This window comes from Syngnathus acus, chromosome 3, assembly GCF_901709675.1.
Source record: "Syngnathus acus chromosome 3, fSynAcu1.2, whole genome shotgun sequence".
NCBI lineage: Eukaryota > Metazoa > Chordata > Actinopteri > Syngnathiformes > Syngnathidae > Syngnathus > Syngnathus acus.
In genome coordinates, this window is record NC_051089.1 from 14,154,588 (window position 1) to 14,298,766 (window position 144,179).

At 39.3% G+C, this 144,179-nt stretch overlaps 6 protein-coding genes across 12 annotated transcripts; 3 read left to right on the forward strand and 3 right to left on the reverse strand.

The window, feature by feature from the left end:
- The first annotated feature begins 647 nt into the window (after nucleotides 1–647).
- calml4a (calmodulin-like 4a) lies at nucleotides 648–10,913 on the forward strand. 3 transcript variants are annotated; one of them, XM_037247387.1, is made up of 6 exons: nucleotides 648–775; nucleotides 865–895; nucleotides 1,170–1,310; nucleotides 2,110–2,298; nucleotides 2,983–3,106; nucleotides 3,173–3,585. In XM_037247387.1, exons 1-5 carry the CDS (start codon nucleotides 773–775, stop codon nucleotides 3,078–3,080), a joined length of 462 nt encoding a protein of 153 aa, XP_037103282.1. In that variant the 5' UTR covers nucleotides 648–772; the 3' UTR covers nucleotides 3,081–3,106; nucleotides 3,173–3,585. The 3 variants fall into 3 exon arrangements, with proteins under 3 accessions (XP_037103282.1, XP_037103283.1, XP_037103281.1); XM_037247388.1 differs by lacking the exons at nucleotides 2,983–3,106; nucleotides 3,173–3,585 and adding an exon at nucleotides 10,732–10,913; XM_037247386.1 differs by lacking the exon at nucleotides 3,173–3,585 and having other exon boundaries at nucleotides 2,983–3,132.
- On the reverse strand, nucleotides 6,013–59,770 carry LOC119120476 (A disintegrin and metalloproteinase with thrombospondin motifs 7). Of its 2 annotated transcripts, none has more exons than XM_037247384.1 (24): nucleotides 59,371–59,770; nucleotides 57,716–58,083; nucleotides 54,300–54,486; nucleotides 53,326–53,525; nucleotides 49,947–50,030; nucleotides 47,661–47,785; nucleotides 45,469–45,618; nucleotides 41,288–41,431; nucleotides 35,209–35,353; nucleotides 27,234–27,326; nucleotides 26,502–26,647; nucleotides 25,425–25,594; nucleotides 25,209–25,342; nucleotides 23,704–23,824; nucleotides 22,801–23,045; nucleotides 19,577–19,718; nucleotides 18,926–19,052; nucleotides 17,706–17,919; nucleotides 14,249–15,880; nucleotides 13,799–13,951; nucleotides 12,162–12,335; nucleotides 11,661–11,807; nucleotides 10,056–10,218; nucleotides 6,013–6,220 (listed from the first exon to the last, which is right to left on the reverse strand). In XM_037247384.1, the coding sequence occupies exons 1-24, from the start codon at nucleotides 59,489–59,491 to the stop codon at nucleotides 6,048–6,050; spliced, it is 5,358 nt and encodes a 1,785-aa protein (XP_037103279.1). In that variant the 5' UTR covers nucleotides 59,492–59,770; the 3' UTR covers nucleotides 6,013–6,047. The 2 variants fall into 2 exon arrangements, with proteins under 2 accessions (XP_037103279.1, XP_037103280.1); XM_037247385.1 differs by lacking the exon at nucleotides 6,013–6,220 and adding an exon at nucleotides 8,790–9,209.
- Nucleotides 59,771–61,063: 1,293 nt separating this feature from the next.
- On the forward strand, nucleotides 61,064–62,740 carry rxfp3.3a2 (relaxin family peptide receptor 3.3a2). The gene has a single exon (XM_037248321.1). It carries the CDS (start codon nucleotides 61,116–61,118, stop codon nucleotides 62,226–62,228), a length of 1,113 nt encoding a protein of 370 aa, XP_037104216.1. The 5' UTR covers nucleotides 61,064–61,115; the 3' UTR covers nucleotides 62,229–62,740.
- Nucleotides 62,741–66,173: 3,433 nt separating this feature from the next.
- On the reverse strand, nucleotides 66,174–100,361 carry itga11a (integrin, alpha 11a). The gene is made up of 30 exons (XM_037248011.1): nucleotides 100,188–100,361; nucleotides 93,250–93,364; nucleotides 88,991–89,103; nucleotides 88,548–88,639; nucleotides 87,869–87,983; nucleotides 87,658–87,785; nucleotides 87,422–87,570; nucleotides 87,195–87,339; nucleotides 86,658–86,823; nucleotides 86,012–86,082; nucleotides 84,879–85,023; nucleotides 83,957–84,105; nucleotides 82,484–82,627; nucleotides 80,231–80,434; nucleotides 78,115–78,245; nucleotides 76,915–77,081; nucleotides 74,991–75,130; nucleotides 73,962–74,072; nucleotides 73,729–73,814; nucleotides 72,933–73,143; nucleotides 72,762–72,860; nucleotides 69,819–69,895; nucleotides 69,643–69,726; nucleotides 69,460–69,550; nucleotides 69,282–69,395; nucleotides 69,067–69,150; nucleotides 68,866–68,976; nucleotides 68,676–68,771; nucleotides 67,552–67,665; nucleotides 66,174–67,262 (listed from the first exon to the last, which is right to left on the reverse strand). The coding sequence occupies exons 1-30, from the start codon at nucleotides 100,258–100,260 to the stop codon at nucleotides 67,185–67,187; spliced, it is 3,603 nt and encodes a 1,200-aa protein (XP_037103906.1). The 5' UTR covers nucleotides 100,261–100,361; the 3' UTR covers nucleotides 66,174–67,184.
- A 13,073-nt stretch (nucleotides 100,362–113,434) lies between these two features.
- coro2ba (coronin, actin binding protein, 2Ba) lies at nucleotides 113,435–131,849 on the forward strand. Its single transcript, XM_037247434.1, has 12 exons — nucleotides 113,435–113,449; nucleotides 123,313–123,513; nucleotides 125,714–125,830; nucleotides 126,681–126,830; nucleotides 127,548–127,712; nucleotides 127,890–128,006; nucleotides 128,106–128,210; nucleotides 128,675–128,771; nucleotides 128,958–129,070; nucleotides 129,172–129,262; nucleotides 129,354–129,493; nucleotides 130,575–131,849. Exons 1-12 carry the CDS (start codon nucleotides 113,435–113,437, stop codon nucleotides 130,707–130,709), a joined length of 1,446 nt encoding a protein of 481 aa, XP_037103329.1. The 3' UTR covers nucleotides 130,710–131,849.
- Nucleotides 126,934–137,710, reverse strand: anp32a (acidic (leucine-rich) nuclear phosphoprotein 32 family, member A). 4 transcript variants are annotated; one of them, XM_037247438.1, is made up of 8 exons: nucleotides 137,535–137,710; nucleotides 135,560–135,709; nucleotides 135,370–135,492; nucleotides 133,961–134,159; nucleotides 133,768–133,868; nucleotides 133,504–133,564; nucleotides 133,285–133,381; nucleotides 126,934–127,657 (listed from the first exon to the last, which is right to left on the reverse strand). In XM_037247438.1, exons 1-7 carry the CDS (start codon nucleotides 137,586–137,588, stop codon nucleotides 133,305–133,307), a joined length of 765 nt encoding a protein of 254 aa, XP_037103333.1. In that variant the 5' UTR covers nucleotides 137,589–137,710; the 3' UTR covers nucleotides 126,934–127,657; nucleotides 133,285–133,304. The 4 variants fall into 4 exon arrangements, with proteins under 4 accessions (XP_037103333.1, XP_037103332.1, XP_037103330.1 ...); XM_037247437.1 differs by lacking the exon at nucleotides 126,934–127,657 and adding an exon at nucleotides 132,104–133,225; XM_037247435.1 differs by lacking the exon at nucleotides 126,934–127,657 and having other exon boundaries at nucleotides 132,104–133,381.
- Nucleotides 137,711–144,179: the final 6,469 nt, after the last annotated feature.

Sequence of the window (144,179 nt, forward strand, 5' to 3'; positions counted from 1 at the left end):
GATAAAACCTCAATTTCACTGACACGCCTTCCTATGAGAAATTGCCATTTCAATGTACCACTGTCGAAGACAGTTTGATTGCGTTCAACTTTGTAGCTTCCACTGAAGCTACAAACTTCCCAGGATGGATGTACAGTATCCGTTGCGGGGGCGGTAAGTGGAAAATTCAGGACAATTCCCCGAATGGCTGCTCCATTTCAGACCGACACGGCCCAGCATTTGTTTTATATAGTTTTCTAATTAAATTGGCCCTCATTCCTATCTAGTGTCCAATATACAGCCAAAAAGAAACATGTTAGAACAAGCTTCAACCAAATGTGCAAAGCTAACAGATCTTTTCCGAGGAGGAAGAGGGTTCGAAGTTGCTCCTGATCCCGAATGGTACAATCACTGGTAAAATTACTAAAGAAGTCCTTATTGATTGCATGATTCATTGTTTTTGCCCACCATCAGAAAATGATCATCTCTGTGATCTGACTTATAAGTAGGTAATATTGCACTTTAAGCACTTGTTGTCTTTGCATTGTCTATTTTTATCTTAACTTAATTGTACTTAAAATCAATAGTTTGTTGTTATGTTGTAACTGTTGCTCGCGTTGCTTGCTTGGAAACAATAGAGTTAAACTGTGCTGCACCTTGGATCTGGTATCTGCGTTTCCAGAGCAACGCATATTAAATTACACATAGGCTTGGTGCTGGACTTTAAACAGGTGGAGGGAGAGACTTCATAAAATCAATTTCTTCTTACTGGGAATCCACTTAAATACTTGAAATGGTAAGAACAATTGTTTGTGTTTGTACTTGCAAAACTTTAACTTTCAAAGACCAGTTTTTAATTGTATATTTTGTTATTTAATTACACAGGCAAAATTTTTTACACCAGCTCAAATCAATGGTAAGTTTTCTTCACCGCATACTTTGCAACCCCATTCCTTCCCCGTCATTCACAAAAGAATGTTTGAATAGGACTTGCCGATATGTCTCTTTTGATATTTACCTTTTATGAGTGGGTTGGCAGTGAAATGGAAATAATGTGTGCTTTCGAATGGCATATTGTCATCTACTTCCTGAAAGTAATTTTACTTTCAAGTAAAACGTGTTTGATGAGACAGTTTTGACAAGTCGATAAGCAGATGACATACCGCAATTCATTATTATTTTCTTTGCAGAGTTCAAGGAGTGCTTCTCCTTGTATGACAAGAAACAAAAGGGAAGGATTGACGTCAAGGACCTGATCACAGTTATGCGCTGCCTTGGGACAAGCCCCACACTTGGTGAAATTGAAAGACATCTTCAAGTTCATAAAATTGGTAAGTAAGCAATCAAACATTGACTGACCAACAGTTCTCTAAAATAAATTAATTGCATTTACTTATGTATTATTATTATTATTAATTTATTTTTTCTGTTTGTTGGTTTATTTTTTGTTTGTTTGTTGTATGGACTTATATGTGGCACTTTAGAGTGTTATTTGTTTATTTCTTTTTTTTCTTTTTTGTTTTGGATGTTCGAAATAAAGATATCAATCAATCAATTTTCACTACAATGGTCTCTATTAAATTGCAGACCTTTGACAAGGCCAAACAATCCCAATTTGAATCAGCCCCTTTGTAAATGCCATCCTCTTGCATATTCTAGTTTTATCATTTGGAGAAACTTGCTCCAGTGCCACTATTCAGTGGAAATTAATTGAGTTGTTTTTGGTCATCTTGCTTATGACACTCAAAACATCCTCCTAGGTCGAGGCATTTAATTACATGATGAATAAACATAATATATTCACCACCACAAATTATTATATTCAATTCACAATCAGAATATAATCTAGTAATTTGTAGTAAAATGAAACTGACACACCAGAGCCCGCAATCAGTACATCTTGTTTTGTGTGCAGAAAAAAAAAAAAACTTAGTGGACTTATTGGGTGGAAGCAATTAAATTGTATTCATTTTGTTCCTGTGTGGGGAAATATCATAATAAACTGAGTAAAACAAATTGTGTTGTAAAAGATTAGTTGTGTTAAGAGACTTGTACAATAACACAAGCCTGTTTCATGGTTATTTCACTTGAATTAAGCAAGCAAATCCTAATTGGTTCATTATGTTTTAGAAAAGTCAGGGAGCTTGGACTTCTCTACATTCCTGACCATGATGCACCGGCAGATACAACAAGAAGACCCGAAGGCAGAAATTCTTGAAGCCTTTAGGATGACAGACAAACAAAAGAAAGGATACATTCAAGCCTCGGAACTGAGAGCCAAGCTCACCATGTTGGGAGAGAAACTTACTGTTAAAGAAGGTAAGAAAAAGTAATCTTAATTATAAAAGACTCCTACATTTAGAGTAAGTTTTTTAAATTCTCTATTGCAAGATTGACTGTTCTGGCTCATGTCAGAACTAAATAAAACAACTTTCTGTAAAATGATTTGTCGTTATAATACACTTTTTTGCATCAAAAGTATTAGTGGTATCAGTTACTTGGTATCGGAACGTCATTGCTCAAGAGTTGAGTACTCATATTGGTATCTGTTTGAAATGGTATCGAACATCCTACCAACTACAAATTTGTAAGATTTTGGTATACTGCCACACACCAGTATTTACATAGCTGAAACAATCTCCTACCTACAACTGTGGAAACCTGAATTGCTTTGCCAGTGAACTCGAGTGGATGTCTAACAAATTTCAAGAGAATAAAATATAATGATATAGCTCGGAATATAACTTAGTGATAAATGTACTTAATGATCATAAATTGTTTCGCTCCTGCAGCCTACTTTGGTAAGACTGTACAGAAGTCTAAATTCTCCATATTCCAACAGTTCAGTGTTCGCTGGCTGAGACCAAAGGTTTTGAGATATAGCTCATGAGTGGAGCCCCGAGCTGACCTTTTAAGTAATAACACTTAGAAATTCTCTGGCAGCATTGCAGTCTTTTGAAACGTCCTTTAAAAGCTATTTTCTGTTTTCTTTTTTTTTGATAGTTGAAGAGCTGTTCAAAGAAGCAAACATCAAGCCAAGTGGAGTTGTTAACTATGAAGAATTCACTGAAATGGTGACTCTACCACCTGTTGATTATTGAGTTGGGCCATTGTAAGAAATAAACAAGCAGACACTGCTCCGTGCGGCTTTAATTTGAATTCTTTCATTAAGTTTGAAAAAAATTCAAGGTTTTATGTTTGTGTCTTTTCGGTTAAAGTTATCTAATTCAGTACAACTTGCTCTTTATCGTTAAAGTTTAAATGGCTGTTTGAAGTGGACTTATTCTATTATTGGTTTTGATTTAATATACACCTGAATCTCAATTTTACACGGACTTTGGGGTCCAGAATTTGGGAATCGCGTTAACCCCGAAAGTGTGTTGCATACAAAGGCATGTTTTTAGGCGGCCAATGTGGTCCTTTGTTGCGTTAATTTATGTCAGACATGTTGGGGAGCTGATAGAATCGTTTGCCGTCCGTCACTTTGAGTTGACATTTTAATAAGAGAGAAGTAATACGCAGGTGACAATATCAGGCGGATTTAGTAAGTCATCTTTATGCTATGTGAATTGGATGGAAGAGAGAATGAAGCAGCCACTTATTCTACTGCTGTGTCTGACCACGTTCTTTGACTGAGTGACTGTGTGGATGAGGTGCTTCCGTGAACTTCCCCCTTTCCGGATCTAAAACAATCCTGACTATCCCTAACACTGTCATAAAGCAGTCATACAGTTCAAACAGCATGACTTTTTATTGTCTAACGCCTTTAAATTAGTCACAGAAATTCATCAAATCACTGCTCTAAAGTTTAGAGCATGCCATAATGATGTTTGGGTCTAAATGATTTCGAGTCTAAATGCATACTTCACAAAAACAAGGAAAAAGTTACGTGGAAAAATATTTTCTTTTTAATGCAGTTTATTATGCAGTACGTTTCGTGTTTAAGCCTCTGTGGTAAGACAAATTGAATAAAGTCACTGCAAATGTTGACAAGCAAGTGCTGAGCCGATCGATTTTTGGGCTGAACACCATTACAACATCATGTCTTCAAAAAAACACAGCTGTTAGTAACAATAGCACCAATGGTAAGACAACATGAGACGCGTGCAGGGGTTGCCATGGCAATGAAGGTAATGCTTATTGCAGTGTGTTATCAGCATTGTTTTAAAGCTCTTACTTTGAGTTACAATAAAATCACAATCACAGGGCCAAGAAAATCGACTCAAAAAAGTGTATCACAGCTTTAAGTTCGTTAGATTTCATTTGGTTTTGCTGGTAGGAGTAATTGATTACAGTATACAGAGTTAATGTATAGTAGCCTTTAATGTTAATAAAATATTAAATTAAATTACAACAGCAAACTACAAAAACAATACTGCTGTCACAGCATTCGCTGCCCGGGTCCTAATAAAATCTTACATGTCATTATGTGAAATGTATTCTTGGTTAACCTGGTACTTCAGGCCTGTGCTGGTTGCTGACCTGAGAAATACTTTGTACATAAATTACAATCAAAAAGCTAGCGACTTTTCAGAGTGAAGGTACAAAATGCATTAAGAAAACAAATTTTAGAGTCTTATTAGCAGTCACAGATTTATATGTTACCAACAAATGATAAAAGCGGTTTTGTTCCTTTCATTTCAACACAAAGTGATTGACAGCAGATTGTTATCATTTGTCATGAAACACACTACTGTGTATTCTGATTTATTATGCTACATCAAAAATCATTTAGTAAAACCCGAAAGACAGATAACTGTACTTTGTGGTTGCCAATTGTGTTTCAGAGGTTTCCAAAAACAAAACAAAAAAAAGATAAGAAAAACGCTACACTTACATGTACCACAGTGCCTTTAAGTGTAGAAATGACCAAATAAAAACCAAAATAGAATTCACAATACCTGGACCACAATATGAGCTTGACATATATATCTACCGTATTTTCCGGACTATAAGGCGCACCTGAAAACCTAAAATTTTCTCAAAAGCCGACAGTGCACCTTATAGTCCGGTGCGCCTTATAGACGGACCAAATTCCTAAATTTAAACTGGCCCGAAGCATTGTGTCATGAAATCAATCATAAGTGGCCCGCTGAAGACTATGAATCATGAATCAAAAAGACTATGGATCATTATTTTGAGATTATAAATTAATTTGTTGCGTCTGAAGTTGAAATAAAAATGATAAAATGGAGAATGATTTGATTTGGATTAAAAATCTGACATGATGCATTAATGGTGTGCCTTATAGTCCGGTGCGCCTTATATAAGGACAACGTTTTAAAATGGGCCATTCATTGAAGGTGCGCCTTATAGTCCGGTGCGCATTATAGTCCGGACAATACGGTAAGTAATGAAAAGCTAGATTTGATTGCTACTTAATTGACGATCCATAATCTGAAATGACACGAAAGGCACAATATTGAAATATTTAATAAAGGCACTGGGCCTGCCCATACCTCACCTGAATTTAGGAGGCCATGTGGCCTTGAGCACCAAATTTCCTGCAGCTTTGATCACATTAAACATTAAAAATGCACACAGTGGATAATGTATTACCCTTTCACTGTCACTTGTACAGAGATTTGTTTTGAGATGGAGAACTACTAACCAGTGCACAGCTGAATTTTTGTTCAATGTATCTGACCAAAAATGTTGCCAAATCATCTGCCAAGACGAGACAAATCGGTTTTGTATCCCCGCAATCATCTTCCACTTCTACTTCACTTCTATCACATCTGCTGTGAGTCACCCTTTGTTAGCTGAATATGTGCAGTAATTAAGTGCTGGTAAACAAGACACTTATAGAATGCAAGCACCTGACATTGTTTTATCACACTCGGTACATGTGCTATTTCATTTATACATTCATTTGTATCGTACCTGCTACCAACCACAAATTTAGTTCTTCTAGTGTATATATACGGTATATTCTAAGCTGGCTACATTGATGTGCAATCATGGCAGAGCACTATCTTCTGTAGCTTTTTGTCAGTGACAATTTTGCAATACATTATCTACAAAGCGAAACTAAACATTTACATTCCCTCCATTAGCAAACAGAGAAGTTAAGCCGGCAGTGAGTGCTTATTGGTGATTGATGCGGCTGGCCCGGCCCGGCCCGGTTGTTGCTTGCAGGTTTTGCAGCACTGCGCGAGCACGTTGGGCAATTGGCAACGGCCCAACCAGCGTAGAGTCTGACAGAAGCGGGAAGTGAGACGATCACGGAGACAAACCTCCCCTGTTTGGGGGACGGACACAGAAGTGACCAACAGATGGAAATGTGGGACAACTTCAAACCTTTGTTGACATGTGCAATAAACTTATTCACTTTCATGAGTTTCATGTGCCAAAAAACTGACTTTGGAGCGCCTTGGGTGAAATAAGTGATTAAAATATTTTTTCCTAAGTTCAATGTTCCAGATTTATTTCTTCTTTTTTGGGACTGTATCACTATCAGGGAGGAAAGGAAACATCTGGATTTCTTCTTAGTGAATTCTCCCCTGCTTATGTTGCTGAAAAGGAAATGTTGGGGTTTGTGCACACAAAGTTAAGGGAGAAATATTCTTATTCAGATTTTCTGTACATTGATATTTCCAAGTTACACCAATGGTTTATGTTTGTATTACAAAAGATACGTATGTTTAGATTTCGGCTAAAAAAACGGTGTTAAATTTACTCAAATTTACTTCAGCAGGTTTTTGCACAAAAATAAACATGTCTGAATATTGATTTCAAAAAATGGGTCTGGATCCAGATGTTTCTGTATTTTGTCATCTTTTGGAGGGGTTTGTAAAGGAATTAATGCAGACGGGCTTGGCTATTGTTTCGGTCACTGTGTATCAATGATTTTAAAAACTGTGCCACGTTACCAACGATTTCATGTTAGTGAGAGTAACTGTTAAATGTTTACACATTTGTGCAACCGTGTATATTATAATTCAAATTTATATAGCCATGATGCAACTACATTGAAAGCTGGATCATTTGGCTCTCACGAGAGAACTCATAAAAGTATGTAAAGTGAACTGCTGTGGTTGCTGGCCCTATAGCTGACTTTCATGCAGCATAAGGGAATGCGATGCGGATTCACCCTCGACACGATCGTCTGCTATGAAATAAGGTCACCATATTGATGGTGGATGGAACTGAGACTGCTCCATAGTGTGATATAAATAAAACAGGGCATTCAGCAAGACTGAGTGAATTTTGCAAGAATCCTTTCACTCATTGCTTTCAATATCTTTTTGTCTCATTATGAAGTGGTCGGAAGCGCCTTTTTGTAATCAAAAGTGCCATCATGGGGGTTAAGAAAAAAAAGATAAAACAGCCCATGCCTTCCTGTTAGCATAATGTGGAGGCCAAAGGGGGAGCTTGATGACTTTAAAAGAAGACAAATATTTAACTGCAGTTCATCAGCTATTCTGAGTGAGCCCTATTCTTCTAACATATGGTGATTATGAAGTCCTCTAGGGTTTGCAATTCATGACTGAAAGTACTTCAGAGTTCCTCCACGTACTGAACACTTTTTCTCTACTAGACGCAAATGTTTGTATCATAAGTTGTACATGACGCAATGGGATCAGTACCTTCCTTGGTGTGATGCAACAGACTGCAAGGTTAATGGCTGTTACATATACGTATAAATGATCCAGTTATGGGCATTCCTCCAATTTTCGGCCAAAGGACGAGAAGCTTTTAAAAAAGGACGAACTAAGCAAGGACGGAAGTGGGTTCTTGTAATCGTAACTAACCGGGTAAAGTACTGACTGACAGAAACACTCCCAGCCTAAATCTGTTTTGCATGTAATCTGCCAATACAGATGAATCTACTTTGTGTCACCAAATTGCCAGATGCGCCAAGGGCATGTAGTAAAAAATACCCTCAGTTCGCTGGAACGCCCAACAAGGCTCAACGGGTCTGCCAAACATGGTAAAACTACACTTGCCCCAGCACTAAAATGAAGATGCGTCCGTGTATATATGCTGACTGCACAAACACCTGTTTACCAAAATATGGCCCATAGTGGCATTTTTATATGTTTGATAGTACACCATTGTTGTTCTTGCGTTTGACATTAACTTAAAAAGTTAAAACATTATGTTTTATTTTTTGTTGTTCTTTATGTAACAGTATTTTACTTAATTCTTGCACAAGAAAGGCTGATAAAATAAGACAGGTCCTCTTTCTAGATCGGAGAACATCTGTTTGTCTAAAATCTTGATTTTTTCATTTAGAACGAATGACATAAATGATGGAAAATTAAATGAAATAAACAATGGAGGACAAACTACTCCCTAGAACACTATACAATGCTTTCTCACTGTCTTGATATCCACTTTCCAATCCCGGATTTGGTGAGCGGCTGGAGACCCTGGACTGGTCACTACCAATTGAACGATCACAATTCAACCATTCACATTCACAGCTGAAACAACTGGACTAAAATATCACTTTTCTATAGGCGGCACCATAAAATAGGTGAATACTGCTCAGATTGGCCATCTTACTTGTTTGAACAGAGGCTAACAAAAGCTCGCTAACCCGCACATTCAAATATTAAATCTAGCCTACATATACTGCTGCTTGGAGACATTTTCCTTGCCATTGATTAAAATGCAAGGTATTCATTAGTTGTAAGGGGAGGGCTATACTATATCTAATGCATCATATGTGCAGAATGTTTAGTATTAGCTTGCTTTTCTAGACAGTGTTGATATTCTCATTGTCTCATCGAGACGACATAATTCATTGGACTGCAGCAATTGTCCAATTGTTGTGCAACAAAATATTAAGTTAAATGCCAGTTACATGACTTTATTATTCAAAACTATTCGGTTGATCCCTGGACTATGGATATTTCTTTCTAAAGATTAAAAATCCAATATGGAAAGACGAGCCAACTGCAAAAGCGGAGACCATTAAACCCTGATCTAATGTGGTAGGTTAGACGTGTATGCCATCATAAACACTTGATTGCATTAGAGGGCTACAAAGGCACCAGCTGCAGCTAAATATGCCTCATTTCCTGCGTATGTCTTTTCTTCTATTGGCTACGCTTGACCCGCTTCACGCATCTCTAGGGCTCCAGCAGGCCCAATATAGAAACAGTAATCAACAAATGGCAATGTGGAACATCATCAGTGGCTGATTTGAGTTGAAATATTGTGATGCACAAAGAGCTATTCTTATGTACCTGTATCATAGATTGCAGTTTACTGCTTTCAAACTGAAAAGAAAAAAAAAAAAACTCCATGTGTCACATTGAGGGTCTGTTAATAACATTTATACTACGATTTTAACCACATGTGCTTATTCTCTGCTACATGTAGGCATTTGGGGTATTTTGTTTCTCAAAATCAAACAATATGTCAGCCATTGTCTAAAGCTCCGACCTCATACTAACTCATCCTAAGCGCTAGGTTTCTGTTCTGTCGGGAGTTACAGATTATTGCATGGCCAGACAACTGCATTTTCTTTATGTTACTGTATATTTGTAATGTTTCCACAATAATAATGATGTTGGTGATGATAATAATAAAACCTCAATTTCCCTCTTTTTCAACTTTGAACACCTGCCCCTCCAGAGGTCTCTGCACACCCTAGTTCAAAAGTATTCTTTTCTGAAGTGAAAGACGCTACTATTCGTTTGCTATAAAGATGATTGATTCAACAGTGGATTTTAGTTTTGCTCCAACCACCATTTTGTTTGAACCAATTATAAGGATCCTGTAGTCACATCTGTTATTGGACACTTGAAACCTCATTTCACAGTTGTCGTCTTCATTTGAGAGGAGGGCTAGAAAGCACGCAACAAATGGTATAATAATACAATCAGAAACATGTGTGAAATTACATGCATGATTGGGTTATGCTGATTTTAAGAGTTACATAAAATAGATATTATTTTGTCATATTATGTGTTGATTGAGATGCATTATTACTTAAATGGAGGAGCCTTTTGAAGTTATGCAAATTCAGTCAAAGGTTTATCTTCCCCCAAACCAAAAAAAAAAAGCTATATGGAGAGTTGCCACACTTATTAATTGCGTGGGTATTATTTCTGACTCCTTACCAGAAGGGTGCCTGTGACACTTATCCAAGTTACACTTCTGTGTGCTCCCCGGTTGCACCTCATGGCCACACTGAGTTTCATTCAACACTTCTTCTGTCTCAGCTTTTGGGTTAACACACTTGATAAGTCGCCGCCGCACTCCACCGCCACAGGAAGTAGAGCACTAAAGGGAAAAATGTGTCACTCATAATACATATAAGTCACTCCAAATGTTGCAGAAAGTGCGAATTAAAGTGTCAAGCGCTTGGTTATAAATAATAGTGTGACATGCAGATTCACTGTGGTGATTGAGTTATACAGTAGTTTGAAAATGCAGCACTGGGGTAAAAAAAAAGTGTTTCAGATTTCTTTAATTCCCTCATCTAGTATATGTATGGCAGCTATTCCAATCTAGTATCTGTTGAATTCTATTTTACAAACCACTGTCTCAGTGTCTGAGAATGGAAACGTTAAAAGGAATGCACCAATAAAGCCACATTCAAACTTGTCATTCATTGTGCGTTTGTTTTTTAAATCGATGGCCAAGTCCTCCAGGCAACTCAAAAATGTTTTTATATTGATTCAGTCGCTCAGTTTTGAGAGTATTTTGTCACTGCAAGGCTATATAATAGTTCTGCAGGGGTGTATTCATGTTGAGCAAAATACGTTTTTTTTTTTTTTTTCTTCTTTTTCATAGCGCTATGAGCCCTAGCATAAGCAGTCATGTGGGAAGGTGACAGAAGGAGTAACGATTGGCAAAGAAGTCATGATCACTGGTTTGTGTGTCACGCCACAAAAACCATACATGGCTGAATGAAGCAATTTGACTAGTGCACTTGTGCCGTGAAGGCAGAGTTTCCCCAGTCAGGGGGACATGAACATATTTCAAGGGTTACGCGCTGTGAAAACATTTCATTTTTATGATGAGTGAATATTCTCACCATTTTTTTTTTAAAATCCTTCAATAAAATGGTATGTGTGCGCTGCAACTTGTTTCAAAGGTGTGGATACTGTAAATGTTCTTGTATGCTGTCAAAATGTTATAAATAAGTAATCCTACTGCAAAATAAAAATAAATACATAAATAAATAAAAATACTGTCTCGCTCCATCTAATTAAAGTTTCAATGCCTAAAGGGAGTTTATTCAAATGAGCTCCAGTTTTGTGTGGTAAATGTTATAAGCAATGTATAAGTTACAAAGGCAAGTTCATTAGGGATTTATTTTGATTTATTTATTTATTCTTTTAATGTCTAATATGATTTGAAAAGAAGGAAATGCCTAATAATTAAATGTTAAAATTAAGGACAAATTATATTTCGTGTGTTACGTTTGACTTTTGCAGATATTTGTGAGGGGGTACTCATGGTATGGGCTGCAATTATAAAACAAAGGCTTTATCTACACGACAAAAGAAGTCAGGAGTGCACAAGACCAAAAAAGGTTGCGACCCACTGGCTAGGGGATCAAATTTTCACCAATGGTTGTATGTCTTAGTCATGTCTGACCAAGATTAAGATCATATATCCACAATCATTTTCCAAAATTAAAACATACCATTGAAGCAGTGGTCAAATATAATTCACATGTAATTTCTACATACTGTGTATGTTTCAATAGAGCGTACCTGTCCCCAAGAACCAGTTAGCCACTGAGCACAAGGCTGAGTATTGCATGGCTGGATGTTGCTGGGCTTAAGTTCAGTGTCACAGAGATCCTCCTCTGGGCAGGTGACAAGTCGTTGCTGTCCTCCACCTCCACAAACCTCTGAACACTGAGCTCAATAAACACGCACGCACACACACAACAGCAATGTGTAGAGGGTGAAAGGTGAGACAGGCGCAACCTCGTATTGATGTATAGTGAAAAGAATATATTGCCTTCAGAAAATAGAAAGCAAGCCAAGTCCTCTGAGTGAATCATCTTTGAAATAAAATGGTGAAATAAAATAAAAAAGCTTGTACTCAGCAGGGTAGCATGCAGTAAATAGGGGTCACAAAATGTCAATCTGGTGTAAAAGTGATGTGAAGCATATTGTCAGAAACATTCTATTTCATAAACCTCTCCTTGAGGCAGTCAAAGTTGGTTTTGCAGGAGGAGCAAATATCACAGTTAAAGTGCTAGGCACCTGTCCCCAGGAAGAAGTGTACCAGTCCAGGCATGGCAGAATGTTGCAGGGCATTTGGCTATGTGGCCTGGAGAACATTGCCCGACAGTGGAAAGGTCGTAGAGGTCTCTGATCTCGCATGTCGAAACACTGGACCTCTCTGGATTTTATTCCACCGCCGCAATTCCTGGAACACTGCAAAAATATATCCAGTTATATGATTTCTTCTAAAAGTATCTGATTTTTAGTGGGCTTATTCAGCAGTTTTGGCTGCCTGTTTACAAATATTGTACCAAGTCAAGGCACCTCAAGTATTTATTGATTCCAATGAATTAAATAAATAAATAAATAAATAAATAAATAAATAAATAACAAGGCATAGCTATACCGTGCAACTTTAAGTTTCAGGAATGTAACATTGAAGACTTCAGCTCTGAGTGCGCTGAGGGGGACATGATTTTAACTGGGATTCACTATTTAAAAATATTGGTGGCTGAGTTGATAGATTAACACTGTTAGATATTTTTATTATTTTTATTTTTATTAAGTTATACTTCTTTCCACTCCTTTTCAGGCATGTGAATATGATTTATGGTTTTTTTGTGGTTATATCTTCATTGCTACTCTTTTAGTTTGTGTGTATGTATGTGTGCATATGTATGTGTATATGTATATATATACTATATATATACATATATATATATATATGTATATGTATGTATATGTATGTATGTATGTCTGTATGTGTATATATGTATATGCATGTATTTTGTCTTGTCTTTTCATTTGTGTACAGTAATCTTATTTTTTTTCCACGTTTGAAATAAACGAAACATGCATGTATTCAAGAGCCTTTAAGGCAGAGATTACCAGGGGCCTCATTAGGCCTATTCCCGGTCTTCGACTGGCCCTCACCGTATTTATGGAATGTAAAAACAAAAATAAACTATGCAATGCTTTTATTTTGAAAGCAGTCCTTTTATTTTGATGCGGATGTGAGTAGGCGGTACCATCATGCAAGAGCAACTAATTGTGTCTTTACCGTTACCAACTAAGCAACATTGTGGCTATATTTATGTGACAATTTTGAACTGTAGACTTTTCTTTGGTAACAATGCAACATCCTTATACAGTCAAAACGAGTCAGGGGGATTTATCCTAATAATCAATTAGGAGTCCCAACTCGGAATGTCTTATACGAGTCGATGCTCATGCCAGCACACTTGTAAAAGTATAAGCTCATTGTATTTGCATGACTATTTTTTTTTATTTCCACAATTCTTAAGCATATAGCATAAAAACACAAGTACGTTCAGATTATTAAAGCAATACAATGTTATGCTTAAAAATACATTGAATTATTAATGGAACTATCTGAGGTTGAAATGTTAACATGCCTTCTACAACTGGTTTTTCACACAGCCCCTCTGAAAAAGTAATTGTCAACTCCTGCTGAAACTAAAAGCCCAGTCTGGACCCAAGGGTTAAAAAGAATAATCAATCACAATTTCATGCCTCAAAGCCATCAACTGGCCTTAAAGTGCTAAATGTAAACAAACAAATTAACAGCATTTGCAATTCCAGTCTTGAAAATTCAAGGTCCCACATGAGAACTGCCCAAAAAAATGAAAAGAACAAACAAACAAGACCCAGCTCACCTTCGTCCATTCCCCAACTCTCCACATGGAGCAGGGGCGCAAGTAACAACGCTGGGCGGGTGTTGGCCTCTTGGCTGAGTCACAATCAGACTCTGAGCCAGTACTGCAGGTCAAAGTCCTCCAGATGGCACCCAGACCACAGCTCGTGGAGCACTGTCCAGAAACACAGTCACAAATCCCAACAAACAAAAAGCTGTTCACCGAATGAGCATGTGACCACATGCGCAACCTCAATTCATTTCTAGTATAATGCTTAGTCTTATCCGTGTGAAAAATTGTTGAAAAATATACAGCACATCAAGGCAAATTCAGTCAATGAATCATGTTAAATGATTTCTTTCACTTAAATGTCTGCAGGCAACAAATTCAAACAAGGAAAAAAAGTGAGACAGCCGCTTATGTTCCTCTGCTATAATGCAACAAGAGTGGAATTGATTCACAAAGACTTACAGAACTCCAGTTGCCGGTGACCCAAAAAGCTGCAACTTGTGTGGCGGCTGGTGTATGTTCGGATGTTGTGTGAGGAAGTGTCCAAAGATACGACTGTTGGGTTGGTGAGATATCCCTCATTGTTTTTTGTGTGGCGATAAGTTGAGTGGCTGCAGTGGTCAACATTGGGGCAACGTGTGAAGAGTCAGGATCCTTCATAATACCAGATATTACAATCGGGGGAGTTGAAATTTGATTGTAGTCGTAGTCATCAAATGGAAGTTCTAATGTGTACAAAGAGGAATCTGCTTCAGGCCTTTCAGGAGAGGCTTCTGTTAGAGTTTGTTCCGTTGTTGCTGGCTGAAAATCATCTGGGGGAGGCTGAGTGTATCCTTCCTGGTTCGTAGGCGGCTGGAATTGTGTTCCAGCAGACAACATGGTGTCATCGGGGGCCTTTTGATTACCTGACATGTACAGATCTGGGAAAGAGAGAGGAGTGGAACTGTCAGAGGGAGGCAGTGAGGTCATACTGAGGCCACTGCCAGACAAGCTGGAATCATCATTAATGGTAACCAAGTCTGGACTGAGATGGGTTGGATGCACATTTTCCAATCTAAGATCAGGTGAAAATGTTCTGGATTCACTGGTAGCTTGTGTACGATCTAATTCGGAATTTCCTACATTTCCTGGCAGTGAGGATTCTAAAACCTTAAGGGTAGTAAACTGTGGCATAGTGTAAGTTTGGTGCAATTTTAAATCGTCCTCTCTTCGGGTGTTCGCTGTCAATGTGACAGTGTGACTGCTCTCAGCGTGTATTCGAGGAACCGAAGCAGCGTGTGATGGAGTGAATTCCCCAGAGTGATTCTCTTCCTCTGTGGAATTGTGGTTATTTTTAACATCTTCTATATCTTGCTCCATGTTTTTACTCTGTGTGGGCTCCCTGGTAGTGTCATCCAGAGGGGGGCTTGTGTTATTGTTTTCAGACCACGGGGGATCTTCTTCTCCATCTTTTCGGAATGAATGTCCCGGTGGTGGCCGAGTGATGGAGACAGGCAGAAGATAATCCTCAGCAAGGTAATCGTCAAAACCTCCAGAGTGCTTTTGAGCGTCTTCTCCATCCTCAGGGTTTCCGTTGTCCTTCAGGTTGTTTTTAGTAATGCTGTGTGTTTCTGCAGGTTCCGAAGAATGACTTGTGTCCTTCACACGGTCAGTTGGTTCTTCCTCATAGAAAAAATCTATTTCGCCACTCTCGTTCGATAAGTCTTCATGGAAATTGATGAAGTTGTAGTCATAGTAAAAGTCATCCACTTTAGGAGCATTGTCTTCACTTTCTATCTTATTGTGATAATGAAAGTCCTCAAAAATGTTATTCAGGTCATTTGGATCATCGTTTTTTAACTGGACTTTGGCGGGACTGTACTTCGGAGGCAGTTTGGCCACAGGTATGAAGTTAATTTCATTCAACACGTCTTCACTTGTCCATCCACTTCCAGATGAGTCATTGTCACCGAAATTATCCACGATTTGTGGACAGTCCTGAATCGAACAGGTACTAAGAGAGATGGGCTTCTGTTGCAGGTTGCAGTCAACGCCAGTGTTTCTGGAGCAGGTAACGTTACGCCGACGTAGTCCTCTTCCACACGTTAGTGAACACTGCATGGACAAGGCGATGACAGATTCCATTAGTTCAATCTCTCACTGTGACAGCGACTTTGACAAAGTGAAAGCATGCAACGCCTACTTGCAATTCTATGACTGGCAACATTTACTTGCACTATATTTACAAAGCTGATCTCCACTCAAACACCCATTTTAATGCATTTTTGTGCTATTTGATGAAATTAAAATGTTATAAAAACACTTTTGGGACATAATATATCATGTATGAATGTCCATGCTCAGGATTATACATATGCCTATTGAAATCCCTGCGATTGGCTGGTGACCAGTTCAGGGTATACCTGCCGACTGCCAAAAGACAGCTGGGATAGGCTCCAGCACGCCCACAACCCTCGTGAGGATAAGCGGTTCAGATGATGAATGAATGAAATCCGAGCTATAAAAATACTTCATGACAAAAAAGAAATCCCATGTTAAATCTAAAATGTGAAAGTTACGATTGACACTGGAAAAAAAATGGCTGGTCAAGACCTCCATGTGAGTCCAAATGATCATATAATTAAAAATTGTGCAAAATGGAATGATTTTCGAAAAGTATTTGGGGCAAGTCGAAACATTCTTTTCCTAAACTGGGGGAAATTTTGAACAGCTCCAAACACTACCTCCTTTTGGCACAAAAATCTTCAAGCATCTGCTAGAAAGCTGACAACTTAGAAGTTGCAGCATGGTGAGCACAACTGACTTTTTTTGAGGGGGAGGGACTCAAGGCTCCCAATAAAAATGTTTACATGCAATAATTATTATTATTATTCAAGTCCTGTAATTTCTTTAAACTTTTCTTGATATAATGTATGTCAGAAAAAAAACACGTGTGCTGAATCCACTGTGAAATATTATCAACTGTAAAAATAAAGTCCAAGGCCAAGTTCACCTTTCCAACGCTGTGAGTTGGATTTATGCAAACTGAGATGTGTTAAAAAAAGTTCAAGACCTAATTTCCCAAAAGATGTACGTATTTCACTCAATAAAATATGATCTTCTCCTTTAATGTGAGCCAAACGATTAACCAGCTGCCGTGTTTGCTTCATTAGCTGCAGGCGAGGTTGTGTCAGGTCAATTCGGGGTACATCACCATGACAACAAATGTGCTCATCATGCCCAAAGCATCGGACAGTCCCTATCACCTGATAGGTATGGATTTATCACTACATGATATGAGAGAGAGAGAGAATTCAATTTGTCAAGTGCAAGATTAAAAGAAAAAAGGAAAAATAATTGAAAAAAATATGTGTGTTAATGTAAATTAACTACAATCTTTAAACAACTGACAGATGCACAGCAATAAATAAATAAATAAATAAATTTAACATGAAGCCTGAAGCTTTATGTATTAATAGACAAAGACTATAATTATAGTTACTTTTATTTGCAGTAGTTTCATAAATGTAAGCTATAGTTTCAGTTGTTTTTTTTAATCGAGTTTTAGTTACTTTGTTAGTTTTCATTAATGATAACTGTGCCTTTGTCTGAATTTTTCTTCAAGTTAATGGGGTCGTCAAGGGACCTGTTTTAAAGATGTGGAGGGCATCACGGTTGTCGTGACAATGGAACTGTGGAGGATCACAAAAGAATCTTTTCTGGCCACCATGTGTTTGGGGAGAAAATAGGAAGTAGAAGTGGTAAATAGTAAAATTATTATCCGATAGGCTTTCAACACAATAGATTTAAACCCGGAACTAAACAACAACAAAAAAAACAAGCATGAAATCCCGCACATAAAAACGATATTGAATTATAACGCTGAGAATATTTCTCCTTCAATGTTTATATTAACAGTTGTAATCCAGGCCACACTCACCTTTGACCAACTGCCAGTGGTCCAATCGGCCGGGCATGGGATCTCTGTGTTACAGGACAAAACGGACTCGGGTTTTGGGATGTGTTCACACTCACTGGGCGGGAGGGCTTTCTGATCTTCCACGCTGACGGCTTGTATGCACAGCACTGTTCTTTTAGTCACACCAGAGCTCCCACAGCTTGCAGAGCATTTCTGCCACTCACCCACCCACCATCTGCACTCAGAGACACAGATTTAGTTGAATTGTGACATAATTGTGATGGTCACTGTCAAATTTCACAGTAGACCCCAGAGACAATGACTCAAGCATTTGACCTTTTAGAGCAAACAACTGCATGTGTGCGTACATGCGTGGCTTAATGTATCAATGCAAACACGCACACACACGCACTTCTAACCTGCTTTGCGGCACGATCGGCGATTAAAGATGATGGATGGAATTGTTATTGATTAGTCCAAGTCTCATAATTCATGAGTCAGATTCTGATTCTGATATATTTTATATTTGAAGGGGCAAGCAAGACATTAAGAAGTGGAGCAGAGGAGAGAGGCATGAGATAATAATAATAACATATGAAATATATAATATATTTTCGGGGGATTTAGTTTGAGGGGGCACAACATTTATTTGAGACTGGCTCTAAATATTACTCATTAGCACGTGTTTGTTAAGAAACTAAGAACTGCAAACGTCATCAGTAGTTGGCCGAACAAGAACCTGCTGTTGTTTTTTATTCAACATGTACTTTTATGCAAGAAATAACCAACTATTGAGTGAAGTGTCAGCTGAATGTGTATACTTGACCCAATCTTGCAACTTTTCATAATATGTGCGATTTAAAGTTCAACAAGTGTTCTTAAGAGTGAAAAAAAAATTCAAAGCGATTCTACTTCTCTCCAATGCTCTTTCCTCTTCAAAGTCACTTTTTCTTTCAGTTGAAATGTTTTATGACGCATTAAAAATGATCTTTCTTGTCTGTTGCTATTGGAAGTAAAATAGGAATTTAAAAGAGAACTGACAATACTGAGTGCAGAGTACTGTGGTTTTCTGACTAAAAAAAAAAAAAAGGACTTCTACCAACTCTTTATGGTACTATGTACTTGATTATATAACCTTGAGTTCAATTATAAGAGTCAATGATGCCGACCTTGAACAAAATGTCATTACAGGCAAATTGCATCTATGGCTCTTGTTGCAAGTAAGGTCTCATCAAACTCACATAGCTGGACAAGGCTCCTTGTTACAGGTGGTTTGGTTGTCGTCAGGTCGGGTTAAAGGGTCACATGATGACTCATCCACTATTCCGTTGGTTCTTTCAACACAGTGAAAAATTTGCCTCTGAACACCTGCAATGATCACGAAATGAGAGGTTTTGCGCCAGGAAACATGCACCATCTATTTTCAATGCACCAGAAGAGCCTGGTGAGCTATTGAAAGTCGTCAAAGACAAATCTCATTTACATTGTTTTGTACACATTTACCTTGTTTTTGTGTGACTCGGTAAAACAATGTACATGTGGCAAAAAAAGGAAAAAATGAGTTTCACTTTGAGTCACTGAAAACGAGAGCTAGCCTGCGAAGTAATGCAGAAGAGACTGAAAATATGCAAGTCTGCTGAGACGCACACACTTCTCAATAGATCCAAACCATTGTTATGTACCATGTACACTTTCCAGCAAAATGACAAAAGGTGGCCTGAAAAGCCTTGATGGTTGCTACGCCCAGACAGCACCCTCTTTATCCTTGAGGTATTTTATTGAAAGCATGTACAGTCATTTTTGTAGAATACCAAGGGACAGTTTGGAGTTGGAAAAACATGCATAAAAGGTTTTTTCTTTAATTTGCAACTCAACAAACAAGTGGCCCCTACCTTCTCCACAGGTGGCACTACATTCACTCCATGATCCACACTTCCAGAAGAAAATTGAGGCTGAGCCGTTATTGTCCTCAGAAACATTTTGACTGATTGTGTATTCGTAGCGCACTCCTGGATTGGTCTCTTGAAAGAGGAGCTACAAAAAAGTCCAACAAACACTTTGTGTGAGGCAAAATCATCTGAATCAATTAAGAGAGCAGCATCATTAAATTTGTGACTCAGTATTTTGTTGAAATATTATGAACTTAGAAAACAGCTGAAATATTTGTTCTTGAAATGTCAGTCAAGTCAACCAAATGATGATTTGTGATTATTTAGAAAATATAATGTTACATTTTTATGTGACATCTAATTATTAAAAACGTAACGGAACACCTTTTGGGTTTAGGATTTTCCAAGTGCCAAAGAAAACTTTCAAAAGTTTAGGCAAATCCAAATCTGAGAAATATGAAACGCATGAAAGAATTGCATTTGTATTCCGCCCCCAGGGTCAATACTTTGAAGTATACTTTCTAAGCAATTACTGCTGCACATCTTCTGCATCTCTGGGGTACTTGCAGATCTGGACATTGATGTTTTTTGCCTATTGTTCTTTGCAAAGAAGCTCCATCGAAGTCAGATTGGACAGAGAACTTTTGAAAGCAGCAATTTTCAAGTCTAGGCACAGCAGGTCAATGGGATTTATGTCTGCACTTTGATTGAATCATTCCAACGCAAAAAAAAAAAAAAAAAAAATCTAAATCAGGGGTCACCAACCTTAAATACTCAAAGAACCATTGGGACACAAAAAATAATTCACTGGGAGTTACAAAAGCCTTTTTTTCCTTGTAAAAAGAGTCTAACACAACACAGCAACAATTTTTATTCCTATTGGGGGGTGGCTGCATCGGCAAAAATGTGTGTTGCTTTTATAAAATCAAAAAGCTGTGCGACAGAATGCACAATCCTATTTATTTTTAGAACAGAAACATTTTCAACTCTGTACAAAGATGCAGATGTTTTCTTTCAAATAAAACAGTCAATGTCTATTGATTTGAGTTCTCTTCATATTGATGAAACCTAAACGACCCAAAAATTCTGTTTCTTTGTCCCATCGACAAGTACAAGTAAATATGTAATGATGGCCGACACGTACGCGCAGTAGCAGATGGACTTTTACGCATCGAAAACCAATGGGGAGGGGGGGGGGGGCTTTGACGGAAAACAAATGCCCATCTGCCTCTTTTGATGCAACACACACATCCCCAGATGCGTTCAATAATGTGGCGCTTGTAGTCAGTTTTCAGCTTCAGTTAAAACGTAATATTTCGCTTAACTGTGTCAAAAAGATCTTTGCGAAATAATCGCTAATTGGGATATATTTTATCTGGTTAATGTGATTTAGTTTTTTGCTTGAACCTCAATGAATATGAATGTTGGCACCCAAGATTTTATTTATGAGTTTAAGTGAGCAATGCTTGTATTTCATATAATTAATGTAGAGCATATCAATCAATTTTTCTTGATAAAATTTTCTTCTCTTGGATTCATCCATGGCTTACCTACCGGCAGCCTAACAGCTCACACATCTGTCTGATCCATATTTTGAGAGGCAAAATAACAATAATAATGTTTTGTTAAAATGTGACAAAATGTTAAATAGAAAATGGGACTTCTTCCGCCTTTCTTTCAATGTTGCCTTTCTTCTTGCAGTGCTTCCATAAAGGCAGTGGCGTGCACGACTTAGAATTGTCTCGTGGATAGATAGTGCCATTTGAGCTGTTGATTTCTGCAGCTCTTCAGTGACATTGGGCGTCTTAGGTGCTTCTCTAACCAATGCTCTCCTCTCCCGCTGTCATTTTAAGTGGGCGGTCATGTCTTGGCAATTTTGCAGTTTTGCCATACAAATGGGTGGGTCTTGAGACGATACAATTTTTGTTTTTGTCTTTTTTTTTTCTTTAAAATAACGTAACCATGCTTTAAGCATGTCCACAACTTTACTCCTGGCTTGTCAGTTGAGTTCCTTGGACTTCATGATTCTGTTGTTCCCTAACAAAAGTCTTTACACTGATTGACTAATTAGGTGACTTCTGAGTGCAGTGGATTATATTTTGAGGTATCATAGTGCAAGGAGCAAAATAGAAATGCACATGATACTTCTAAAATTTACATTATATTCACTAAACTTTTGAAAAGCCTTATTTTAATTCTGCTTTAGTATGTGCTAACTTGGTCTCTCACATAATATCAACTAAATATATTGATACAGGCAGATCTGTCGTGACTATCAAGAATCCTCACTACAAGTGTAAAGACATATTTTTGTCATTAAATGTATTCATAAAGTAACAGCAGTACAATAAAATGTTATGGAACGAAAAACAAGTTCTGCTATGGAGAATAGCAATATGTTTGGGGTCATTGCTCTAAATTTGAGATCCCCCTTTGTAGTTGTCAAAAAGTATGCCGCCAAAGAAATACAGCCACTATTATGCTAGAAAAATTTACCTTTCAGTGTCAGCAGCCGACGGAATTGCTGTTCGTCACCCTTTGATTATTATTATTATCATTATTGCCAACATGAGCACGCCAATTTAGGCTTGTACGTATGTGGCTCACATTCAAGTCTTTCCACGTGTCCGCCATTCCCTCTAATTTTCTCATTTCCAGTTAATCTACATTTTCATTGATGATTTTTTTGAAAATATCAAATGCGTGCCTTTGATAGTGCTAAAAGCATATTTGGAACTATTTTTGATAAGAGCAAAAACCTCGTTGTTCAAGTAGCGAGGCAGACTACACTAATGCACTGTTTTTTGAAATAGATTTGCTGGTGGTCAAGAGATAAGGTGCTTGTTTGAGGGCAAGGCTTGAGGTCTGCTTTTCAGATCAGAAGAGGATGCCTTATAATCAGATGCCTTTTCATCTACCATAAAAAAAAAACTTTCCTTAGAAGTCATCTTATGTAGAAAGTGAGCAAAAAACGAGCACAGGCAGCACAGAGAAATGTTTAAGAAACATGACTACAGCAAGATTATGTTACATTCTTAAAGCTTTTCAAAGATTAGAAAATTGTCTCCTATAGTCATCTCAGTACAATCTAAAACAAACTGAAGAAATGTAACATGTTGATATTTGTGATATCTTAAATAGACTGGCCCCAAACTCACCCATGCAACCACAACTGTATCGACAAGTATCATTGAAAATAAAACACTGAATATCATGATCAATCGCACCTGAATCCATAGTGGTTCCAAGGTGGGTCCAGGCGAGGTCAGGTTCTCTAGATGTCCAGTGCGTTCATATGTAAACACAGCCCCGGCTGCCTTGTACTCGCCATTCCACTGTATAGTCCAGCCGCCATTCAGATAATACTTGTTGGGGCCGTCACCTCTGAGCGCTAAGAAATTCCCAGCTTCAGCCATCTCCTCAATTCTGATGTCCCACGATCCCTCTGGGATGAGTCCAATGTCCACATAACCTTGATGACAAAGCATTTAATTTAAATGACAATGCTTGTGAAATCACAGTTCATGCATACATTATGAAACAGGATATAAGTGTAAGGAATACAATTCGGAAAAGGCTTATTAGCATTAAACAATTTTAAATGTATGGCCCTTTTCAATCGGGTATACATTCGTGGGCTGGCAAATCTTCACCATACAATGAAATACCTTTTGACAAAGGCATAATGAGTGCTGGCCGGCGTGATGGATTGTCATTATAAAAACAATTGTGTACATCAATCTGGTTTGTAAAAAATGGACTGCAAACGAAAGACTTGTTTCTTCCTTATTACTGATAAGACTTTAATGATTCAATCCATCAAAACACAACAAACGAGAGCCAAGCGTAACGTAGTTTTTTAGCACAAGACAGTGACAATGTTGTGCCCTTTTGAAAAACACAGTCAGTAATACTGCTCTTTCCATATGCTCTTCACAAACCAAGCATCATTTTAAAGGGAGCTTAAAAAGGGCTTCCAACAGACTTTTGCGGCAAGAATGATTGCCGAAACAATCGATAATGTGGTCAATTCCGAGTTGAAAAGCACTTATAGTAATAACATTCTTTCCAATTGTAATTAACTCAGTCGAGAAATCGGTTGCAATTGCGACAACTTGTGAGAAACATACCAAGTCCTTCGCTCTTCTCAAACGTTTTCCTCACAGTTGCACAGGTGGAGCCATTACCAAGACACACTCCGCATCGATCCTCGACCGCACTTGACTCAATCACGTAGTCACAGCCAACATTCTGTGATAGGTATGCAAGAGCACTTAACACTAAACGTGGGCTCCACTAATAGCACAACAATGGCAGTCAAAAACAATAACCTCAAAACATCATACTGAATAGATGGTTGAATAAGTTTTAGGTGCAATGTCAGATGGATGGATGAATGCAAACGCTGTGAATTTATGTTTGGAAGGATAATCACAACTGAAGACATGCATGCACAACTTTACACAATCGACATAACGGGCTGCAAGTTTGAAAGCCTTCCTAAAATTGATTTTTTGAATTAAATGAATTATTTTATTTGACTTAATTCATAATAAACTCGATTTATTTCCAGTTGTTCATACACAGCAGGTTAAGCTATGCTCATGTAATCCTGATCAAGGAGCTTACACGGTCTGACCGTTGTCATGTGTTGTACGGGTAAAAAAGGCATTTTTTGTAGCACAAACAAATATAATTTATTATTATTATTATTATTATTATTATTATTATTATTATTATTATGTGGCATAGGTAACTAAAAGAATTGGTAGAATGGGTAATCATTTAAACCAGACAGCTAAAGGTATTGGGTAATGTGAAAGGTATTTTTCAGGAGAACTTTTCAATAGAAACTCTTGTGCAGAATGGGTACTAATTTAATCAGGTATTTTGGCATGGAATGGTAACATTTTTCCAAGTTTGTAATAACGGGTGTTATCAAGATGAATGTGTTCGCCTTTTTAGCAAGTACTATTAAATGGAAATTTTTTGAATTCTCACGGTGAATAATGAAGGTTGGCTAATAGTTGTTTTTTGCAATTACAAATTTGAGAAGTTTTTATTTGTAAATGACAAACACACGGTGCCGTAAGTGAATGTAATTATATTTACTTGGCTTTGATTTAAATCAACAATTTAAATTGGGCCACATGTTGGGTTCAATCAATGTTTGTCTGTGTGGCCGGAAATTGACTTGCAACCTGGACACCGTGTGTGGGGTACAGGCCCAAAGTCATCTCCGCCCCTAAGAAAGACGAGCACTATAGAAAAATGGATTACCAGATAGTAACCTTGTTGCTATGATAGAAAAATCATGAAAAAATCAATGTCGGCCAAAAATGTCACAAAATGTCATGAAATCTGGAGTCTAATCCATATCCAAAGAGTATATCAGGAAATGGCATTTCGGCCTCGATTGTCAAGTGGATGTTATCTTGTAAATGATGGCCACAGCATTTTGAATAACATGCAATGCAAAATGTCAAATGCATAACACTTGCCTGTAGGGGCGATGTAGCACATTCAGCATTTCACCAAACACACAAAAGGAATACAGTACGTAGTACTGTATATACCCGTGGTTTAAATTAATTGAACAAATATTCTCTTTGAAATGTATTAAACATACTGCTACCTTACAAATGCCGTTGATGCACATGTCTCCGCTTTTGTTGCCTTCGAAGCATGGTGTACCGTCAGTGACGGCATCAAGCATCTTTTCAGAGAAGTCTTCATTGAGCGGACGGCAGTGGAGTTCGCAGGGACTGACTGAAGCAGAACATAGACGGGCAAGTGTGAGACATAGCGGGACTGTGACATTGTCAACTTGAATCATAATCGGATCACTCACCTCTGCTTATGACTGCCACCCACTTGTAGAATTTGCCCTTGTAGAGTGCACTGTTAAAGTGACTGCATTGCATATCTCGAAAAGTGGGCACGTTGTGAGGACATGGTGTTGTTTTACAGATGCGATACCGCTGTCTTTCTCCCAGGCAGTACTTGCCTCTGTTCCTGGGACTGAAGGACAATGTTGTTAGGATCGAAAGACTTAATTGATATGGATTTCAGTGCTTCCCTTAACATAGTCGTGATCCTGGTGTGAGGAAAGAGAATTCACATGTGCGTAACTGCTGCCATTTGCACACTCTCTGGTCTTGAATTGTTCCCGGGCAGAAAATTACACAATGGAATATTATTTCCCATCTGAGCAAAATTACTTAGCAGGAGGGTGGGGGTTGGGGTGATATGGAAACAATTGCTTTGTGTTTGTTTTGATGTTAACAATAAATACAGTAAACACACTGAATATAAATATTTTGACACTTGAATCCCTGGTGTGTATTTGTAGAACTTGGTATTACTTCAACCTCACACAGCTTGCCACGCAAACTGGTGTATGTATGCCGGTGTGCGAATGTTTGGTGGTGGCCGGAGGGGCCATGGGCACACACAGACAGCCGCGCTGCTGTCAGCCTACCCCAGGGCAGCTGTGGTTACATAAATAGTTTACCACCAACAGAGTGTGAATGAGTGAGCGAATAAATAATGCATCGACTGTGAGTGCTTTCAGTATATAGACTTCTGTAAAACGTCCAATTTAAATCCAATGATTTATTTATTGTTTTTATAAATGAACAAATGTCTGGCTTATTAAAAACGTTTAGGGAACATATGCTGTCTGGGGCAATTTTGGATTATTTTTCCAGTGCACTGGTTAGCACAGTTCAGAGGGTGCGGGTTCGATCAGAGTTTGGTTCACACAAAAGGCTCACCTTATTAAAAGGTTGGTCTTTGAGAAAATTAAAGGTTTATAAGTGTGAAAATACGGTAATTTGACTGTGCGGTGTAACTAATGAAATGCATGATTAGTACGAGTATATAAACTTGGGTTAAAACTTATTGCATAAAAAAAAAAAAAACTTACACTGGGTCATCACAGTCCCTCTGTGCACTCTCAACTCCTGCCCCACATGACCTTGAACAGGCTGACCACTCACTCCACATAGCCCAGCCTCCGTTGACACTGTCAGGGTAATGTCCAGCTTTGATACACTGCCCACTGAAACACCACTGGCAAGAAAATAAGAGTGAGTAAATCAACACTTGCTGTTCATTTGTAAATGTTGTACCGTAATTTTGGTAATAATAATAATATAATAAAAATAATAATAATAATAATCATTTAATTTTATTTGTAAATAAAATGTAGATTATATTTTCCAAGTCAATGAGAAACATTTCATTTCGGTGAAGACTTTTTTGCATTAATTTTATTTCCGTATCACATCTAAAAAAAATACAGTTTTCATCGGTGTATGGTAGAGTTAAAAACACATCCCATATTTGTCAATAAAATATGTCCTGTAAGTCATGTCATACTGTACATCTAATAATTTTTAGGCTTTTTCTTCAATATTAGTGGGTAGTTTTATAAACGTAAAAAGTAGTATTATTCAAAGGCATTTTTATTTCATTTCAATTTTTGTTGGTCCCCCAAACTAAAATAACCTTGCTTCGAACCAAAAGATTCCATATTTTTCGAGAAAAAGTAGAAAACAGGATGATTATAGTCTTGGATTTTTCTTTTTATATTTTATTTTGTTTAATTGATACTACAATAACATAAACATCTTAAGTGATGAAACAGAAGACTCACCTTATCTTGGCCACAACTGGTTCCATCTACAGCCCCATCCAGCTTGGAGTGGCACGTTGCTCCCACCGTACACCACAGTGTGCCACACACATTCTTAAAAAGACAAAAACATTTGTTTGACTTTTCAAACATCCAGCTGTGGGTTACGCCAAGTCTCACGCACAAGCAAGGAAGATGTATGGTAACTGTCAAAGCAACGGGGTCACACACATTCAGTGCAAGATTTGTGCCTCGAGAAGCAGAATACATTTGTTCTTATTATGACGGTTCAGTGCTTTTCTTGACTGTGAGTAAGAGAACAAAGTGCACTCAAGTCATTGGTACAAAGTTGAGGGCCTAACACACAAATCCAACTGTGGATATTTCCCAGTAATCGGTAGAGAAAGAAAAGAGGAAATGTGTGCAACACAGTTACGTATAATTGGTTTTGACAAGTGATAACAAATAAAAGGTCAAATGTGCTTTTTATCGGAGAGTTTGCTTACTGAGAGCTCCATTCATCTTGCCTTGACATTTCTGCTGAATGGGTGAGGGTGAATATGACTTGTGGCCTATACAATGTAAATGTATTTCATTAATGTAAAATAATCAATGGTTAAAACAATTATTGTTTTATTATTATTAATCCAGTGAATTTACAATTAATTAATAAATGTGTACTTTCTATCCATAAATGATTGAGATGACCTGAAATCTAATTTCACAGAATAAAGAACAGGGACTGAACACCAAAAACTAACACAATTTTGATGAGAAAAATAATTGGAAATTAGCAAGCATTTTTGTCCAAATACACAGTGTGCAGTTTTATTAGTGCATATTTTGACTGTATGGATATTTTCATGCATATTTTCCAACTCCATGCTGTATAAGCATGACTACAAGCATATCAAGTGATGTGTTTTTGTGTTACGAGCAGATCAACACCCGATCACAGTGTGGATAATTATTAGGCAGATTGTTTTCCTCTGGAAAATGGGGCAGAAAAGATATTGTAAAAACTCTATTAGAGGGATGCAGCACTCTTGAAATTGCTAAACTATCGGGGCGTGATTACAGAACCATAAACATTTAATTGAAAATAGTCAACAATGTCACAAGAAACGGGTTAAGGGAAAATTAAATTAACTGCAAAAGATTTGAGAAGACTCAAACATGCAGCTACCGGGAACCTATTAACCTCCAGTGCTACCATATTTTGGATCTTCAATCAATCTGAAGTGCCCAGAAGTACCAGGTGTTTAATGCTCAGAGACATGGCCAAGGTACGGAAGACTGACACCTGATCATCACTGAACAAGACACACATGTTGAGACGTCAAGACTGGGCCAAGAAATATCAGAAGACAGATTTTACAAAGAGCTTATCGACTGATGAGTGACTCTTGACAGGCCAGCTGGATCCGTGGCTGGATCAGTAACAGCCTCAGAGCTCCACTTCAAATCAGACGCCAGCAAGGTGAAGGCGGGTTACTGGTATGGACTTAAAATTAACTCTAATTCATAATAACGGACTGCTACTTTTTCGAAGACATTTTCTTCAAACAGTGGTACAATAAAAAGTTTGTGTCTTTCAAGAGGACCATGATTTTTATGCAGGACAATATTCCATCGCACTTGGTAGCTCGCCGGTAAAGGCCTTAAACATGTGGCCCCCTTCTTCACCTGACCTGAATTCTATCGAGAACTTGTGGGCCCTTGCTAAATGGGAAATATACGCTAAAGGAAAACAGTACAATTATATGAACGATTTCTGGGAGGCTGTGGTAGTTGCTGCACAAAAAGTTAAATGTCAACAGATGAAGAAGCTGACAGACTCCATGGATGGAAGTTGGATAACTTATTAAAAAGAAGGGTGGCTATATTAGTCACTGGTTTTGTTGTTAATTTATCAATTTTGAGTTGTTTATTATTTTCACTTGAACTAATGAAAAGAAACAAGTGAGATGGGAAATTTTCCATTTTTACTTTAGTTGCATAATAATTGTGCACACTAATAGTACACACTAATAATTGTGCACACAGAAAATTTCCCAAGAAAGCCAGAATTCACTTTTACTCTCTTAAATATTTAGGTTTGGGGTTTATCAACATTTTGGTTGACCGAGAGCACTGAAGTTGATCCTCATGAAAAGAAAAAAAAAAATACAATTGGCCTTATGTCAGTGGAGCCAGATAAATCGGCTATACACTATTGGTGGTAATCAAATGAATTGTTAAATTATGGTTGATTGTGTGGGGCAAATTGTTGATTAATTATGCAATACGTAGTGCACCACTTAACTATACGTCAAGTCTTTTGTCAGGGGCACAGCTGGTGGGCAATCTGTCTTTCTAATCTCCACGCAATTTCACAGCCATTTAAAGTCAGTCAGTTTCATTTAATGTCTACAATATCAAAATCAAATCTCTTGTCTCTACACGAGAAACGATAAAAAGAACAGCACCAACAACAAACATATGCAAAGCAGCTAACAGATTAACAGCCAGGTCTAACGAGATAGTATGATTCAAATCCCGGATGGTATTGGGAATTAAAGAGTTTTTAAATATATTACATTTTTCCTTTGGTTCTTTGCAACGTTTATCCAGTTGATTAAAATTAAAATCAGTAAAAATCAAAATAAAACAAGAACGGAGTTAGTAAAGACAACTAAATTGTTTCTGTGCCTTCCCAATGACTTTTGAGGCGAGGTTCACTATTGTCTATAACTTACTTCATCCTTCGATGTTTAAATTACCATACCATATCGAGGTTAACATTCCCTCGAGGTTCTTAGAAGCAGTTTCCATAATATCCTTTTTCACGCTGAAGTAGTTGAGTTTGCAGAATAGATAAAGGTTACAAGATTTAAATATGTGCTCTGTGTTATCGCGAGAGGTAAAGTTGCTGTCTATGTAAATACTTACTTCTTACAGTACTTAATACTGTAAGATAAGAAAAACTGTTTACTACCGCTAGTGTGTCCCCTAATTGCAGGGGCTGCACTGGGTTCTTATCATAAATAACTCCTTAGTTTTCATGACATTAATCTCTAAGAAGCTTAAATCATAGCAGTTTTGGAGGCATAAATCTCTAAGAAGCTTAAATCATAGAAGTTCTGGAGAAAAGATACATGTGCTTTCTATGCTTCCCCTACCACAGAGTTATAATTTTTAATAAGGCAACCAAGGCCATATTGTCAGAGTACATAGAACAAACTTTTCCCGTGCCGCAATACATTATTAGTTGTATCAAGACAATAGTAATGGTGTCTCTTGTGGAGCACTTCAGTACAATGATATCAGATCGAGAATTATTGACAAGGACCTGTTGACGTCAGACTTCCATTTACTCCGATATCAGTTTCTGCAGGACAGTGTGAATCTAAAAGCTGTTGGAAGCCAGTCAAGGTGCCATACTATGTACTTTCCATACTTTTGTAGCTTTTCTATTTCACTTTTTTTGGGTCAGATTTGCATATCAGATGCCAGTAGTACATACTCTAACATCAAACACCAGCATACACGGGCTGAGAAGCAGATGGCAAAACCTGACTGGTTCATATTTATGAGGCAGACTCAATTGTCAACAAGGAGTCTAGAAGCAACCCGCCTTACACAGGCCACACGTTTTAATTGAACATATGTGGAATGTTTCTTCAACAGATGTCATACAACTTTGATGGGGTGATTTATGGGATTTCAATTTATGATTGATAATATTCCAATTCATTTATATTACTTGTACAAATCTGCTTTTGAAGCATATCCCAAGGTTTGGCCTCTGTTTTTTGCATTTTGTCTACCTAATCAGCATGTGGGGTAAGTTGTAACAAAGGACCGCGATATTTGAGTGATATTTTTAGAGAGGTTTCAATTGGGACCATTTATAGTAAACAAATGATATTTTTAGAGAGGTTTCAATTGGGACCATTTATCGTAAACAAATGTCTTTGGATTTAATCTTGAGATCTCAAACTAAAAAATTCAGCAAGTTAAAGGTCTTGAAGCAAAAAGAGTTGCAACCATACCCACTGTCCCCTACTCTTAATTCTAGCCATTTCTCTTCAACTTTTCATGCTCTTTAGCTCTTAGTTTGGACTCCTGTAAGAAGATCAATTTGCTTTTCCTTCATTTTGCCTAAAGTGCTTCATCTTGCTGTTCTATTGACATTATACCAAAAAAAACATCTTTTTTACCACCCATTGTCCTACCATATTTGCTACAACTGAACTTCATCACTCATCGGTTCCACTGCAAGGCCGTACATACCGTATTTTCCGGACTATAAGGCACACTGGACTATAAGGCGCACCTTCAATGAATGGCCCATTTTAAAACTTTGTCCTTATATAAGGCACTATAAGGCGCACCATTAATGCATCATGTCAGATTTTTAATCCAAATCAAATCATTCTCCATTTTATCTCTTTTATTTCAACTTCAGACGCAACAAATTACTTTATAATCACAAAATAATGATCCATAGTCTTTTTGATTCATGATTCATAGTCCTCAGCGGGTCACTTATGATTGATTTCATAACAATGCTTCGGGCCAGTTTAAGTTTAGGAATTTGGTCCATATATAAGGCGCACCGGACTATAAGGTGCACTGTCGGCTTTTGAGAAAATTTTAGGTTTTTAGGTGCACCTTATAGTCCGGAAAATACGGTACATGTCTTTCCCTTATTTCCCTTATTTGCATGCAGTCAATAACCCTTTTAGAACCCAAATATTTTTAAAAGCCATGTAAACGCACACAAAAACCTAAATAAGATGACCCCTTTTCTAACCGTAATATTATCAGCATGGATACGCTTTCGAGTTATGGTCTAGTTAGGAGGTATTGGTTCATGTTCTGTGCACCCCCTTGCTCTATCCACAAGGAATTTTGGTCTTTGTAGTAAAGGAAGAGCTTATATATGCAGCTTCTCTCTGAGTATCTTGCTTTGCTTCAGCATGCTCCTTTCTCGTCTTTATCACTGCAGGTGCATAATAATCATCAACATACATTTTCTTTCCGAGAAACCTTTCTTCTCACAGGCCTTTTTAATGAGTTCTTTGGAACAATCAATCGAGATGACTCATCGTCTGAGGGGGCAGGAGCCGAGCACTTTTGAAGCTCAGTTCAAATCTCGTCCGAAGTTCTCCCTAAGTACGGCTTCCACAAATGTCCTTTTGTGATCCCAGGTCGGTGAATATGATCTCTCCTGGCCTTCTCTTCATGGCGAGTGAGTTTCTCTTCCAAATTCTCCATTGTCTGGCGTGATAAACTCACATGTAACCTCCTCGTTGCCCGAGACACGCTCCTCCCCATTCGTTTTTTTTCTGACATCATCAATCCTGCCATTTGGCACTCGAAGGTCTTCTTGATTGCTGTAGAGACTGTCTGCTGTGACGTGTCTGAAATCTCTCATATCTGTCTGGATGGTCTCCAAATCAGCCATTTTCCTGTGTATCCTGGGTACTTGTACGCTTTTGTGCCTCTGTTAGCTTCATATACTCCAGCTCTGAATTTGAGTTTCCAGTTTTGCTTTTGGTTCTGCTTTATAACAGTCTATGCCCTTGATATTGCTGCCAAACTCTCAACTTTTATTTGGAGAGCAACGTTTCTATGCTGTCACCATGTTTGAACAGGATCCTGAGAGCAACAAGAATGAACTTTAAATGAATTTTTGTCTGTTATGACCGGACATGCATTTTTCAGGCTATGTATGTTTTACTGTCGATGTGTTTTACCTCAACCAGAGTCTGACAGTTTGGTTGTAAGTTCTTTAGGCACTATAGAGACGACCAGCTGAATGCAAGAGGATAATCATTTGTTAATAAATTTGGCTTCCTCGAACAATTTGTCCCCCATCCCCCACACCTCTGCAAAAGTGCTTAAGCCCCTGTGCTCCACTGCACACCATTGTGCCCTACGCATCACTACAAAGCATTCAGAGAAAGACAGATTTTCCCATTCCATCAAAAACAATATGAAGAAAACGTTAATCATGGATGGTTAGTTTCCCTCATATGAGAACTTTAGGATGTACTTGATGTACATATGTATATATTTTTCAAAGGTATCCTTCTCCCCTGTGCGTGCATTTGAACATCTTTTGAAATGTGGAAATTAAGCTCTTAAGTCATAAAACAAAAACACCTAGTAGAAAAACAACTACATTGTTGACCTGGAGGAACGCTGAGACAAATGTCAAACATTATCCCGACGTGAATGCATTAAGAAGAAGGGGGGAGGGTTAGGGTTAGGGGGGGGGGGGCTTTAAATGCATTTAACACATTTCATTTCATTCGGGCCTCAAGGATACATCCACATTTCAATTAGTCCTCTGCAAATGTATGAAACTTATTTGCAAACCTGTGTGTGTGTGTGTGTTTGTGTGTAAATGGGTAGCTTGCAGTAGGATTATTTGCATTACAATTACAATGTTTTCTTTGTAATTGTGGAAAATGTATTATAACTGTTATATACGTACGTCTATTAGCATTCTACACTAGCTTCAGCTTTGGTGTGGGGGCAGCATGTGAGGTCTGACATGCTGTGACAAATTTCATACTCATACACATCCACGCTCATATACACACACAAACACACACAGACGTGTGCATGTGTATGCGCGCACACACATTTTCTTTCAAAATCTGTTCCTCCACTTCATGGCCTTCACTTAAAATTATTGTATGTATGTATAGATGGATGAATGAATGGATGGATGGATGGATGGATGGATGGATGGATGGATGGATGGATGGATGGATGGATGGATGCGCTGCGTGTCCCGAGCCCGTAATATTATCAGTGACCCATCACACCCCCACCATGGACTGTTCTCCCTGCTGCCCTCTGGGAAGAGGTTTCGCAGCATCCGCTGCAGGTCCACCAGGTTCTGCAATAGTTTTTTCCCTGCTGTCGTCAGACTGTTGAACATTCAAACGTAGCATTCCTCTGCACACTTGTAAATACTGCTTTTGTCTCCTGCACTGTTTACATACTTTATCACTGCTGCACTTTGTACTTTATAATTATCTTATTTCATATTTTTATATAGAATGTCACTTCTTAACCAGCCGAAATGCCACTACATTGTTGAAAGCCGTATGCAACGAAATTTCGTTTTGTGTACACCTAGTGTTGACAAAATGACAATAAAGTTTGTCTAAGTCTAAAGTCTAGTCTAAGGATGTGCATGTGTATGTGAATGTAGGCGTGTGCTTGTGTACAAGCATGCCCATGTGTCTGTGGACTTTACAATCTGCTCAATCTCCCCAACTTGATGTACTGCACATATATTATTCATATCTGCACTTGGCTTGGCTAAACAGGAAACGAACATGAAAAGTCATTTCAAGATCAAATGAGTCCAATGTGCTTTTGTTGACAGAGCACTTACAAAACAAAAAAAATACACAAGTGAAGTAAAAACGAAAGAATCGATGCTTCTATGGGCCTGATCTTTAAAATGAACAAAAACTTGACTGCTCATGCAAACCAATTTGGAAGCCAATCTGCTGACCCAGTGCACCAATGACTGCATCTGCTAGAAGGCCATTATCACCCCACCATTCATCTTGCACTGGTGTACAAACTATTTAATTGTATGCTGTTTTAAACCTGAAAACGTCACAACTACAGCAAATATTTGAAAACCACTTCTATGTCAATTGAAAATAATCTCATAAAACCAATAAGGATGATAACCGTGTTCATGTGCTGCCTGACAAAATGTTCTTATACCGTACTCATTTTGTAAACCGAGGACATCACTAATAGTATTATAATAATAATAATAATAGTAATGTAATTAATATTTTTCCCCATTGCAAAAATCGAAACATGCACACTGAAATGTCGAATCTCAATCTAATTTGGGCCAGCAAACAAAAAATAAAACAGATCAAGTTTGAAAAAGAAAATGTAAAAGAGCACAGAACATAACAAAGAAAGTGTGAGTTGTGGTGCACGTGTTGTTGAAGGCTTGTCTTACATCCATGTCATCGCATAGCAGGGAGCCAGAGCCGTACTGCAACCGGCATTGGTGGGCAGCGCTGTACAGAACCCCAGGAAGCAGCGAGCCTTGTGAAATGGTATCCTTCGAAGGGGCATCATCAAGGCACCAACCCCATCCACGACTGAAATAGTAACACAACAAGCATTCTGGTCACGTCACACTTTTTCTTTTCAATTTGAAAGTCTGTCTTGCAGAATGCCAAGTTTGCAACTCTTTCGACCACTATAACTTGTACGACTCAACAACAAAACTAATCTTTCATTTTCAAGAGGGCAAGTAAAAATAATCACTCTTATGCCTGGGGATGTGGCTGTGTGCAGAATTAACCAGTAATAGTAGTATGTCCGGACACACGTGCCACCATTTGTAATAAAACTTCTGCTGTTGTAGGCTTTCCTTAACTTTACAGCACAAACCGTGGTCTGCTCAGAGCTTCCACTGCATCAGAGAGCTCCCTTAATGACATGGCATGAAAAGAAATAACAGTCGAGAGAAAATGCCCCGATGTCTTACCTTATTGGACAGCTCGAACCGAAAGAATGTAATATTGACATAATGTCTGGAATATAAACCAATAGAGAATAAGTCAAATACAGTTTTTTACAAAAAGTGACGTTGGACGGAGGTACAGAACTGATTGATTATAAAGTGGGACAATACGACTCAGTGGGATTACGATTCAATTTCAAAACTGATTTTCTGATTCAAATCGGATTTTGTTACACCCCTACTAACCAGTTTTGGAGGGACACCACAAGGTACACATTTCTCTAATAATGCCGAGCAGTTACTACGTACAGTAGAACCCTGGAACTCGACCGCCTCAGTACTCGACATACTCGATGCAAAATGTCAGGAAATCTTTGCCTCTGATCTCAAACAAAGCTTCGGAATCGAGTGCCTTGCCTTGCCTCATGGAAATGAGTTTCATCCCATCCTAATCTCGTTCAGAAAGACTGCCACTTGTGTACCACTTCCATTTCGGAGGTCAGCTAAATACATAAAAAACATAACATAAAAAAATAAAAAGACTGAACATTTGTTACCCCCACCTTTCCTTTCTAATATTGGATGATCTTCCTCCCATCTGCAACCTTTTAGCGTATACTGTCCTAATTCCATCCCGCCAGAATCCCGCAGTATTCCCGAAAAAAGGTCTTTAATTCCCAACGCAAACGATGCGGCGTTTTGGTGTTCATGATGGATGGCCTCTATGTCTGATCAGATAAATTCGTTCTATCTTTTTGGATCATGCGAGTGGCCACTTAACAAATCTGACACCAACCAGGCCCCGTGTGCTGTCACCAAGAGCATGGGAAAAGGGAGGAAGGTGAGACAAAAAGCGAAGAGGCAAGCGAAGACAGTTTGTGGCTTCATCACCAAGTGGAATTACCAATGTAAAATAAGAAGCTGTGGTATGGTAGTTTGCAGATCCAGAGCGTTCGGATGTACAGTATGTTCTGGAGAAACTCATTCCCTGCCTCACTTTTCCACCAGAAATTCATAATATACCGTTGTGTGTATATAATACATTCATCCGAAGGCCATTGCATTAATCCATTGCCACTTGATGTGCATGCATTTTTTCAATTCTAATAAAAAAACAAATTACAGTGCTAATATCTTCTACGCTGTCACCTCCAAACATACTTTATAATCTGAGGTCTTAACTGAATTGAATACATAATGAGTAAGATAATTGTATATAATTTCCCACAACTCTTCAGCATGAGCCGTGTGAATAAGCCTGATTCAAACCAGGAGCAATTAAAATGTTCTTCATGAGCGCCTCTGCCTCTTGACTGGATAGAATGCATTAAATGGAGGCTCATGCGGTTGATGACCTTACTCCACCACAAAGCCCGATGCCAACGAAATATGTATGCTACATTTGTATATCCACCTCAAAGCGAATGAACTGAATTTGCATGTTTAGGTTAATCATGTGTGTATCAGATTCAGATATTTTACACAAATATTCAAATTATTTGTTCTAGCATATCTTTTCCCTCTTTAAGTGTACTGCTTTTAGTATTTGGTGTCCATTTACTGGCTGCTCGTATTCAAAAGTTCTAAATACCGTACTTTCCACACCATATGGTACCTTTAATTTTCTCAAAAAACAAAGCCTTTTGTGTGGACCGAATTCCAAAATCTGTCGTCATATGTATGTATACCCGATGAACCAATCAGAGGACATCATTAAATTTTATGTAGATTGGGGTGGTAAACCAATTAGAGGATTGTATGCAATATGAGGATTACGTACCTCCACCATCATTGATAAATAAATACTCTCGGTTTGTGCAAAGCAAACAGCATTAGGACCCTCTAAAATGGCATCGACAATGAGGCACAATTCAAGCTTTCTGGAAAGCCAGGATCATTGCCGAACAGCAACGTGACAACGAGGGGACAATGACGAGATGGAACTTGAATGGCAAACTTGATTCGGCTACAGAAGATGCCACTGCATGTTTAGCTGCTCGTTCTGTCATTGTTAGCTTGTTGTTTTGGAACATGTGGAACACCTTTGTTCGGGCACACAAAAACTGATATAGGACCACACAGTGTGGACACATGAAGTGGACTAGACAAACCCAAACGTTGCCTGTGTCTCCGCCATGCAATATACATATAGTGCTGCTCGTCCTCGGGTAATATATCAAAAAACAGGCCTTGAATAGACTTCCTAATACTAAAGAAGTCTTCTCTGGTGAAAATAAGGAGAATGCTGAAGAATTGAAACGACAAAAAACTATGACAATACTAAAGAGCACGTTACCAAGGCGACCATCAATGGTGCCAAGCCTCAATTAACAATGTTTCCATTGCATTAAATCTTGACCTTTGATACAAATGGCAGTTTGTTTTCAGAACCACAGCAGATTTTGAAATTTTCTTAAAGGTCTTTGGTCTTGTTTGCTAGTTAAGAATAAACCAAATGATATGGTATATTACATAAGGTGTCCCGCATAGGCCATTTCTTGTTCCAGTTGAATGTATATTGGCTCCAAACTATTGCAAGTGATAAACAAAATTAATCTTTAAAGGAGGCCCAGGAGAACAACATCAAATAGCTAGCGCATATCTTAACATCTGTGACAAAATCTTGTCAGTACACTGTTCACCGCCCTAAACCCCCCAGTCTACTGTGGAACCAATTCAGAGTACTTGTTATCAGGACAATTAGCATACAATCAAAAACGACATACATATTATTGCTCTATCTTCTAATACCCCAGTTTTTATGTTGCTTGTATAATTCATGCACGTTATATTTGTTGTCTGGTGTGTGTTGCATGATTAAGAGTTACCATAGTGACCATATTAAAGCCTTGTTACTCTTGTTGTGGTGTTGGAGCTGCGAGCAAGGGTACAAATAAATACACAGCAGATTAGCGTTTCTTGTCAGAGCATTTTCTTAAACAGACCCCTTGCTGTTAAAAAGACACTTTGCATGATTTTGGAGTGGTTATAATGATGTCTTATGTCGCATTAATGTGTGTGTGGTACAGTTACAATGCACTAGATAGTTTGTTTCTAGTCATGTATAGTTGAATTATTATTAGCCTACTTTTGGTGGCGGGGAGTCTAGAATTTGCAACTACTATTGAGACTTCTGACACTTGTGATTTAATAGTGTTCAATGTATAGACCACCTCCATGCTAGTGATCACATCAATCCATGAGCCAGACGTAACTGAATTGTGAGCCAGTTGGCTTGCAACCCAGGAGATTTCCACTCATGTTTTGAAACCTCAGTTGTTGAAATTGAAGGTTAAAATGTAAAGGATTTTCAAGTTATGGATGTCAGATTATATGTATCTCGATAGAAATGTTTAAAACATGACAGATTCAGATACAGTCGCATTTAATTGAAGTACGTGTATTCGTACTTCTGCTCTCTCGCCTACCCCCGCCTCGAAACAGGGTTGGTGACGATGACTGACTTTGATGTCGCTGTCAAGATTGTGCACCAACTGACCTTGACAAGATCTGAGGTGGGCCGCGCTATGAAGATTTATGCAACTAGGCGGGGGAGTTGGGGGCCCATTTCACTCATGACGTGTTCCTGCTGCGCTTATCAAATGGACTTTCATGTTTTTCTAACTAATATTGTACAGCATTATATTAAGTTAAAATTGACTACTCAGCATCCATCCTACTAGGCATCCATGCTGCGCTTATCAAATGGACTTTCATGTTATTCTAACTAATATTGTATAATATTATATTATGTTGGCGGCGCACTGGGTAGCAAGTCCGCCTCACAGTTAGGAGGGTGCGGGTTCGATTCCACCTCCGGTCCTCCCTGTGTGGAGTTTGCATGTGCTCCCCGGACCTACGTGGGTTTTCTCCGGGCACTCCGGTTTTCTCCCACATCCCAAAAACATGCTTGGTAGGCCGATTGAGCACTCCAAATTGTCCCTAGGTGTGAGTGCGAGTGCAAATGGTTGTTTGTCTCTGTGTGCCCTGCGATTGGCTGGCAACTGGTTCAGGGTGTCCCCCGCCTACTGCCCGATGACGGCTGGGATAGGCTCTAGCACACCCGCGACCCCCGTGGGGACTAAGCGGTTCAGAAAATGGATGGATTATATTATGTTAAAAATTGCCTACTAGGCATCCATAGCAGGATGGTCGTCCTGGAAGGCGGAGTCCTCCCACTATGGCCTCTTCTCAGAATTTATCTTTTTTTTCCCCCCCCCAGATAGTTTTTTTTCCCAGTTTTTCCCTTGTCCCCCTAGGAGATGTCATTATTTCTCAACTGTGTGCATGCACTGGCAGAGCCAGAAGGGTGGCAAGTGCGACCCCGCTGAAGATGGCCCCGTTTACACATAGTACTGTACAGCACTGCTGGAGCATTTCCGAACAAAACTCCCAGCGCATCCTCGCTCAGCACAGGCGTGTGTGCTGCACTCTGGCTGTTCATTGGATGAGCTGACACACAGTTCCTTAAGCCTCCAAAATACAGCGCGGGTGGACAGAGTCACAAACAGCAGCGCCAGCAAAGAACCTTTAGATGCTGCTGGCATGTTCATTTTAAATTGGGAAATTAAAAGTAACTGCGGCATTGTAACTTAAAGACGCTGGACTGTCGAGCTTAGTTTTTATGTGGCTGTCGTGTTCAGCTGAGTGACTGCCGTCCATGGAAACCAGACAAGTGCATCAATCATGAAAACCTTTGTTTAAAGCACACAGATACAGTAGAATTACCACAAAATACGTTTTGATAAGTCCGTTTATATTATCAACGGACAATTTAGCAGCAATTCACTTCATTTTTAACATGGTGTTAGAATAACGTAAATGAAGTTCTACCACGTTTTGCTTTCTCTATGTGAGTTAACCAGACTTTTGAATAAGAAATAGGGAAGAATGAAGAGGAAAGGTGATATCTCCCATTTTTTCTAAAGAAACAGGGATCAAGTACCGAGCAGAAGCAAACAGATTCCAGCCCCAGTGTCAGCTGTGATAGTAATCAACTTGCAGGAGCTGGACAGAGAAGTCGAGGAGATGAACAAACACAAGAACCCAGCAGGTCAGAGCAGACACAGCAGACACAGCAAATCCAGATGGTATATTTTTTTAAATGCCATAAACTCTGTTTTATGCCAAACTGCTGTAAACTGTTACAAAACTTAATAAGATTTCCTAAAACAAACAATGCACTTTTGTAATTTTTGGGAGATTGTGCAGTTGAACATCAAACCTTTCATGGTAGTGTAGGCTGTATGCAAGTTTAAGTTCAGTTCTAGTTTGTACAGACTGTATCATTGCTATATAGTTTTGTATGTTATATGTTGTGCAACATGCACATTTTAAACAATTCAATTTTGTAGATTTTTGAGATCGTACAGTTGACCATCATCCCCCACCTCCACGTCCCCGGTCCGCATATGGCCACCACACCTTATGCAGTGCCCCCCCTTGGCCACCCTTTGCGACTTTTGTGATTAAGGGCTATGTAAATAATTTTGTTTTGACTTCACAACATTAAAAGAAAACTGCGGGATTAGTTGTGAATGCAGCTCATACATTGTGTGAAACTCACTCCAGGAAGCGTGTGATGTACTGCCGACTGCATCTGGACCACCTGGGCAGTAAGGTGCCATAGAGCAACTGCGGAGACATGATGAAAGGTTTTTTTCCAATGGGTTCACAGTCGTTACCATTGCCATCGTGTTGAATCCCAAAACTGTGGAGAAGCAAAATATCAAACATGAAGAAAATATATGGAAAGTACACATACATGACTGCTGCTCCCTCTCCGATATTTAAAAATGCATGACATGAATTGTATGTGTAAAATTTCCCCATGGTGCTTCTTTATTAAAATTATAATGCCAATTTATGTTGAGTCTTTGAGAACGTTTGCTATCAACAAAACAGGGCTTTCCCTGATTGGATTCCAGTTACATTAGTTGGGAAAAGAATGTGATTGTAATTATAAACAGGGGATAGATTGAAATTGGTTCATGGACTGAAAAACAGAAAGAACGGCACAATGTATAGCGCACATACTGGTCACAAAGATTTTTGCCGACCAATTTTTCAAGTGGGCAAAAGTAATCAAAGTTGTAATTGACAAGTGTTTTTTTTTTTTTTTTTCCCGGGACTGTCCATGCTGAGTTTCAGATTTGGTGTCCCCTGTGATGACTTCATTTATACAGAACACCCCAAAATGGTCTACAAATATTTTTTACACTGACAGAAGTTAGTGATCAATCGCCAATTTAACCATAAGAAATGCCCTAAAAACCAAAAACAGCTAAGAACCCGATTTCCAACAGGTAGAACAAGGATAACAAACCTGTTAAGACCTTAACATGAATACTGGTAACATCAGCAGTCTAGATGAAATACTAAGTGAAGGTCATGAAACATAATGAAGCCACCATTAGTAAGAAAAGGATGGTGAGGTTGTTGTTTGCAGAAGGATGCACCAAGTTATGTACACAAATGAGACAAAGGAACCTCTGATGGAAAGGTTTAACAACAATAACAGATAGTCCCGTATTTTCAAACTTGGCCTTTCATTTTGAGATGGACTCGCTCATCTTTAGGGATGGCGAATCAATTCCAGAGCAGCAGCAGAATCAACTCCAGAGAAACATTTTCTTTGCTAGCTTGAAGCAAACCAAGTGATTGACAGATTGTTTACCACACATCAAGATAATGGCACAAAACTCCACTAACAATAACACTGCTAACAATATAATAAAGCATTTCATTCAGGGAAAGAAATGGAAAGTTTAAACTGCAGATTCAAACTGTATTGAGCATCATTTTCCAAACAATGGGTCGAAGACCGGCACAGGCTTGTGGGCAATTTTGCACAGAGAAACTGGAGAAAACAAAAAAAACTCTATTCACATGTTAAAACTGCCATCTTAGTCACATAATGTGAAAAAGAGCAAAATCCCAAGACGGGGTCGGCTCAAAGGGAAACAAGTGCAAGGCATCCCATTAATTATCACATCTAGACTCAACAGAACTGTGACCTGTATGACAGTAATGACTGTCTGTAAAAATATTGCTTTCCATGAAAAGAGTCCATGACAAAATAATGAAGGGACGAATGCTATACTGTAAAGCACAGGTGTCAAACTCAAGGCCCAGGGGCCAGATACGGCCCGCCACATAATTTTATGTGGCCCGCAAAGACAAATTGGGCATCAAATTCGTGTGTCGACTAGAATTGCAAATTGTCTTCACTTTTAATAATATCTTTTTTTTTAAATATTTGACCAGTTTTTACTTGTCTGATTTGAGTTATTTGTCAGTTTGTTTTGTAGCTTTTACTGGATATAATATGAGGTGCTCCTACATTTATTTGGGTTGACAGTCATAATGGCCCTCCGAAAGAAGCTATGACTACAATGCGGCCCGCGAAAATAATGAGTTTGACACCCCTGCTGTAAAGTTCACTGAAGGGAGTAGTCTGACCAAATAAAAGACAACTGAAAAAGGGTGGCATGAAAGTCTTGAATAGCATCACATAAGAATTGGTTGGTTATGTTACTGGTAAAAAGACAAAATGCAACTTCATTCTTATTTATTCTTATTCTCTTCAACATATTTTAGTACAAACTGTGGAAAAGAGTGTGAACCTGAAGAGGCCAACTAGAGTAAAATTAAGATTCTGCATCTGTAAGCGGAAATGCTAGCATATCTTGATTTTTGGGCAGGCCTAAGATACCCAGCAGAATGACAAATTGGTGGGAGAAAGTCAGATTGAAGTTACCACATAGTTATCTACATACATAGTGGCGCAGCCGGTCTAACGCGAGATTGGTGAATTTGATGGGGGAGTAGTCAGACAAATTGCGAGGCTCGCGGACATGAACGTAGATGTCATCATGTTTCTTTCATAAATACGACCTCAGCCTGCATACAAGATGTCAGAATGACGGTAGAAATTAATTCATTGTAGATACGGCATTAATATTGTTTTATTTATTATCAATATCATACGCTGCTGTTTAAACATGCTACGGGGTGGCATGCGACTGTGGGGACTGGGCACATGAACGACCGGGGTTAGAAACATGAGGCCTGCGGGCATATTTAAGTCATGAGCGGTTATCACCAGCTCACTACGTATTCAATGAGCGCACCAGTTCCTATGCTGAACAGAGGTGACTAATGAGAAATGGAAGCAATTTAAAGGGGAAAAAGAGGAGCTGAACGGTGTGGGCGGTAATCAAGTCAACAAACGTTCAAACCGACCCATTTCAAATGGATTGCACGTGTTTACCCAATCAAAACCCCCCTGACCTAAAACGCCTCTGCAGCTCAAGATTGCACAAACACAGAGGCCCATATGTAAGCAAGAGACGGCTGAGCCTCTTTCACTACATGTGTACGATCGATGCGTTTGATACTCAGGCTGGAAATCAACAGGATACAAAATTGTTTGTGACAGCTTTAAAAGCGCATTTGATTTAGCGGAAGGTTATGTTGGAACAATTAACGCGGACTGCACGCTTGACACATCACATCACACTCTTATTTGAACACTGATGCACACCAGCAACAACAACCTCACAATATCAGAAACAGCTGTCCATTCAGTATCAGCAATCAGTGCTTAGCCAGTCTTTTCATTATAACATTTCAGTACACCCCAACAGCGCAAAAAAGTCTGTCTTGTTGCTTTTGACACTTATCAAAAGTCACCATTAATCAATACACGTTACCTTTAATTCATTCATTCATTCATTCATTCATTCATTCATTGAACCACTTATACTCACAAGGGTTGCGGGCGTGTAGGAGCCTATTTCAGCACACTTTGTATTTTGTTTGTATTTGTATTTAAAAAAAAAAGTGTTTTATGATATAAAATATTGCTGGAGACACAGAAGACCCCTGAAAGAATTGGACAAAGTAGCTGGGGAGACGGAAGTTTGAGCTTCTCGGCTTAAAGCTGCCACTTTGCGACATGACCTCGCATAGTAGTTGTTACATCATATGACTGTTGAAAATGTTAAAAATTCACCTAAAACATTCCTTGCACATACATTTACAGTAAGAAACGTTTTAAGGAGGTAATCAAATTCACTTGCACTATCCGTTATTTAAGCTGAAGGCCGTTGCATTATTTTTCTCATTTAAATCAATTAATTGTTGTCCAGCAAAATGCATATCACACCAAAGTTCATGTTTTGTTTTTCCTTTCTTTCGAACTCAGTGGGAGCTGTGCTTATTTAATTAATGCATGCTCCCCTTTCTGAGAAAGGTTGACGTAAAATCAGTCCATCAAGAGTATTATGAAAGTATTGTTGAGTTAAGAAAAACGTAATATTGTATACTACTGCTCCCCTTTCTGAGAAAGGTTGAATCAAATCAGTCCATCAAGAGTATTGGGAATGTATTGAGTTGAAAAAAACGTATTATTGTATACGACTGAAGCATTTGGTTGTGTTTGTGAAGGTCATGAATGTTATTGCCAAGGTTCGCCGTACGCTACATACATTCTACCTTACCATTTCCGTACAACAAGCTCTCAATCTGCTTGCTAAAATCTCCAGTAAGGAAGACACACATTTGTATTGCACGGCAACAAATGAACCTGTTGTGCACCCATATAGTTCCCACAATATTTATAATATGAGCCCCTTTTACAACTTTGAGCACCTGCCCCTCCACAGTTCTCTGCACGTCCTTGTTCTTAAATGTATCTTTTGTGTACTTGACAGCGTGTAATAATAGTGTGTCTTGGAAGCTTACTTGTGACCCAGTTCATGCGCAACAGTGAAGGCCAGCGGCAGGCCTGTGTCCTCGCTAATACTGCAGCTCCGATGTGATTGACACATTCCTATCACATGGGACAAACCCAGCGTTTCGCAAGGCATGTTGATGGATGCACAGATGTCCTTCCTGTGGAAACAGAGGATGTCATCTCAGATGTCCGAAAGGAATATCTATATAAACAACTAATGATATTTATATGCCATGTCATGTGCTCAAACCCCCTTTGGGTACTAAATGAAGAGTACTGTATAACAATTCATTTTCAGACAGAACATGATAGCAACGATTGATTTGAAATAAAACAAGTATTATGTGACTGTTATCTTTGATTAAGAGGTTTCACAAAGATCTATCATTTTCATTTCAAGCAGTATATAAAGAAAATGTTCAGTCTGAAAAAATACATAATACAAAATAAAAGTAAATACAAAAATAAATGGAAAAATAAATGTGGAAATACGAAATAAATATATAAATACAATTAAATATCAATTGATAAAGTGATTCCTCGCCATTTCACGCTTCACCTTTCGCGAATGCGCTACTTTGCGGGTTTATGAGTGACGGGAGAACGGTGTTTGAATACACATTGATAGCGCAAGGCGTGCCTCTGAGCAATGTGCGTCAGTGCGCATATGACTGAGTTCAAGCGCAGGAGGCGGCAGCCGGCCATGCGCGAGGGAAGAAACACCAACCGGTGCGGAAGGAGTCGGGAAACGTGATAATATCACGCGTTTCTTCTTTTATTTACTGTAAAGGTACAATACATGCACAGAATAGTGTGGGATTGGGTTTTAAGGGAATGGAAAAGGTTTATGTGCCCCTTTTAAAAAATTTATTATATCTAAGTTATTGGGGAGGATGTAAAAAGCTTTAACATTGTGTACTGGACCACAATGCAATAGGAGATTCATGTGCAACCGTGACTCACTTTGGTTATGCTATGCATGATGTCCCCCAGGTTAGTATAATGCGGTAATTCTGAAGGTGGACACTATGCATCGTTTGGCAAGAAAACCTCGCTTCGAAATGACTTGTTATGCACTCGAGCAGCCAACAAGCAACACTACGTGTTGGAAATTTCAATACATTACACATACATAAATTTCTCATTAATACATACATATCCCCCATCTATTATGCGGATAATTCTGGAACGCATCTACCGTGATAAACGAGGGATCACTATATATTTTAATTCATTTTTTCCAATTATATTTTTGTTTGTTATTTGCACTTTTATTTGTTTTTGATTTGGGCACTTTTGGTCCTCCTTATACCTGTGGATAGAGTGCCAGACAATTACTCTTCTTGTTTATTAACTAATATGTTTTCTGTGGTAATCTTAATAGTTGCTCCATAAGTGTACATCAATTCCCATGCATTTGGTCATTAGTGTCTGGATGGGGATACCATATTTTCCGCACTATAAGGTGCACCTAAAAACCTCCAATTTTCTCAAAAGCCGACAGTGCGCCTTATAATCTGGTGCGCCTTATATATGGACCAATATTGAGCCACTACAGGCGTGTCCAAATATATGGACTTATATATGGACATAGTTTTAAAATGGGCCATTCATTGAAGGTGCGCCTTATAATCCGGTGCGCCTTATATATGGACAAAGTTTTAAAACGGGCCATTCATTGAAGGTGCGCCTTTTTTATCCGGTGCGCCTTATAGTGCGGAAAATACGGTAAATGTTTAGTTTGTTAGATATGCTTTATCCCACTGACTGTTAAAGAAACAGATCAGACAATAAGTAGTATTCTTTCCATTTCAGCCATTAGAGTTTTCTTTCTGAAACAAATGGGCAGAGGGAAGGCATAAAGCAGCAGATGGGGAGATGGGGAAAATTAGAGGGCACATCATCCAATATCTAACAAGAAGTTTGTGTGAGGAGAGTAGTAATTACTTTTACAGTAAAAAAGATCAGCAAGTCATGCTTCAAATGGACGAGGGAAACACAATATAAACTTTCAACAGACTCCTTGAGTGTCATCACCCCTTTCATCCACCAGCTGCAATGGCCTTGTCTATACCCGTTAGAACCATGCAACTTTCATCACTCTTTCTACAAGGGCTTCCTATCACATTAAAAAATGCTTGTAATTATTTCCCCATCAGTAAGTTCATTCCAGTTCACTTCCAGCAAAGCTTTTATTTACCTTGTGAGGAGAACGGCCACATCGTGGTGCAGAGGATGATCATCGCCCTTCATGTTGAGTTGTTTCTGCCACTTGCAGAAGCTATTTAAGCTGTTGTCGGCATGGTGAGTTATCTTTAAGTCTTCCTGCACATGAAATGTCACAACAGCAGAGGGTGGGAAATGAAAGGAAAAGAGCAACGTTTTGAAGAAAATGTACCATAAGTGAGCAAAAATAACAAATTGTTTACTGGAAAGAGAAAAACATGTATTTGATGGACAAACTGCCAAAATGATGTTGGTTTGCGGTTTGAATTTCCATCCCCCACATCCAAACAGACATTGATAACAGTCATCTCAACAGCATTTATACCTGAACGGATGCTGCTGCTACCAGCAGACAAAACAACACTATTTTGGTAATTGCTCAAAAGTGGCAAATCGATAAACACGGATGTGCCTATTGAGATCTGAGGTGGACAAAACGGAAATGGTCACTTAAATAGAAATACACTTCCATTTCATGCAAAAAGTAAGCAACAACCTTTGTGATAGGTTAATGGACAATATGGCTGTTGTACTTTTTGAAGGCTTTGTTTTGCCCATAGCGGTGAATGTTTGTTTTGATGTGACCTCTGATTGGCCTGCGGCCATTCGAGGGCGTTCCCCACCTTTGGGCCAAAATGAGCTGACACGCGTTAAAAAAAATAGATGCGGACAGTGCTGTAGCAGAACAATTTTAATGAATGAAAGTTAATGAACACATTCATATTTTGCATGAACTAAACAATCTATTTGACTTTTTTGGGAACATGCTCATTCATTTTTTGAATGACATATTTTGTTAGACTTCCATGGTAAACCTATAGGCACATTGTAAATGAGCCTTTATATGTTGGGGGATAAACTTAATTGGCAGCACTAGCCACCAAGAGTTGCACAGCCTCATAATTTCAGCCTTGGCAAAGAACAACATGTGGCTGTTTTTGCAATTGAGAAATTTAAATTGGTTGTCGAACACTAGGGAAGATAAGTTACTGCATGTTAGTCCTTGGTAGAAATAAGTTTTTTTTTCAGGGGGGCTTATTGTGGTGATGAAATAATTTTGGCTTGGGAGCACTCTGAAGTCGCTGGTCTTTTTTTTTTAACAGTTGCGTCACCAAAGCTTACAGGATACGGTGTAAAAAAACACCTCATCTGAAGACTGGGGGGAGTTGGAGTGTGTGAGGCAGTTAGCGGGACATGCATAATAAGTGCAGTGCCCAATTCCTATTTCAGCTTGGTTCCTATTGTATTTATTTATTATATTTATTATTATTCCTGTATTATTTAGAATTTGATTATGGTTGCATGACAAGGATGGCAATGGTATTTTTGTTTTAATTGTCAATAAAAAAAGATAAATAAATAAAAAGCGTTCAGGCAACATGTTTTGCCTCATTTTTTTGAGAGTGGAAGGTGATGGCTGTAGCTGGTGAGTACCATGGACTGAATGGGAGGCAACAACAATGGGTTAATGCCAATAATGGCATGTCGCAATATAATAATGAGAAATAAAAACACTTTGAACGACTTCATTTTTGGAACAGTGAACTTCAAAATTTTAAAAGTTCATTTTAAAATAAGTGAATTGAACTTTATAGTGTCGAAATTGAACTTGTAAAAGTGAACCTATACCATGAAAGAACATTGCATTTATTTACTTTCAAAACTGAAGGATGCTGCTCTGGCAAGGTAAAATCAATCCCTTAGAGTAGTGAGGGCAGGATGTGAAGTATAAAATGACATGAAAAATTAAATGTGAAACGGCCGTGAAGAAAAACAGTCAAGAGGAAATGTGACTATTTAACTTACAAAAGAAATCATTGCAAGGATGTTAATGGCACTCTTAAATATCAATCATATGTGCTGCTTTCAAAAACTGCTAATTTGTGTGTGTATGACTGTAAATACAGATCTACTGAATGTGTCATTTCAAATCCACATTCAAACAGAAAGTCAAACGATTGGATACAGACATTAAATTGGAACTGGGAACCTGCAATGTCAATCAAGCCCAAGTCACTTTCTTGACTACTGCGGGGTTGATTGTGGAACTGCAGGGTGCCAACGATTTTATCTCCTGAGTTAATATTCAACAAAGAGTCTCGAATAATGACTTTCACTTGTCTTTCACCGAAGCAGCTGCTAATCATGGCTGCATAAATGAGTGTCGGAGGTTGGAGACCTTAATTGTGCCAGAATGACATTAACACTCTGTACATTTGGAATTAGCATCGCAAGCCAAAATCAAGACAAAGCATTTTACCTCATCCTGCTCCAGTAAGATGAGTCGAACCACAACAATGTTGATGGCGTTTCCAATACTTGGGTCTTGAAAAAGACCTGCTACCTGTAAACAAAAATACACAGAAGGCAGAATAATATACATTTTCCCCTTTTTGTTTAACATGGAGCAGAATGGAATGTCGTAAAACTTAGTTGTCATGAACGTAACTTCATTTTTTATATTTAAGATAAATAATAAATACACATTAAAAATTGTTGAACGAAAAAGAACAGTAAATAATGTGTGAGGCCCTAGCTTCTTGAATAGATGACAATAGTGTAAGAATAATTTTGCAAAATTGCTGGCATGGATGATTTGGCCTTTCATTTTGGTGATTCTGTAATTCTCTGCTAGGCTGCTAGGAGAAAAAAAAAGTAATGCTGCTATCACAATAACCGGAAGCAAAAATGAATCCAAATAAATACGAGAGGTTGGCCACCAATGGATTTGTCGTGTCAGTAAGACAATTAAGAATTTGATTGTCTCATACTCACGCACAAACTCTTGTGTTGGTTTGGACTGGGTTTGTTAGTGTGTAGCTTCTTGGTTCTGGTTTGACGTTTTCAACTGATGCCATAGTGCACAGATGTCAAACTCAAGGCCCGGGGGCCAGATACGGCCCGCCACATCATTTTATGTGGCCCGCGAAGACAAATTGTGCATCAAATTCGTGTGTCATTACTAGAATTGCAAATCGTCTTCATTTTTAGTATCTCTTTTTTTTAAATATTTGACCGGTTTTTACTCGTCTGACTTGAAAACGAGTTATTTGTCAGTTTGTTTTGTAGCTTTTACTGTATATAATATGAGGTGCTCATACATTTATTTGGGTTGACAGTCATAATGGCCCTCCGAAAGAAGCTATGACTACAATGCGGCCCGCGAAAATAATGAGTTTGACACCCCCGCCATAGTGACTCAAAGAATGGCCAAATTCCTCACAGTCCGACGAGATATGTACCGTGTCAAAATACATACCCTTCCTTTTTTTTTGCCATCAATGTGTGCGTGCAACATGCAGAATGAGGAGCACAAGTACAAACAGTATGAATTGATTTTGAATATAAATTTCTTTGGATTTTGAGTTATATTGAAACTTTTTCCTAAAAGGCTATGGCTGTTGCAATGCAGACAATCCAGAGACAACAATCACACAAGGTCAAAATGGCAAATGTCAGGAATCCTTCACCTGTGATGGGATGCAAAGTGGTTTGTATACTGTACTGTAAACAGAACATTTGCAATGTCTTCTCTCTCTGTACTTTCAGATTGAAATGAAGACTGTCATAATGGCCTTGAAAACTGCACAGGGAGAAAATATTTGATGGTGGGACATGATTATAGTGCACCAGGTCCAATCATTACCTCTAGCATATCTTGAGGCTCACTCAAAAGGATGCTTTTGATATAACACAAATATAGCTGAAGATTAAAGGTGCTTTCAAAATGGTATGAACCCGAAGCTTAAATCTTGTGCGGAGGGCCACTATGCAATCCAACCAATCACCCTGATATGAGCTATTTTGCGTCACGCAAGGATCCACTCACTTCAACGGTGCAAATAAGAGCCTGAAAATCTGCTTTGAATTAAGTGTTGGAGCAGGCGTGTCACATCATGGAATGAGCTGCCTAATAACTTTAATTTACACATGATTGCTGCATGGATGAACAGCTTAAAACACAACCCATACTTAGGCACCAGGTTGGAAAGGAGCAATGATTCATGGCGACTTATTCCGTGTGCAGCCGGGCGGCTCCTGCTCAAGTGGCTAGACATATTATACATATTATTATTACACTTTATTCTATAGTGTAATAATCAGTAGCGCTTCCCCAGTGTTATTATCAGTAGTGTTTTTTTCCCTCGTTTGTAGCCTCTATGAACTCTTTCATGCATACATATAAGGATTCCAAACTGCCGGTTTAAGAAGCGCAGTTGTTGATTTTCAGCCCCAGGGCCACATGCTGTCCGTCTGCCCGGCATCCTGAGTTTGAAATGTTTGCTTTGAATTCAGCCGGCAACCCTTTTCGACTCATTTGCTTCTAGTCTGGCCTCCGTTTATTTTTGACAGGAGTTGCACGTGCATAATGACCAACACCCTGCAGTGGAGCAGCAGGAAAAAAACAATCTTCTGACGCTGACAACCTCAGACAATGGAACACCTGCTGACGGCGGAAGATGATGTCATAACTTATTGTAAGGAGAGGAGGTCCATCTTGACATTGTGCAAGGTTGTTTTCATAAATGCAAACCCTTTGCAGCTTGGAGGTTCAAACCATGAGAGGATATGTGAGATAATAACAGCTTCCTCAATCTATTATTGTCGACAAAACCAGAAGCTTCTCCGTCAGTGAGCTCCCCTCCCTTCCCTGAGACTCAGACAGGAGTTTAATTAGCTGCTGCCAAAGCTGACATGCAGTGCTGAATTTGGCAAAATTCACTTGGGAGTCCGACGCAATAACGCAAAAGAAGTCAGTTTACTTAACCCCAAACAGAGAAGTAGTAATTACTGCCACTATAAAACATCAGGAACCAGACAATGACGTGAGGAGGGAAAAATCATGGAACACATTGAAGGTCACATTGAACCCAATTAGCTAAAACCTTGATTTTTTAACAAACAATGTTAATACTTTCAAGGGGAATTAGTTTTCGTGACATTAAGGTGGTTTTAGGATTTACCAACATGTTCATAATTATAAAATGCCCTGCAGCATATTGATAACAGTTTCTAAAATACCAAAATAAAGCACTTAACGTACACAATATGGACACAGTCTGGTGTATTACATTTCCTACTGCACTACATATAACCTCAAACTGATGAATCCATCAGCAAGCATTCAAATTCTATTCTGTTGTGAAGGTATGTTGATCAATAATTAAAAAAAGAATGACAGGTTCTGTCATTCACAGATAATGACGTGTATGCTGAAATTGTCCTGGTTGCTTTACATAACACAATTGGACAATGGGCCATGGATGATTAGGATGCACATTTGACATTTAAATGCAAATGCTGAAATATTCATTTTCCTTTTGGCAACACGTACACACACACACACTGGCTCACCTGTGGCTAAAACCACGCATCTGGCTTGAATGGCAAGAGTCTGCACACTCGTTCAGCAAATGGTGGCTCCAAGTCATACTGACGCTCACTCACAAGATGCAATTTAATGAATTTACTGCAGCCCAGTGATTGACAGCCCACCACTCATTCTAAATCGACGGGGGGAGTTGGAAGACTCCAGCTTCCCTGTGACGCTATAAACCAGGTAGAAAATTGATGCATCCAGCTATGTAAGGTACACAAAAGCGATATTTTATATGATTGCACTTTGGTTTCATACTTACAATGTTCATCACAGCAAGAATGTAGCTTTCAACACCTTTGCTTCCATGGTATTCCACCATTTTAGGGTCCGCCACCACAAGTGTTTCCACCCACTTCTCTTTGCTGATAGACCGTCGATGGATCCTTCGCTTTCTCCTTTTCTGTCGCTGCTCCCAATATTCCCGCTTCCTCTCAATCTCTTCCAAACTGTGATGGGAGTCTAGACAGCAAATTTGGGAGATGACTTAAATTGCGACACGCTCTCTAGTAACATACAGTAGATACTCTTGTATAGCTTACTGGTATCTACACTAATGCAGTACTAAATACATAATTATAGCTAAAAAATGCCTGTAAAACACGCCAAGGCCATGGATATATGACAGTCAAATAAAAATAATGAAGCACAATTTTGCCTATTGTTTTTTATTTTTTAACCTATACATTGGTTCCATTATAGCATTTTTTTTGGTTTGCATTTGAGATGTTCTGTTTTGTTGAATACATTTCATGTACTGTTGATGTTATGAACCTGTAGACGTGACACAAACTATTACTTTCTGAAAGATATTGTAAATTCCAAGAGCAAAATTCACTTGTTTTAAGTTTTAATAATAACAGACAACTTTGCATTACTTATAACTCCTGCTTAAAATGTTCATGAGGCAAAAATAATTTTAAACTCATGTAAATTTAAGGTATTTCATACAGTTTGTAGTTATATAATGTCCGAAAAAACTATTGGCCCCCGGGCCCCTTCACTTGATCAAATCTGGCCCTCCTTGCAAAAAGTTTGGACACCCCTGATGTAAGGGCATAGTCAATTAAAATTTGTTTTGGCATAACCCTGATGAGCAACTAATAGCAGAAGTCTTTCTTTCCTTTACAATTTGCCCAAATGCCCTAACATGTAGCGTATTATTGAGTGCAAATGCCAAAAGGTCATATTAATGACTTACACTGTTTGTATTGGAAAAAAAAAAATCTCACTTACCTTTGACGCCACATGAACCATTGACTGCTTGTTCCCTTGAGATGGGCTGTACAACTGGACTCCAAGATGACAGGAAGGGGGCATGGCGTTTGAAGATGGCATGGGCCTGTGGTGATGAGGGCTCACCATGTGGCTTCTCCAGAGGCTGGATGAAGAATTCTTCATTGGACAACTTGAACAATCCTGTCTGAATGTTGAAGAGTGAAACGTTAGCTTAATTTTACAAATCACCACCCACAACTTGAGGTATAAAAATGTTCTCCCTTTACAAAAAATAACAATGCTCCGGCGTTCCTACTGGGTATTCATTTGCTGGAGGACTTCAAAGGTCACGTGGACGATAGCAATGAGACAAAGAAGGATGTGATTGCCTGTTGTGAAGGCAATCCCAAAATGTGTTAGAGGACACCAGCAGTAAGTGATGCAGTCAATTTGACAGACTCCTATCGAGCCTTTTTGGCCTGGGGGACTCCCGAGGCAGCTGATGCGTATCGGCTGACCAAGCGAGTGAAAAAGAGTGAAAAACAACTTGGCTAGTTTCAAAGAAGTTACGTCTCAGAAGGGTGAAGCAATGCGTCACGAACAATATTTACAGTATTGATGTGGTGCCACCGACAAATGTAACCCACTATGAGAATCCGCAAAAAGTAGTCATCATGACACACTTGTCAGCTTTTGACATTTTTTCACACGGACGAGTGGTCACCTCAGTGATGCGCTCTCTAATATTGTTTTTGATTTTTTTCTGTTTCAATTGTTCATCAATGTGATAGGTGCATTAGGTCACTGAAGTATCCCTGAAGGGCAAGCCCTCACATGCTCTGCATGCCAATGGTAGATACAGGCTGTCAAAGAAATGTGATAGCTTCAAAAAAAAAAAAAAAAAAAAGGCAGCCAAACATGTCATGGAGTCAAAGAATTCTAAACAAATGTTCTCCTTATGCGTCATCGCTCCAAAGCACAAATAATCATCTGTGCCTCCAAAATAGCAATGATCAGATATTCAGTCAGACATCATGACAAGTCGACTATTGTCGTTTCCATTTGGGCGTTTCTGTTGTAGCACATTTGACATAGTGCCAATATGTAGCCATTTCACTGTATAGAAACAGAATCAAAAGGTTTTTTGCGGGAGCACCATCCTTTAATCTTCTATCCTGCTCATCCTCAGGAGGGTAGTGAGTGAGTTGGAGTTTATTTTGAGTGATAGGCAGGGCACCAGCCAATTGCAAGGCACACACCTTGATACCGTATTTTCCGGACTATAAGGCGCACCGGACTATAAGGCGCACCTTCAATGAATGGCCCATTTTAAAACTTTGTCCTTATATAAGGCGCACCGGACTATAAGGCACACCATTAATGCATCATGTCAGATTTTTAATCCAAATCAAATCATTCTCCATTTTATCTTTTTTATTTCAACTTCAGACGCAACAAATTACTTTATAATCACAAAATAATGATCCATAGTCTTTTTGATTCATGATTCATAGTCTTCAGCGGGCCACTTATGATTGATTTCATGACACAATGCTTCTGGCCAGTTTAAATTTAGGAATTTGGTCCATATATAAGGCGCACCGGACTATAAGGCGCACTGTCGGCCTTTGAGAAAATTTTAGGTTTTTAGGTGCGCCTTATAGTCCGGAAAATACGGTAGTCGGTCTGAGCATTCACACAAACCCCTTGGACCACGGTGAGCAACATCAGACATGCATGCACATGACGGCCAAACCAGAATCATACTTCTGCAAAAGCGGAGATCACGACAAATTACAAGATGTGGAAATGTTACGAGAAAAAAAACACACACCTACGTATATATCAAATGAAATGAAAGAGTCAAGTCTGACTCCTAAGTTCGTAACAGGGGAGGACAGAGGGACGTTGGGTCCAAAAATATAGATGTTGAGGGAGAGTAATTTGTAATTTGATTTGATCTGCCATGCCAATGATGATGGCTCCTGTTGCCATTTTTTTTTTTTTTTTTTACTAAAGATTGTCCAAATCTTCTGATCTCAGGCTCTCAAAAAAGAATGATTCTCTTTCAGACTGATTTATCTTTTGTTTTTAACCAAAATAAGACATTTTCAAAAATCTGCTTTTACTTTGGAAAACAATGACCATCCTACTTGTGTCATACATATTACTTAGCCGATGATTATTTGTTTTTTCAATCACAAAATAACACCAAATAAACAAAAATAATTGGTTGATAAACGGGAATCAAGAAAATCGTTTTTAATACACTTTAAGGCAAATAAAAATTGTAGTCAATTGTTTGATGCAATAATGGATAGAATAATCGACTGTAAAAATATTCTGTAGTGAGCCCATATGGGGAATGTTTAAAAAGATTCAAATTGATGTCTGGGAGCTGAGCAGCTTGGCACCACAACAACTTCCTACCTCCTCCAACAGCCACATCCTGAATCTTGCTTTCAGATCTGATGTCATGTCTTCTAACTGCACTGATTCGGACGAAACCTCATTTGACCATCTGTTCATTTCTTTCAATGTCAAATTACAAGTACCCAAAACTAACCCGTATCTCCTTCTGCAGGAATGTTGAGCATTCAGGCATCTTCCCAATCCAGATCATCTATCCAACCCAAAGAACTCTTTCACTCACAGCTGATGCAAGTCATCTTGCATTTTCCTCCAACTCAACCGTACGGATGAAAATTGATTTGATTTTTTTTTTTTTTTATGAACCAGTTCCCAGTAACTCGATTCATATGAATCATTTGTTTGCTGGCCTGACAATTCCGCGTATTGATTTTTTCTTTGTATGTCGCAAATGAGTGAGGATGTCACGCAAGTGTTTTTTAGTTCAGATGTTCTCCAACGTGGCATGCCATCAATATTGTAACACTATATAAAAACTTGTACTCTATATCTCTTTCATTTATTTTATCTTCATGCATGCTGTAATGTTAGCTCTCTTTGTTTTATTTTTGAATAAGGGATAGGGATAAGGGGAGTGATTGTTTTATTTGTTTTTGTTTTATTTGATTTTTTGTTACTCGTTGCATTCTTGATTGTAAATTACATTTCTGTTTTATTTTTACAATGTTCTGGGTGAACTTGAAATGTATTATTAGGATTGATGAGAAAGCTCCCCACTCTATACCTCAGTGTGTTTGAACTGGCTCTTTGTGGTGTGATGCCAGAAATGAAAATGAGAATGACAGACTGTAAAGAGATTTTGCATCCTTGGTTAATTAAGCTATTTCATTGAAAAGAAAATTAAACCATTTGAATACCTTTGCCTGTAATTATAATTATTCATTATTTTTTAACATTTAACATGCCCAGTGATTGCCAAAGTAAATCTGATCATGGAGTGACAATCTTCAGCTGTAATTTTCTGTCTGGTATTGTGTTATTTTAGCTGCCAGTGTACAACTCACCAGTCCGTCGCAGGTGCTTATTGCTGCGCTCCCTTTGACAGCAGGCCCATCCCACACTTCACCCAGGAAATGGCACTGAGCGGATCTAGGGGGGCGGATCTTTACCCCTTTAAGTCCACCGTACCGACTTTCTGTCAGGAAGCCCGGGGCCAGCAGATGTGGGTTGAGAGTCAAGTTAAAGTGCAAACTGTGGCCAGCATGCCACAACTGATAGAAGATTCGCTCCTCATCCCTGGACTCCCCTGAGGCATGGCGACGCTGTATGCGGCGAGCGCGATGAGACAGGAAGTTGGACAGGAAGTGACCTCTGACATTCACTCTAGTGGGGTGAACCACTTCATACTGAGGAAGGTCCTGGAGGAATCTCTCTGTTGCAGCCACGGTGGGAAGACAACATGGAAAAGATGAGCTATTCAATCAAGGCATAGGAAGAATACCAGTACTGTATTTTGGTTTCTCGGGCAACCCAGAAGACAGATACATCCATTTAGCTATTTGATCATGTGTCTCATATGTCGGTTTCGCTGTCCTTCTGAACAGCTGCAGTATCGGCTGTGCATTGAAAAAGTATTTCCCCATGGGCGACTTAACTCATATGTGAAAAAAGGTTTAAGCGAATTTGATGCTGTAGTATACAGAGAAACCCATTTAGTTTGTATTACCGTATTTTCCGCACTATAAGGCGCACCGGATTATAAGGCGCACCTTCAATAAATGGCCCATTTTAAAACGTTGTCCATATATAAGGCGCACCGGATTATAAGGCGCACCTTCAATGAATGACCCATTTTAAAACTTTGTCCATATATAAACCCATATATTTGGACACGCCTGCTGTAGTGGCTCAATATTGGTCCATATATAAGGCGCACCGGATTATAAGGCGCACCTTCAATGAATGACCCATTTTAAAACTTTGTCCATATATAAACCCATATATTTGGACACGCCTGCTGTAGTGGCTCAATATTGGTCCATATATAAGGCGCACCGGATTATAAGGCGCACTGTCGGCTTTTAAGAAAATTGGAGGGTTTTAGGTGTGCCTTATAGTGCGTAAAATACGGTAATTTAGTCTGCAATTAGCCAGACTAGCATATATTTGGAATGTGGGAGAAAACTAGAAAACAGTGAAAAGTTGCACAAAGGAAGGTCATAGCAAACACTGAACCTCAGAAATGTCAGGCAGATGTGCGAACTACCATTTGTTCGATGTGTTGCACTATCGAACAGGGAATTACATTTATTGTGGCATTTTGCTTGCTCAAATCTCAGGATCCTGCATTTCAACCTTTAGGACAGAATTTCAGTGTCCATGGCAATAATTAATTAGTTCTTTGAGTTCTTCAGAATGGAAATTTATAATAACTAACTTCTACAAATGCACAGGCAATTCTATTTTCCATCCTTCATTGAGAGGTCGGTGTGAGCCATGGAGCTGTAATTGAGGTATTCTTTGCCCAAATGCACACGAGAATGAAACTTTTATACGCTTCATTGCTGTGGCCAGACCAAGCACATCTGTCCTTCCTTTGTATAAACTCAGGACGGCTGCTGGGTTTGCTTTTGTGTTTTGGGATGAATCATGAAGCCATTCTTGCAATTGCAGTGATTCACAATTCACGTGTCAGGGCTGTTGTGAGAACTTGACTGACCTGGTTGTCGTAGTAATCCAAGCCCAGACTTGCAGTTGTCCAGCACGGTTACAAGTACCATGAAGAAGTGGATGGCAGAAGCTCCATGCGCAGTGTGAAACCCGCAGTCCAAACGGGTCATCTTGGCAGCACAGAACGCTGAAGTTTACATTCATTTATTGCCTCTAACACGGTGCCGAATGGCAATTCAGATCAGCTCCATCGTGGTCACGGCGTTCGAGCGCGCATTTAAACTATTTTCTGCAATTCACGTTTCATATTTATCTTCTATTATTTATTTATTCCCCGTGCTTGGCTTGTTGTTTGTCGGCCTTTGCTTATAATCGCTTGTTCCTCCATCCGCCTCTCGCCGATTGCCAGTGACAGCTTGAAAACTTTGCAAACTTTTGCAGCAGAACCACCCCCACAGATGGGTGGACTCCAAGACAATAGGCTTTCTCTTCAGCTCGCCTCCAAGGCGTTTTAAAGGGGACTCCGCGTAATCGGAGAACTACCCCTGCATGATGCACATCCGACAAGGGGTTTGGAGTCATCGGTCAATTTAGGATTCGGGTTCACGCAACAAACACTAAATTCTATCATGTCGACGCACAGGAGTACAATTAGTGTAAGTGAGATAAGTGTCAACAAGTGCTTAGTCGGCACTAATATATAAACCGACGTTAGAAAACAAGATGTTTAAAAACAAAACAAAAAAAAAAACGTTTAGACCCTAACTGTATTCGCCTGCCATCTAGTGGAACAAAGGACGTATCAATCCATCCGAACCGAGAGAGAGAGAGCGAGAGAGAGAGAGAGAGAGACAGACAGACAGACAGACAGACAGAGAGACAGAGACAGACAGACAGACAGAGACAGACAGACAGAGAGAGAGAGACAGACAGAGACACAGAGACAGACAGAGAGAGAGAATTCAATGTCAAGTGCAAGATTATAAAAAGATGGAAAAATAATTGAGGGGGTGATCAGAGACAGACAGACAGACAGACAGACAGACAGACAGACAAGAGAGAGTCGAACTATATCACTTCACTGGTTCTTTTATCTCAAACAAATTATTTTAGGTGCATTACCTGACATGTTTCGGCTTGTATAGAGGCCTTCTGATGAAGGCGGAAGTACAAGCCGAAACATGTCAGGTAATGCACCTAAAATAATTTGTTTGAGATAAAAGAACCAGTGAAGTGATTAAAAAGGAAAAACAAAATGAATTTAGTACGAGTCGTACTGTATTTTACAGGGTGTCAAAGGAACAGAAATCAGCTGAAAATAAGTTCAGCTTTTGTATGAAGCCAGTCTACGTTTTTAGATAATTGATACGACCCATTAGACATCTACTACATTTTTCTAAGGGCACAGTTTTGAGTTTGTACAAATGTTCAATTTGATTAAATCAAAGCTTTGTTTATTTATTTATTTATTTATTTATTTATTTATTTATTTATTTATTTATTTGTTACATTTAACGGCGTTTGTTTTATTTTCCCAGCCTCCATGCGCCTTTTACGCACACCCTCCCCTCCGGTGATGTCTCCTTGGTAACGAGCTTTCCTATACTGTACATAATAATCCAGCATGAAGTGAGGTAGTGATGCGACGCACTTGTTTATGAAACCCATAATTTTCTTTAGCAGCCAATCGTAGCCCGGCCGAGGCACGACCCAATAAAAGCAACGGTGCCGTCAGCACACGTCCTGATCGAGTGGTATGCTTGGTCTCGTTTTGTGGTTTTGTTCGAGTTGAGGATGGATGTCATTTTAAACCAGAGTGACGTTTTAAACCAGAGCGCGCCCGGCGAGGAGACGTTCCGTTTCGATGACATCGAAGAGGGAGCGGACGGGAATCCCTTTCTTAGGATTCTCATCTCGGTGGTCTACTCGGTGGTCTGCGCCGTGGGGCTGGTGGGGAATCTCCTCGTTTTCTATCTCATGAGGCTACGACAAGGTCGGAAGAAGTCGGCTATCAACTTTTTCATCATCAACTTGGCCGTGACCGACTTCCAGTTCGTGCTGACGCTGCCCTTCTGGGCGGTGGACACGGCTCTGGACTTCAGCTGGCCCTTCGGGAACGCCATGTGCAAAGTTGTGCTCTCTGTCACGGTGATGAACATGTACGCCAGCGTCTTTTTCCTCACGGCCATGAGCGTCACCAGATACTTGTCCGTAACTTCGGCGCTCAAGAGATCCACGCACAGATGGTCGAGGTGCGTCAAGTGGGTGTGCGCCGTGCTTTGGGTCGCGGCCACGGTGGCCACGGCTCCCACGGCGCTCTTCTCCACGGTCACCGTGGTCGCCGGAGAAAAACTATGCCTCCTGAAATTCCCGGAAGGACACGACTGGCTCGCCCTTTATCACATCCAAAAAATACTCGTCGCTTTCATTATCCCCCTCTTTATCGTCTCCGTCAACTACCTGCTGCTTCTGCGCTTCATTAAACGCAAGAGCATGTGCACCAGCAACCGAAATAGGAGGTCGAAAGTGACCAAATCCGTGGCCATTGTTGTTTTATCCTTTTTTTGCTGTTGGATGCCAAACCACGCCATCACTTTCTGGGGCGTTTTGGTCAAATTTAACGCAGTCAACTGGGATCAGTCCTACTACATGGTGCACGCGTACGTGTTCCCAGTCACCGTGTGCTTGGCGCACGCCAACAGCTGCTTGAACCCCATGTTGTACTGTCTCATGAGGCCAGAGATCAGAAAGATGCTTAGTGCTTTATTCTGGAGAGCTCCGAGTCCATGCGCCAACAACAACGGCAAGGGCTGCTGCAGGGCGCCCTCTCTTACGCACGGGCACATCCAAGCAGTCCGCACTACTGACAATGTTGAGTTCACCTTGTCTGTTATTGATCACAGATGATTTGCAAGCTTCACAATGAATGGAGGCCTTTAATTCACGATCTTCACTTTACCTTGTGAAAATGATCATCGTGCGTAATGCTACCGCAAATACGGAGCGCATATTGGTAAATATTTTTATATGGCATCATGTCAAGGTTTTGTTTATTTATTCACATATTTATTTATTGATTGCTAATTTATGCAAGGTTCCCATGGATGACGTTACTTCACTGCACTGCTACGTAAACGCGAATCGCTATTTCGATCCAAGTGGAGGAGCGGAGGGAGGGGGTGATGAAATCATAGCGACGTTATTGAAGTCTTACATTCTGAATGTGAAGGAAAGAAACAGGTACTTTTTTTTTTATTTATGAACACTTTATAAATACATTAAGCTTATGTAAAGCAAAATTAATAAATGCATTTTTTTCTAGTATATGTCTTTTTTTTTTTCCTTTACCAAAGAATGCGATCTACCTGTTTGTCCAGCATTTGTGTTGTGGAAAAGGAAAGCGTGAAAGAGTGATTTAATGCGCGTGCAAATGTGAATTGTCTTCACAAAACGTGGTAATTATATTTTCTAAATCAGAGGTTGCAGGTTGTTTGGGGGGGGGGGGGGGCAAAAAGCAGACCCAAGTGCAGGAAATCAGGGAGGCAAGGCAGGAGTGCAACAAAGCAAGGCATGCAAGCAAAACTACATTAATGTAATAAAAAAAAAAGGCAGAAATTAGCAAACCAATAGTGGGAATGGACTCACAAACACAACTGTCATGACACCAACGGAAGCCAAAGCAATGATGTGGCCAAAAAAAACAGCAGGAAACTAAATACGAAGCAGATAGATGACACAAGGAACACCTGAAAAAAGTATGCGTGGCTGAGGGAGCTGATTGGTTGACAAGGACAAGAATAGCTATAGGCAGAGGCAGACAAAAAAAAAAAATGAAAAGGGACACAGGGGCTGACACACCATCGGCTTCTGCCCCTATGGCAAGGGTGTCAAACTCATTTTTTTCGCGGGCCGCATTGTAGTCATAGCTTCTTACGGAGGGCCATTATGACTGTCAACCCAAATAAATGTATGAGCACCTCATATTATATACAGTAAAAGCTACAAAACAAATAACTCGTTTTCAAATCAGACGAGTAAAAACTGGTCAAATATAAAAAAAAAAAACAGATATTATTAAAATTGAAGACAATTTGCAATTCTAGTAATGACACGAATTTGATGCACAATTTGTCTTCGCGGGCCACATAAAATGATGTGGCGGGCCGTATCTGGCCCCCGGGCTTTGAGTTTGACACCTGTGCCCCACGGGATCTGCTGCCACTTTGTCCACAACAATGAGGAGGAAAAAAAATCATGTCTCGCTCCTCTTTTTCCTCTACCTTAGATCCTTAGATCCACAGCCCCTGTGTCCCTTTTCATTCTATTCTAAAAAAAAGAAAAAATCTAATAATAAAAAATATATATTTTCTAAAAACCAAACAGCAACAAGTAAAGAGAATTAAATAAATCCATGATGCTCATTTGTAGAGGACTGTTTTTCCTCCACAGGTTCTCTGATCTGAGAGAGGGCTGAACATTTCATTTAGTAGACCAGTTCTAGCTGCTCTGCACTGGCTTCCTGTAACATTTAGAATTGATTTTAAAATCCTTCTCCTTCTATACAAAGCCCTCAACGGGCAGGGACCAAGCTACATTGCAAACTCTCTTGTTAGCTATATACCTCCAAGAACCCTGCGATCATCTGCTGCTGGTTTATTGGAGGCTCCCAGCAACAGCAGAAAGAAGATCGGTGATGCAGCCTTTGTTAATTACGCCCCCAAACTATGGAACACACTGCCAATAGGTATCAGGGAGGCCAGGTCGCTAGATATTTTCAAAACAAAACTTAAAACTCATTTCTTTACCCGAGCATTTAACTAATTACGTTTTGTAAATTTCATTTTAAGCCTAATTTTATCTTTATCTTTATTTTATTTTTTACCTTTTCTTAAAGATATATTCTTTATTTTATTAAAGCGTGCTCCTATTTTAAACTCACTTTATTAATTGTGTATGCATACATTAATGTTTTGTTTTTATGTATTCATGTTTTTCTTTCATTGTTGTAAAGCGCTTTGAGCTGCATTTCTTGTATGAAAGGTGCTATACAAATAAAATTTATTATTATTATTATTAGTATCCCGCAGCAACTCGCTCTACAAAAAAAATATTTGTTGAGCCACACAGTGTCTCAGGCAACTCTGACAGCTACTGGTGTTTACTAATGATGCCATTCTCTGTTTCTAGCCGGGCTCTATTTTTCATCATTAGTCGCAGGCTAGTTTGGGGAATATTAAAGTACAGTAATAAGTCACAGACTTTGTCTTCAGCACAAAATCGTATTTCATGGAGAACAAAACCATTTTATACCAGTTGCAAATTATAAACCTTCATCTCCATGACATGCCGGTATTTAATATTCACGGAATGTGAGCTGCCCCTTCCCTGTGGGTTTTTTAAAACACATGCTATGATAAGGGAACATAATTATTGATTTCAGAAAGAGAAAGGCAGTAGAAGACATCTGACAAACCTTGCCCTGAAGCTCTTCTGTAATTAAAGCAGCTCAGCTCACTCCTGTGGAAATGAATAAATAAATAAAAAGATCTAAGCAGATGTGGCAAAAGCGCTGTTTTTATATTAGTGACAAACAAAATGTCTCTACAGACCCAGCGCCATGTCATTAGTATTTGTGGTACCTACAGAATTCCTTACATCAGGTGTGTGTGTATTTTGGGGGGCATAAACGGTCATGAAAAAGGTGGTGCAAGGAGGAATGCTGTGAGAATGTAGAGACCGGGTTCTCAGGGCACTAAATCGATTGCAACTGGACTGTTGTGCCTGACTTAGAAGACTCTCATCTAATAATGCTTCATCAATTCATGAAACAAGGCTCGGTTAGGGCAACAACTCTATGCAGGCACGTATGCCTCTATTCGAAGTCAAAACTGCTTCCTGCTCATTTGATCATTTCATATTAAAGACCATGTCCATGTGGCCTCTTCCACATGGCTGCCGCTTGACAGCATGTGTTTGTAATGTTTGTCATATTGTACGATAATACAGTGACTTCTGTATTGTTGTCATACCTAAACCTTAATCAGACGTTTGTACACAGCATCAACAGATACTAAAAAATGTAAGGAACAAATATGAAAGTGGCTCAGAGGTGAAAGGCAACAGCAAGATTCACATTCATTTGTCGAAGATTTTCACAGTTCACATTTTTTGTTGTTATTTTTCCGTGTAAAATTAATCTTTTGTTGGTTAGTCGTTGAACACGGTGGTTTTGAGTGCCTCCGACATGCGGTTAATTTGTGCACTAACAATGTATTGAATTTGAAAAAATAAAAACACACATTACGCAAGGGATGATTGCGTGTATGCAAATTTCGGACTTCAGCACCTCCAATAAAGTTAAGAACCACTGTGCAAGGCAGTTTGCCAACTGCCCTTTTAGAAGAAACCAAGGCTTTCTTATGCAACAATGGCAAATCCATACCGCTGAGGTGCCGTCAACTTCACCTCCAAACTAGCAGGGGATGCCTCTCGGTGATTTCTTGGCTGCCCGACGGCGACCCCTTCCACTCTGGGAAAATCTCTGTGCCCTGCCCCGCGGTGATCTGCCCCTGCCTCAAGAAAATCAAATGCAGTGTGGTCTGAAAGTGGATTTACCCGAGCATCTGACTTTGTTGATAAGACTTCAAGGAGGCGGTCGATCAACAATCTCTTTCATACACATGAAATGGGTTACTCCTATAACATCTCATCTGCTGCTACTGATTCACAGGCAGTTGGAAATGTGTTGAACAAAAACATAACTGTGAGGTTGCCACAGTGTATATATTTTTTTATAAATTTGAAATGAATTCCAGATTGAACTACCTGCACCATCAGAGAGACAAACAAATAAATATATAAATACGGTTTTATTCATTTATGTATTACAGCTCTTTGCACCCCGTCCAACAGGACAGAATGACATTCATTGGCAATACCAGAAGAGTTGTGGCACACTGACTTAAGCGCCGTCAACATTTCGTTACAATTTCTCATGCACGAGAAAAATGTTACCGCAGTGTTTTGTCCTGATGCAAGGGATGGTAAAAGGTGCGCTACCACGGGAAACAACCATGGTTTCTCATTTTCTTTTTACACATAATGCCATGTGGAGATTAATAAGATTTCATATAATTTGAGAGGGTATAAAAAAGCTATTTACAAATTCAAGTTAAATTTGTACAAAGTAAAAGTGCATCAAATGTCATAAGTCCATCGTGCATGGAATAAAAACTGGATTTTCAGAAAAACTAGAACTCTCTTTATGTTAACATAATTACTTTTCAACCTAAGATTTTGGTGACTTTGACACAGCCTTACAACTGCTGCTTTTAAATATCAAATTCAAAATACAATAATACATCTTTCCATTTGTGGCAGCTTTCTGGGTGACGTTACCCTTGAGGTTTTTCATGTATTATACATTTACCGTAAGAGTTTAAATAAATATTAAAAAAAGGAAATAAGGTTCAAAGAGATTTGCGAGAAATTCTCCCCCAAAAAGCAGTCAATATTTTCTCTACTGTTCCTTAGAAATGACTAGGGAAAGCTCAAAAGAAAAAAAAGAGCCAGGAGACCTGTGAAGGATTTGACACCGAGGGCGCTGGGATACATGGATCAAGAAGGCCCTCAAGTCGGAACAGTGCAGTCAAACTAAGTGAGTGTGGCAGTGCTGACTCGTGGCTGGGGAGGGAAGGGGTGGGGGGGCACATCCGCTGCGCCGGTGCTGCCTTGCCTCAGTTATCGCAAGGAGTTGTCGACATGGCGCCACTGTGGATGTCGGAGAAAGTGGGGGAGGAAGAAGGAGGAGTGGTCCCTGAGTGTCGGCTCCCCGATGGGAAAGGTGTGGGCACCTAGCCTGCATTATCGTTCTTCAGCCACTTTTCCATTCATTTCCCGCTCGTCCTCATCTCTCCGTTTCTGCCTCTGGAAGAAGCCCAACTGGGAAGAGAAATAACACATCTTCAAAGCAAAAGCTTAAAAAACAATGCTTCGCTTTACTACTACAATGTGTCGAGAAAGCAAATTTTTTCCACGGTTGATATTTATCTACTGTTCACTGTATGACAAAAGTTTTTCATCGCCTTTATCCCCCTTTCTTACCAGCGTTTATTCTTCCATCTCTATTCATGACAAATGATTCATAGTAATTTACTTGCAATACCAAATACAATGTTGCATGTGGTCAAATTGCTGTATTTTTCCATCTTGCTGATTACACAGCACTTACCTTCCAGAGAGCCAAACAAAGCAGGGCTAACAGTAGGAGTCCTCCCAGCGTGCTGCCTAGGATTATCCAGGTTGGGATTCTGTAATCTCCCTCTTTTCTCACTTCCAATATTATCTATGAATTTTACAAAAAAAAGAAACGATTTAGTCATTTGTTTTGCTTCGTCAATTGTTCCAGTCAAATAGTAAGAATAGCCAAAGTGACATGATGTGAAAACAGAGAATGTCGATTTGCACGAGAGATAGGATGAAATAATCTCCTTTGGATGATACTGACAATGTTAAATCCGTTCAGAAGATGGAAATAAAATGGTGGGATCCTTCCCAAAATCCCTATTCCGCAGTCATCAGTCCACACAGATGAGGAAAATCCAACAAAGCATCGTTTTTCTGCCTGTATTCATCAATAGAGGGCAGCACAGACTCTAGCATGTAAGGCCAGCCTGATGCGTCTTGCTGCTGTTGGTCCTTTCGGTCCCTGAGCACCACACAGCGAGTTCACGTGGCCAGAACCTTCTCATTTGCTTTAGATCTTAAGTATGGCACTGACCTTCTGTTTGATGACTTAATTAATATCACAAAAGTTTCAAATCACATTAATTGTCAAAAACAATAAAACATTAACAAATGCTGAACGTGTGCTTAGCAAATAAAGAAAGGCTAATGTATAATGAAAGGCCACGTTTCTAATGAATCAAAAATCACATTCATTGCAAAATCAAAATCATTAATTATTTATTATTGCAAAAATGGTCTTTCAAGATTCAAGCAAATGCAGCAGACGTGCATTTGCTTGAATCTTGTATGTATCGTCTGTCTATAGATGGCTGACATAAAGATTATAATTAGCCTGCATTAGTGGCCTTGCATTAGCATAGTGCCTTTTTCAGACAAACCATTTGTATTGAGCAGTTCCCAGAATATATTGCAAAGGCAATAAGGACGTTAATCCTCGTCGTCATGTGTGTGTTTGTGAACTGTACACCATGTGTGTATTTGTCTTACTCTGTCCTGTTTTACAATGTCAAAATGACAAAAGTAATTGTGGCCTCAAGAGTTTCAAAAACAGAATATTGATAATAAGGCAATTATTGAACTATTGTTGGGGCAGCATAGTTGACTCACTTCTCTGACAGGTCTCTCTTCATGTAGAAACATGTGGCTGGTGGAGGGGAGCTCCGCTGATGCACTGGTGACCAGTTCAAGGATTTTAAACTTCAGCTGGACAGCAGAAAAAAAAAACAATATTTTTATGTTTACAATGTAACTCTTGCATGTATTGAATTCTAAAAGATATTTTAAATAGGATACTCACTGCATGTAAAGTATGTACTCGTAGAGTTCCTGTTATTCTAACTGAGATTTCTCTGTAGGAGGCGACATTGATTGTGCACTGTATTGGCAGAATCAGGGTGTTGGATCGATTCTGCAATACCAGACATTTAAAATGAGCAAAACAAAAAGCCTCAAGGTACAGCTTCATCTTTGGTGGGTGAGGTTTAGGATAGTTTTGTACCAAGCGAGAGAAACGGGTGAGGTCCTCAGGTGACGCCCTGCTCTGTGCCACATGCTGGGGTGGTACACAGTGTGTACCATCTCTCTGCAGGACATGTGAGGGAAAACATTTCGAGCACACTTTTGAAAAGTCACTTGTGTTTTTATGTGACTTCAAGTGAGACACTGAGTGTTTGGCATTAAATGAGCCAACATTTATTTGCTCTCTGCACTCACCTGGTCAATGTGCAAATCAGATATCTGCAGGAGCTGGTTGCCATTTTTTGTCATTTCTGGGACCTCAATGTTCAGCTGTAGATCTTTCACAGCAAAGTAGCCAAGATTCTGGATCTGAGGGATGAACCAGAGTAAATTGGGTATTTGCAAACAAGTGTTGACAGCACCGTCGGCTTACCTGAAAAGTGAAGTTAAAAGGAGGACCAATAACTCCAGGCTCCTCCAGTGATAGTTCTGATTTGATCTCATAACGAGTTGGATTTGAATCCCTTTTGAAGTGAAAAATAATCACATTAAAAATGCAATGTGTGAGAAGTAACAAGCTTCATACAGTATTTGAAAAATTCAGGAATAAAAAAACCTTGTGAAGAGAAGGTCTGCCTCGTATTTCAGTGAGTAATAGATATCATTGAAGTTATCAGCTGTACTCATTTCCTCGCCATTGCTGTGAAGAGCAAAAAGTTATTCAATGCTCTACAAACTGGATTGAAACTTAGTTAGATAAAAGTGTATTGTTCATGAAGTGACTGTCCACACCTGCTTGCCTCCAGGATGACTCTGAGATGATCAAGGATGACAATGCGACTGAACTCAAACTCCAAACGAAACAATACCTATACGAAAAACACATTGTTAACTACGCATGTGCATCTTAAAAAGCACGGAATAAAGTGCGGCAGCCAACACAATGCTCTCGAAATAATGTCAGCCAAACACAACCGGAAATGCCCCTGACCGAATCGGGGCCCGAAATTTTTATTCGGAGATAAGAAAAGTAGCGTGGAAGAAACCGGGAGTCAGGAAACTGTATTATCATTGTTGTGGAAAAAAAATGAAGTAACTCATGGAGGAATCCTAAAGTAAAACAAAACAAGCTCTCAAGTGCCCATGCAAAAATGGGGAGACGAGACGAGGAGAGGAGATGGCGGTCGAATGTCAGCAGGGAGCAACGCTGTGCCTTGTTCACGGTTCTTCAGGCCTTCATGAAATGCTGATCGGTTCCATTTGAGCAAAAAGGAATGTAAAACAATATTTACTGTAGCTTCCCTCCTCCGCATAGCATGACTCATGCCTGACAGACCACAGACATAGTACATAAACAAATGAAGAACTCTTTTCCTCCAACCCCATTTATGCGGTGGAAAAGGACCCATGATACCCTGGAAAAAGAAGGCTTATCTTTTCCTTTCCATGGAAGCCTTTTAAAAGACTTGGGTACCGAAAGATGAAGGCGAGAAGAAAACACAGCAAACTCCAAGTACACTTTTGGGTTAAGTGACAATAGAGTTTATAATGAAATGAGATGTGCCCCAAAGCTCAGTGTGTTCTTGCCTACAGCTGTTAATAAATAGCCATGTGTAATTTGAATCAATAATCAAGTCTGAAGCGCTAAAAATTGACAAAGCAGCAGTAAGTTTATCGTAGTTACGACTAAGGTCAGGAGAATCAACGATCCTGCCGTCTTTACTTACGATCTCGGGGGGGTGGAAAGAAAAGCAAAGGATTTACACTAAGTCTTGTTTGACTCGGATGAGAGCAGAACGCTATTGTGGCTCTGGATGCCATTCAAAGTGTATGAGTGGGTATGAATCAGTGGGAAAATTTAACAGTGACAGGAGGCGTCTTGGTTTAGTTTGCTGGGGAGCGCTTCGAGAGAAATGCGATATTTGTGTTACCCAGGGGATGACTGCTGTTTGTGATAATAGTGTGGTTAGGACATTGCGTAAACTCTTTCAATCACTGTCTGCACTTCATTCCTAGCGTCTTTGTCAACACAACGGCAACCATGTCCAGACATCAATGGGCTCCACGGCTTATGTGTAATCTGCTTTCAGTTTAATATCTTTAATTGCCCCGTCTGGTGTGCCATCAGTGTCATCCTTATCGGAGCTAATTCAAACATCGCCTTCTTGAAAGTGAAACCTGACACCTTGTTGGAAAATGCTCCAGAGAGAGCTGTGCCTCATAAATATATCAGACGTTAGAAGCCCTCAGAAAGACGTGTGTGTGTGTGTGTGTGTGCGTGTGCGTGTGTGTGTGTGTGTGGGCAAGAATTGTACGTGAGAATTAGAAACAGATGACAAAGAGTAGATTTCATTGACTCCCACCTGCAGGATACAGATGAAAGAAAGGTTTGAAGAATGGTTCCATTGAGGTGGATGCACATAAATTCTATCTCATAACAAGATGGTTTAGGAAATGTCTTTGTCATGGAAATTCAGTCAGTCTGACTCACATGCAAATGTGTGTAAAATGATGGAAACATGACAGACAGACATTATGGCCTGCTTCACGGGAATTCTCCAAGTTACCCAAAGTAAGTTATGCGTTCTACCCCACATTTTTTGCTCCTCGTCATATGTCTTTTGCAAGAAATAATAAATATGGGAAAAAAAACATCCGCAGTGATGTTCAGCTTTGCCCTGTGTAACACAAATCTCTTTTTTATCCATCGTTTCTACACCTTTTAAATGTAGGTATATTCCTTTTCCACCTTTCATGAGTGGAACTTGTTCCCAAGGGCAAACATGTATTGTATATTACAGTCTTTCACCACATTTTAATTTTATACACATGATGTAACAGAAAATTACATTCAGTAACTAATGGCAAGAAAAAAAATTACAAAAATATTTCTGGAGGAATTTACTTATACTGTTGACTGAAATTGATCATTCCACAATCCAAGTATTTGAAATAGAGTCTGAGGGCCAAATCATGGCCACTCATCGTCTCATTAAAAATGCTACTACGAGTATAATTTATGCTTTTTTGTCCGTTAACAGATGTGATTAAGCGGCGACACCACTGTCACTGATGTCAGAGGACATAACAAATTATATCGTCAAGTCTGGCCTGTGGTTTGGCTTGTTGCGTGCTAATTTGCAATCTGAATGATTTGATGGTGACAGAATAGAACAGTCTTACTCCTTACAAGGGAAAAAAATTATTATATATATTTTTTTAGAATTCTACATACCATTTAGTCAGATTACACTGCTTATCAAATTTTAATCAGAGATGGACTTTTGTGTCCCTTAATGTATTTTTTATGCTGATGTCCTTTTTTTTCTAGCACTTCAGGTTTTTGATACATTTTAATTTTTGATTTTTACTATATGCTTGACCTGCAGAAGTTTTCATCTTACAGATTTTACCATGCGTTGTAGTATTTATTATGAAACGTCATGTGATAGAAAAAAAAAGGCTTCAGTATAAGCGCAAAAACAATACTCAGAAAGGTTTACTTGCATCTCAAAAATGGTAAAAACTGTATAATTTGTGAATATATTGGGCCTTATCTATCAACTATGCATGTTTGGACTCCTGCAGTTTGCTTTTATTGCAAAGATCACTCGCCATACAACAACGATGATGCTGACATCATTGAGTATAACAACTGAAATAAATCGCAATAAGCACGTCATGAATTAATATTTGTCTTATTATTCTTGGAGAAAGAACAAAATAATAGCTCACCTGTGCTTTTGATTTCATAAATGGAGCACTGACATTGCAGATCTTCTCGTGTTTCACTTTGTCCTCAATGTAACAATCAATCTTGATATCAGCATTGTCCTGGTATGAAAGAACATTGACAAAGTATGAGCATCTCACAAACGAACTGGAGCCTTCGTTATGAGCACACACCTTCAAAATGAGGCTTGAGAAACGCAGATTGTGGGAATAGCTGATATTGAGACGAGCATTGTAGGCATTCTCTCCTTTGTTTTCCAGCCGGACATCCACTACCAGCCTTCTCCTGTTTGCCTCGAGAACCCGTAGAGATCCCTCTGAACCCCCTTCATTTAGATGGCGGCAGAAAGCACCTCGGGACTGAACAGCCTGTGAACAGAACTGCCTGGGAGGCAGTGAGGTGAGAATACAAAATGGAAATCATACCGTAAGTAAATCATGTGTACAAACTAACATCTGTTGGTTTACCATACCATATACAGAAAATAAGAGAAAATAATTATGACATTCCTGACTTTGGAAGTTTACCCTACTACGAAAAACATCATCTTGAATCTTCATTCACATCAGAGTCAAGATCTATACAAATTCCTTTGTTGCATTGGCTGGATATTTTTGTCATACTCAAAAATCCATTGACAGCCCATAATCACCAAGATTTTACAATAGCCCACCTCGTCTCCAGACCAAGAGCAATTGACGGCTAGTTTTTCATTCACAGAAAATTGCTTTTTTTTCTCTCCCCCTTCTCACCAAGCTACTTCTAATGGATTTGTAGCCTGTTCCAGTTGACACTGCGTAGCCAATTGTGGTAGACAATGTATAATAGAAGATATTAATTCTGTGTACAGAACATTCAGAAACTTCGAAATTCAAACACCATTCATTTATTAGTTAGAGTGCACTTAGAATATCACCAGAGGATCAAACAATGACGGGACTCTCCCCTCCACTGTATGTGGATACTTACTTTTGAGTCATCAGGTCTGTCACACTATGCAGGGCTAGGTCCGGCATACACCGGTCATCCTCATCACATCCGTTCCAGAAAGGCAACTATAAACAAAAAGAATGGTAAGTGTTGAGAGAGAGAGAGAGAGAGAGAGAGAGAGAGAGAGAGAGAGAGAGAGAGAGAGAGAGAGAGAGAGAGAGAGATACTGAGAAACAGTGCTCAGGTCTGTGTTGTGATTATTTGCTTCTGACCTCAGTTCTTGTCTCCGTTGGCCAGCTTTCATCTAGAACCGGTCCATTGAGTGGATCCCGCAGCCCGACTTGTACAGCAAACACGATAGGCCTCGCATAGTCGGTTGTCTCCTATAATACAAAAAGCTTGAGACGCACGGCATTAACAAATTCCGAATTATTTAATTGAAATGTTGTTTAAAGTAGCTGTGTAGAATAGAGTCCAAGTGCTGCGTAAAAAAACATTCTATTCGCAAAGATAACTCACAGAGCTATTTTATTCTGATGAATATGTTTAGCATCACAATCTTGATTCAAAACACATTTTGGAATTTTGTTGATACAACCTGCAGTTTTATTGACTTGCTCACCCCACTAAATGAGGCACTTTAAGCTAACGCTCATGTATTACCTTATCTAATGTATTCAGTATGTCTTGCTAAATAAATGTATGAAAAATCTCCATCAACCATGTAGGCTTATTTAGTGTTTATTTACTGCATATCATTTTTTAAATTACACTGGCTTAATCAGCGGCGACTTTATATGTCCCTAAAAATATTTTGATGTTTTCAAGAATGTCTACTTTTTTCAAGCACAACAGGTTTTCAAGATGTTTTCATTTTTTGGTTTTAAGTTTGACCTATGTAAAAGTTTGAGCAATACGGATTTTACCATGCGTTATAATTTAAAGCTATGACGTTTCCGAAAAAAAGAATCCACCAGTTGCTGAACCTAACCCTCAAGTCATAAATATTATATTATTGTGGTTATATTATTAATATAATTATAAAAACTTTTTGCGCTAGAGAAAAAACAAGGAGAGATTCAGAATCATCACCAAAAAAATTATTTAGAAAACTTTATTTGCATCTCTAATTAAAAAACTGAAAAAAGTAGTTGACCATTGTCATTGTTTACGTAGACTATCAAGTGGTAAAGAAATGTAATTGATGGCAATGACAAATTAGTCAACAAACATTTAGCCTTTAAATTATGACGCAATGCAATAGTGCCGCATTAGTAGCTGACATTTAGGACTGGCCTTACCATGACATGGAAGTAAATGTGCTCACACGCTTCATCTCCAGGAAGAAGGGTCAGGTTTTGAGGCTGAGACTTGCTTGGGTTGTCCAGGATGGCTCGAGGATTGAAACGTCGCTCCGCAATGGACACGTTATATTTTAGCCCTACGGGGTCATAAAAGAAATTTATAAAGTATTATTAAGGCACAATAAAATGTGTTGGAAAAATGATGACAAAAAAGTTAGGTTACAATAATCAAGTATAATATGTCAGAGAATACAATTAAAATTTACAGTACATATTAAATGAAAGACACTGCAATATTGTAAGAATCAAGCTGCGATTTTGTACAATATATTTGTTTTTTTTTTGTTGTTTTTTGTTGATAAAGTCAGTATTTCAAATTTATCTAGTGAAAATAAACCATTCCAAATAAACAATAATTTGTTCAAATCACGACTGTTGACAAACTCAGCAAACAAAACCAAAAAAAATGCTGTGTTCTACTTTTACAGAAACAGGCACAAACAATTTAGCACAATCATATCAAACTACTTGTTCTGGTGATGTACCTAAATATTGACTTTGTTTTTCTTGCAACTTGACAAGAGTGGTGCGATTTCTCATCAATGAATATTGACTTTAATAATATTTGTAAAATTAAATGAGAAAAAAAACCCTTTTTGTACAAGAAACTCTGCAAGATGAGAGATGGGCTTTCATTTAGAGACCTATAAATTAAAAAAAAAAATTCAAATTGTGGCAATGCCTAATGACATCACTGTGGCGGTCCAGTGCAATTTAAGCTTAGCATGAGACTGATTTATCCAAGAATCCAAATCCTAAACTGCAGAACTGAGTCCTTTCCAAGCCACATTGTTTAGACAATTTCCATGTAGTATCGCCTGGAATCTTACTTTATGACTGGAAAACATGACTGCTGTTTAAGTTGAAACTCGGCACGGCTAAAAAATTAAAAGAAGTACACTGACCTTGACCTTTCAAACATTTTCCACCGACAACACTATTTAGGACTTTCTAAAACATTGTGTATACCACAACACTTTGAGATACTCATAATGCAAGTTTGCATGAATTTTTACTCCACAGTTTAGTTTACGACTAATGCACCACATCTGCCAAGCATTACTCACCAGCCATAACAATGAGCAGAAAATTAAATAAATGTGTTGCACTGTACGTATGCAAGAAGGAAAGACAAGATAAGTCCCTCTGTTCTCCTTCTACTTTGTTTTTGACATGTCTGATTTATTTGATAAAGGGGTATGGGGCAAAAGGCTAAATAAGAACACATTCCACCTTGCCATCTTTCCACACACAAAGACACCTAAGATTATATCTCTTCAAATAAACTTTACGGAAAGAAGCTGAGCATTTGTGTAGGTGGCCAACCACCCGCCATCTGACAGATTGAGCCATCAGTTTATAATTGAGCAAAACAGATCGAATTCCAGATGCCCTGGTACAATAACGGAGACTCTAAAAATCATTACGCCTGACTGCAAGCATGTGGTTAAGCAGCTGTAGAATGCAGCAACATTAGATTCGGAAACAGCGGTGAGATTAATAGTAAAGATCGCTACAAATCTTTTGGTGCCACTTGTAAGCAGGAGACACTGCACAGGAAAGCACACCCTGAAAATGTAGATTCAGGCAGGACATAAAGGATATACTATACTGGCTTTTACGGCCTTTTCCGCTTGAAACCGGCCAGCTTTCTTCCTGTCATGGTTCACCGAGTACAACTGACCAACGAGGTATTGCAGAGTGACAACAGAACACTTGTCAGCACTTCTCTCAGAAGCGCAGTGTGATTTTGTGCTGGACCTTAAAAATGTGTTTCGAACAATATTAAATGAAACCAAACCACGAGTGAAAAACTTGACCGGAGCACTTAGAAAGCAGTTGATGATTTGTTCTGGCTTACCAATTTCCTCCGTGGCAGCAATGGCTGTTCTGGAGGTGATGTTGAAGCAAACAATGGCTGACATGCAGGTCACGTCTTTGCCACCCCTCTGACAGTCTTTCACAAAGATGTTGATCTTACTGGGTTCAAACCTGACAGTAGTATAAATGCGGACAACGCTCTTTGACCTGTGAACACATGCAGAAAGTATCTTCGTCAAGACCCAACCCTTAAGCTTCAAATTCACTCGGGTCATGGGTGATATAAATAAATAAACAACCACTGACACTTACATTCACACCTAAGGATATTTTTGAGTCTTCAATTAACTTGCCATAAATGTGTTTTGGAGTAAGGGAAGAAAACAGAGCCTTGGAGTAGACTCACAGGCACAGAGAGAATTTTTCATTCACACCGGAAGGCCAGAGCCCATATTTGAACCCGTAAACAAACTCTCGACTGTAAGGCAGATGTGCTAATAGATTTGGAAACCATCTGTATTATAGGAAACCATCAACTGGAGTATTTTGCTCATAAAACATGGCTGTAGTAGTAGTTTTTGAAACTACTACTACTATCATTAGTATTTTGGCATTAGAGGGGAGAGGTGTTGGCTCCACTTAATCTGTCATGTATAAAGTGGCAATGATAACAAGATATTTCTTCTCCCCAAAAACTACAGTTTTTAGCTACCACATATCTTAATTACCAAAGATAACTGTGTAAAAAGTGGAGGATGATGGATTTATGGATGGATGGACGCATGGATGGATGGATGGATGGATGGATGGATGGATGGATGGATGGATGGATGGATGGATGGATGGATGGATGGACAGACGGGACATGTAAACTCCAAATAACTCATTTGTAAATCTTCATCAAGAACTTTTCAGTTGATGCTTTTCATTTATTGTTCAAGCTGATGTAGCAAGAAGGGGAAATGCTCAGCACTTTATGGATCTTGTGGGAGAACAGCCTGAACACTTATGAAACATTGGACAATTATTGCATTTACCATTGCAACAATGCTTGTTTGTGAAGGCAAAAGGAGAAGAATCAGGATTACAAAGAATAAGTGGCCTCAAGGCTGAAACCATGCTGAAGACAATGTTAGAACAGTTTGTTGTCTGCTAGATTATGTCATATTAACCGGTGAGAGCATACCTATGCCAATTTATATCTTTATTTTAAATATTGTGGCAATCAGAGTAGACTAACCAGAGGAGAACAGCTGCACCAAGTGATCCCACTGCCAGGTCCACTAAACCATCGTTGTTCATGTCCATCATTCCATGGATACTGCGGCCGAAGTATTGCAGGCCAGGTGCCAAGTCTGCTGCCGCAATCCTCTACAAAACACAAAGAACAACAAATGTATACAAAACCGGGTCTTATGTAGTGTTTTTCACACACATTGTCAAAATTGCTGTTCCTTATAATTGGCAAACATAAAGACAGATGTGTACGAGGAGATATACTGAAAATGCATGCATTATTTTGGAATTGCTGTCCAACAAAAAAAGATTTAAAACAAACAACAACAAAAAAAATGATGGTAGCCTTGACTCAATCTTCAAACTTTCATTGCACAAGCTTTTCAGGGACTCACAGCAATCAAAACAATTTCTGTAACTCTCAATGAGATTTATGCTCGTGCCACCAGGAATTTGGCCCCTCCTTATGGAAAACACTGCTCCAGTTGTCTCAAATTTGATGTGTCTCCAGCACTTTTTCAGCTCCTTCCACAATTTTTTCTATTCATTTAGATTACAATTTATAGAGCAAGTAAATAGTGAAAAGTAATTAGGCATTGGAAATTGTATCCTGTTGAGATTTAGGAGATACTGTGCTGGACGCAGCACAGGAGCTACAGAAGATCAACAAGACACATCAGTGTTTTTTTCTTCGTTCATTTTTTTCCTCTATAAACATAAAACTGATGTAAGTTTGCAGAATGCTCCAGTTTTATTTCATTTGTCTAAAGAACTTCCCAGAGGCTTTTGTGGCTTCTCAGTATGCATTTTGGTATTTTGTAATTTCAGTAAGCATTGTGGCTTTTTCAGACAGAACCACTGTATCAAAAATGTTTTCAAATAATACTTCTATTGTCACAAACCCATTTGGAATGGCATTCTGTGCTGGAGTTCATTTGATTATATATATTTTTTTCTTTGCGACTTATGCTTGATTCCATGTGCTAATGCTTTACGTGAACTTCTCTTAAATCCCTTCACGATATATTTACTCGCCTGTTGCCTTTTATCGAGAGACCTTCCTTCACAATTCTCAGTGAGTAGCTTAACAGTGTGCTCACTGAGAATCACACCCCATAACTATTTGGTCAAACCTTTTTATTAATGCCAGGCTGTTCATTATTTTTCTGGCAAATCAGGTATCTTGCTTAAAAAAGAACAATTGTTCTAAATCTTCAGAAATACCCCACAAAACAGTTTGTCAAGGCTAGGCATCTGAAGGAGATTTAAAAGACAAACAGTCTGTCAGAAGCATTAAGTATCCGTACGTTTAAGCTTGTGGCATGTGCCGCCACAGTAAACAACAGACTACTAAATTGATAAGCAGCCACATACTCTTTCCAGAAGAGAAGAAAAGTAAAAACATCCTTTCATTCTTTTCTTTTCATTAAAAAAATAAATAAATCTAAGAGAGAGAGAGAGATTGCAGCTTCTTTCCAAGTGTTGTCCACTGTTTGTCTTGGATGTTTGACCTGAATTTGTTTCTTGATGACTCGGAACAATTGCCTGCAATTTTCCAGTCTGCACGAGAGATCTTCTTTTGAACTGTCACCAAACTCTTCTATGATTGTGATTTTTCATTTCTTGGAAAAATCTTTTCTTATGTAGTACCACACATAAATAATGTCATTTAAACAGGCCAACTTAAATAGCTGTAAGGTAAAATATTTGTATGAACACTGGGCATAGACATCAATGTTCTAGTAATATTGTATTTTCTCATTTTATATTTTTCTGGCACGGCACGGGAGTGAATGTGGCTTGCACGTCTGCCTCACAGTCAAAGGTTTTGGATTAGAATCTCGCCTTGGCTCTTTCTGTGAGCAGTTATGTTTCCCTCAAACCTTACATGGGATTGCTCCGGGTGTTTACTAGCAACATATTTTGGATTTTTCATATACTTCACAAATTGATACCATTGTCAGTCCCCATATTGTGTTTTACAAATGATCATGTTGAATTGTTTAACAATGCAGTTCAAAAAACAAGCCGTTTTTTCCGCTCTTCATTTTCTTGTGTTTCAAGTGATATTTTGGAAGTGACTCCAACATGATATAAGTAGAATCCACGTTACAACATACCTGTTTGTATTTGCGCAGTATTCTGTTCTGCTGACTGAAGAAAACATAGATTGCCCCTTTGTGCTCGTCTTCTAACGGGGCCCCTACCACCAGGTCATTGAAACCATCCCCGTTTAAATCGGGTACGGGTGCAAGGGACGAGCCAAAGCGAGCATTCTGGCCACCGTTAAGGATCTCCAATGCACCTTCAAAAACGAAACGATTCTGAAAGATTTGAAAAATGAAAGACATATAGGTTAGCTTTCTGTGTATTTTTACGTTATAGGAGAATGACCAATAAATACAAGAACGAGAGGCTCCGGGCTCTCGATGAAATAATACTGACATGAGCTTGAAACAGATTTTACCTGCACCTCAGTGGGTGATGAAGTAATTTGAGTTTGTATGTTTTGGGCTTGTGAGACAGTCTCACATTTCAACGACACATACGTACATACATTGGACTTTATAAGCACATGCGCTGATTGTAGGACTACAATCTCAAATTTAGTTCTCCATCATTAAAACAGACATTGATGATGGTATTCATATTGTTAATCATCTTTAGGTCATTTATGAAGGAAAAGTAGCAAGTGACTTTCCACATCGTTGAGCCAGGTTAACAAACCAAACAATAAAAGAAATGTTGGTCAACTTCTGTAAATTATGATGAATCCATTAGTTCTGTCTGTTTGATCTTGAATTTGATGGTTTCTAACATCTGTGAGCAAGTGAGGAGGAGTACTAAACAAAGGAGTTTTATCTCAGGCTCATGAAAAAATCATTTTAAGATAGCGATGGTATGAACCTAGAGTATACTTAATCATCGACCATTTTTGTCCATCAGCAAAAACATCTCATAAAACATCAAAACAGAACAACAGGAAATTAGACACATGGGAAAAGTCACATTCCACTTTGAGAAGCACTTATGTCAGCGTCTGGAGTTAACAAGTGATAGTTGACTTGATTAATCACAGCTACTGGTCACGATGGGGATGTGGAATTACGTGTAGGCACTGAGGAACTTGAAATGATAAAATGCCTGAAAAGACAATAATATCTGTCTCGGTTGCTCTTCACCTCAACTTGCTCAACTTTTCCGTAACAATATGGGCCAACAGCTTTTACCATTGGCAGAATCCAAGTATTTATTCTTAGATTTTTAGTGACCACATCATGATGGAATGTAGGAAGCAGAAGAGTTAAATAGTCACAAATGGACTTTTGTAAAATCTAGATCAAATTTGCTGACTAAACAAAGGGGCTGTTAAATCCTTGGAGGATAAAAACGCTCCGGAATGACTCCAAGTAAAAGGTCAGATGGAAAATATCCAAGTTTATGGAAGTAATTAACGGACTAGAAAACGTTTCAAAGAAAGCATTCTGACTGAATGGAAGAAAACGCAACTCAACCAGTAGTCATGCATGTCATTGCTCTACTTGGCTTTTCACTTCATAATAAAATTTATCGCAGACGAAACATGAGACCACCATTTTTTTTCCCAGTTGAATAAATGGAGTTGATTTAGGAGGGCAGGTTTTGCTTTTCAGCTACCTGATGAGTATGCAGAGTGAGAGTGAAAGGTATATTCTGAGCTGGTTAAGACATTGGTTAGGTCCACGATAGTGAAAATCTGTTCAAAGTGTAAGTGTTTTGATTTTTTTCAACAATACTCCAAGCATGTTGATCTGATCTAAATTGATTTGATTGGCAGTATCACTCATCATCCCAACTAAAATGGTTTAGGATTCCAACTGCACATCCACGTAGATTTTCCTTTTCATGTGCAGTCTATTCAGCTACATGTGGTTGGTCCATACCATAAAGTGCCCGCTTCCATTTTTTTTTTCCAATGAGCAAGACAGACCTGGAACTGGAATTTCCTTCAATTACAGAAAGTTCTCGCCTGCAATTATTACTCTGTAACAGTTTTAGAAGGGAGAGAATACTTTCCTGTTGAGTTCATTACAGAACATCTATTAAAGGCCTTGCAAAGTTTTTCCTTTTTGATCTCCGCATTTGATCTGGTCAAAGTCATGGGGCAAATGTGTGCCTGCAGTTAACTGCAGAGCTGGAATGCAACAATCTGTTTCTTTGTGCATTGGTGGGACACCTTTGCTGAGGTGTGTTGTGAACTTTCCCGGGATGTCTGGAGTTCGAACAGGTGATGACCTAATTTACTAAAACAGTTTGCCTGGCCTCAATTAGTACAGCATAAGTATGTGGTCTGCCTCTGTGTCTTTCTTGAAGGTTGAAGAGTTTCTACCTACCAGCTCTGTCACTCTGTAGATGTATACTTTTCCCTTCTCCATGCCGCCACTGAAGAACATAGGTGCCGCCACCAAAAGGTTATCAGTGACACCGTCTCCATCAATATCCACTGGTGCAATCTCACTGCCGTAATAAGAGCCAATCTGAAAACACACCACATGAAAATAACATTTCAACCTCTAGATCAATCTTTTGATGATGAGCAGTATCTTCAAATTTCAAACTAATACTCTACTACTACTTTGCCGTCTGAAGTTAGTGCTATGTCCTCAATATTCCAAACAAATGTGGGTTTGTGTTTTACGAATTTAACTGTTATGACGTATTTGTCAGTATTCTGACTGTGGGAACATTACTGAATCAGTCATGGAACATCGTCTATCTGGTTTTTGATTAGTAACATCTGCCCCTAAAAAATAAATAAAGTCGCTTTAAAAAAATCTGAAAAGAGGAGAAATTTACCAGGTTCCGTTCAAGTTTATCTGCTGTTTGTAATTTGTTAGGTAAAATGTAAACTGCTACTGGCGCATGGCCACAGGCCAGTTTCCAGTGGTGAGTGTAGTGGTCAAGAAGATATTGCCAAATTCATTGAGATGGATATTGTTATACTTGCCATTTCATACGTTGTTACTGTCCCAAGGACCTTTGACAATTTGAAGAGCTCAATTGGCCTACCATGCATATTTTTGGAATGTGGGAGGAAACAGGAGTACTCTGAGGAAACCAACGCACGCAATGGGAGAACATGCAAACTCCGCACAGGAAGGCCGGAATTCAACCTCCACACTGTGAGGTGGACGTCACTCATTTTCGGCATAATATTTTTATAACATCAGTCTGGTTGTCTTATTATCTGATCTGGTTGGATATGATCCAATCTTTGCTGGAATTTACATATACACTACACACCATCACAAGCTCATGCTGGATGGATGGAAATAATTTACACTGATATATTTTTTCAGTAGGAATACTGCATGTTGTGACAAATTGTCATTCTTCAGTTGTTTTATACATTCTGCCGACAATACAAAGGAACATACTACAGTAGCCCTTTTGGTTTTCATAGTCACTTGGACATTTCCCCAGAAGGAAACATCAGTTGGCTCATTTCCCCAATAATTTAACTGGCTTCACATTACTCAACCTGTCAACAAATGCATGTTTTATGCGGTCGTGTTTTTATTAACACATTTAGATTAAACCAAAAGATACAAAGGGAAGCCAAATATAAACAACAAATCAATAGTCTTTACTGGTAAGCGTAACAGTGCAGAGTATTTATTTATTTCACTCACAAAAATGTTTTAATTTAAATGTATATGTTTGGGTGCTTTACTCCAAAGACGCAGAAGCACGTGTCAACGTGACTAACATTACCCAGAGTTTTAACTTTTGAAGCAATTTCTATAGAATAGAATGATTAGGATTATTCATATGTATGTAAAAACAAAAGTAGTTTATGTAAGCACCTGCTGGCCTTTGAGGGAATGGAGGATGGTGAGGTTACCAGGGGTCTTCAAAGTGAAAATGATCACTTTGCCAGTATGGTTAAAGCGTGGTGCTCCAGCAACGAGTAGACGCCCACTTTTGGCTGATACCACTGATGTCACTGTATATCCTAGTCAGAAAAAAAAATTACTATTAGTTTTGAAAGTTCAATGGAGCCCACATTTTCACTCAGTAAATCTGCAAATGAAGAGACGCAAATTTGTCATTTGAAAATAAAGTTTATACATTGATATAAGTACAGTAAGCTTTGAGGGTATATTCAAACAGATGTTTGTAAGAATCTCAATGTGCAGAGCTGAAACTCAACGAATTCTCTGCTTTTTCCAGTATTTTATTCCGCTTGATCAACATGTACTTTTCCACCTCCGTAATACCCCTTGTCTAGAATTTTACTTCCACCTCATATTACGACTCAAGCTACTTTAGCTGACGGCCTGCTGGATAAGCTTAGTCAAACAAACCACTGATGGTAAAAACACAGGTTTTGTGGTGGAGGAGATAGATATTGCTGGGGAGAATGGAAAAGACTGAGCGGTGGGGCACTGGGGTCCGTAATGAAGACAAAAAATAGGGGGGGGGGGGGCTGATTTAGTGTATCAGACTCAAACCAAATTGACCGCCCTGAAAAGTGGCAAAAATATACTGTAATTTTATGTTGAAATTGTAAATGATACAGACAAAACATTACCAACTCAACCTAAATACAATGTCCACAGATTGTAATCAAATTATTTAAATAAGATAAGCTAAGATAAGATGAGATACGATATTCTTTTATACGTCTCACATGAGGAAATTCCAGGAACTAAATTCATGCCAACGGCAGAGCTACTTTATCAACAAAAATATTTTGTATGTTAATAAATTTGGCGGGAAACTCACCTAAGTAGGCACCATGATTTTTGAGCTCTTCTGGAAACTCCTGCGTGTAGGAAGCTTTCGGAGGGACCACCTTCCCTTGCCGTGTCTCTTTTAGCACTGCCCCGTTCCAATCATAAGCCCCGACAGCTCCCACCAGAGTTCCATCCTAGTGATGAGAGACATTTCACATCATTGTCAAAACAGACTTCAGAAACTTGACAGGTCCACTGCACTGTGTAACCTCAGTAGGTTCTGCCATGCTAAGATAAACCATGAAAAAAAAAAATCACATGGAATTCATACACAGCGATTTTCTGCAACTATGCCCCTGTGGAGAGCTGATGTTTGCCGAATATAAGAAAACAAAACTTTATTTACGCTCAGTTTAAGTATGCTAAACAAACAACAACTGGATAAACAATAAAATGCTGATGTATAAAATGCCTGCTAGTATATGACATAAGCAGCTTGCAGTCTCAAGAAAAACATCTGGGCCTTCAGGACATTCTTCCTCGTTTAAATCCCAACATTCCTTCCAAGAAGTTCTCCTCCTTTCAACCCTCAGGTTGACTGCTGCAGAGCATCTACGGAATCTGGCCTTGTGGACAGAATTTCCGACCTTTTCCATCGCCCATCTGCAAAGTCTCTGCTATTTTCAGCATAAGTGGGATAAATGGATTTGTCTCTTGACAAATCCCACTGCAAGGGGAAATTTAAAAGCCAACGCATTAACCCATTGCGTTAGCATAGAGTTTCATCAAGCAAGGGTACTGTATAGTGTCCAAGACGTGAAACATGCCTCCCCTCCCGACTTTTGCTGTGTCACCCAGAAAGAGATTGCAAAGCAAAAAACCAGACTGCAGCTAACCCGACTGTCTCAACTCCACATAACGTGTCTCCCTGGAGAGAAGCGGTGTTTTATTTCCCATCCCTGCATGGCTGAAGTGGAAAAGAAAATCTGTATTTTCTGCCAAGGCCCCCTAAATCAAGATCACCTAGACCTCTGGGTTCCTCTGGCACCTCTAAGTGGGAGTGAAAAGTGATAAATGGTGGGTTATGAGGAGGCGTTATAATGCCATAAAAATTGAGACAATGTGTTGCTCCATACGATGACAGACGGTATGAGACGACGTGATGGCTTAAGTGCGACTCACCTCAACATTGTGAGCGGAGAATCCAGCTTGAGACATCTGGAGACCAAACGCTGTTCCATTTTTACTGGTTCCTATGTAAACAAATATGTCTTGAAGGCCTTGGAAGCGCACACATTTGATCTGGCATACCATACTGATGGAGAGCGATGATATTGGAGTTACATTTTTAATGTCGCATTTTGAATATTTAATATGTAAAATAGATACTCTGGCTAAATGGTATTTGAGAATATCAACAAACAATAATGTTTAGCCATAAGTAAGAAGAAGAGACTGATGTAAGATTATCACCTATTGACGTATAGTGTTGACCTTAAAATACATTAACTGGCAAAAAAAAAAAGAGCCCCGCATAATTTAAAGATACATAATGTGGTATTGTACATAAGAACAATACACACCTACATAAATAATGCTGTTTTGTTTCTGAAACGAAATTATCTTTGTTCTCCAGTCTATTTTAGCGGTGAATGAATTTTTCGCCATTACACACGCCCCAACAACTTTTTTTGACAGCCACACTTCCAATGCTATTGCTCGCCTGACTATGACAGCGTCTTCCCCTCGGAACAAACCCAGCTGCTTCCACACATTTTGTATTCTTGAAGAAATGATGTTTGGAATGATAAAGGATTATCAAGCTAACCTTCTAAACTGAAGATGCGTTCACCAAGTGCATCCACAATGTCCTTCAGTGCCGATTCATCCGTCACATTGAAAAAGTGTTTGTCGTCTGGGTCACTGGCAATGTATTTGATCTCATTGAGGAATGCCTCAGGATTAATCCCTCTTCGGTTGTAGTAACCGAGAACCTGTGAAGATGCAAGCCGTGTTCAGCAATGGGCATATGGTTTTGTAATAAGTTTGATCTCATTCATTCAATTTTTGGTCATTAATCACACACACACGCACGAGTATGTTATTAGCAAGAAGAAGTCGATTTATAATGTGGTCTGGACAACATCATTTACACCTTTAATTGCTCATCCACTCAGTGGAGTTTGGGGGTGATTGTTTTTGGCTCCACTGTTAACATAAGATTCCTACATGACCTGATGAGGTCACTACAGTTAACATGCCATTACTGCTTTAAAGCCGCTCTTGAAACTCTGTGGCCACCAGAAAAGAAACCTCATAAAAGAGGAGCCAAAACCCCGGTGAGTAATAGGTCTAGCAGACTCACAGCAATGGCGTAACGGGTGATGCCATCTTTTTCACTCTCCTCAATGGCTGGCTGGAGGTCAGCACTATCATGAGACTCTCCATCAGTTATCACTATCATCACTTTCTTGGCCCCACGTCGACCTCCTTGTTTGAAAGCTTCAGATCTGTTAGCGCATCATGCATCATAATTTAAACAAAAGCGCATTCTAAAAATAAACTCTGGATCTGTTCGATGTTGGCAGGTACCGTGCAATGTTGATGCCGAGAGCCGTGTTAGTCTCCTCTCCGCCCCGCTGGTCGATCGTACGTGCTCTCTTTACCACTTCCTCGACAGATTTAAAATCATTGAGTTTGAACTCGTGCACAACTTTTTCACCATACTGAACAACTCCAACCTGGTAAAATAGACGCGATAACAAACCACAATGAGTACGGCTCCAGTTAAACAACATGTTGTGGAGATAAGAAAAAAAAAGGAACACCTGAATTTGACCTGGTCCGATATAGAACTTCTGAAGAACGTTGATGAGAAAAGCCTGCACTTCAGTCCAAGGGTAGATAGAGTTGGAGCCATCCAGAACAATAACTATGTCCATATAGGTCTCACATCCTAAAAAAACATGACAAATGGTAAAAATGCTGTCTCGGCATACAAATAAATTTGGGTCAGGGTTTGTAGGCTTAAAGGCTTACTCTGAAAGGCCGGTGCAATCGTTCGGGAGAACTTGAAACTGGCATTGACTCTGGAGCAGATACCAGTGCTATAGTAAGAGCTGCCACACTCATATGACCAAAGTGGTCCACAGGCCTGAAAAATCAAAGAATAGTATAAACTGCAGTGTTCCCGCCAAATATTTTGAATGCAGAAAATCCCAGCATTCACTATGTAGTCTTTTGAATCTGGAAAGAATACATATCATTCATACAATCAACCTCAAATGATTAGATGGTGGTGATGGAACTGCAATCTTAAGCAAAACTGAGACACTTTTGGACTTTCACAAAATAAGCCAACTCAACCACTAGGTATGTAATTAATGAATTCTGACCCAATTGTCTCAACAATAAAATCTGATAGGAATTCTTCATCCATTATTTATGATGTGTGTCCGGAGCAGGGTTGTGGTGAGCTGGATCCTCGGCCAGATGAGTCAGGAGCTTGACAAAGTAAATCTGAGCTCAAGTGTCAGAGTGTAAGAGTGCAGTTTTGTGCAAACAAAAAAAAAGCATCATTCAGGCATCATACATAAAGATCAACACCCTCAGTAAATAGGCGTTTTCTGTGAGGAAAGACAATTTCACTAATACAATTCATCCTTTTTCCTTATCCTCAATCTGACAATCAATTCAATATGTAGTTAGATGGTCTCACCACAAAACTGTTGTCTTTGGGATTGGTCATAAGCGTCATTCCCAACCTCATCTTGTCTTTCCGCTCAGATACATTGGTCAGAGATATCCTTCCTTGATGCAAAACAAGAAATGATCTCAAATGCTCATTTACGAACCAAACAGACTTACAGTACATACACAGAGTACTTCCTGGTCTCACGCAGATTTACAGGCAAAAACTGCATATGTCAAAAGTTACAAGCCCAACATAAACCTTTTGTTAATTGGCATGCCGTGCGGTAACATTAGTGGTACAAAACACGTGGAAATGTAAAGAACCCACAAAATTATAAAACGAGGAATGCCAGGTTGGAACCACTGTCTGTCTCACACATGCCACCACGAGATTCAGTGAGTTACATTCAATGAAGACATGCAAGTTGTGCACTGCTTTCTGTTTTGGGTAATAATGTGTTACTTTACCGAGGTTAAGCTTGGTGCAACCATTTCCATTGGTTCGTTTGGTCAGTGAACATTTATATACATCCCCTGTCTGGTAAACACCGTTCATTTCATATGGTGCTCCAACTAATAACCTGCAAAAACAAACAAAAAAGGTCAACATTAGTTTAATTTTTTAATAAATTATACAATACGTCGAACACTATAGTTTAACAAAAAAGAGCTTCACTAAAAAAGCTTCAAATGGCAAAGACATTACTGCTTTTATTCAACTCTTCAGGAATTAGATTTTTTACAATGACTCTATTTTATTACTTTGTTCATCATATAAATTCTAGTAAAATAACCAAATTAGAATTTTTTTTCCAACTTTAGAATTGTCCAAATTGCTCATTGTTTCAGTAGTTTTTGGAAAATTTTGCAAAATGTGCTATTCTCTAACATGCAACAGCAAAACATGTTGCAAAATTTGCTATTCTCTAACATGCAACAGCAAAAAACATTCACCACAGATGTCTGAGCCATTAATAGACCAATAAAGTACAATGGGAATTTATTTAACATGCAGGTTCAATTACAAATGGTAAACAGTTCTCTTCATCACGGTGTTCCCATTTTGTCATCAAAACACATAAGAGCTGGTCAAGGGTTCTGGTAAAATATCAGAAGGTAAGATGTGTTGTTTAAATCTTTCTTACACGCCAGATTTTACCTTGTAGACAGTATGTGATAATAAACTATAAGGAAACAACAGCCAGATATTAGTCAGAGTTTTCCATCTATTTATCCATCACCGGACTCGAAGCTACTTGATTGAGCAATGGGTGCCCTTAAGTGAACAATGAGGCGCCAAAGAGAAAACATTTTCAATATCTAGTATGATCAAAATTCAGCTCTTTGTGTTTTTTTGCAGGATATTTATTTTGAGCAACCAAATACAATACCACAAGAAACAAACTTAATTTGCTTACTAACACAGTTTGTACAAAAACAAAACATTTTTTTTTGCCCTCTTAGTCAGAAATTTAGGCACCCACTGTTTGAACTGTGATTGGAAGCAGCATTTGTGTAAGCAGACATTCCGGCTGCAAACGCAACAGCTTTTTATCAATCTCTTGTCGCAAAATAAACATCACGTTTAATGTGGGGTTTTGGTGCAATAAACAGTAAACTCATTAGGAAGTCGAAGTAAGAGTAAAATAAGCACAACTAATGAGTTACACACAGAGCCAATGATGTTTCAAGAGTACAAGGAAGCACGAAACATATTCGTCCACTCATGCATGCTGAGACGGAGCTTTTCTGCAAAAACAACAACATTGTGCTTAACTTGAAATATTTTGAAAAATCGTTCATGAATTGAGGTAGCATTGTACAATTTTGCTCAATGTAAATTCTGTGAGCACTTGCACATAACGGAACCTTCTGGTATGCTTAAACATGCCAAATGTCTGATAAGCATGCAGGCCCTGCAAGGAATGTAACGAATTTAGCAAACAGTGGCATGTGCTGAGGTGTATGTTACAAGGAACCCTTCTCCATATAGCTCATCACTTTTTAGAATTGAGCACTTTGCTGTCAGATATTTCGGCTTGGCACCAATACGAGACCCAAAGTCCCTGGATACCCCAGTGAGTCCCAATACTTAATAGAACGACAAAATAAGTTGAATAAATATGATAAAAAGGGAGCTGCTTATTCAAGGTTTGAATGTGCGCAAAAATCCAATGCAGCATGGGTGTGGAATGACGCTGGATGAAAATGCAAGCTGCAACTATGTGCAAGAATAACAAGGGGGCGTCTGTTCTTCCAGCGTTCCACCACCATCTACTGCACATTGGTGCAAAGGTCATCAAAGGTTATCACCTTTCCATCAGACCATATTTTGACTCATCGTTGTTCATCCCACTGCGAATGTCATCTGCAACGTCACTGTATGAGAGCTTGGGAAATTTCTCAAGTGCTGAGGCTAAAGGAGAAGGGGACAGTTGTTTGACTTGCTGACAGTCTGTGGTCTGTTGGTCAGGATGTCCAAAACCCAGTTCCCCCAGTGATGGACGCAGCCCAAGAATGTTCAGCTTTTGCACCAGGTTCTCCGGGCTGATGGGTTAGAAAGCCAGGGGAGAAATCCAGCAAGAGCAAGCGTACTAAGAATTTCCTGCTTTACCTTGACTACTGTCTTGGACGGTTTCCTTGTTGGTTTATTCGCTCAGTATGACGATGTGAAAAAGACGAGTTGGGGATGATGGGAGGTCTCTTTATGCACCGCTTATGGTTATCCACCCGCATTGGTATGATTCTTAAAATGCCTTTGGGTCCTTGGATTGGGGGAGCTAACGGTATCATGGAGCACTCACTCATTCACTCACTCAGTCCAGAAACCTCTCGACATTTTGTCAGTCAAGCTTTGAGGTTTGAGGTTGATTTTATTGGCAGCTGAAGCCTCCTGCATACAATACTCTCTTTCATTTCAATATACACAAAAGTAAAGGCCATGTCGAGCCAGAGCTGCCTGAGGGTGAAAGAAAATGAATAACATGAAAAACAGTCAGATAAAGCAACATTGGACAGTGCACGAAGTATGTTTTTGTCCCCATAAATACTTTTGCCATTATTCTACCATTTAGCACAGAGTGCGATAAAATCCATATTTTATTGTGTTGTGCCTTCTTAATATTGCTGCTAGGTTGTACTCTGCTATTGCTGCTCTGACTGAACACTTCTTAGTGATTAACTACAATAATTACATTTTTTAAACATATGCACAATATTCATGTTTGCACTCCAGGTGGTGATTAAAAGTGAACTTTTTTTCATAGTTAATGAGTTCATGAATAAATGGCTCAACTGGACCTCAGTTCCTATTAAATCTCAATCATCAATCATATTAAGACATTTTAGGGCAATTATTCAAGTCCAACTTTGTGGGAATAGTTTGGGGAAGTCCCTTGTTGTTTCCAACACTCCCCAACAGTTTACCAGCCCACAAAATGCAAGGGAGTTTGGTGAGGAGTGACAAGATTGGCCCACACAGAACCACAGCCTCAACTCCAACAAATGTTCTTCTGCATTCATCAACAAAAAGCCTTCAAAAAAGCAGACAATGTACACCATCACTAAAATCAACTGCCTGTTTTTTTCACTTCCCGTTAGGGAAAGGCATTTGTTTGGACATCCTTTATCCATGGGTAAAATCAACAATCAACATTTCATTATGCTGTTCTTCTTTTGTTTTAACCAAGTGAGTCATTCCTAAAATGCTTCAATACACAATAAATCATTTCCACACAAAATCAACCAAATTCTTCATGCCAGTAATTCACTATTATGATTTACTTCCTCTCAGTGTGATGAGGATTTCAGGATGTGTTCATCATTACTGTCATTCATGTAATATTGTACACTGTCTGCCAATACTTAGTACTCACTTGCCCTGACCGGACAAAGTGTGGCATAGGAGGGTTCGATCCGATGTCAGTGATACATTTTCCATACCGCTTGTCCCCACGGGGGGACACCCTGAACCGCTTGCCAGCCAATCGCAGGGCACACAGAGACGAACAACCATCTGCACTCACACTTATGGGTGCTCAATCAGCCTACCATGCATGTTTTTTGGATGTGGGAGGAAACCAGAGTGCCCGGAAAAATCCCACGCAGGCACAGGGAGAACATGCAAACTTAAAGGGCTGGAGGTGGAATCGAACCCGCACCCTCTGAACTATGAGGCGGACATGCTACCCAGTGCCACACCGTGCCGCCGTCAATTATAAATAAATTCACAAATGATATATACTGGGTCAATGAGAACAAAATATATTTAATATATCTGCAGTAATACAAATTATCCTTCTGTTCATAAAGCCAGGTTGTCACTGGGGTAATAAATGGTAAGATGCAGATCCATAAAAATCTATTAACAGAACTAATGTGTTTCACACACACGCACGCACACACACACACACACTGCATCAATAGCACACTTCTTTTTGGACCCAGTTTGCGAATGCCAGAAACTAATTTTGGCCATTCCACTGCGCCAATTGGCTAACTGATGTGCGTGTGTGTGAGTCAGGAGCATGCTTCCTGAGGTAATATGATGATTGTGAGGCATCCAACACAAATTCATTGGGGAAAGGGCAGAAATTAGTAGCGTCAAGTGATACACAAAATCTAAACACCAGACATAAAGTCAAGTCTCCTTTAGTAACGTTTGTAAATGAATGATAGACCCGATCAGGATCTCAGAAGGCAAATGTTTAAAAGGATGAGTAGCTTACCATTTTTCTCCCCCAGACGACACGTGTTGCTGAACAGTGTATCCAAACTGTGCTTGCTTTGGACCTTTGATGATCCTGTGTTTTGTTGTGTCAATATTAAAGCAGTAATGGCATCCTGGAATGAGACAAAATGAAAATGCTTCACTTTCAGTATCCAAACACAAAAATGATCAAATCGAGATGGAAAGTGATTCAACTGTCATGAAATAAATATGTTCATTCTTTAGACACTTCATGATGATTAAACAGAAAAGCAATATTACCATCCACTTAAAATCTCAAATCTAGATATTGTATATCTTTTTCAAACAGTACACAGTTTTCAAGCCTCACTGTCTGTCTGACAGTTTGTCTGTCTATCTGTCGGAATTCATATTGCAGTGTTTTCAGGAATGTTCCTGTTCAGCCACAAAAACTTTATGTGCGATGTCAGCATACCTCAAAAGACTTAACTTGAGATCAGTTTGGCTAGCAAAGGATTCACTTTGTATCCCTTGTTTGTTTCTGTGACTTTTGGGGCATTTTTCACCACTAATTCCAAAAGGACCAATATCAGAGTATCGTAGGTATTACATATATACTTATCCAGTGTGGCTATAAACAAACGTTCTGTGGCTCTTTTTTATACCATCACACCAGTCTGTGCTTTTGAGGGCATCTGTGAGGATATGAGAATATTTCTTTGCCATGCCAACCAAAGATGACGTTATGTTTGGCCATGAGTTTACCACCAGTAACCAAACTGATGACTGAGCAGGATAAAGAAATGAAGAATGAAGATGAGCTGTGGCTGAACAAAGGCTGCTACAGAAAAGATGGTGCTCAAACTTGAGGCTTCATTGTATATATTTTAGCAGTTTGGCAAGTCAGTGTCGACTTAATCTAACCAGTGTTGGTTGAGTAACTTAGAAACTCTACTACATTACATGTATTATAGTTAATTGCATTTTAAATTCCTTACAATATTACACTCTATGTAGATTGAGTAACTCACATTTAAGTTACTTTTTATTTTTTTTTTTAAATCTGGTTTTAATTCATTTCATGATTTTGACACTTGAAAATGAAACATACTGTAGCTTGTAAAGTTAACTGTATAGTGTGGGCTATAATGTTAATTGTTTTGACAATGTTGGGAGATGGCCACCTTTCATCAATATTTGTATCAATAACAAGATTTAAAGGCGACATATGCAAAATACACTTTTTTAGCTTTTCTCTACATTTTATTGTGCACTTGGAGATCCCAGGATTGTTTACTCTTATCCCTCCAGGTGCTGCAGAAATACTTTTATAATCCGTTTGCGGGGTATTTCTACAAATATGTCCGACCAATGTGAAGGCACACACCTTGCGACCTGGAGGGCAAGGAAGGTGAAATACTGTGATATCATTGTTTGACAATTCAGCAAGGCATTGAAGCCTGTATAGATAACAGTCCTAGGATGGAAAATAAATCAGAAATGTACTTATACATCAAATACAGCATACTCTGGCATACACTGTGCTTCATGGCTTTATAATTACATGTTGCACTGTGCAAACTGGAACGAGTGGGACTCATCAATTCCTTAGCACACATTCACACAATTGTTTCCATACTATCCTCCAATGCTCAGTTAATCAAAGCTCAATGATATGCTCAGTTTCAGCCATCGCTGTTTCAAAAGACAACCGAATAAAAAACGTAGAAACCTCAAAAGCATTTCGGTTTTACTGATGTGATTGCAGATCATGGCAAACATGTTCTTCCCATCGTGTTCAAACTGTCACTCACATCAGCTGACGGCTATGCGGGTGGTAGAAAAGAACAGTGAGCCCGTTTTCCATCAAAAAGACAGACACAAGATAAAACACGCTTTTAAGATTTGACGTGAAGCACACATAAGAGACATGCAGACATTTGCATCTGAGGACTGGTGCACATTTTGAACAATTGAGATTTGACATTGGTCTATGACGATATACAAAAATAACCGGCAACCACTCACTCTGTGCTGCTCTCAATCCAGCTCTCTCCACTCATCTGTCATCGACTTACATCTGCTGATGGTCTTTTCTCCATTTTCCAGAAACTTTCAGTCTCCAGTGCTGACCGACTGACTTTTACAATTAAAACGACAATAAATCTAATTCCCTGGACACTGTTTCCTGTCAAACTACAGAACAACAATGCACTTTATATGTATAAGCTTATTTTCAATGAAGCTGTGAATATTATTGCTTAGTCCTAACATTTTCTCATTGTTTAGTAGCATAGTTGAGTTGAAAACACAAAAGCGTCTCATCTGGCCTAACCACTACAAACTGCGCCTTGTTACATCTCAGCAGTTCTTGTCCACACACTGTGAGGCTTCGTCAATCACTCACCCACATGCTAAACATCCTCTTAGATCTCTCTCCCCATATGTGAGGACACAGGGTCAAATCAAGTCAAGTGTGTCTTTTTTCCCCGCTACGGGATCTTTAAGTTGAATGCAAACAAGGGGAAAGGTTGGAAATGTGCAAGTCAAATTTGGCTACAGAGCAAGAGGAACAGTTGAGACAAGGATATTTTGTATTAGTGCAGCCAATTATTCACAAATGGACGAATATTTGTGTGTATGTCGGATATGGGTTGATTTTGCTCTGAAGTCAGTATGCTAGATTGAGGGTCTGCGTTAGCGACCACTCGAGTGCACTTTCTTGTATAAAATCCAACATTTTGAAATTTGTGTTCGGTAGAATACTACTTGTTGTAATAATACGTTTGGAAGTGAATCCGATGAGTACACTAGCCGCAATTTTCAAGTGGTAGAGATGCGCTATGGGTCTCTGAAGCTTAACCAAGCAAGTTTGCAGGAAATATTTGGCACATTGTACGTTGTTGTTCATTGCTGTGCTGCTCTCAAATGCATGTTGCGGTTTACAAGGGGAATACAAATATGTAAGCACTAAGCAATGTTACAGCAGACAGCTTATTGACTAAGCCCAAGTGTGTGATTTTTTTCTTGGTTTAATGTAATGTTATATTTAAGGTAAAGCTGTTCTGCAATCTGCTCATAAATATATTTAAATCGCTTCTGTGTATTAGTCAGAGTCAGAGTCAGAGTCAGAGAATGAATTGCAACTAAGTTCCTGATTGTGTTGGCTTGTTGTCCAAGGACACATTGCATTTTGACTCTTGTTTGGTATTTGAATTTCAATGGGCATTGGGCTATGGATATGTGATATGACCAGGAAATGATATTCTAAAGGAAAAATTGATAATTGAGCTATTCCATCTAAGTGACAATAAATATGTTTGAAAATGGCAGCGCATACGGCATAATCCTGTTTAACATGATCGTGTGAAAGGACTCCTAGTATCTGCTGTTTCTCATCTGGAACGCTATGCAGCTGTGCAACAGTTTTTAAGGACCGCTACATGTGAACAGATGTTTGACACAATGTGCATTCCTTAGATAGAGAAGATTTAAGCATGTTTGTATTACAAACAAACAGGAAACCAAATATCTATTTCCCTGGTACCTTTGCAAGTGTTTGGAAAGCTGCGCTGGGTCAAAAGAAGCATCAATGTTTGTCAATCAAGTTAGTCATGGCTGTCGCACACAGTGCCAATTTAGTCGCTTTAGTTTGCTTGGTTAAAAAAAAACTAAACTCAATAAATCTCAACTCAAATAAATAGGCGTAATTATCTCACAGGCACCACTGTGATCTCTTGGTGTAAATATTGACACATTCTCCACACGCTCATTTCCTGTTTCATGAATGCTCCCCATGGTAAACCGATGTTTGATTTCACTGCCAAACATTAGTTGATGTTTATTGAGGAACAATAAATGTTTGGAAAAACTGAGATGTAATTGCATGTGGGAAAAAAATGGATGCAAATTCAGGCATTTTAAAAGTTTACTCTTCAATACTGGCTCTTAGGAGTCTTTTCCTTTAGTTAGTAAGACCAGAAGTCCAGTGAGTACTTCATGTACAGAGACAGGAATTTCCAGAGGAACTATAATGTGCTACCAGGAACTAAGTGAAAGCTAAGCCATGGACAGGAAAAAGTAAGCGCATGTGAAAATATGAGAATGGATGAGGATTCCAGTTTCCATTTCAAGCTGCTCAAGTGGCAGTGCGATTTAATATTCCAAGAAATGTCAGCATGTGTTAAATGCAAGGTCAGGGTCTTGCTGGATTTCCTGTGTACCCGCTTCCATGCCCAAACAAATAAACCTAAAGCCGGTGGCTGTCGGTGTGACCCGTATTAGTTTGACGTTGCATTTGGCCCGAAATCAAGCCGTAGGAGCTCGACCACAGATCCAATGACGCATAACAGCCGTTGGAGTTCATCATGTTAGCCACTTACATCAGACATGCCCGAGTGTGTTGCATGCAATTTTGGTTGAACATTAAGTATGCGGTTCACAGCTTTTTCTTTTGTTAAGGGGATATTTGCTTCCCGTCCTGGGATGTCGATATGGGTGTGCATGCTCCTGACATCAGGCTAAAAGACAATAAGATTCTCTGTGTTAACCGAATTTCAAAGTCTAAAGGCTGCACCGTTTTTCCATCGAGCCACTGTGGGTTTTCTATTTCAATGGTTTTCTCTGGGAAAAAAAACAGCAGACAATACTTTGTATTGTAAACATTTTGGCATCTTATATTACTATTAAACTACGCCAACGTAAATAGTGTGAGAAATGGCGAATCTGAAACCAGATGTTCCTGACACACAACAGCCAACTGTGCTCTCCTTAACAGGCTATTAACCTCATGAACCAGAAAAAGACTCTCCAGCCATTTCAGCCGAGTTTCTACCACAACACATCCTCAAATACAAATGAAAGAATAACTCAGATGCAATTTGCCATCACCACCGTCAACACAAGGGCTATGAACACCCCTAACACACAGCAGTTAGTTATGATCAGGGATTGGCCTGCAAAGACAGGAAAATATAACACCGGTAAACAGCTAATTTTAATTAAAGAGGGCTTCATGTGTTACTTAGTGTATTTTTTACACTGTTAAAAATGTCTTTACTTTTTTCAAGCACATTTGATTTTGGAGAAATCTACATTTTCTTTGTTTTTGACTTTTAAAAGCCTGCAATATCCAGATTTTACCAGGCGTTGTAATTTATAGCCACATCATTTCAGAAAAAAAGATTCTACCAAAAAAGACACTGACTGAGAAGTTAGAAGTTGTTAACAGGTAGAGTGGCTTTGCTAAACAGAATAAGGGCTAAGAATAAAGAAGGGGAGGCAACTCGAAAGAGTGCAAGTGGACTGAAGTCCCATAAAAAGGGTCTGTGACCTTCGGAGCCTGAGAACACGTCTCCTCCCTCAGATAATACTGTATGTTCTCACTTGATGTTATCGAATCATCCGACCCTGAACCCCAAGATACACAAACAGTGTACTACAACTGAATCGTCATTCGACAAAACAGCCGTCCTCCCACCATATCCAGCATCCTCTCCCTTTCACAGATGAGGAAGTTCAGATGGCACAATTCCAGTTCATAGTTCCTGCAAATTCAAAAATCAAGCTAAATGTTTAGAAAACTGTTTATATATATATATATATATATATATATATATATATATATATATATAAGAGAGAGAGAGAGAGAGAGAGAGAGAGAGAGAGCGAGCGCGAGAGAGCGAGAAAGCGAGAGAGAGAGAGTGCGAGAGAGAGAGAGAGAGAGAGAAAGAGAGAGAGAGAGAGAGAGAGTGGTCAGTCGGTGGTAGGTAGGTAGGTAGGTAGGTAGGTAGGAGAAAAAACATTCATACTCACAACCAACCACGCCCACTTACAATACAGAGCATTTAATCAGACGGCCATGCATGTTTTTTGAACATGGGAAAAAAACGGAGTACCCAGAAAATCCCCACAAAGGCACGGGGAGAACATGCAAACTCCACAGTGGAAGGCTGGAGCCAACCTAGGACCTCTGGTCTGTGAGGCGAGCATGCTAACCAGTCGACCACCCTGAGTTGTTTTAGTGGCTATTTATTTGGATTCTGCTCACAAAGCAACACATCTCAAAGAGGGAAAAAGTCTGCAAACAGCAGACTAGTATTTGAGCACATACCAGAATGTACGTAGAAACATTTAGTAAGTTATTTGATGCACCAAAATCAGAACTCAATTTGCAGGGAAAGCTGTTCTGAAAAAGCGGGCATGTTTTTAGTCTGCAGGGGCGGTGTGACGTCACAAGGTGAAGACCCAGTCGTTTTATTGGATTGTGTGAGGTTGGTTCTGAGACTGGAGGAATGAGCTGGAATGCTCCACGAAAGAAGCAAAAGAAGGAAAACACCCATATTCGAGTGGCGGATTGGCATTTTAATATGACTAAAAGCTCAAAATAGCCATTTTAGCATGTCATGGGTCCTTTAAACACTAACTGCGGTACAAATGCAAACATTAGTTGTGTTCTAAAGAAACAATACAAGTGGACAGCTTCTCACACAGTGTGTCTCTCTTGCTATGTCTAGATGTTACTGCCACAGTGATTTCACTGGTAATTGACCGCAGTTCTGGCTGAGAACACTGTCCCTGGAAACTTGACTGTGAGAAGAAGAGCATCAACTTTCCTTTTGAAGCAGACACGTCTGCTTCCAATGAGGCACAGGGTACCTCTGTCGACGTGAAACAGTCGAGTTACTCAATAGTCTCTTCACTCGATCTCCTCCCTCCTGCACCCATGACACAAGGTCAAGAGGCCAGGAAAGGATGCTATTCACATTAACAGCCATTTGTTCACAGGAGATATTAAAGAGTATTCTTAAAATACAACTTTTGGTTAACTGTCACTTTAAAAAGTTATTCCATTTCAACTTCTCAGACATAACATTAATGTTACCATATGGGTTGACCAGACCCAAATTCAAATGTATGAAATCAATTTAAAAAAACAATGGCATACACATGCACATCTAACAAACTTTCACCCACCTAACAGCTGGCTGCAGATCCATAGCAGAAGTAAGTAGTAGTACTCCATATGTGGGCCGGAGCATGCATGCATGACTGCTGTGAGTGTGTGTGAGGTTGACCAAGGCAAAGAAATCCAGCGGAATGCCCTGTTAAAGATCCTACTCTGATTGACTGCAACTCTTAGTTAAAGCACTGCCTATGTCTCAGAGAGGTAGGAGGGGACTGCAGCTGCAGCAGGAGGAGGAGGTCCACATCTGTAGACAACAGGCGGGAATAGTCATTCAATATTTTACTACAATGACCCATGTGAAGTTATGGAAAAACATGTGTTGTGAAAATGGCTGCGCTAGTTATTTTCATTTGATGAGCAAAGAACGAAATGAATTGAATGAATGTCAAGAGTCATTGTAATCAGTGATTCCAAATCAGAATGAGCGGTCATCAACTACTGAGAGTCCTACTTGAGATTTATTGCCTCACAAAACTGAGCTGAGAAATATAAATTGTTTTAAGATGTCATAGCTGGGATTGAGTTTCAAGTCAAGGCCGATCCCAAAGAGACACTCAGAAAGCCGCATCTCCATTCTTCCAATCCAGAATTGTCATTTCGGATACCTGCAATTTCATTTTGTTCAAGAGAAATGCCATCACTTTTACTATTCATGTGTATGGGCTTTGCTATTTCAAATGTCCACCAACAATCTATGATTACTAATATCAGTCCTTAACTTGGCAGAAGGAGAAAGTAATTTGCTGGAATCCGTGCAGAAGTTTGAAGCACGCAAAGCATGTTTATAAGGAACTGCAAACAGATTTCCGCAGGTGTGTGATGTAAAGGTGGCAAGGGCGATCACAGTACCCTTTCTTGTTCTATTTCCCTCTTGCACTTTGCATCACTCATACGATCTGATCATACACCATTTTTATTTCGAAGTTAGTCTGCGTGGTGGTGAGACAGCTAGCTTGACTTTTCGACATTTTAACTTGCATAATCATAGTTTTTAGTGCCATTACATAGTTGCAGTCAACATTACCATGACTACATGTCGAAATCATATTAAATGATTAATTTAGCACCTAAAGAAACTGCAAGTCAAATAAACCATTAGTGTATGCAACAGCACAGAACTCCGTAAACATTGACGTTCCGCGATGTGTACTAGACGTGAGGTGCATTGAAATGCAGTCACACAACCTGAAAGAGAGAAAAAAATGAATTTATTCATATTCTACAATCTATTCATATATTTATTAGATTTGATATTACCCACTGCTATATCTACCTGGCAACAGTCGAACTAAGGTGAGTACTGGCACCTATTGTTTTCCACTAAAAGCACTGTTGAGGGTCAGTGGTCTTGAGAATAGAGCACAAATTGCAAACATTCATACGCAGGGTTGCTGAATTTTCCAAAGATTTGAGTGAATCAAGTAAAAATATCAGTACCTAAGCATTGCCACAGTCCTCTGGCTGACTCAAAGTATTCATCATGTTCCAACCACAACCTAATCAGAGTATTAACAGTGGAACACAAACGTGGCCTTTGTATGTTACCTCATACCCTCGCAGTTAGACCATCCAGTCCTAACAGAATGCATAATGATCCTACTTAGATAATAATACACACTGTGTGTACATTAGTTTCCCTAAAATCCATTTGTGGTCATCGTATATATCGTCACGTCTTAACGCTCATATATTTTCCTGCAAAGTTCTGGAGCAAAAAGGACCGCAGCTTCATAGAATTGAATTAAATATGTCAATGATTAGTAAACTAACTAAATTATTCCAATGTTTGGACACTCTTTAAGACAATTATGCCACTAATGCAAACCCTGACTATAATTGTAATCTGATAATTTTAATCTGAGCAAATTCTCACTTTTGTCTATTGCGACCTTCATAAAGTAAAACTGACATTGGCACTTCTGAAGTCTAGAAAGTAAAACTGCACAGCACATGAAAACAGCAGCTCTCATGTAAACTAAATATGCCTATATTGGAGGGGCGTTCAAGGGGTTGCATGGGTTGTTTGCAATTAAAACATTAAAGCATTCTTCATGAACAACAAATGTTTCATAATAAGGATTATCGTCATCTTTCGTGGGTAGAAAAAGTATTTTAAGAGCCCCCCAGAGCTTGCGAGACAGATGATGAACCAGATCAAAAGTTTTAAAGCCAAGTGTTATGAATGAAGGCCATGTGCCAGTGCGGTTCAAGGATCTGTCAGTGGCTATATGTTTACATAGACGCATTTATTCAGATTAAAAGATTGATAGGAATAAAAATGATGCATGAACAGACCGCACTCAGACTAGTCTGACCCGATCAAGCCCATTCCGATCAATATTTTATTCCGAATTAGAGGGGTGGTTTATGTCGATTGATAATCCGATCAGCGCGCACCAATCAGAGCGCATGAAAACACTTATTCCAAGATGTTGTGTCCAGACTCTCAAATCAAAAATTAAATACAAATCTAATTTTGGCACAACATTATTTGATGTCTATTAGTATAGTTTTCTATTAAATTACAAAACCGGATGCATTTTTAGTCTTTATGAGTCAGGCTTTTCTTTAATCAGATACTTCTCTTGGATCCCAATAATTATGTAATCCACTCGCAGGCCGGATTGGACGGTTCAGCGAGCCGGATTTGGCCCACGGGCTGCCAGTTGCTGATCCCGGTATATGCGTTTCTGTTGTTCGCGTGAGTTAGAAGAATCAGAGTGAGCGAAAGACATGGTGGGCGCAAATAAATAGCATGTAATTGACAAAGCATGTGCAGATGGTGAAATGCTGCCAAGTCGATTGTCTCAATGTTATTTTAAATAATATTTGCACAATTTTAAAAGAGTTCATTTGCATATACTTGGTGGAAAAAAAATTGCCCATCTCGATGCAAATGAGCCTCAAAGACAAACAGCGCTCATAGCCACATACATTTTGAGAAAGTAGGTGTAAATTTGGCGCTCCTATGTGGAAGCCTGATCACGGCCTCAATAGCACGGAGAGGGCTATGTCATGACAGGCAGCGCCACACCTATCTCCACACAGATCACGCACAACAATTCGTACCAGGGGACGCATTGTCGTCCAAAATTATGCACACTACGCCAATTTACCAATTGCAAACAACCCAAAGTTCCAATGCGTAGGATTAAGTGAAACCAATACTGAAAAGGAATAGCACTTACCCCACCATTTGAGACGGTCAACAACAATGCAGCACAACTGCAAGCAATTACCTCAATCACCTTGGATTATCCGTATGAGTCTCCTCAAGCGAGAACGGTAGCAAGACGACTCCTCGGGGATCAAACGCCTAAGCAGCAAAGTGCTAATCCCCGTCAGAGTTCAGCCTGGATGCGTGCCTCATGTTGGGGCTTAGCATCTATTACCTATCATAATGTTGTCAAGTTTGAGAACTTCAAGGTGGGTGGATAAAAATGAATCATTCTTCCACTCCAAAATAGCTTTTTGCTCTGCATGGGTTGCGAGCACTAACAAAAACAGGGACAATGTTCATTTTTTTCTGCCATTGTTGAAATTCATATTGGTGGTTGGTGTTGTTTTGCATGACAACACAATGTGCCAGAACAAAGAAAATGCAATTAGAAATGGAAACATGTTCTTTATCCCGATTGAATACAACAATAATTCCATTTGTCATAATAATGAAAAGAGATGGCACCTAATTTCAATATTTAGTAAGAACAAAGATCCCAATAGCACCCCTCTGTTTTATTTTGGCACCACGATTTGTTACCTTTAAAGGCCCCAAACCCATTTCCTGTTTGCCTGAAGTACAATTTGCTCTGCCAGTGAGAGAAACGTAGAAATCATCCTTCAGACATAAAACGGTAACTACACACCAGAGCACATTGCCGTCACTGGGGATGTCACTTTCCACAAATCACAGCCAAGTAAGGCTGGATGAAACAATGAATGATTTTATGGAGCACAATCAAACAAGGTTTGTGAGGACAGCAGGATTCATCTGGAGAAAGTGTTAGAGAGTGTGTAAGGAAATCTGCAGGAAGAAGCACTTACTCCATAACTAGTTTTTTTTTATTTCTATTTCTAAACAGTTAATGTTAATCAAACAATCTTAGGATAATAACATGTTTTTCATTATTGTAGAAGTTGATAATCGCGGCGTCAACTGCAAGTTTGACATTAACATCAACGAGCAGATTAGCACCACTGCTTTTGGCAGAATAAAGAAATGAATATGAGATCATTTTTCTGGAATGGGATGAAGTCGCTGACCACTGTTGAGGTTACGCAAATCAGTGCATGGAGAGTGGAAGTGGGTAAGGCGAATGTTACTGAAAGGCTGAGAGGAACTCAGTGGTTTCAGGCATATTTCACCTTTGTATCACGTGGACAAGAAGCGGGTGTGTGTGTGTGTGTGTTTGGTATTTGTTAGTTCTAACTTGACATATGGTCATATGCAGTGAGGGCAGGGGTCAGAAATATGTTTATCCCTAGTCAAGCTTCTCCAGCAATTAAAGAAACCAAAAGGTGCAATATAATATCTCGCAACTGTACTGTGCCATGGAGCAGTTCTTTTAAAAATACATCTAGAGATGGCTGATTGTTGAATTTAGTCATGTGTGCAAATGTGTTTTCCCAGTTGAACTTGACTGTAAAACGTTTTATGATGACCAACTAATCAGAAGATGGAAAATTGTTAAGCAGCGTGCTTGCTATTGCTGGCCCTGTGGTGACAAATTTGAAATCGAATTGGTAAAAGAAACATCTCTGATAGTTGAAATTACATTGGCCAGCACTACTGATTGAAAACAAACTCACATCCACATGACGCCTGCGAGCAGTGTAGCCAAAAGACGCTGTGAAATGAAGATTGTGGCATCTGCTGTCAACGTCAATCAGTTTATGTGTGCAGCGGAAGGTATTTTGATCATTTATCGTTGGATTCTTTGTCATCAAATATTGATGATTCTATCATTTCTCTTACATGGCGTTTCTTGCGTAGGCTACCTGATTCATTTTATTTTTTTTATTTTGATTCAATGTTGTACCCGGTAAGTCAAATGAGAACATTTTCTCATTTGCAATTTATAGCGGAACTTTTTTTCTCAACAGGACTGCTCAGATTTTATTTTGTGTTCTCTTAGTCAAGCAAAACAATTGCCTGGCCAGATGTTACCAGGATGAGTTTGAAGGACTCAGTCATAAGACCAATGAATAATTTGAGTCACACCACACACACATCCACACACAAACACACTCCCTTGCCCCCAAATTACCCATATCTGCTTCTGTTGCAGATTTGCTTTGGCCAGAATTTCACCAAATGCTCTGTATAACTATCATAAAAAAAATCTTGTAGTTTTGAAGAACTGTTTATTAATTACTGATCTGAATCAATTTAGGAGTAAGGTAGAGATAAGCCATGGGATCAGCTCCATACATGGCACCTATTTTACATACTTGCCGCAGTAGCACACTCGATTCTGGATACATTGTTATCCATCCATAGTTTTTCATCCTTATTATAATTACAGGTGAGCTGCAGCATATTGGAGCATGTTTTGGACCAGAAATGAGGCACACATGACTGGTCATACTCACTTTCACACCTATAACAATTTAGACACTTCAATTAATCTTGGTGGATGCATTTTTTTTTTGGAATGTGGGAGAAAGCTGGAGGACATAAAACCAAGAAGTTCAGAGTTTGCAAACCCAAATCTAAAAACTGTGAAGCTTTGCTAACCACTATTTCACCATGCCGCCTGGTTGAATCTCCCACAAAGAAAAACAATTACCCTTTGGCCGAATAGAATCTCAAGAGCTGTCAGCTTCTGGGAAATCCATACTGCACAGTACGTTTTAAGTGAAAACGGTGAAGATCAACATACACAGAACGTGAAAGGTAAATGTTTCTGTCTGGGTTTGAGTGAGACATTTGAACTTTTCCAGCTAGGTTAACTTATGCGAGCAGGAATAGGGGAACTAGATTTATATGGAAATTTAAGGGTTAGGGTAGGGTAGGGTTTGATTGTGCTTGTTCGAATCATTTTATGGAATATGTATTTTCTTTTCAGCATGACTCATTTCCTGGTCTTCTTTGCTTTAACAGAGATCCTACAAAACTAAATATGAAACACATGTCCAAAATGATCTTATACAAGCCCTTCTCTTGTCTTATTGCTTTCCAGGGCAAATATGGTGAAAAAAAATATGTCACCACATTCATTTATCCAATTATGCTGCTCATAACAGATGCTTAGGTCATGCCGTCATGTGGTTTAACATAAACCTATGCTTCGGTCATGCCTTCGTCGTTGAGCGCGCACTATCTTCTTTCGTTGCGCTTGCATTTTGATGAGACAGATGGAAAAACTGTAGCGTTTTTTTTTTCGGAGTTCAATGGAAAACCAAACAGTCTGCAGTATTATAGACGCAAAAATTATCCACAAATCCTGGACTTTTCAAATGGAATACTAAGAACAACATTTCACTCCTCCAAGAGGGAATGTGTACAGTATGTGAGCCATTATTCTCTGTTGCTCTACAACCTGCCAGCTGGCACTGTCCAAATTTAAAATTTAACATTTATTTTTCTACCAGGCTTGGCATTTGCATGGCATGGAGGCAGACAGATTAGCAAAGCGTATTTTTTCCAATAATTATTGAATTTCATGGGCAGCACTGGTTAGCACGTCCGCCTCACAGTTCAGAAGGTGCGGGTTCGATTCCACCTCCGGCCCTCCCTGTGCGGAGTTTGCATGTTCTCCCCATGCCTGTATGTGCTAATAACTAAAATCCATTACATGGGCTAGTTATTAAATTATTGTTATTGTGACAGTAAAACATGTGGCATCAACATTTTTTTTAACTTTATACTTTGACCTATTGACATTATCTGCCAATTAATAATGAGGGTGAGGTGGTCAGAGCAAACTCATTTTCAAGTCACCCCGAAGCTGATGAATTACAGCGGATTAGATTTCATCAGACATCCTGGAGTTGTCGTGAGAAAGGCTGAGCCATCCAGCACAGACACGCTAGACTTGAACACACAACCAGAAAAAAAAGAACATCAGAAAGAAGTCTATGGAAAAAGGGACGCGGCGAGTGTACCTATACCAAAACCGCTGAAACAGCTGGCTGGTGCCCCAGTTTCCTCAGCTAAACAGCTGGTGTCCAGGAATGAGCGTTTTAGCTGGAAATACCAACTCAAACTTCAGCTTTTTCAACACTACCTACTGTTACTATGATTTAGTGCTAGCAGGCTGCTAAGTAACTATCTTCCCTTTTGCCAGTTACAGGACACTAAACCCCCCAGTGGTTGTGGACACTTGGAGATCCTGTTCAATAACATGACTTAAGGGCTCCCCTCTGTACACTAAATATGTGAGTTCATGATATTCTCTATTTACCTTCACATCACTGGTCACACGGGATGATTTAGGAAGTTGCTTTTTCTCATTTCTAAACCTCATCAGGCCAGATCAAGAGCGGCAGCTGTTTCTTTGCTTAAACCTGCATTATGTAACTTATCTTTTTTAAATACTACTACTACTACTACTAATAATAATAATAATACCGTATTTTCCGCACTATAAGGCGCACCGGATTATAAGGCGCACTGTCGGCTTTTGAGAAAATTTGAGGTTTTTAGGTGCGCCTTATAGTGCGGAAAATACGGTAATGGTAATAATAATAATAATAATAATAATAATAATAATAGTAATAATAATAATAATGATATTAATAATAATAATTTTCATCCATGCCACTACTAGAGGAGAGGATACAATGTTTATTGAAGTCTATCAGCTCCTTCTTCATCATGTGAGATGCCCAGTGACAGTGAAGAAATATTCTATTTTATTTCATAGCAAATTTCTTGCCATGTTGAAAATTGTCTTATTTTAGGGGCAGACCTCTCTCAAGAAGTGCACTAGCCATCGTTCCGTCCCAGAAACTGCTTGGCCAATGGCAAGCCTGTTTTTCATTAGATTGTGAAACATTGGGCCAGATTTCGTTTGATTGTCTCCTCGTCTACCTTGCTTCTAATAGCAGCGCACAAGTGCGTACCCAAGACAATGACGCCAAGACGCATCGGCAACCACAGCATCCTATGCCCCCCGGCCTGCCAATAACCTTTACTGAGCAATTAGGTATTCAACTAACCTAACATGCATGCTTTTGGAATATGAGAGGGTGCAGAGTCAGGGGCCAGAGCGAACGTACAAAGTCCGCACAGAAACTGTTTCCACCATTCTGCTGTCACTTGTTCCATGTGGTGGAAATATGCCATTGGTTTTGGGCGGCTGGCAGTAATCATGTGCTCCCACTTTGATTACCAGGCACAATTACGATGGGAAGTTGCAATGCAATCAAAAACCAAGCAGTTAGATTCAGATTATTTCCAACAATTCAATAGAATTGAGAGGTCAAAGGGACTACATTTGAAAATCTGAAAAAACAACAACATTAATTTTTTTTAAAGTACGAGCAGAGAAATTTAACTACCCAAATGAATTTTTTCATTATCATGTCACTCCAAAGTGTATTCAAAGACAATTCAAATATGTTGAATTCCTCCGTATCCACTGTTACATATTTAACATGGATCTAAAGGTTCAAGAGCATTCCATTGCTTTTTTTATAATCCCGAGTCTGTTAGTGTTGAGTGAGGGAGTGAAAACGTCAGACTTGCCAACAAGCTGTGTAAGCAATGGCAGGAGCTTCACTAATTGAAGAAAGAGTTTTGGATTTAGTACTGAACCAGAAGCTAGCCTGCCTTTTCTCTGCAGTCTGGAAAAAAAAAAAGAGGACCACACAACAGCATACACTGCAAGGCTGTTTTTGTAACACTATCTCAACAGAAGGCCAAAACAATTTCGTCAGATGACATAAAAATGAGGGACACCAAACAAAAGTTGTTCTAAATTCAATGAATGAGCACATAATTCAAGCTGTGGTTTTCTGAAGAAGGAAAAAATGTATTGTTAAACTAACAAACAATACAAACAAGAGAAGAAATGGATTTAATTGTTAAACACAACTAAATAAGCAGACACACTAACAGAAAAACTCATCGGTGGGGGCTGAAATTTGTAAAATAAAGATTGATAATTGAAGATTAAAAATTGTTTTTCATTGTTTTTCACAGTTGCTATAGAACAATGATTTAAAACATTAAAGTGGAGGAACCATGCAAAACTAATTTGAGAAGAGAAAAAACACTTTTGCTCTGTACTTGTACAGCCTATGTTAGAGAAATGTCTATTGACGTTGTAAGGCAAAGTCAAATAATCAAGCGTCCATCCGATTTCCGTAGCTCTTGCCCAAAATAAGGTCTGGAGTCTATCCCGAGCTGTCTTTCGCAAAGACTTGGTCGCCAGCACAAAGTAATCAATGAGCGTGAAAATAAATTGTGCAAGACATAAGAATGAATAAACATTGGTGAATATATTGAGCCCTGTTCCAAATAACACAGCCCAACCGCAACAAAAGTGCATGCAACTCTTAATTCAATTTACCGATTCTATCAGCTTTAAAAACCCAACTTTCAATTACAACTTCTCCATAATTGAGGCTCTTGTGAGGGTTGTGAGGTGTCTGAGCTTTTTTTCCCCCTCTTATTAGAAGACGAATCAGCGTAAATGACCGCCAGGTGAAAAAACAAGAGGGTAGAAGAAAACAAGTAGCTCTGGAAAGGGAAAAGTTGAGAAAGGAGGACTCGGTGGAAATCGATTTAAGAGATGGCGGCGGTTCAGTGATACAATAAATCCATAAATAATGGAAGTGTCAAGGAATCTGTGAGCAAAATATGATCGAAAATGACGTGAATCTAAATGGGGCTCACTACTAGCTGTCTCTCATACATCCTGCTTCTGTCAACCTATGTTACATATTTTCCTCTGGCTTTTCTTTTCACAGTCCTACTCACTCTACTCCCCTTTCTTTCACTCCCCTCTTTCTCTTCATTTTGCTGATCGAGGCTAGAGGAAGTGTTTTTGTGCGCAGACTGCGGCTGACTGGAACTCTGTGCCGTCAGCTCCAGAAGCTGAAATTTGAGGAGCTGTACATTATATGTTCCAATAGAGCAACAGTTTCTCTGAGGGGAAATAATGGGGGCCGTGGTGTAGGGGGGGGGGCTGCAGTGATTAAGGATTGGAAGAAGAGTGAGAGGAGGGGTTTTTAAGAGAAGCACTGCTCAGTATTACAGCCATGAAGGTGGTCCCTCTGGTGGTCTCCGTGCAAACTGAAGAGTGCTTTTAGAAGATGTAGAAGTGAGAGAACATACTGTACTTTCCCAGCCAACATGTCCCATTGGCCCCCATTTGGAGTAAATGTGGGCTTCATGGATACAAAATGGGCACTGCAATTGGGGTCCATGCAGGTTCCATCTGGGCTCTGAGGGCATGAGCTTGAAATGGTGGGTGCAATCAGGGTTATTTATGGACTATGTGGACATGGGTCAAAACTGGTCACCCACACCTCGGTGCCATGTCTCAGTAAGGGCTTAATGGGCATGTATGGGTTACAGTCTGCTCACTGGGCATGGGTCAGAACTGGTCAATCCAGTCTGGGTCTGTTATGGGCTCTATATGGGTGAGTATGGGTTAAAACTACACCATTAAAACTGCTCGGTTAAAAACTTAACTCGCCTAGGAAGTTGGGTCAATTTGACCGAACTTTTGGTTTTTGCAAAAAAAAAAAAAGTTGTTTTGTATAAAAAGTCCGGGGAAATCACCATGTCCATCACTGGTGACTTTGACTTTGGTGAGATATTCTTGGAACAGTCCTGCATGATATGTAGTGTTTTGGGGGGGCTACATGGTACCCCTGAGTAGTAGTAGTGGTAGCAGGCTAGCATTTGCAGCGTCCATGTTCCATGATAGATAACTGTAACAATAATAGGAAAGGCAAAGTTTTCATAGTATAATCGCACAATTCATACACAAGGGAACTCAATGCACATAAGTAGTAGTTTTTTATATGTATTATTAATTACATTGCAGTAACTCTCCCCAGGCTGATGCACAATGTGAATATTTCCCATGAATTGCATTTTAAAATCGAGCTGTTTTCGATTGTTGTGTGTGATTGTGAAAGTTGGCCTGTTTTCATGCTGTCCAATCATCTCCTCTGTTTTATTTAAGGATCAAAGACGAGGTACAATATGGTGCACAGCTGTTGTTAGGAATGGGGATACTGACTGTATGCTGTCATGCCGAGACAAGCCAAACCACAACAGGGAGTGAGGGGAAGCTAGAGGGTATTAACACTTTCAAACATTTGAAGGTAATAACACAACAAAGCCACAAGAGAGCAGCAAACGGTTAGTTATGGGAGGAACTCTAATGTTACTGTAAATGACCTTGACAAACGGTTCAGTGCAGGGGTGGCCATCTATTTTCGCACCTGAGAAACTGGCAGTAAATATTGGACGGACAATCCAACTTTCTGGGGGTTATAGTACTAAGAAGAAAAAAAAAAAGTTTCTTTTGCAGTTGGATTGTTATAATTAGGAATTATTATTAGTGGTCATTAAAATTGCACCTTTATACTTTGATAGTAATTTTATCCACCAAATATAAGCGGGAAATATAATAGAATTGACAATGATGTATAATTTGTGAACATTATTGTTGTTAGGGTTAGCCCATGACTCTCGTGAGGAGAAGCGATTCCGAGGATGGTAATTGTTAGGCTAAATCTTGTTGGCTCTGTTTCCTTCACTGTGCAGGAAATAATTAATATTAGGACCAATTGTCATTTTTGCTTGTCATTTTTAGGGTAAAAAATCTCACAAAATATAATATCCATCTGACTATTTTCTTAACCGCTTCTCCTCACCAGGGTTGTGGGCATGCTGAAGCCTATCCCAGCTGAGGAGGCGCGGGACACCCTGAACTGGTTGCCAGCCACAACCTCTGCATTGTGAAGCAGATGTGTTAACCAGTCAACCACCATGCCACAACAGTTTTACTGGATCACCCAGATGAAGACTTGTTTACATTATAATTCTGAAAATAATTATGTTAACGTCCATCCATACATAATACATTTCCGCTCACTTGCACTTCTGCAGAGAGGGATGGAACACATGAGACAGGTGTGCTACTTCAGAGTCAGACTTTCTGGTATGTAATACCAACACCCAATGATTACCTCACCTCATTATTAATATGAAATTGGACCAATACATAGGCTGAACTGGAACCAGCCAACTGGACGAGAGGTGGGGACCACCCTGGAAATATCTTAAGCAGCAAAGAGCACAATGAAAACTACATAAAAAAACATATATATACCATATTTTCCGCACTATAAGGCGCACCGGATAATAAGGCGCACCTTCAATGAATGGCCCATTTTAAAACTTTGTCCATATATAAGGCGCACCGGATTATAAGGCGCACCTTCAATGAATGGCCCATTTTAAAACGTTGTCCATATATAAGATATATACATTTGGCCCGCGGGCTGGACTTTGGACACGCCTGCTGTAGTGGCTCCATATTGGTCCATATATAAGGCGCACCTGATTATAAGGCGCACTGTCGGCTTTTGAGAAATTGGAGGTTTTTAGGTGCGCCTTATAGTGCGGAAAATACCGTATATCAAGTCGGGTTTTTTTCTGCTCGAGAGATTGAAGGTGCAATAATACACAAGACAAACAAACAATCATATGAATTCTCATTTTGTGCAGATAACACGCAGGTGCCCTTGCAGAAAATGGCATTGATTCTATCAGCCATGCAACACCCACAGCAGTGTTCAGCATGCCGGGTAGCAAAGTGCGACGCACAATCATTGTGTTTTTGCTGAGTCATTCCGTCCTGCATCGCTTTACCTGACTACCCATTTATAAGCTGCATTAGCCCATCACCAAGACTATTGAGTGACAAAGCAGGACGGCCGCGCGTTGTTTCCTTGCGTGCATGAGCCATGTGGCAAGGCCGGAGGGGAGGGGTGTGTCCCACGGAGTGCGGGGAAGCTTTTGCCTCTCTTAGTAACCAACAGCACTCAGAGCACCAGCCGTGACTTCACTGCAGCAGCAGTCAGTCAGCCTCTCTCTGTACTTAGTGGGCGAGACACACTACCCTTTCTGTCCCCTCCTCTTTTGCCTCTCTCTCTATTCCTCCTCTCTCTCTACATTTCCAGCAACCAGAGCTACCCTCCTCTCCTCCTCATCACTCTGCCACTCCTGCAGCATCGATCTCTGTTTGAACGGGACATTGGCCTGCAACTCATCCATTGATTCTGCATGACTGTCACAAAGGTAAGAGACGCTGTGCTGTGTGGTTTAATTGCGTTTCAGGATGACTCCTATGATATTATTGGTTCGAGAGTCGGTGTTGTGGTGTTGTGATCGATGAAGCGAAGTGGCTGAAGATGAGTTGCCAACATGGTTGCAGGTGTTTACAGCTGACGCTGTAGTTATGATACAATGGAAGGATGGTCGTTTCTCATCAAGTTTTCATCACCATAAACTGTTTTGCCATTTAAATCCTTAAGATACCCTTTCAAGTCTGCAAAGTTCAGGTATTGTTTGTATGCAACGTAGATGCATCCTTATTTGTATTGCATGCAAACATCCACTTTTTCTAATACTAGCTACTGTATCTGTGGATGAAACGCCAATATATATAATCATAATAGCTAAATTATGGAATGGGGACTGACCGACTACTGAAGGATGATTGGACTCTGAAAGGCAAGTGGTGTGAATCTTGTTTCCTATAAAACACCATTTGGATTTTTATGGAAACATTCAAATGTCTGTACTGAATTTGCAAAATTATAATTGCAATTAATATTTCTTAATATGAGCATTATCTGCATTCGTGGGTCAACTTTAATTTCGCTTGGGGTTGTGGACTGTGTATGGGCTGAAGGTTACCTATTCTGTGAACAAACCCAAACAAGTTAGGCTAAAGTTGAGGGCAGAGGCAAGGATCCCTGTGTGTACAGTTGATCTGAGTGTTTACGTAGAACCAAGATTGTGGTTTGAGCTCAAGACTGCAGCAGCAGGTTGAATCCTCTTAATCAATTAACAAAGTGAGAGAAAGACAGAATGTCACGCAGGGAAGAGTGACAGGAAGACTGATAAAGCAAATGAGCACACTTACACCCAGGAGAAGAATTACCCTGGACTAAAATAGATGCCCTAGCGTAGACACAGGACGATGGCCTCAATTGCTCGTTCCTGTATCGAATACCTGCAAGCTGTACACACAGAAATGTTCGTTTGAAGATTGAATTGTCGAGCTAAACACAGACACATACTCTGCAACTACAAATTATCTTCCTGTGTGTGATCGTGTGGGAGGGCTGAGAGCTGCTGCTGCAGCGTAGCTTCTCTACTATAACAACTGAAATAGGAAAAGGCCATGTGCTCTTTTGTTAGAGAGGAACTAATGTCAAAATCCGACTCCAGACAGGACGTGAATTGAATTTTTCTTATCTGTTTTGTAAAACAATCAGGCAGCTGGCCCAAATTTAGGATGGAGGTAATATTATCGTCTAAATGTTGATGAGTGGGAACAGCAGGCAAGATGAGAATGAGCTGTTTTCAAGGCTCTGCCTGCCAACAGCAGAGAAGTCACCTTGGGGCAGGATGCAGGATGCAGGACTAGTGCTACCATGCTGACAGTGCTGAATGACCCTCCATCCCTCAGCTCAGCACATACCGACAATACAGCAACACCAGATTTATCCTCCATGATGATTTTCCGTTAGAGAATATCATATTAGGAGGACACTGCACGGGATGGCAAATATTGCATTTCAAGAGGTACTGTAACTATCCCCTACTCTGAAATTGCTAAAAGATATTAAATTTACAAGGACAAACGAAAAGCAACAAAATGCTTGCTTCGTCCATCCTTTTTTAAAAACTTCTTATCCTCATGTCCACTGTCCGCAAAACGGACTGTTTCGTCTCTGGGACAAAATGCCCATCACTTCAGAATACATACATATGTTTGTTTCTAGTCCATAACAATAAAAAATAATCTGACGAAAGCCAAAAGAATAGAAAGTGAATGAACTGTCTTGTGTTTCAGAAGCAAAATAGGCAGTGCCATGAAAGTAGGTCATTACTTATTTAATTCCATGACCTTTGACTTCAAACGAGGCCGTACTTGGTTGAGTCGTCTCTGAGACAGACAGGAACTTAAGCTCTTTAACCTCGTAAGACTGACACTTTGGTCCACTTTCTTTGGGTTTACAGCTTGTTGCTATCAAAGCGTGCATGGTAAATCAAAAACTACTTTGTTCGAACCTAACAAGGTGGTTATTGCCATTAGATTAGAGTTTATACAATTAAGTTCCAGACATACTAAATAGTGATCCTACAAATATATCCAGAATCATTAAAATGAAAATTATACAATTATACTATCCTAATTGTATTGATTTGGCAAAAATAGTAATATCCTACGTCATAATTTACATAAATACCACTTAGGCTAAGCCCTTTAATGGAATAGAAAAAGGACATACAGAACACCGCTGAGCAGTACTAAAATAAAACAGACCTTGAGTATGGTTAGACCTAACCCTACTTTATTGATTTCTTCTGAATGTTCAATTTATGATTTTTTTTTCTACTGAAGCAGAAATAAGATAGTGTTTCCTTGATTGCAATACAGCATGTGGTGCCATGGGAATGTTTTGGGCACAACTGTGAGTCGGCGGATAAATAAAAATAAAAATCTGTAGGTGGGCAGATTTCCGCTAGTTTAGTCTATTGGAGATCCTGTGACACGAGTGAAAGAACCATTATCCTCTTTTATGACCTAAATCTGTGCAAGTGCGTGTAGCCATCCTCAAGGTTTCTAAATAAAACCCCGCAGCTTGCATCTGGTACCTTACGTAAGACTAAAGTGGGAAGAAGAACCCCATATGGTGTTCCCAAATTCTTTTACTAAGATCGCGTGATAGTTTCCTCCATTAAAGGCTCCCTTTTGTGCTGATAGTTGCGCTCAGTTATCCTCCTATCTTGACATGATGAGCACAACGACACTTTTCTGAATTCCAAAGTGTTCCCGGAAGGCTGTCTGACTATCGTCTGTCTGCAAATCTCTTGTGAGGGAATTTGGGTATTGAAGGAATAAAGGGGCCAAATTGTCATTCATGTTGAAACCAATTTCTGTTCATTTCACAGCTTTTCGGAAGTGTAAGAAAGATTTGTGGTCAGCTACTGGCACAAATGGTTGCAGAGAGTTTGAAAGCTGTGATCTGTACAGGAAATGGTCCAGTTCTTTTGTGAGGGGCATTACAGAGAGAGCAGTGTGTTATGACTGACAAAGTAGATGGGGATGGACATGACAGACTTACTGTTTCCTCTTTTACTCTTTTAAACACAATAGGGAAATCTTGCAAAAACTGAAGAGTGTCCATTGTCAATCATAGCGGCACTAATGTGTGCCTTCCTCTTTCAAGAGCAAACCATCACTCATCCATCTTTCTTGTTCATGAAGGATGATTTCAATCATTAGGAATGAATAATGAAGGTCCTTGCAAATTGCAAACAGGGTTGCAGTTGTGGCTAAAAAAAAAAGTCAAAATACCTGGCTAGCAAGATTTGTGCTTAGATCTCAAATTTTTGTGTCCCTCTCTTAAGCTTCTTTAGGGTAATTACGTTCCAGGATCATGTTTGTTTCTAGTCTATATCCAAACCCTAACCAACTGCCTGAGATCGGAAAACCCGAGACATATTTTCGCTTTAATCCTCAAATTAGGAGTACCCTTGAATAGTGATTACAGAGTGGGCAAATACAGTGTGCTCGCCCTTGGGTAAAAAAATGCTTGAGGTCCTCCCTCTCGAGCATAAACACAGATGTTTACATCCAAAGCTTCATATCCATCCCAGTGATGTGAATGCCGTCTAATTCAAAGTAGCTTTCCAGCTACTGGGTTTGTAATTACATCTCAGCAAATAGCCCAGTTATGATGCCCTTCTGATGACATTCACTCATATGTGCTTTGACAGAGTTTAGAAATGTTAAGCCTCTGCTAGTTACTGTGAATCTGTTAAGATTCTTGCACCCTAATTAATATAACACAAGTTCTTTTGATATGTTGCTGCTTGAGCTTCTCATCAATTCTATTTATATTATTTTTGAATCGATGCTATAAAAACATGCCCAAAGGTCTTTGCTTAGGGTACCTCACGTACGATACATCTAAATGTCATTTGATTTAGCCAAAAGGCTATTTGACAGCTTGTTTACATGCACACACTCGTTCACACACTGGCACACAATAATCTGCAAGCTGAATCGTCTTTTCTTGGAGTTTGAAAACAATCACCAGTGTAAGAGATTAACAATACTAAATCCAGAGTTAATCTTCCTGCCTGAAAAGAGCAGATAACAGACACACGCAAGAGAGATGAATCGAAAGACAAAATTGTGCAAAAGGGAAGACTAAAACTGTGAGACAAAAGAGGGGGGAAGGCTAAGTAGTTGTGAGAAAGCCACAATAAAGATTTCCATACCAGAAGACATTCCAATCTCATGAGCTCATTGCCTGTCAGAAAACGTCCAAATTGCTCACTTTGTGGGTCTGCAAAATCGTACATTTCAAATGTGCATGAAAGGGCTCAAGTGCATTTCCATATGAGATGGGGGAAGCCTCCAATTGGGATGTCACTCACTGGGAATACAATATCATTCAACCACATGCCGAAAGCCTTCACGTTATGACAGCGATGGACTTGCCTTTGAATGACTTGAACTAATTGTGAAACGCGTTCAATGGAATGGTGTGTTACATTTCTTTGTTTGTGTGTAAAGTGGTTGTACGGTATTTGCATTTGGTAGAGGGGGAATCATTTGTTAATTTGCATTATGACCCTTTCTTTTCCAAATAGAATGGCCACAGTATGAGGTATGACTTATGAGGTTAGGTATGAGAATGTGGCACATTGAAAGAGATTGGAGGACAGAAGCAGTTCTAATTCAACTCAAACCCAAGCAACGGTCGTACAAAAAGCGAAATGTTTTTAGACTTTCGGAGAAACCAATGTCCTATCTTATCATGATGCTCGCATTTATAAATCCGGGCGGCTTTTCTGACACTCTATTTATGGCAACAGTGAAGTTGCACTGATGGGTTCATGCAAAAGCTGCTGCTATGCTGCTGATGGACAATCAGGCTGGTTCTCTCCCTGGAACAGTCGTTGCCAGAAAAGTCTTGTGGAATCTACATTATTTTATCCCACATCTCATTCTCTGACAATAGCAACGCTGTATATTCTGCTGTGATGTCATTTTGCACATGCTTATGCAACATCAACTTGCATTTGCCTAGTGTCCAATGGCCAGCTTTTTTTCTCAACGTCTGGTTTGGTTGTGGACAATGATTTTCTTTTTCTTGTTTGACTGCAGCAAGATTTAAGAACTATACAACACATCTGAACATACATTATGGTCTGAGCTACCAGCATTACAAAGCTGAGTGAACATTAGGGAGTGCAGTGTTGAGTGGGGAAAGGAAAGCAAATCAATGGTGAATGATCCTGCCGCCCACACGCATGCATGTGCACACACACACGTACACACTGAAGTTCAATCAGGTCAAACTCAGCCCCGTATTATGCCGATGGGCTCTGATAGCAGTGTAAATATAGATATTAGCTGGTACTTTCTAAGCAGCACATAATACAATAGCTTTGACTTTCTTCAGCTTCCTTTTACTCTTTGTGCTTGTTTTTTGTGGTCACAGAACGTGTTACATGAACCTATTCATTCCTTTAATGCAAGCTGAGTTGTGTTGCACGGTTGTGTCTGCTTTAAACCACAGCTTCAGCATGAGTTTTGTCAAAGCAGAGATGCTTAAGGCAAGGCTAGTTGAAGGTTAACAGAAAGTTGATGAGATCATGATCAGTGTGTCAGCAATAGTCAACTCCTGCCTCATCTACAGACATTATCATCATCTCTCTGAGAGTTTATAGGGTGTACTGTAGGTCTCAGGTCTGGACTTCAATATTAGGGTTCACATCTAAAGCACTTGATAGAATCATCCAAAAGGGTATAACAACTATAAAATAAAATAGCAAATTTTATATTTGTCCAAAGGGTAATGTGAAATGAGGCTCCCAGGACTGTACTGTGGAAGTCCAGTTTACAGGATGGCAATAACAGATCAATGCAACAGACTGGAAAGATGTGCATGAGTGACCTTCTAATAGATATACAATATCTAACAACAGTGCACAAAGTCAATCACTTTCCTATCATGGATGGTGCATAGGAAACTGCAAAAGAAATTAAAATGAAGCTATTTGAAATATAAATATACTGTGTGTGCGCAAGCCTTACATTGATAGGGAAATTGGGATCCGACAGCATTAGCGCCAAGATGCACAACTAGAGCCCTCAGACTGCAGAATGGGAAAGTCTTGTCCGGGCAGATGGTCTGACGCCGGACTTTGCCATGTTTTCCCATCTGTCTGGTGAAGTGTTTTCATTCTATCAGTCCATCACTCCATCTTTCCAGACAGTGATGGTTGTAAAGAAACATGAAGTGAAAGATGAGATGAGTCAAAGAAAAGAATGAATTCAGATTGAGCTCAAAAGTGTTTGATTGATGAGCTAAAGATAAGAGTATCCAGTCCATCTTGTTGCTAAAATAATAGAGCGAAATATTTTTGGTGCGCTGAGCCTCCGAGATTCCCACAGGACTAGGGACTAATTTGTGACTACCGTATTTTCTGGATTATAAATCGCTCCAGAGTCCAAGTCGCACCAGCCATAAAATGCATAATAAAGAAGGAAAAGACATATATAAGTTGCACTGGAGTATCAGTCGCATTTTTGGGGGAAATCTATTTGATTATATCCAACACCAAGAACAGACATGTCATCTTGAAAGGCAATTTAAAATAAAAATAGAATAGAGGAAACAACAGGCTGAATGGTACGGTATGCTAACGTTACATGAACACATAAACAAGGAACTGAGAACGTGCCTGGTAACATACGTATTAAGAGTTATTCAGATAACTATAGCATAAATAACATGTTAACAAGTTTACCAAACCATCTGTGTCACTCCAAATCACTAAATCCAGTGAAATCTTCATCCTCTGTGTCACTTTTAAACAACTCCGGAGGTAGAAGATGCGGCGCTTCCTCTTCTATGTCGCTTACGTCAGACTCGTCAGTTGCAGAAATGATCAACACAGGCCTAGAGCGCCCTCTTGTGGTTTAGTGTGAAAATAACATCTGAAATGATATAATAATGTGTTAATAATTTCACATATAAGTCGAGCCAGAGTATAAATTGTACCCGCGGCCAAATTATGAAAAATACTGCGATTTATAGTCCGGGAAATACGGCACTAACGGTAATCTTTTCTTCCAGCAAATGCATGTCCGGAACCATTTGACAAGAGAGACTATACTGTATAACAAATTCTATTTGGTGAGGATTTCAGATGGGTCAAAAATACGAGAATAATTTCACCGAACAATAGACCTCTTTTTTTCCCTCTGTGGTGATGGATGGCTTCTTGGACAGTCATTCTTTGTGTGCTGTGCAGGACGTCATTATTTCCTGTCACAACTAGGGGCAGCTTGAATCCTGAAACATCATTAGCTCTGCTTCTGAGTCTCCTGGAGTTACTTCCTGTTTGTTTTGTACAGAGAACAGAATAGTCGAAAAATGAACTTTATTTGCACCAAAATAAACTCAGTGCTGGATCTCATCCCTGTTCTCATTGCTGATATAAATACAGAAGTAAATGGGATTGCACTTTTCTCCCTTTAGCCATTGAAGCACTTGAACACATCATTCATTTAGTGATGACAGCATCAAGGGCAACCAAAGGTCCAGTATCAAGCTTGCCCAGAAACTACTTGACATAGACTGATGATCGCACCCACAGCCTTCAAGTACAATGATGCTCACTCCACTACCAGAGCCAAGAGTGAAATTTCCTCTCCAAGAGGGCACCTTAAAAGACGTGCCACTTTTGAAATAGAAGAGTGGAAGTCGCCGAGAGTGACAAGTCTGAAATGCATATGCATTGCTTTGACTGTACAAAAAGTTTGATAACCATACGCAGCCAGTTCCCAAGGCAGAAAACTATTCCAGCCAAACGGTAACACTTCCTGTGTGAATGAGCCCATTTCACACTGTGCCAAAATCTGAATTTGGCTAAAAGAGTGACAGCATTTCTCTTTGTGAGGTTTAGTCCTTACTGCGAAGGGAAGTTGTGATAAATGACTGCATAATGTCACTGTGTGGGAGAAGAGGCAAGCCAAAACACGACACAGTGTCTCGACTGGGCCTTGCTACATTTAAATGACCCGAGGATTTCTTTTGTGTGTCAGATGAATGTAGGATGTCAGATGGTCAAACTGACTCAGTTGGGGTACCCCTGATGATTGTTTTGTTTTCCCATTGGAAATAGCTTAAAATCTTTTGAGTGATGTTGACATGACTGTTAGAGGTTACACATCTTTTTGACAATTTTAATGTATTTAATTACATTGAAAAATACATCGTAGGGAATGTGTGACTTTTAAAGCTGTTTTTATTTTTTAGGGGGGGGATATTAACTTGCGCTGCTCGCCCTGTGACAGGGCCTAAATGTCTTAAGAATATCAAAGCATATGCAATCATTTCACATGGATTTAACTAAGCGCCGCAAATTATGAAGCCCTCTTTAGTGGGGAAATATGACAAATTCCCAGAAGCAAGCAATAGAAGTCATTTGAATGCAAATGTGCATGACATGCAACATAATGAAGGCACTGCATCTTTGTAGTGATGCACTGTTGACATAGTTTAATAAAATTCTTCAGGGGCCCACTTAGTTGGAAGATTACTACTTCAAATCAGTCAAATGAGTAGAAGTGCGTGCTTTGTGAAATTTAAAAGGGCTACAATCATACATGAACCCATGTTAACATTTAAAATGAGATGTAGGAGGTTGATTTTGGCAAACAGTTGGTTATTATAATAAATAGATGCTTTTCGAGGGCTATAATGGTGACTCTGCTAGCACTGGCGCAAGCAATAGAGCACAGGTGTCAAACTCAAGGCCCGGGGGCCAGATACGGCCCACCACATCATTTTATTTGGGTTGACGGTCATAATGCCCCTCCGAAAAAAGCTATGACTACAATGCGGCCCGCGAAAAAAATGAGTTTGACACCTAGAGTATGTAGATTTCAACGGCTGACTCAATAAAGAAGGTGGATGTCTGACATCCGAGTGTAACAAAGCAGCTTTGTGACGACAGTGTCACTAGTATGGATGTGAAGTACTGTGCTTGAGTGCATGATTTTCATTTTCCCTTCATAGTAGATCATCAACTCAAAGTGCTCTGATCGGAACGGCTTAAAATACTAAACAACATTAAATTTGTGCGCCTCACAAATCTTAGATTGCCTCAACCTTTAAATGTAACCAAGCCATTTTATCAGTCGCTATCTGACAGTACGAGAGATCATCCGTCCTTTCTCACATTGATTATTTTTACCACTTTGTGTGACTTTTATCAGACATACACAGATGGGACGGCCCACCCTGCAATTGTAGCTTTGTTTAATGGAAATGATTTCAATCATGTCTACTTCAAAAAAGATTCTCAAAGGACAGTGAAACATTTCTCCATGTGAGCTATTAGAAGTTAAGACATTGAAAGTGTGCCAATTGGGTGTGTTTGGAGCAGAGGCGATATGTAGGGGATTCCGCAATTCCAGTAGCAAGGTGTGAAATTTACGCCATCCATCCACACCTTTGGTGAATGTGCACACATCACAGCTACAGGTGAATAAACACAGCTGTGAGAGAAGCTCGTGTGTTTGGGCTGGCATCTATGTGTGAATTAATTTGTGCAGTGGCTGGAATGAATAAGGCATTCAGTGAACTTATGTACTTGCACATTATAATTTTAACCCTATTGATCTTTTTCAGAAATTGTAAAATTACAATGACTCTAGGTTGAAGACAACCAAAATATATCCCACTGAAGTTGTCAGGTTAGCTCAATTGCCAATTGTGAAACAATTTTGCAATTAACTTTTCACCCAATTAAAATCTCAGTTGTAGGTTTCTTTTGTTAGCATTTCGTATATTATATAGTACATGTGTTTAATCTCCACTATGTTCTATTGATGTTAGATGTCATGGCGGTCGTCCTACCGAAGCTCCAAGTTTCGAAATGTCTACGGAAAGGTAGGCAGTCGGGAGCACTGCTACGATGGAATCCCCATCACCAAGAATGTCCACGACAGCCACTTCTGTGCCGTCAACTCCAAGTTCCTGGCCGTGGTCACTGAGAGCGCTGGTGGGGGCTCATTCATCATCATTCCTGTTTCCCAGGTAACACTCGTTGGTTAAACTGGATGCTACATGGGAAATGCATTATAACTGAATTTATCTCGGAGGCCCCCAGACATTGCAAAGCAACGTATGATTTTATGTTGCTTTGCAACATCATATTCAGTTATGATGCTTTGTTGTTGTTTTTTTGTAATGAGGAAAAAAAAGGAAGAAATTAATTGGATGGCTTTCTCATGTTCAGACATTGGAGGAATGACATCAGTATTTTACAATCAGAGCGTGAGCAGCTCATTGGCACTTTTTATGTTTTGTATGGAATAACATTCATTCATTCAGATAAAAGACAAAATTGTAACATCCATCCATCCATGCATTCGCTAAAAATGCATAGCGAACTGGCCACTGTATGGGAATGTGTGTTAAAGTGTTTCTTTGAATGGAGAAAAACAGATGTAATCCAAGTTATGTGGCCATTCGTTTCAACAGATTCCAATTTAATTCAAGTCTCAAGATAAATCCAACTTTCACTTACACATTGAGATCAGACACGGTTTCACATGTGCTAATTCGGACATTTTGATGTCTGTTAAAGACATACGTAGTCATCCAAAATAATGGAGAATTCAGTCCTGTGACAGTTTTGAGTTTCATTTTAGTCTACTTTTAGGTTTCTTATGTATGTCCATATGGTTGCTCATTTGTCACCACTTAAGATTCTGCAGTTTTGCATGTATTTGGAATTCACAATGAATGCGACTGAGTAAATGGATAATTATTTCAAAACCTCACTTGGATTTCATGGGAAATGACATGGGTCATCACTTTTTCTGCAATTCCCCTCCCCACCCTTGTCATGAGACGTCATGGGAATGATGACAGACGTACTAAAATACATAAGTCGTTATACAGAGTGATCAAATTGACTGACATGGGTTGGTACTGTAAATGCTTTAAGTCTCCAAAATGTGTTAATACAAAAAAAAGCTTTTAGTGCAACACCATTTTTTTTCCTCTCCTGATGCTGACACCAAGGTTATGTCCTTCATCGAGGCTGGCATATTATAATGACAGCCACCCCTCAGACAAAACCACCAACAGTGTGTTGCCGGCACCACCTGGTGCACCCAGGGACCCAGAATGTAGAACATTGGCTCACGAACACCTGAGACATGGAGTCTTTCACCCACAACATGGCGGCGGTGTGCCCACCTATTGTTTTGCTTCAGAGACAAGCAGCTGTGTGTGATGCTTTTCCACACTGAGGAGCAGCAGCATGCCCGTGTCCATCTGATAAACTACAGCAGCAGAATAGCAATTAACCTCCAGAAGCATGACTCATCATATTCCTTTTAGTCTAATTAGAAGTGGCTGGCCATGTGGGAGAATATACCTTGGAAGATTTATAACCTGCTCTGAAAAGATTTGCAGACTTTTTAAATTAGAATGTAAGAATATGAAATATGAAAAAAACTATTTCTCATGATGGCTTTCAGTGAGGATGATGATTAAGGAATGTTTCATTCAAAACGGAGCTCCTTTAGAATTCTGACTTCGCATCCCTCCCATAGCCTCTGCCTTGTCTTTATATTATAATAAAAATGTCCTCCCTGTGAAATACTTTGCCATAGAAGTATTAGAATGCATTGCGATGGACACCGTTGCATGTTTTCACTGTTGTGAACTTTCCAATATGCTTTCACGCCATGTCAACTTTGATAGCGTGTTAGGGTTGATGCTCTTTGCTTCTAATCAATTTTAATAACATAAGTGAGGGTACTCGACAGACTGTCAAAAAATGTGCCATGCTCATTCTCACAGTTCAGAGAAGACAGTGCATATAATGACACACACACAAATGGAACAATCGCAACCCTGATTTGAGCGAATGTGACGTAACACAAATCTCTTGGGAATTAAAAAAAAGGAGGTCAGTGGACTAAAGTGACATCAAACATTTATGACGTCACTCACATCAGCTTACCAGTGCCTTATTATTGTAGCCCAGTGCCCCGCAGTGGTCACAATGGGTTATTGCAACAACAAGTCCCCCACAGTTTTTTATGTGGATTTTGTTTTATTTTCACTACTGAGAGTACTTAACATAAATAAGTACACTTCCCAAAAGATTTCTTGGAAAACATATTTGATAAGACTAGAAAATAATGTACTCATTGGAGATATCTGTATTGTACATGTATGACCATGAGAAAATCAAATATCCATCTTTCCCTCTCTTCAGTCAGGCCGTCTAGACACTCACTACCCAAAGGTATGCGGGCACCACGGCAATGTACTGGACATCAAATGGAACCCCTTCTTTGAAAACATCATAGCTTCATGCTCGGAGGACAGCTCGGCAAGTGATCTTCACCACTTTTATTTGATCCTTTTCATCTGATTGTTATTGAGCATGCTCAATTCAAGATTTCCTTTTTGTCTCCGGAGGAAATTAGTCCCAGATATTAAAGACATGCAAACGTTTACGTGGAACACAATCCCTCCAATCCCCATCATTCCCATCTTTGCCTGATTCAGCAAGTGTTAAACCGTATTATGCCATTTTCAAATGCCTTTTACTGGTTCAATTCTTCTTGAAGGTACTGTATCTAGTTACCTGAAAGGCATTTAAAGGATTTACATTTTCTAGCTGCTCACTCACTAGTATCTTTATACACTGATTGATCCTGCCTCTGATTTATGTTATCTTGCACTTCAAACCTTGGATTTATATACCGTAATTTTCGGACTATAAGTCGCGGTTTTTTTCATAGTTTGGGTGGGGGGGCGACTTATACTCAGGAGCGACTTATATACATATATATGATTTTTTTCACTTTTTTGGGCATTTTATGGCTGGTGCGACTTATACTCCGGTGCGACTTATAGTCCGAAAATTACGGTAAACGCATTATTGCATATCTCCGACAATGACATCACAGTGAAAGCATGATAATGTAGCATATTGTGCTATGGAGTAGTTTCACAGATGATGAATAATCCCCTCTGGTCATGATGGTGCTTTCAGACATAACTGTAATCCAGTTTAATCTAAAAGCCAAATCCTACACTAAATGGGGCATCTCTGCTTATATCATAATAAAGACCACAGAATAAAATGGGCCCTTCCCTAATAATAATAATTCACTTCTCGGTTTGTGTTTCTATTAGCCTGTCTCATGACGCAGTTTGGCATGTGAATATGACAGGTGCGAATATGGGAGATCCCGGACGGCGGCCTGCGGCGTAACATGACCGAGGCAGTGCTGGAGCTGTACGGTCATAGGAGACGAGTGGGTTTGATCGAGTGGCATCCTACCAGCAGTGGCATCCTATTCAGCGCTGGCTATGATTATAAGGTATCACGTCATACTGCATTGATAACACACAATATATCCATTATGCAGTCAAAAAATCATTTTGTTTTGACTATGCATAGAGGAAACAAATAAAAAACCCAAATTGTATTCCTTGTTTATTTCTTCCTGAGGACGATTTTTTAAAATGAACTTGGGACCGCACACCAGAAAAAGGCAGACACCCAAATATTTAGAGATAAAAGGTAATTTTGTCAGAGGTGACATGGCATGACGCCTTGTTGTGTGTTGCTCCAAGTCAGCAAGAAGTTCTCTCAGATGCCCTAAAACTGCAATGCTGACTCACAATGATTTTTTGTTGGCATTTCAAAAATGTTTTCATGAGTGGAAAAGTTTTCCCTGCCTCCTCACATTTTGTCTGCACTATACTGGCTGCTTTGTACACACTGATTAAAAATAAATCAGCCAGCGCAACTCATCTCAGGTTTGGTAAATCACAATGCGCATGCAAAATTCATCAATTTACTACATACATACATCCACATCTTGCAAAAAAAAAAAAAATAGTTTGAGTGAGACAATCCTGGTTAGTCAATCAGATTCCACATTTGTTTGCATGTGCAATCACGTTTGTGAGTGTTTTCACAGGTTCAAGCCTGTACATTAATAATAAATCAAGATCTTGGTCTTTTGCCAGAGGCCATTAATTCAAAGACACTAAAATAAGCTATCAAGTCCACTCACATCCCTTTTCGTCAGATCCTGATCTGGAACTTGGAGATTGGAGAGCCAGTAAAAATGATTGACTGCCATACAGACGTCATCCTTAGCATGTCCTTCAACACAGACGGCAGCCTGCTGGCCACCAGCTGTAAAGACAAGAAGCTGCGAGTCATTGAGCCGCGCTCTGGCAGAGTTCTTCAGGTAGGTGAGACAAAATGAGGGTAGAGAAGCCATTTAAATTTTCAATGGTACTTGGAATCAAAATGAAAACTGATCCCCAGTTAGGATTGTTGTAGCTTTTCATGCAACAAAGAAATTACATGGTGATTAGTTAGAGCATCCCCAACACTTCACTCTGTCTTGGTGTTCCTCCTCCAGCAAGCCAGCTACAAGAACCACAGAGTAAACCGAGTGGTATTCCTGGGCAACCTCAAACGGCTGCTCACCACAGGTGTCTCTCGATGGAACACACGTCAGATTGCTCTTTGGGATCAGGTCTGCTAAACTTCCGTATGGCGCTTTCTGAGTGCGAGGAGCAAGCGTGTGCGTGTCTGCCTGAGATTGCATCAATATGTGATATGTTGATCTTCCCAGGAGGATTTGTCCATGCCAGTGATGGAAGAGGACATAGATGGTCTCTCAGGATTGCTGTTTCCTTTCTATGACTCTGACACGCACATGGTGTACCTGGCAGGCAAGGTTAGAAGATCCCACTTCTGTCTCACCCTTGGGTGTTGCCCAAAGAATGGGTAGTGGAATGCATATCCTCAACTTTGACAAAAAAACAAAAATTCCAACCCACTCACTAGTAGTAGACATTGGATCATTCTGGGAAAGATAATGGTGGCGATAAAATAAAAACCATGACATTTTTAGAAATGCACCAGAAAACTTTATAGCGGTTGCCTCATTCCTCTAGCTCCTATATCTTCCCTCAAAGTTGTACTGATAAAGCATTCAAGACTGCAGTAATTGTTTTCATTTCTGTTGGTTCGCTTCGAAACCTCTGACAAAGGAAATGTGGAAAACGCTTAACAGTTTTCAGAGAGTGGTTACATGCCTCTGTTCTGTTCTTGGAGTCAGACTCAAAATGTCAACTATTGGATTCAAAAGTATTGTATAAGCGCATACATTTTATCATGTTCATTTTTTTTTTTTACTAGGGAGACGGCAACATCCGTTACTTTGAGATCACTACAGAAAAACCGTTCATTCAGTACCTAATGGAGTTCCGGTCCCCGGCCCCACAGAAAGGATTAGGTAAGTCACTACCGGCAAGAGCTCATCTAAAAAAAACAAAAAAAAACTTCTATCTACTTCGTAAAAAAAAAAGTGATCTTGTAAAGTAAAAAGGTTTGATCAAAAAGTAATGAACGATAAAGAGTCACGTCAAACTAAACCCCAATTTGTCCAGTTCTGCTTTCACCTTGTCACTCTTCATTCCAGGGGTGATGCCAAAGCATGGTCTGGATGTGGGAGCTTGCGAAGTGTTCCGCTTCTACAAACTAGTCACCCTGAAGGGCTTGATAGAGCCGATTTCAATGATTGTACCAAGAAGGGTCCGTGAGAAATCCAAGGATCATCGTTTCCGAACCCTCTGCAATAATAGCGATTTTCAAATGAATTCACCCAAAACTGATTTGATGTATCTGTCTTACAGTCAGACACATACCAAGAAGATATTTACCCAATGACGGCGGGAACGGAACCTGCACTCTCAGCTACAGAGTGGCTCAGTGGCATCAACAGAGGTAAGGAACACTTTAAAGCAGATTTAAAACCCATAGATGACACTGTTTGTCAATGTTCTGAGTTTGTGATCTATGACATCTCTGCAAACAGACCCGGTCTTAATGTCCCTGAAGGATGGTTACCACCGACCAAACAAGTTAGTGTTCAAGGCCCCAGTTAAGGAAAAGAAAAACGTGGTCGTGAATGGCATCGACTTGCTTGAAAACATACCACCCAGGACAGAAAATGAGGTAGAAGATAATTCCCAGATTCCCAAATAGGCATGTGAAATGACTTTAACCCTGTTTTTGTCTTAATACAGTGCTTCTCATTTATTTCCTGTTACACCCCGCCACACACATACTGAACATGCACTACAAAATGAGAGCTTAGTCTCAGAAAATAGAACCAAATAGCAAATAAAACTGCGTATAAACAAGCATGTTAAAGGTAACGTCTATAAGACCATCTCCAAGCAGCTTATGTTCCTGGGACTACAGCTGCACATATTACTCGGACATTTAAGATCCATGAGACTTAGCCAACCTTCCGAGATGTGGCTGCTGGAGGAATATGCCTGACAAATTAAAGAGACAGATAATACAAATGCTAAGAGCCAGAACAACCTCAGAAGAAATTAAAGGTGAACATCAAGTTACATCAGCGTCAGATCACAGTAGCCTTTGTATGTGGACTTCATGGGAGATGACTAAGGAGGACACCACTGTTGAATATAAATCATGACAAAACAAAATGCCAAACTGCAAGCTAACAAGCCGCAAAACGTCTGGAAGAACGTCTTATGGACAAAAGAGACATAAAAGGAACTTTTATGCAAAAACTACCAGCTCTATGTTCATAAATGCAAAACTAAAGAATACTAAGAAAAGAACATTGTTCCTACTTTGAAACATGCTCGGAGGCTGCTTCATCTGGCATGAGATGTCTTGGGACTGTGCATGATACAATGAAATCTCAAGACTATAAAGGACGAAAAAATGAGCTGCACAGTCAAAACGCTGGGTCCCAGGCGCATGACATTAGTACTGCAACAGGACAAAGCCCCAAAACACAGGCAAAAACATCCACTACGAACAAAAAACACGGTATAAAACTTCTATGGAAGGAGCAGAAACGTGTCTGCAGAAAGCACCCTCCAAACCTGAGACAACTGGAGCAGTTTGCTCAGGAAGAATGTGCGGTATTGGTATTGACCATGCTTGTTTGACAATTTCTCTTCCAGATAATTCTGTTAAACTGCGATTTTCATTGTAATATAATTATCATGAACATTCCTCATTTGCTATCTCTTTTTTTCTCTTTCCAATGCAGCTCCTGCAGATGTTCTTTCGGCAGCAGGATGAGTTGCGAAGGCTGAGGGAGGAGTTGAGCACCAAGGACGTGCGAATACGCCAACTGGAGCTGGAACTCAACAATATGAAGAATTTGAGCCCCAACAACATTTGACCTCTGACAAAGCCGCCTGCTTTGCCTCTAGTTTGGACCTCCAAAAAGCTTTGGAGCGTTCCTCCATGTTTGACCTTGTAACTCCTGCTGCCCTGCCTCACTGAACAATATTTTTTTTATTATGGTACCTTAATATTGTAATAAAGGCAAATATGTTACACAACAGAGTAGGGGTGATTGATTGTCACACTGAGGGAAAGATCGCAATCAGTAAAGTGTTATTTTACTTATGAATTTATTGGATTGGTAAAGGTGATGAATTAGTGCCCAATTTTCTTCCATTCGTTAAGACTCTTCTCTTGCTTGCAGCCAATAGGTTCTCCCCCCAAGTGCTAACAAGCCATTTTGTATTATCGGAGCCAAATTGGTGGACTAAATGCAATTGATGCATATTTTTCATCAAGGCCTTAAACAATACTGCAGCTTGTCTGCAGGGAGCTACAGCATCATCTCAAAATGGCCGACATGTACTTGTGTCTATTACTTCTTCCCAACACTGACACGACTGTTCAAATACGAGGCGAGTCAATGGGTACCTTTGTTTTGTAAGGGAACTTTTGTTGAAACTTATGTATTTGGTTTCAGGGCTAATTACTATTTATTTGTTGCTTTTTTTTCTCTCATATTGTTTATGACGGTGACAAGGCAAGTAATGATTGTGACAATTGATTTTGCTGAATGTTTACATGTAAATGTTGCAGGATTGTTGTGGAAGTGGCCCTTTAATGGTTTTTGACAATGACACCATAACTGCAGACAAGGTAGATATGTATATAGGTAGGTATTATATTCTCAAAACTAATTCCTTTAGTTGTTAACTACAGTGTATCACGGTTACTATAAACCATGTTGACTACAAGTAAATGTCTAATTTTGCTCTGCCTCTAACAGTAAAAAGACATGTATGCTAACTTTAAACCACATGTTGTAAAAGCTTATATAGCGTTCTCCTCTTTTGACTGAATAATAGCCATAAAACTACTATTTGTTTTTTCTTGGCAATTATTAAACATTTTCAAACTGATCCTGTCATTCATGGTTATGGAAAGAGGAAAAGTTACATTGGTTACAGTATATGTGTAACACAAATGAAATGTGAACCTCCAATGTGGTTTAGTAAAGGTTGATTCTTCTACGCAGTCTGTAACTTTGAGCACTTCTTGTGTCAATGATTGTTTTTGCATTGCAGAATCCTATCGGTTTTCGAAACTCGCATTATTTTAGGCTGGAGTATAAACTCAAACATTCATGTACAATTATCCAAATTTAAACATTTTTTTAGTGTTGAATCCGTCTCTAACTATTGCATAATCCAGTGAGATCCAAAACAAGAGCTAAATAATACACCGCATTACATTCTAAATGAGTAGGTCTCAATCAGTGTGTCACAAAACTGATCAGTGTTATCTTTTATTAAACCTCATTTAATTGTACAAGGGGTCGACCGTAATTTGCTATGTAGCCAGTTACCCCTGAAGAGGTGCATGAATGAATGGGAGTATACGACACGGTGACATTAACATTATACAGGCTGCATGTTCATCAGATTTAGAGATGAGGAAGAAATTGATCATGTTTGGGGGAAAAAAATAATAATCAAAGCTCCAAATATAAATAAACGGCTTTTATTGTTGTAAATGGGAAGAGGACAAACAATTTGAAAGGGTATTGAAGGCCGATTTGACCAGGTTGTGTGTTGTGATAATTTAAATACTGTAAGAGAGGTTAAGTTCGCTGCACATAGAATCACTTTTAACATTCACGGACCAACCAGACTTTGGCTGTACTCCTAGCACATTTCCAAATAGTGTCTAATAGTTTGTCACAGACAAGAATATGGACAGACACAGAGATAATTCTGATTATGAATTATTCACCTTTCTGGCGAGATTATGTTTAAAAAGTGGTGTTAAACTCCAAGAGGTTTCACACTGCCCGTTCTGAGTGAAGTAGAATACATCATTCACATCTTACATTGTATGGGTTCACATCAGTTACGTATATGCTCAATGTCTGCTGCTATCAGTGAGAATACAAAAAAATAGATTTGGTCAATATTTACAAGAACACGTAATATCCGAACTATGAAAGCTTAGGTTTTGACAAGGGTCGACTTCTACTATAATTTAAATACCTCAGAGGGTCACCCTCAGCACATGGTGAATGTCAAGATAGCATAGTACACATGGTTTATTTCTAGGAAATAAAGTATACTCTAAGTCAAAAATAAGACAAGGGGACAGATTACTGGATGGGATCCCGGCTCACATATCTGAAACTACGACTCAGAACTAGGCATGCGTTTTCTGTTGCTTTAAAATGGAGATCTTAAAATACATATGTATTCACAAACGGGTCTCATACAAAGAGTGAGAAAACACCCCAGGTAACTCTTAAAACGTTTATCCTTGCCAAGCTTATAAAATATGTGTCTGCAAAGTAGTTAAAAGTGGACTGTAAAGATCTTCAAAGGTGCAGCGCTTGTGACAAAAGGGCAAAGAACCAAAGCTCTCCTTCTGACGGGAGAATCACTTGGTTACCGGGAAGAGACTGGGACACACAAGTTCAAACAGACCTGCAAGTTCAAATGACACCTCAATCATCATCGTCATCGTCGTCATCTTCTCCTTCTTCATTCACTTCTCGTTTTCTCTTCTGACCCCGGTCTTGTTCTATTGCAACAACAGTCAAATTGTTTATAATGCCAGAAGACATTTAACAGTTTTTCCTCTTTCATTCAAAGAGCAATTCTGCTTTTTGTTGTTGTTCTTTTTTGTCAGTCAATCCTACTTACGCTCTTCTGCTTCCTCCTCATCATCTACTTCTTTGTCATTCAGGTCCTCCTCATCTTCCTCCTGATGATCAGATTGTCTTATTTAAAATAGAACCCCCTTTTTCGTGCAAGCAAGGACTTTAAATAAAACTTTGATGCGTTCAAGATTTCATCATAGCATGTACAGCAAAAACACCACACTGACTGTATTTTGCTGGTGATCTAAAAGCACCTATAAGAAAAATGAATTGATTAAAAATATTTCAATGATAATTCAAGTCTGACTTCTCCACTCGGGCCAGCCTCTTCATTCTCCTCCTCATCGTCATCTGCCTCATCTTCCTCTTCTTCTCCTGATGGTGCCTCGTCATCAAAATCCTCTTCATCTGGGTAAAACCAAGGGCTCTCAGCAAAATGCACATGTATGTAGCGGTCAGTCCCGTAGAATTGCTTGAATGTAAATGTGTGTCAAACATACCATCCTCCTCTTCATAGCTGTATTCCCAGCCTTCTGCGTAGAGCTCGGCGTCAGAATCCGGCGCCTCTTTGTCGTTTTTGTCGAATCCGTCCAGATAGGTGAGCTGTGGTAGTAGCTTGAAAACGCTGTCTCTGTACTCGCTCAGGTTTGTCACCTCACACGTGAACAGCTCAAGACTTCTCAGGGTCCCCAGATCTTTCTGTCAGAAGGACGAGTCTTATCAACGGTGGAGCATGTATGGAACAGTATATGATGTGATTAAAGGGAGTATTTATAGGTAATATTGACTTTTGACTTCTTTGGTTTAGATGCAAATAGTTGGGTGTTTAAAGTATCTGCCCATCAAGTTATTTTCAGTAACAAAAACTAAAGAAATATCTACAACTGAAAAAATACTTTAATGCAATAAAATAAAAATGATCGTGCTTGGAAAAAAAAAATCACAAACTAGGGATTAATATCTAATTATACAAGGGCATTAACCTGCTCATGCCATGGTCCCTTGACAACAAAAATAATAAATGAAACAACCACTTCAAGTTCAAACATTTTGTAGTCAATATAGAAAGTTTTATGAAAAAAAAATTTGTTTCCCTTGCAATACCTGAGAACTTGACTATAAAGGGTCACTCCAATCCCATCACTTCTTAAAGGAATGTAAATGCTATTCAGTACTCAAATAGATTGTAGTTTAACAATGGTAATAACAACTACATATATAGTGATCACAATTTTTATGATTACATGTTTTAATTTGGCTTTTTTCTGTCTTCAGGGTACTTCATATTAACTTATCAAAAAAAGGATGATTGTGTCAGGTTTGCTCGTATAATCTAACAACTAAGTTTCTAGTTTATTATTATTATCAGGATAGCATCGTACACCTGGTTTATTTATTTCTAGTCTCACCATGTCATCTGCAAACATTATAGACACTCCTGTCTGATCTCATCTGTCAACTCAGCCACATTGGGTGTGCAGCCAGTACATTCTGAGTGCCGGTCCCAAGCCCGGATAAATCCGGAGGACTGTGTCAGAAAGGGAATCTAATGTAAAACAAGCCATTCATTGCATGAGAAACTTTCTTGGGGTCCTACGCAAACATGGAAGCTATAAAAAATGATGGAATTTGATTTAATAAATTTCCAGGTCTGGAAATTTTTTGCAGGATGGAAGCTATTGAAGGATGTATATTATCAGCAAAGAATGCAATTTCCTGAGCCAATCAGTTTGAATACCATGGTATAATTTCCATGCATGCGTAGGAAGTTCCTACTAGGAACCCAGAAAGTTTCTCAGGCAATGATTTGGCAGCTAAGATGTCAGAAGCTCCGGAGCATAAGAACTTTGAAGTGACGTAGGAAGCATTTTCTGACAAAACAGTCAGATTTCAGCCATGTTTAACTCACCAGTGGTTCAATGGTGCTGAGGTCTTTAATCCAGTTGCCGCCTAAATTGAGATGAGTGAGGTTGGGACATTTCTCGACCAACACTTCCAAGCCTCCTGAAATCTCATTATCGCTGAGTTCAAGCTGTGCATGATTCCAACAATCAGAACAATACACACTCTTAACAGGTTATTTACTATCCAAAACCAACCTTTTTGAGTTTTTTTAACTTCGGTAAGTGGGCGACCGAAGTCAGTCCAACCCTCACTGTGCTCAGGAATTCCAGCTCCTGAAATTCCTCTGTTAGCCCCTCGATTTTGCCATCATTGGAGCGACAGTCGTCAAGAATAAGCTCTTTGACCTACAGTGCAAACAAATTCAAGTCTGATTATCACTTGTAAAGCCAAAATGATTGGAGTAAAATGAATGACATTAGGCTCAAGCACAATCATCCTCACAAATGATACAAGGGAGTGCACGCTGCTGTATCAATTAATGCCACATACCATAGTTTAACCACTTTAATAGCTAATTGCGGAGCCCCACCCCAAACTTTAATGCTGGGACGGGCGAACGTTTGTGCTCAAGCGCCACATTTTATTTTTAAAACCTAAACATGAGGTTTAAACAGAACTACAATATATACACTATATATTGTGTATATTTGATTTATTTTTTATTTAACCTTTATTTACCCAGGCAAACAATTAAGAACAAGTTCTTATTTACAACTGCAGCCTTACTATATATGAAGTGGTTTGTTTTCATACAAATTCACGTTTTTTACCGTATCATATATAATTATTAAATTGATGAAGCAATTATTTAAATAAAAACGCAAATGTGTGTTAAAACGCATGTTTTATTTACAATAAATCAAATATAAAAAATACAAATACAAAATGACAATTAACCAATTTAAACAGCAAGATACAGATTAAAGACAAAGCCGCTAAATACTTTTGTATGCAATTTTTCAAGAACGTGTATACTTCGCTGACTCTTTTAGTATTATTTTTACAAGCTTATAAAGTACAGTACAGAATTGAATTGAGCGGATGGATATTCACGCAAGTGCTGGGACCTTCCAATGTGACACCAATCAGCATCGAGAACCGGAACGTAGACCTGCATAATATTATTCCGCTGCAGATAGTCTTCTCGCGAAGATCATTTAACGTTACGCAAATTATATATTTATTTGCTTATCCCTAAAATAGGTCAATTTTATTTGCTGTACTGAGCAGGGACGCGTGTGAACGACGAAGAGGCGACGTTTGTCCGAAAAAACGTAGCCAAAAAATCCTAGTCCTTAGGGTCATTTGTTAGTAGGAGGGGCAACTAAAACGGATTACGCCGCTGCCAGGCGAGCGTTCCTTCCTGTTGTATACGACAAACAAACGCAGATAGGATCGATGGGCGCTCATAGGTTGTTATTTATAACCAGGTATTATAAAGTTGCTCGTTGTTTCGTGTCGAATAAACGCGGCGTTCAAGTGTTTCAAAGTACCTTTGTACTATAGTAAAATGGCGGCGTGTGTCCTACTTCTGGAAACAACCATGCGCCGGTGTACGATGCGTTTTCGATGGATGGTACGACGTAATCGAAACGGCACGACAGCTTCAAAGGAGTAACCCACACCAGCAGTTAATGCGTGCGAACGTGAATGTCGCCGTATTGTGCCACTGGGTGGAGGCGAGTTCGTAAAGGCTGTTGGCGCTGCTCGATAGCACGCCTCACCATTGCAATAGTCCAGTTAAGTATTGAGCTGTGCTAACGAGGGGTAACTGGGTGGAGCTGGACAGCTGCACCTTGCGGTTTTGGGATTGATTTATTGTTACTTCGCCACATTGCTCCGAATTTGCTTATTTCCTAAAGGGTAGCTCAGATGCATCGTGTCAATATTATACGAGGGGGGCGAACGAATAGGAGCGCCCCGCGGATCAAAAGTTATTATGGCTTCTCTCGCCGCTTGCCTTGTTTACGGCCACACACGGGAGATGGAATTGACGCGGCGGCAACACCTGTCACTTGTCAACATGTTCGCACCGACGCAGCAGGACGTCCGCATCTTCCTCAGACTTGACAAACTTTGCATCTCTCACTCTCCACCACGCCAAGAATGCACACTAAAGGTTTCATCGTCCGGTTAGAAGCGAAAGCGATGGTCCGTATGTTCACTTACGTCCGACGGAGTACGGTTCCGCAGTTCCAGGTGAATTCTCTTCTTCATCTCCATCCTAGCTCAGCGTGCCCTTTGATACACACTTTTAATAATTACCTCAAATGCTCCTGGCACCTCCAGAGCAAGGCTGTTGCAGTTCATTCAAACTTGATCCGCTAAGGTGGGCGGGGCGCAAGAAGGGATTGTCGTCACTGACGACCAATGAGAGGCGCTGAATTTAGGGCGAGCTGATCTACATACGCGTGAACCAATGGAATCCCGCCTCCATCGAACTGGGTGGGGTTTTGTTGTGGACTGATGGATGTTTGAAGTTCATTCTTTTACTCCAGTTGCACTGTGAAGTGACCTCCCAAGTGACAGTTCTGCAAAAAAAACATTTGAATGCAGTAAGCACCACAAAATATTTAAAAAATGCTGAGTCAAACATCAACCTATATGACATGAAACATTAAATGGAACTAAGATGCACCCCACTGGTACAACACTGACAACTACTACATTATAGAAATGAATGTTTTGTATATTCTTTAAAAGAAAACAATAATTTGTTCTACCACTTAATTAGGGTCACATTAATATGAGCTCGTACCCAGCAAACCAGGGTACTGGTCACCAGCTAATCGCCGGGCATAAAACCAGTCGCAAGCATGTCATTGGACGAGTTATCAATTGGCCTAAAGTACAGTTTTTTTTATTAATATTACATACTACACACAGTAGGGCCCAACCTAATAAATCTCAAAATACTCAATCAAAAATGACAGATTTAAAACTAAAAACAATCAATGAATCAAATCATTTAGAAAAGGCCTTTTAAAAGGGACGGTCTTGAGTCTTAAAAGCATCCAAGTCTGTTGGACCCCGAGGTTGTCGGGGACTAGTGAATGGGGCAGTCATTTTCATGAGCCTCTCAGATATGCACACTCCTAAATTTCTTGCCCATATACTGTCTTTGTATTCTAGTATAATTACAGCGGCAAGAGCAAGCCGCTTTTTCCTTGCTTCAGAACATGTGGGGTTTCATAATGTAGTTTCTCGATGAAAACACCAGAGGGCGCGGTTTTCCTGTTGTGCTGTGCGACGGCCGTAACGCGTCTATTCTTTTTGAGGGGGGGGGGGGGGGGGGGGCAGAACACCCAGTGAAATCCCATGCGTGCTTAAGAGGAACATGCAAACTTTGCAAGGAGCCATGAACCCCTCAACAATGAGGCAGCTGTCATGACTTATACACCCGAATGTCCTCAGTATTTGTCATTCAAATATGGCAGGTCCTCAATATTTCCATTCAAGTCACTTTATGATCAATAAAATGCACACTTCGAAGGCGAGCACTCCGGCATTTTCTCACACTCGCAGAAAACATGCATGTTAGGTGAGTTGAAGACTGCAATTGCCCACAGATCTGAATGGTTGGTTGTCTATATGGCCTGTTAATGACAGGGTGTGCACCACCTCAAAGTCAGCTGGGTTAGGCCAAAGGGGCACTCCTCAAATTATAGACTGTCTTTCATTCATGATGTACTGCGTGTCCAATTTAAGGTTCAAGGTCCATGTTCGGAAGAAGCTGTCGTTGAAAATAGCAACACTTAAATGTACTGACTTAATGAATTAATTGGATTTAACAATGACCAAAATCAACTGACTTATACAGCAGCAAGGCTGAACAATTACTGAGTAAATTCCACTCCATTGAATCAAGCTCTCCTAGGACTGCAGTAGCTTTTTGTATGCACCTGCAGAAGATGATGGACCACAAGAGGGTGATATGAATCAAGAAGACACATCCACTTCTACGCTCCGAGGTGGAATGCTGACCAGGCTATGGAAAGATTACAAAGAATGAGAACATACAAATCACAATGGTGTCTTTTTAGTATCTGTTGTTTGACATAAAAGTATACTAATCAGTCGCTATGATAAGTGTTTCAAGTTATGGAAACACGAAGCTATGAATCTGTTTCTAGTCTCTGTTTAATCTACTTTTGAAAACATACAATCATTGTGAAAATGTCATCCACCCTGACCCATTCCATCATGAACCTGGCTACAAAAATGCTCATGTCTGATAAATGAAAAAATGTTCCTTGAAAGACTCCACTTTCTTCTCTCAAGAATCCACTTTGGTCACTGCCATAAAAAAGAAACCAGCGTGCACGCGTAAGAACGATGGCAGTCCTGACAGAATACGTAGTGAACCATCAGCTTCTGAAGACATTCATTATTCATCATAATTGATTTTGTCAGGTTGGAGACCGTTCCTTGTAATGCAACACCCATCGAGGGACAGGAGGATGCTAAACACACACTAATCTCGGCCATCATCATACATCCCCAACAAGTTGCTTCCTGGTCACTTGGCTTCTTTGGAAATGGTCACAATGTCAGTATAAAACCACCGATACACAAAAAGTACACACTATTTAATGCAGTGGGTTTTTGTTTTTTGTTTTCACAATTATCATGATTAAATGTCCCCATATATCCCCCAAGAGCCTTTTTATTGAATCATGCAGTTGCTAAGCTAACAAGACAACAAATATGACATACACGCTCATTCGGTAGAAGCGAGTGAGGAAACAAAAAAGATTGCATGAATCTTATGTAGATCATGGTGGAGCACTCAGCCCTGTGAGGCAATTAAATTTTAATGATGCCGCTTCCTTCAGCTCAACTGGAGCTAGTTGGATGTTATAGACACTCTCATGCTTACTGTCATCGCCTAGCTTTTTCACTGGCATGCAACACTAAACATTCTATAAAATATGATCTAATAAAATGATGTGTGGGAAAGTAAGGTTTCTGATTTTGCTCTTGAGCTTTTGGAAAATTGGGCTGCTTGGAAAAAACAAGAAACTTTATTTTTGTTTTTTGATTGAAATTTGAAGACCTCTGGTCAACTGTTTACATGTGACGTGATCCATATCCGACTACATTTCAAAAGAACACCTGTTTTACAGCAGTATGACATGCACAGATAGATTTCAATGTGATTCATGGAAGTCAGTCAGTTATTTAGCTCTTTAGTAATGACTATTTTTACATTTTTATCTGTTTTTTTTACTCACTTCTTTCATATTTCTCAGATCAGAATAGAAATTTGCAAAACAGTACTTATGCGCATTTCTTAAAACAATATAACCGATGGATGGATGGATGGATGGATGGATGGATGGATGGATGGATGGATGGATGGATGGATGGATGGATGCGTGGATGGATGGATGGATGGATGGATGGATGGATGGATGGATGGATGGATGGATGGATGGATGGATGGATGGATGGATGGAGAGAGAGAGAGAGAGAGAGAGAGAGAGAGAGACAGAGACAGAGAGAGAGAGCGTGCGAGATAGATAGATAGAGAGAGAGAGAGAGAGAGAGAGAGAGAGAGAGAGAGAGCGAGATAGATAGATAGATAGATAGATAGATAGATAGATAGATAGATAGATAGATAGATAGATAGATAGATAGATAGATAGATAGATAGATAGATAGATAGATAGATAGATAGATAGATAGATAGATGTGCAAAAGAAACACAAACACCGCTGGCAGTGCTTGATAGAATTAAAATCATTAGGATACATAATTACGCAGTATGCTGCTCTGCAGCAGAGTACTGATGTTAATTATGAGCTAACAGAGCATTTGACACAGATCTGATTATCTCAAGTATGCACACAAAAGCAACAAATAAAATGAGACGATTTCCAAGTGGAATTCTCAAGAACATTTTCATTAGCATTTCTATTTATCATATCACTTACTTACATACTATACAGAATTCCAATCCCTACTGCTCTGTCTCTATAAATACAGTAGATTCAAATGCATGTTACAAGATGAATCCTTTTTTTTCCCCTGTCCTTGCACAGCCCAATGTAGCACACATGCCCAAAGATCCCGGGCGCAGCCAAAGACCTACATAGAGTAGTCTATCTGAGCTTCACAAGACCCCTAAAACAAGCTTTGCCCACTGGATTAAATGATGCATAATTTATTCAACTCAGTTTAGAGCTGTTTGCAAAACCCAGTGCAATCACATGTGTATCTTTTTTCTTCTCTGTTTGCAGTATTTCTTCAAGTGTTGTGGTAAGTGTTAAAAATAAAAATAAAATAAATTCAGACCAACCAACTGAAAATCTCTTGACTATATTCAACAACATTACTAACCGTCTTAATCATCCTCTTCAAATATAATAATAATAAGAATCGGAGAATCTGTTGACCAAATGGATCAAGTTCAGTCTACAATTGTTTTGTGTTACAGGATTGTTTGGTTGATTCTTTAGGTGAGTTATTCTTTCGATGGTTAGGGGAGAGATAAGATGGAAACTGCTTGTTTGTAGTGGTGTGCCATGATTTGAGGCTGGAGTGAGTTGAGGTAAACTCTGTACTGAGCACTCTGGCTTACTTTGTCAAAGCACCTGTTTAATAATAAGGAGATCTTGGGCTCAAATCCCAGCAGTGCATATTGCAGAATAAAATTATGGCTTGGCTGCCGATGACCTAAACATGATTGGGAGGGTTACTTGAAAAATGTATTCCTATATAATTATTAGTTTTTAAATATAATAAAACATTTAAATAAATAATATATAAATAAAAAATATATTATACTTTTTCTGTCATAAAGTTGGTAATCTATCATTTATGTGTTTACGTTGCCCATAGTTCAGTGATGTGTCTTAAATAATATTTTCTCTCAATTATTTTGTTTTACCTATCTATTATTTTTTATTTTCTTTTGGAGAGTAAAAATTGTTTTACATTTGCATAGCTTGTTTCCTCATTTCCAAATATTTTTTGTTTTAACTTACCCATCGTCATCATAAACAATGATTGCTAAACGGTTGATGATTTGCTGCTATGGTGTCTTATATGAAAGAAACTACTTAATTTGTAAGGCTTCATACAAAAACAGACTCTTTCACAGTCGGCTCTTTGTTCCTACTTTCTAGATTTCCGTGACCCTTTGTGCTAGTCATGACTCAATTTATAGAGGTCTTCATTGTCCTCTCAGGGCCACTAAATAATAAATTCTTATGCTATTTGCATCCCAACAGAATGTTCCTGTTTCGACAGTGGCAGATAGCACTGTGCCCTTGGAGAGAGTGTCAGCAGGAACAGGAACAGACAAACACTCGGGAAATTACAGTAAATGGACCAGTTTGCTGGTTGAACAACTTATTCTATGAACAATTTCAGAGGGTGGAAATAGATCAAATACATATAGGGAGGGAAGAAAACTCTCAGTGTGATCTGGTGTGAAACTGCCCCAAATGAAGTCCCCAATGTCACTCTGTAAGAAACGTTGCATGAAGAGGTTTGCAGTGTCAAATATATTCGACAAATATAGGCGTATACAGTGTACCTGTGACCTCAGCTCTTCTGCCATTGAACTCCTTCCAAATTCTTGCAAGGGAAATGAATGGATCCTTAATTATGGGCCATAGTTGCATCATAGTTGTATTGACTTGAGTAACCACAGGATAACTTTCATCATCAATATTCCATTATTATTACGATAGCTTTTAAGTTTTATATTCTTTTGAGAAAGGCTAGGAATATATTTATTATTTATTTTGTTGAAACTAAGAGATCCACAAGGAACCTATTACCACAACTTGAAAACTAAATGTGCTAAATAGAGTTGAGGTAACAGTAGGATGAATCGGTTAACAACTTGTAATCCTGGTAAATTGCCCAAAGGAAAAATCGTTCATATCTTACGATTTAATGTTTAGGTTTGCCAGCAGAGATCAGTGCTTTTTATGTAAACGAAAGCAAGTTAGGCTCACTGAGTCAATAAGGACATCCTAAATCAGACATTAATTGGTATCCTTTTGCTTGCTTGCAAATAGGACCAAAACAAGGTACTCAGCCTCAAATTTGCTACCACCTCTTTTATACAAATGTGGATTGTAAGTTAAAACGCCAACACAAATGATAGCTCTGTAAAGTAGCTGCTTGCACAAGATCCCTAATATATTACACACAGCTTTCACTCTGAACATGTTCACTCGGCAACCGCAAAGCACAAAAATCAATTTGACAAGTGTTGAATCAAAATGTGTGATAGAGCATCTTATTATACTGTACAGGTTATCAGAACATGACTTGATGCGATCTGACTAGTGTTTTAACTTTATCTCTACAGTGCAAATAAAAATATTCTGCCACCCTAAGGAATGGAAAATTAAGGTGGTGGGCCATCCTGTACGGCACAGGTGTCAAACTCAAGGCCCGGGGGCCAGATACGGCCCGCCACATCATTTTATGTGGCCCGCGAAGACATATTGTGCATCAAATTCGTGTGTCATTACTCGAATTGCAAATTGTCTTCACTTTTAATATCTTTTTTTTTAAATATTTGACCAGTTTTTACTCGTCTGATTTGAAAACGAGTTATTTGTCAGTTTGTTTTGTAGCTTTTACTATATATAATATGAGGTGCTCATACATTTATTTGGGTTGACAGTCATAATGGCCCTCCGAAAGAAGCTATGACTACAATGCGGCCTGCGAAAAAAAAAAGTTTGACACCCCTGCTGTACGGGCACACAAAGTGTGCCGTGATAATCAAGGCAAGTAACAACTGACAAAGATGTCATAGTGAAAGAGACTGTGAGTGGTCGAGCACCC

Excerpts from the sequence above, each read along its gene's own strand:
- calml4a (XM_037247387.1), top strand. Across the intron at positions 896-1,169 it reads TACACCAGCTCAAATCAATG|AGTTCAAGGAGTGCTTCTCC; the intron begins GTAAGTTTTCTT and ends TTTTCTTTGCAG. Across the intron at positions 2,299-2,982 it reads GAAACTTACTGTTAAAGAAG|TTGAAGAGCTGTTCAAAGAA; the intron begins GTAAGAAAAAGT and ends TTTTTTTGATAG.
- LOC119120476 (XM_037247384.1), bottom strand. The coding sequence starts at position 59,491 with ATGACCCGTTTGGACTGCGGGTTTCACACTGCGCATGGAGCTTCTGCC. Across the intron at positions 50,031-53,325 it reads TTCTTGCTGTGATGAACATT|GTAGCAGGTCTTTTTCAAGA; the intron begins GTAAGTATGAAA and ends TTTTGTTTACAG. Across the intron at positions 45,619-47,660 it reads GTGGCCGTTCTCCTCACAAG|GAAGGACATCTGTGCATCCA; the intron begins GTAAATAAAAGC and ends CTGTTTCCACAG.
- rxfp3.3a2 (XM_037248321.1), top strand. The coding sequence starts at position 61,116 with ATGGATGTCATTTTAAACCAGAGTGACGTTTTAAACCAGAGCGCGCCC.
- itga11a (XM_037248011.1), bottom strand. The coding sequence starts at position 100,260 with ATGCATGCATGCTCCGGCCCACATATGGAGTACTACTACTTACTTCTG. Across the intron at positions 80,435-82,483 it reads TCTACAGAGTGACAGAGCTG|AATCGTTTCGTTTTTGAAGG; the intron begins GTAGGTAGAAAC and ends CAAATCTTTCAG. Across the intron at positions 69,727-69,818 it reads GTCATCCTGGAGGCAAGCAG|CAATGGCGAGGAAATGAGTA; the intron begins GTGTGGACAGTC and ends TGCTCTTCACAG.
- coro2ba (XM_037247434.1), top strand. Across the intron at positions 127,713-127,889 it reads GCTCTGGCAGAGTTCTTCAG|CAAGCCAGCTACAAGAACCA; the intron begins GTAGGTGAGACA and ends TTCCTCCTCCAG. Across the intron at positions 128,772-128,957 it reads GGCCCCACAGAAAGGATTAG|GGGTGATGCCAAAGCATGGT; the intron begins GTAAGTCACTAC and ends TCTTCATTCCAG.
- anp32a (XM_037247438.1), bottom strand. The coding sequence starts at position 137,588 with ATGGAGATGAAGAAGAGAATTCACCTGGAACTGCGGAACCGTACTCCG. Across the intron at positions 135,710-137,534 it reads GGAACCGTACTCCGTCGGAC|GTCAAAGAGCTTATTCTTGA; the intron begins GTAAGTGAACAT and ends TTTGCACTGTAG. Across the intron at positions 135,493-135,559 it reads AGTTAAAAAAACTCAAAAAG|CTTGAACTCAGCGATAATGA; the intron begins GTTGGTTTTGGA and ends AATCATGCACAG.